Source organism: Rhinolophus sinicus, chromosome 18, assembly GCF_057876585.1.
Source record: "Rhinolophus sinicus isolate RSI-liver-muscle chromosome 18, RSI-T2T, whole genome shotgun sequence".
Lineage (NCBI taxonomy): Eukaryota > Metazoa > Chordata > Mammalia > Chiroptera > Rhinolophidae > Rhinolophus > Rhinolophus sinicus.
In genome coordinates this window covers 11,753,191-11,875,086 of record NC_142518.1, presented here as the reverse complement: position 1 = coordinate 11,875,086, position 121,896 = coordinate 11,753,191, and the positions used below count along the sequence as shown (strand labels likewise).

The window sequence follows — 121,896 nt, the reverse complement described above, 5'->3', positions numbered from 1 at the left end:
GGATGACCAACTCTGCATAAGGGTTGTAAACACTTTCCCATATACATTCTTTTAATATTTTTAGGGTTTTCTTTTTTACATTTGCACCCTTAATCCATCCGGAATTTTTTTTTTTAAACTTACACATTCCTTTTTTTTTTATGACAAGATTTTTTTTTTTTTGTTTTAAATTGGGGAATATTGGGGAATATTGTGTTTCTCCAGGGCCCATCAACTCCAAGTTGTTGTCCTTCAATCTAGTTGTGGAGGACGCAGCTCAGCTCCAAGTCCAGTTGCCATTTTCAATCTGTAGTTGCAGGGGCCACAGCCCTCCATCCCATGGAGGGAATTGAACCAGCAACCTTGTTGTTGAGAGCTCACGCTCTAACCAACTGAGCCATCTGGCCGCCCATGGAATTTTGTTTTATTTATCATGTGAAGTATGTTTTTCCCCCGCCCTCCCCACCCCCACACACAATTGGAAGTGTTGTTTCAACACTTCTAACTGGCCAGGCTGTCCTTTGCCCACTGATTTGAAATACCACATTTATCATACAGTAATTTCTCATATACTGTATGAGTCTATTCCAAACTCACTATTCAGTTTCACAGATTTGTTTTCTTCATCAGTACCATACTGTTTTATTTATTTGGTTTTAGAGAACATTTTGATATCTGGTGAAGTCTTATCTCTAATTGGGTATTATTAAACTCTGGTTCTGAGATTCAGCCCTCCTGTTTGTGAAAGAATCCATAAGGTCCACTCTGTTTGCTTTCATTTGTTATTACAAAGTCTCTATGTACATGTTATAGTTCCCAAGTTTACTTGAAATTTTCCTTTACATTTTGGGTTGAGAAAAAATTGTAATCTTAGCATCAGTCTGTCTTAAATCATATGATGCTAGTGGATCTTGGGACATTTTCTGTCAGCCAGCCCTCTCCATGGAGTCTAAATTCTGGTGAATTTTTAGCAGTATTTATTTCTTTTTGATCTTGGGTCTGGATTTGGGGGATCTTTCCATGTTATTTTTGACTAATCTCTAACCACCCATTAAGTACCTCCATTAAACTAGGGAACTGAGGTATCTCAGACTTTTTGTGTTTAATTGAATGTCATGCAATGTTAGCTTTGCTTTTATTCTGACAAGTGGGCAAACTCTTCCCCACTGTTAGAATTTCAGCAGCAAAAGAGCACAGAGAAGAATGTCTGACTTTTAAGCAACTTTTAGGTTACTTTAGAAAAATGTTTTCCAGTGCCCCCAGACCACTAAGAAAGTATCTGTAAAAATGAAAGCTTCATGTGAAGCTAACTTCGTAGCTAGGAAAGGAGGGGTGGCCTGATTGCTATGACTTGTGAAAAGGTTCCCTGGACCCAATTCCAACACGCACATGCGCATGAGTGTGTGTGTGTGTGTGTGTGTGTGTGTGTGCGTGTGTGTGTATGGGTGTGTGCGTGTGTGTAGGCTTCCCCACACCAGCATGCAATTCTCAGACACCAGCAGGATGTCCAAGAATTCAACTCAAATCTGAAACAATCTACTCGGAGATAGAATCAGATTCTACAGGTAAAGGGCTCAACCCCACAAGACCGCCCCCTCCACTTCAGATGCCAGTTGCAAATCCAGGTGGTTACCTGTGCTTCTGGCTATAAATCAGAGGTTCCCACAACCTTCTCCTTGGGTTCGATTAATTTGCTAGAACGGCTCACAGAACTCAGGAAAACCCATTTTTTCACTAGATTACTGATTTATTACAAAAGAAGAGATACAAAGGGTAACGTCCTGAACGAAGGAGCTTTTGTCCTCGTGGAGCTTGGAGCCCAACACGGTGGCTCATGGTAGCATTCTGGTTCCCCAGCATGGAAGCTCTCCAGAAGAGGACCAACAAGCTATTCTTTTGAGTTTTTATGGAGGGTTCATTGCGTAGTCATGACTGACTAAGTTGTTGGCCATTTGTGATTGATTCAACCTCAAGCCCCTTGCCCCTCTCCAGAAATCAGGGGTTGGGGCTGAAATTTCCAATCCTCTAACCACACAGTTGGCTCTTACTGGCAACCAATAACCCCTACCCTTGGGTGGAGTCCAAAACTTACCTCATTAACCTAACAAGAGACACCATAATTGCTCTCATCACTTAGAAAATTCCAAGGGGTTTGGGAGCTCTGTGCCAGAAATGGGGACAAAGACCAAATATATATTTCTTATTACTAATCACAACCTGCCTAATGTATTTTTAAACTGGAAAAATGAAATATAATATCTTTTAACTTAAAACAATAGTATGACGTTAATCTACTCAAGATGTGACTATTAAAAGTTTTCACCATTCATCAAAATCCTTGTCATTTAAACCATTATAAGGATTTTTTTTTTGCCTTTTATTTTTTTTTAGGTTTTAAATTTGATTCTTTTTTATTTTTTATCTTTTTTAACTTTTTAAATATTTTTATTCTCTGCCTCTGTCTCTTTGTCTCTCTCTATCTCTATATATGTATGTATATACGTGTACTGAATGATTTGTGTCCTTCCAAAACTCATCTAAGCCTTAACCCCCAATGCGATGGTATTAGGAGATGGGACCTTTGGGAGGTAATTAAGTTCAGATGAGGTCACAATGTTGGGGCCCCCATGATATGCAATTAGTACCCTTTTAAGAAGAGAAAGAGACACTAGAGATTCCTTTCTCCACCATGTGAGCACACAGCAAGAAGGCAGCCATCTGTTAGTTACGAGGAGAGCCCTCTCCAGAACCCAACTATGCTGGCACCCTTATCTTGGACTTCTAGCCTCCAGAACTGTGAGAAATAAATTTCTGTAGTTTAAGCCACCCAGTCTATGGTATTTTATTATGGCAGCCCAAGGTGACTGAGATCGGTGTAGATCTCCCACAAGACATTATTATATTGTTTCATGCAGTCAATATTCATTTAGATTTACCCATCTATTTACCACTCGTTAGCCTTCTATCCTTTTTGCATCTCTGGTCTTCCCTCTGGGATCATTTTCCTTCTGTCAGAAGAACTCACTTTAGTATTTATTTTAGTGCAGGTCTTCAAGAAACTCATTCTATGCTTTTGTTTGTCTTTGCCCTTGAAAAAGATTTTTATTGGATGTAGAATTTTAGATTGGCAGTTACTTTATTTTAGCACATTGAAAATCTCTGCCTCCCAGGTTTTTGTTTGTTTCTTTGTTGAAAAGTCAGTCTAGCCATTATTCCTTTGAAATGAGCTGTCTTCTTTTCTTTGGCTGCTTTCAGAGTTCCTCTTTGTCTTTTTTTTTTTTTTTTTTTTTGAGTTTTGCTATGATGTGACTGCTTTGAATTTCTTTTTATTGATACTGCTTGTTAGTCACTGAGCTTTTAGAATCTGTGGGTTGTTATCTTTCACTAGGTTTGGAAGATTTTCAGCCAATATCTCCTTAAATAATACCTTTACCCCATTCTCTCTCTTCTCCTTCTAGAGCTATTAAATGTATGTTGGATCTCTATCCTCCACCTTTCTTAAACTTTCTTCCATATTTTCCATCTTTTTGTCTCTCTATGCTAAATTCTGGATAAATTCTTTTGATGTTTTTCACTAGCCCAGGAGTTGGCAAACTTTCTGGAAAGGGTCAGATAGTAAATATTTTAGGCTTTATAGGCAATGCAATATCTGTCACAACTTTTCAACTCTACCATTTCAGCACTAAAGCAGCCATACACTGTAAGTAAAGGAATGAGCATGGCTGTGTTACAATAAAACGTTATTTACAAAAAGAGGCAAGGGGCCAGATTTTGCCCATAGGCCTTAGTTTGCCAACCCTTGTTCTATCCAATAAGTCTTCTCTTACTGTGTCCAATGATTGTCCAGTTTGAGCTTTTAATTTCAGTTATTATATTTTCTATTTCTAGAGGCTGTTTTTATTATCTGATATGTCACTTTAAAATATAATTTCCTTTTTTTCTGGAGATAATTTCATATTCATCTGTTATCTAGTTAAAGAAAGTGAGCATAGTTATATATATGCATATATATGTGTATATGTCATATGTTATATATATAATATAATATATATACACACTCGTATATTACACCAGATGATCACAACATCTGAAGTCTGTTTCTGCTGTTTTTGTTCATGGTTCCTTATTTCTTTGTGTGCTTGGTTATTTTTGACTGGGCACTTCGTTGGTGGCCCTGAACTTTTATTTGTGAAGATTCCTTGGTGAAAATGAAGGTGACTTCCTCCAGTGAGGATTTACTTTTACTTTACCTGGGGCTTAAGGGGACTAGGAGTGTAGTATCTGATGACACTGCTATATTCATGACTTGAGGTCTTTGTGGACAGCCCAGTGATGTGAGTTTGGGCTGCAATTCCCTTCATGTGAATGAAAGATCTTTATTAAGTTTTCTATTCTTGCCCCCCCACCCCCACCCCCCGTTCTTTCTGAGTCAAGGCAAGCATTCCTGCAGGCTCCTGGAGGTAAAGGCAGTGGCAAGTTTACTTCTGGTTCACTCTTGTCCCAGTTTAGTGTGACTAAGTTCTCCTATTGGACTCCTCACCTTTGGCTTTCAAAACAAAAGCTTGATTTTGCAACTTACGTTAGTGATTTGCAGACTGCTTTTAGGGTAAAAGCAGCAAAATGCACCCAGCTTACCTCTCTGACTTTTTGATTTCTCTTATATTTTCACCTTATTTATCAGCTTTTGATGCTTTTATGAAGTTTTAAAAGCAATATTTTACCTAGAATTTGTAGTTAGTTTCACAAGAATTTCATAAGAATTGTTCCAAATAATATAGCCTATAACAGCAGAATCTAAATTTATTTATTTTGCAAATTTACTCGGTGTGTGTGTGTGTCAAAAGTTACCTTCTAAATTTAGAAACAAGGGTTTTTTTTTAAGAAAACAACTTTAAAATTTGAGATATAACATATCTCATACATACTCTAAGGTGCATAAATCTTAAGTGCACAGCTTGATTCATTTTTACCTATGTTTACACCTGTGTAACCATGACCCAGATCAATATATAGGCTGTTTTCAGCACCCCGGAAGTCCCTCTCATGTTTCCGGAAGAATAGATTTAGTTTTGCCTACAAAAACTAAAAATAAAAAACCCAGATGTCTCCGATAACCTCCTAGTTACCTGAATATAGTAGAGTTTTCTCAGGCTTTGATTGGAAGCCAACACCTCCTACTTGTAATTCCAAGCATATCCTGTTTCTTGTCTAGCTTCCCCTTTTCCCATTGTAATGTGGGGTGGCATGTGGGGTCTCTAGTCCTGCTCCTCACATAAGAATGCAGGATATGTTGAGGCCATAAAGGAACACTCAGGAAGTCATAGATAGGAGAGTCATACCACTATAGTCTCACTGGCGTCTGGGTTGGAGACACAGGAAACGGGATCCACATGACCTACAACCTGCTGTCCACTTCTCTGTCAACCAACCAACCCCACTTGCTAGCGGCAATCCGTCCTGCCAACTGCAACCTGCACTTGCTAGCTCAGCCACCATCTTCTTGCTAGCCCCCCATTTGCTGCTAGCATAGCCACGGCAGTTATATTAGTGGCCAATGGCTCACTGGTTACAGCTGACGGCCAACTAGCACCAGCTGATAACCATCTGCTACCCGAGCCAGCACCTTTCCATGTGAGACCGAGAGCCTGGAAACTGCACTCCTGACTCTATCCCTACACTCCACCCCTACAGGGTCTCGCCTCACAATCTGCGCGACAAGCGTCTTCCATGAGGGGCCCTGTGCGAGGAGCCGGGAGGTGCATGCAATATCCTGGACACAGCCAGGCTCTCTGGGCACAGCTAGGGTTTCTCAGGACACCACTAGTCCTTCTGGGCTCAGCCAGGGTTCTCAGAGCACTGCCACTCTCTCTGGGCACAGCCAGGCTTCCTGGACACAACCATGGTTCTCAGGGTACCATGCCAGAACAACAGCGACTCACAGTCAAGGTGCTTACATACTCTCGATGTCGGCCGGTCAAGACACAGTAAGCAAACATCCACTGGTTCCACTACATGGTGGTATGTTCCCAAGCAAACAGTCAAGCGGTCCATTAAATTAGGGATGAAGCCCATTCCCCATAGTCCACAGTCATTCACCAGGGCTGTGCATTAGCCTCACAATGTGTGCCTTCTCTGCAGGACAAGGACTCCAAGTCCTCCCCAACCTGGGGGTGAGGGCCTCAGCAAGCACTTCCCAGCCCACACATCCCCAATGACCTTCGCTTTCTCTGGCCTATGCTGGTTGGGGAACCATCCACATCTTCCCACCCCTCCACAGGGGTCCAGCTCTCCGGCAGCTGCTCCTCCTGGTCTTCCTGAGACTTAGGCACAAACTGCTCCACCGCACTTTGGAGAGCTTTGGCTGGCACTGTGCCCTGCTTGCTGTGCCATTTGTTATGCAGGGTATCATGCAGGGTCTCTAGTCCCGCTCCCCACATAAGAATGCGGGACATGGTGAGGCCAAAAAGGAACACCAATGGAGCCATAGATAGGAGCGTCATACCACTATAGTCTCGCTGGCGGCTGGGTTGGAGACACAGGAAACAGGATCCACATGACCTGCAACCTGCCGTCTGCTTCTCTGTCAACCAACCAACCCCACTTGCTAGCTGTAATCCACCCTGCTAACTGCAAGCTGGCGTGCTAACTACAAGCTGCACTTGCTAGCTCAGCCACCATCTTCTTGCTAGCCCCCCATTTGCTGCTAGCATAGCCACGGAAGTTATATTAGTGGCCAATGGCTCACTGGTTACAGCTGATGGCCAACTAGTCACAGCTGATGACCATCTGCTACCTGATCCAGCACCTTTTAGTGTGAGGCCGAGAGCCTGAAAACTACACTCCTGGCTCTGTCCCCCCAGCCATTTTCTAAGATTAGGTGAATACCAATGCCTCAGTTATTATTTTATTGACTCTTGGCTTTAAACCCACTCTTCTTTTCACTACTTTGTAATGCTGGAGAAGGGTTTCTGCAAACCACATTTTCTCCTTTGGTGGCTGGGTGGATGTTAGGCTTTGCCCATAGGGGGCGACAGAGGACTTTTCTGTTTTCTGTTTGCTTGTTTGTTTCTTCCCATTGCTGAGATTGGCTTGATTGGCCCGGTGGGCAACTGGGTGCCTGTGGCTTTTTCCGTGCGATGGGCTGCTCCTGCAGTTCTGTCCTGCCGCCTCCAGTTCCCTCTTCACGCTGGCGATGGCTGATATGTTTCTGCAGCAGTCACACCATCTCTTCAGAGGTTTGAATCTCAGCTCTCCCGGGGTGGGGGTGGGGGACCTCCTCGAATTTTCTAAGTTCTTGCTTTGTTCACTTTTCCCACACTCCTGAAGTGGCAGCCCCTTTCCCCAGTAGTTATTTCTGCTACACCTTTGAGTTCTCTACATTTCAGTAGTTAACCACCTTTGCTTAGTTAACAATTCTTTATATTCAGTTTTCCATGTTCACATCACTGGTGGGGGTTCCTGTTTCCTGACTAGACCCTGATTCTGACTTTGATCCTCCTCCCTCTTTCTTTATATCTCCCCCAAATCCATGACTTTCAAATTTATATTTCCATCTGTATCTTTCTCTAAGATTACAGTTTAACATGATCAAGTGCAAGCTGGCTCTGTTTTCTTCCACCACCTTCTTCTCCTGCTGTGATACTGTGATTCGTATATTTGGCTTCCACCCATTCCTGGCACAGAGCTCCTAAAACCCTTGAAATATCCTATGATAACAGTCATAAAGGTGTCTTTTGTTATGTTAATGGTGACTTTTGGAAAGCACTAAAGGATGGGGGTTGGTTGCCAGGGGAACCAACCCTGTGCTTAGAGAGTTGGAACTTTCAGTAGCACCCCCAAACCTCCAGGGAGGTGAGAGAGGCTGGAGGTTGAATCAATCACCAATGGCCAATGATTTAATCAATCATGCCTATGTAATGAAGCCTCCATAAAAACCTGAAAGGACAGGGTTCAGAGAGCTTCAGGGTGGTGAACACTTGGAGATTTGGGGAGAGCCGGTGCCTGGAGAGGGCATGGAAGCTCTGTGCCCTTTCCCCAGACCTTGCCCTATGCATCTCTTACTTGCCCTATGCATCTGACTGTTCCTGAGTTATATCCTTTTATAATAAACTGGTAATTTAGTAAATAAAATGTTTCTCTAAGTTCTGTGAGCTGCTCTAGCAAATTAATTGAACCTGAGGTGGGGAATCCTGGGAACCTCCAATCTGTAGCTGCTGTCAGAAGTACGTACAGGTAACAACCTGGAGTTGGAATTGGCGTTGTGAAGGAACTCTTAACCTGCGGAATTGATGCTGTCTTTGGGTAGATAGTGTCTGAATTGAGTTAAATTGTAGGACACCCAGTTGGTGTCTGTCAGAGCATTGCTTGTTGGGTGGGGGGAACCTCCCCACACACGTTGAAATTGGTGACCAGAACCCCAATTACCTGCATGCCTTATTTCTATCAAAAACACAGTACCATCTTGTCACAAACATGTCATCTCTGAATACTGAAGGCAAAGGAGAAGTATCAGTTATGGCATCCTAGCTTTGAATTCTATCTCCTCTACAACAATCTTGTAATTGTCCCTCCCTTTCCCTTACCATGGTGACGGCCTTAAATCAGGTACTTGTTATAGGTCTCCAGTATATAAACTCTACATATACTCCAGATACATGACTTTATACCTGGAGAAGTGTGGCTCTAATCATATCATTTTCCTCAGAAACCTATAGTGGCTCCCCATTTTCTAGTGAATAATGTCCGAACTCCTTGGTCTGACTTTCAAGGCCCTCCGTGAAATGGAATCAGCCTGCTTTTACCAAATCACTTTGCTCTATGCTCTTTGCTCCAGTCAAATTGAATGACTTGCTGTTTCCTATGTTGCATCTCTTAAATTTCTTCACCTCTGTATTTTTGCCTAAAAAAGCCTTTTGGAGCTTCCCATGAGGTCTTCCCCAATGCATCCTTTTCTCTAGAAAGAAATTCCTCCCTTGCTTTGCTAACTTTGTAAACATTTGACCTATCCCTGTTCCAGCATCTACAGTCGTATCCCAGTATTTGGCGGGGCAGGGTCAGTTATACCTGGCTGGCTGGGAGGCGGGACCCTTCTTAGCTGTGGAACAACAGCTTAGGGGAGCTACAAAGACAATAAGCATGGACATATGAAGGGTTTGGGGTCTAGGAGCAAATTACCATTGAGTCACAGACAGAAATGGGATAGGGGACCCAGGATGAAGTAGCTGGCATCCTTAATAAGTCACAGTAATTCCAGGAAGGTGAAGTTTGAAAGTGCAGATATGTGGCATCAGAGAGTGTCATTGAGAAGAATGAATAAGGCACCACTCAGTAGGTGCAGTTCGGGACAGTTCCCCAGTTCATACAATGACCCCAGGCCAAAATCATCATCATCATCATCATCTATGAAAGTTACTAGGACAAAAACAAGGGGCAGAGGCCAAGGTATAATCCAATGATAAAATCTGGAGTCCCTCAGTAGGGGACTAAGGTGTTGAGCAAGTTTCCAGAACAGTAACTCGGGTGCAGTGAGAAAGTCAGAATCTTGAATGTAAGATTTAAAGCCCAGAACCAAATGATAAGGGCAGCTGGGTGCTTATGTCCCTCCTTCCAGGGGCTGGAGTCTGTTAAATGCTTCCTGCCTTGGATCAGATTCATCCTGGGATCTGGATCAGTGTTACTTTTATAGATGTGGGCAAGGCCCCACACATTCCTTTCTCTCTTATAATTGTTTCTGCTGTATATATGTCACCTCCTCCATTGGTCTGCATGTTGCTGAGGCTCGGTCTCTCTCTGGTTCACCTTACTGCATCTCCTATTGTACCTAATCCAGTGCATCATATATAATGAAAGTGGCTGGTAAATGTTTGAGTAAGGAAAGGAATAGGCCTGGGTCTCTGGAGTAAAGAAATAGAGGATGGGAGTGTGATTGTTGGGGACGAAGGAGCTGTGGATTCAAAGAGCATAGTTCTGGCCTCAAAGACCTGCACAGACGGTGAAATGAGATGAGAAGCCAGGACCAGGAAAGTGTGAGAGAGATGCCAGGCTGGAGCAGGGTAAGCTGAGTTGAAGGGATGGAAACCCTACCCTAGCAAAGTTGGGAGACAAGGGGAGTTGTGGGGGGGTCCCCTGGGTAGTTGTAACTATTTGTATAAAGGAGATTATATGTAGAAGTTTTATATACATAGCATAAATTATATGTATATAATTTATATATGTTAATGATATAACATTTATATAAGATTATATTTATGTATATATGTATAATGTGGTCTTCAGCCATTTTCATTATTCTGCTTCTCCTGAGCTGAGATGACCATCTGAATCCTGTTAGTCATTCTCTTGCTTTCTTTGATCTCATCTATATTAAGATTTAAAAGTCCATTTTTAATTTTAGTTGTTTTTAACTTTAAAAAAGGATATCAAATTGTATGGAATATTTGCAGACTGACTCTCGTCACTTAATATTATATTGCTAAGACCATTCTTATTGGTATGCATTGCTGTAGTTTATTCATTTTGACTGGGTATAATATTCTATTGTATGAATATACTACAGTTGATCAATTCACTCTCTGCAGATGGGTATTTGTTTTTTTCCTTCAGATTTTTGCTGTTGTGAATAGTGCTACTATGACCATATATGTACATGTCTCCCAGGATACATGTGTAAGAGTTTCCTTATGATAAATTTAGGACTAGAATTACTGGATCATAGAGCTGGTGATTGTTCAATTTCATGATAAAGAGTCAAACTATTTTCTAAAATGATAATATCAATATATACTCCTAACAGCAATATGTAAAAGGTTCTCTTGATCTATATCCTTTTCAACACTTGGTAGTGTCAGACTTCGAATTTTTTTTGGCAATCAATAGGTGTAAAATAGCATCTCATTTGGTCTTGATTTGAATTTCCCTGGTCATTAATGGTGTTTAGCATACTTTCATGCGTTCATTTGTTATATGCGTTTTCTGTGAAATGTCTGTTCATGCCTGCCTCAGTTCATTCAGGCTGCTGTAACAGAATGCCACAGATGGGGTGGCTTATAAACAACAGAAATTTATTTCTCATAGTTCTGGAGGCTGAGAAGTCCAAGATCAAGACACTGGCAGATTTGGTATCTGGTGAGAACCTGCTTCGTGGTTCTTATATGACCATCTTCTCACTGTGTCCTCACAGGGTGGAAAGCTCTTTGGGGGGTCTCTCTGCTAAAGGCACTGATCTCATTCATGAAGGCTCTACCCTCATGACCTAATCACCTCTCAAAGGTTCTGTCTCCTAATAGCATCACACAGGGGATTAGGATTTGAACATATGAATTTTGGGGAGACATGAACATCCAGTCCATAATTTCTTTTGTTCATTTTTCTACTTGGTTGCTTATGCTTTTCTTATTTATTTGTAGGAGTTCTTTATATATTCTAGTTATGTGGACTGCAAATATGTTCTCCCAGTTTGTAATTTGGGAAGAAGACTATATCTGGGCTCGCTGGTCTATTCTAGTACCATATAATTGTCCTAATTGCTATAGCTTCATAATTAGTCCTGAGATGTGGGAGACCATATCTATTCTACTTCAGAAATATTCTGGCTATTTTTGGTCCCTTCCATTTAAAGCTATAAAGCTCTCCTTCTCATCTGGGAGCAACTTTATCACTACCCCACCGCCCCCAGACATTGGCAATGTCTGTAGTTATTTTTGATTGTCACAACTTGAGAGGGAGGGGGAGATTACTACTGGCATATAGTAGGTAGAGGCCAGGGATGCTGCAAAGCATCTTACAATGCACAGGACAACTTCTCAGGACGAAAATTTATTCAGCCCCAAATGTCAGCACTGTCAAGGGTGAGAAACCCTGGTATAAAGTTTAGAATCAACTTATCAGGATTCTTGAATTAAAAACCCACTGGAATTTTGATTGAAATTTCATTGAATCTACAGTTTTATCTGGGGGAAAATGATTGACTATGTGAATCATTTCTAAGTGTTTTTTTTCAAGAACCAACTTTCAGCTTTGCTAGTCTCTATTCTATCTTCGTTTTTCATTTCATTGATATTCTCACTGTTTTTTATTTTTTCTTTCCTTCTACTTTCCTTGAGTTTATTCTATTTTTTTAACTTCTTAAGTTGGACAATTAACTAATTAATTTTAAGCCTTTCCTATTTTCTACTCTGGGCATCCAGGGCTATAAAAATTAAGTTATAAAGCATAATAATAAAATTGATATCTGGAACCAATCACTTAGCTTTTGTTTTCTGATTCAGAACACTTCCTTTTCACCTTTTCCTTAATAGCATATTTTGCCACTTCTCTTTTTGTTACCCATTCCTTATCTCTATAGGACTGTTTTTTTTTAAAAGATTTTATTGGGGAGGGGGAACAGGACTTTATTGGGGAACAGTGTGTACTTCCAGGACTTTTCTCCAAGTCAAGTTGTTGTCCTTTCAATCTTAGTTATGGAGGGTTCTGTTCAGCTTCAAGTTGTTGTCCTTTCCATCTTAGTTGTGGAGGGCGCAGCTCAGCTCCAGGTCCAGTTGCCGTCGCTAGTTGCAGGGGGCACAGCCCACCATCCCTTGTGGGAGTCGAACAGGCAACCTTGTGGTTGAAAGCCCACTGGCCCATGGGGGAATCGAACCAGCAGCCTTCGGAGTTAGGAGCACGGAGCTCCAACCGCCTGAGCCACTGGGCCGGCCCCTAAAGTTTATTTCTCATTTATGAAGTTTCCCAAAGTCATCAACAGTTAAGAAAGGGAATTAGGATAAATTACTTATTGAAATATTTGTTGTTGAAAACTCCCCCTAAAATAAGCTTGAGTGTCTAATTCAGAAATAGTAAACATATTTGGGACTCTTGGCAGCTCTATTTACCAAGGATTTAAAATACTTGAGGTTGTTCGCACCAAAACACTTTGCAGTCATTTCCTTAGAGAGACAGCCAGAAAGCTGGCCAATCCCTTCACTGCCAAAATGTTTTATAAAAATTTAGAGCTTGTCTGTTGTTTGTGGAAACTGTGCTAGCAAAAGTGTGGATGACAAGGATCTGATTGTTCATGACACTAAACCTTTAACATGTTGTGTTGTTCTTTGGAAGTTTGCAGACTTAGGCTTGGTGTGTGTGTGTGTGTGTATATATATATATATATATATATAATATTTAATATATATATATATTAAATACATATATATTTAATTTTTATTAATTTTTATTAGGGAATATTGGGGAACAGTGTGTTTCTCCAGGGCCCATCAGCTCCAAGTCGTTGTCCTTCAATCTAGTTGTGGAGGGCGCAGCTCAGTTCCAAATCCAGTTGCCGTTTTCAATCTTAGTTGCAGGGGGCACAGCCCACCATCCCATGCAGGAATTGAACCACCAACCTTGTTAAGAGCTCGTGCTCTAACCAACTGAGCCATCAGGCCGCCCCTCAGGAAGCTCAGTGGTAGCTTGTTGTCTTCAATCTAGTTGTGGAGGGCACAGCTCACTGGCCCATGGGGGAATCAAACCCGCAACCCTGTTGTTCAGAGCTCGCGCTCTAGTGAACTGAGCCATCCAGCCACCCCTGGCTTGGTATATTTTTTCCCTTTTCCTAGCCGATCTTGTATAATAAAAAAGGTTTGCACACTATGGGTTTACACAAAGCATCCCACAAAACCAGAACTTTGCATCTTCTTTTCTCAGGCACGTGGGTTGAGATCCCCAGCACTAGAGGGGAAAGGAGAGGCTATGGAGCGTACTGTGCTACTGAAGGCCTGCTGGATCCCAGGCTTTAGACCGTGTGGCTGACTGACTGCCTCCTTCTAGATGCCTAGAGACCAGGTTTGGAATGACAACTTGCTGGGAATGTGTGAAGGAGAGTTTGGTGGAAATTTCCAAAAGCCAGGAGCTAAAGAACTTCTTTAAGAAAAGGAGGAAAATGTTATTTGAGTGAATTTCATGTTAGCTTGTCTAATTTTATCGTGTCCTATATTCAAAGTTTACAGGATTTTGCGTGAAGGGTTATTTTTATTCCAGTACATAAACACGTAAGAGTTCATTTGCTCAGCAAGTGAATACCAATTGGTGCCTATAAACAATGTGTTAATTTCGTTGATAGCCCTTACATTAAGATCGCTTGTGTATTTGTCTGCAGACTGTATGCATCTAGCACAGGACCTGGCATGTGGTAGGCTCAGTAAATACTTCCTGCCTGTGCACAGGGCATCATGCAGGCACATTACAGTGCCAGCTGCTGCCGTTAGACAGGTTTTCTGGACCAGCTCTAGAGGAGCTTGTGGCTGGCTGGTGGGGTTGTTTTCCACTCACTTTAGAGTCAGTGCACTTAGTCCTAGTCCCAGAAAGGAGCACAGCCAAATTTCACCTGACTCCCCATGCTTCCTCTATTACTTTAATAATAGACACTATTCAGAAACCATATACATTGAAAACAGAGGTACTGCAATTGTGGTTGTATATAGAATGTTAGAATTGTGGTTGTATCTTTCTCAATTCAAGCCTTTGACTGCTGAGTGCCCAAAGCATTGCCTTTTACTTTTTGCATCCATTTGCTCCTTAACTCCACATTGCTGTTGTTATTGTGGTTCGGTTTTTTTTAATCCTTCCTAAATTTTGATGTGAGATTGTGTGGATTCTAAAGCATTCTTAACTTACCCTGTTATTTCAAAGAATTTAAAATGTTTTAAAAGGGTAAGCCTTTGTTTTCAAGTTTCTGTAATGTGTGTGTTTTTTAGTGGGTTTAGACCAGTGTTTCTCAATCTGTTTTTTATTGAGGTATAATTGGCATATAACAATATATTAGTTTCAGGTGTACAATGTAATGATTCAATATTTGTATATATTGCAAAATGATCACCACAAGTCTAATTAACATCCATTACCACACATAGCTATAAATTATTTTCTTGTGAGGGGAACCTTTAAGATCTCTCTTAGTAACTTTCAAATACACAATGCAGTATTATTAACTATAGTCACCATGCTGTACATTGGATGTACAGGACTTATTTACTTTATAACTGGAAGTTTTACCTTTCACCAACTTCTCCCATTTCTCTCATCCCCCACCCGCCACCTCTGGCAACCATCAATCTATTTTCTGTATCTATGAATTTGTTTTTTCTAGTGTGTGTTTTTCAATGAAGCAGTGTTGATTCCATATTTACACCTTTTCAACTCCTCACTTAAAAATATGTTTGCTCCTCTAGCTGTCTCTTTTGAGCATGGTCTGCTTTATTTTGGAGGTTTTTCTTACCTTATTTTGACTGAATCCTTTTAAGTTAATGTCCGTCTTAAAATATCAGCCTAGGGTAACCCTTGATGAACCAACAGCAGGGCTTCTCAAACTTTAACCTGCATCACAATCCCTTAGAGTACTTGTTAAAACTCAGACTGTTGGGCCCCACATCAGCGTTTCTGATTCAGTGCATCTGGGGTGAGGCCCGAGACTTTGCATTTCTGACAAGTTCCCAGGTAAGGCAGATGCTGCTGGTCTCGGGATCACAATTTGAGAACTGCTGATCTAACGGATCTAGGCATTGCCCATCAACAGCTGCTGACATCATATAATGCGAGACAACCAGGCATGATGTGCCTCCTGATGGAAGAACACACTACCTACTACCCAGGAAGCAGTCTTGCAGAAAAAAAATTGGAACTTAAATCTTACCAAGCTTCATATTACCAATTTATGGGAAATATAAGGGACAGAGTAACATATTAAACCATAGGGATGCAATTAGTAAAATCCAGGCCATGGGAAACCAGAATTTCTCAACTAACAAATTGCAAGGAGAGAGGGAGAGGGAGAGGGAGAGGGATGGGGGGCGGGGTGGAGAGAGAGAGAGAGAAAGAGAGAGAGAGAGAGAGAGAGAGAGAGAGAGAGAGAGAGAGAGAATTTTGAAGATGCTATACTTCTGACTTTGAAAATGGAGGAAGCGGTCATGAACCAAAGAATGCAGGTGGTGTCTAGAAGCTGGAAAAAGCAAGGAAACGGATTCTCCTCTCGAGCCTCTAAAAAGAACGCAGCCCTGTCTACTCATTTTGGACTTCTCACCTCTGGAACTATAAAATAATAAACTTCTGTTGTTTTAAGCTGCTAATTTTGTGATAATTTGTCATAGCAGCAATAGAACGCTAGTACAGTTATGTTATAAAAGAGTCATCTTTTAGAGATACATAATGAAATATTTATAAAATAAATGATATGATGTCTAGAATTTGTTTTGCAATAATAGAGGACAGGGAAATTGGAGAGAGGTATGGATGAGGCAGGATTGGCCGTAGTTGTTGGGGCTGAGTGATGGGTGCATAGTGTCCATTATACTATTCTATTTTTGTGTACTTAAAGTTTTTTTAATTAAAATTTATTGTGGTGACAATGGTTAGTAGAATTGCATAGGTTTCAAGTGTATAATTCTGTATTACATCATCTATATATCACATTGTGTGTTCACCACCCAGAGGCAGTTCTTCCATCACCATATATTTGATCCTTTTACCCTCTTCTACCACTCCCCTCCCCCATCACCCTCTGGTAACCACTATACTATTGTCTGTGTCTATGAGTTTTTGTTTCTTCATTTGTTTGTCTTGTTCCTTTGTTGCTTTCAGTTCTACATCCCACATATCAGTGAAATCATGTGGTTCTCAACTTTTTCTGTGTGACTTATTTTGCTTAGCATAATAATCTCAAGATCCATCCATTTTATTGCAAATGTCACTATTTCATCTTTTTTTTTTTTAATTGGGGAATATTGGGGAACAGTGTTTTTTTCCAGGACCCATCAACTCCAAATCAAGTCATTGTTTTCAATCTAGTTGTGGAGGACGCAGCTCACTGGCCCATGTGGGAATGGAACCGGCAACCTTGGTATAATGAGCACTGCGCTCTAACCAACTGAGCCAACCGGCCGCCCCCAGTTTCATCTTTTCCATTGTAGCATTCCACTGTGATATATACCACATCTTCTTTATCCAATCATCTATCGAAGGATACTTTGGTTGTTTCCATTTTCTTGGCCATCGTAAATAAAGCTGCAATGAACATCGGAGCACATATATCTTTACAGATAAATGTTTTCAGATTTTTTTGGTTTAAACACACACACACACACACACACACACACACACACACACGAAAAAATTGTTAAGTCTAAGTGTTATGACCTAAGAGACTTCCAAAGACCTAGGTTAGTGAAATTCAAGCTGGACTCACCTAGAGGTGGTAACACAGCCGGAGTGAAAGTATGCTCAGGACTGGAAGTGAGAGGGGCCATTCATCAAATTGGTGCTGGAACATGAGAAGGCTGGAGGAGGCCAGCCCTGGAAAGACAGAGGCTGGAAGAGAAAGAATGATATGAGGTCCCAAGGAAATGGAAGAGGTAAACCAGCAAAGACATGGGGATATACACAAGGGAACTGAAAGACAGTGAACTGAACTAGTCAAGGAGCAAAAACATTCCATGCTTCACAGGGCAAAAATGCTTTGTGCTATCTCTTAGGCTCCCAGTCACCTTGGCTTTCAAGTGTAGGCATGTGACCACTTTTATCCACCATTTCCCAGTTCTCTTGACCCCATACTCCCCTAATTATACTCTTCCTTTTGTCAGATACTGTTGTCTGCTGTTTCCATTATTGCCCATGTTAGTTTGCCTTTCTATCTTTCTAATCAATTTCTCTTGGTTGTTTGCTTTATTATTGTTTTTGCTTGTTTGTTTTTGGCAAGGCAGAGGCAAGTAATAAACAAAACCCAACTGCTCAAATCTATGGAATACATGGAATGCAAAGGGCTTCTAAGTGTTCATCTTCTCAATCACCATGTTAGTTTACACATCTGTATCTAGACAGAGGACCCAAAAGGGAAGAAGGATCAATAGTTTACCTACACAGCACCCTGCAGAGGTATGGAGTAAAACCTGCCCTTGACTTTGAATAAACCAAAGCTTTCATTATCAAGATAACTAAGGTTTAATATAATTGGAGGCCAAGCTACTGCCTTAATTAAAGAGAATTCATCATAAGAAGGAGAAAATAATGGGAAGGCAAATCACAATAGTTTTAATAAAAAAGAACAGTTTGTGTGAAAGAGGGGGCAACAAAGTTGTTTGCAGCATTTGCTAAGAATGAAGGTGATGCTTCAACAACAGGGATGAATGTTGGGGACAAAATGTTAAGTGAAAGAAGCCAGACACAAAAGAGGACATACTGTAGAAGTCCATTGATAAGACACCCAAGAACAGGCAAAACTAATCCACAGTGAGAGAAGTCAGAATAATGGTTACTTGGGGGAGGAAGAATGGTGTTCTTGACTGGGAGGAGTCATAAGATTTTCTGGGGTGCCGGAAATGTCTATACCTTGATGTCGGCGTGAGTAACAGGTACATACCTTTGTGACAATTAATTGAGCTGTACATTTATCATCTTTTCACTTTATTGCATGTAGGTTAAAGCTCAATTGGAAAGAAAGAGACAAAGATGAGACCACATTTGATGAAGTGGCCTTGTGAGGTTGCCAATCTAGCTGGCCCACTGGTCTGCTCTGGTCCTCACTCCCTTCCTGTGACCACCAAACCTTAACTGCTCTGATTGTTCCCAGCCTCTGCTCAATCCAGCCCACACTCTCCAGAGCTACTGCTGGACCACTAGTGGCCTGCAAATATTCGCCCCATCTTAGGTTGCTCTCACACAGGTCAGGCTTCCATTAGGAGAGATGAGCAGAGCCCTCTGAGCTGTAGCAGCAGCTGAAGGGGTTATTGGGATCTGCAACTCTTTCTACAACTTCTTTGTTTAATAACTTCAGTAATTCCTCGTCATCCACTGAATAAGGTACAAACACCTTAGCATAGCACTCAAAGTCCTCTCTGAATCGACCCCTTCTTATATTGTTCAGCACAATGAACCTTTCACTGTTCAAAGACCATGCCACGACTTTTCATTACTTTGGGCATATGCTGTTCCCTGTGAGATTCCACGTCTGGCAAACTCTGCATTCTTCCCCTCTCAGTTCAAATGTCACATCTTTTACCCTCTTAAGAAATAGACACATTGGGAACTAATGATTGTGGAGTGTTTATTATCAATGAACAGCATTTAGGTGCTTTTCACACATTATCTTCTTTAACCTTCACTCTAAGACAATGTCTCCAAGTTGATTTTATTCTCTCTTAGCTCACAGTTTATAGTGACTTGTTTGCACATAGGCTGTGAAACCCTTAGGTGCTATAAACACAGTGCCTCAGGTCTATAAGTTCCCAAGGGGCTAACAGAAATATTTGCACTCCAATCCCATCCTCTCAATTGGTTGGCTCGAAATATGAAAAGGAAACCATTTCAATAATGGTCCCAGCAGGAACAGAAGGTACAGTCATATGTGATTTTGAAGAGAATTGAGTGAATTATTGAGAGAGGTGTGGTAGGTTTATGGGAACTAACAAGAGATGCTGACGTTGCCCACGGATTAGGAAAAACTGGAAGCTGGAAACTGGAAGCTGTACCTGCTCCTCCCCCTTCCTGAAGACCCAGTGAGAACCAACCCCTGAGAGGAGAGCCTCTGCCAGGAGCTGTCATTGTAGAGTCACTGCCACTGCCAGGCTGAGATCCTAGGCAGGAAGGAAGGGAGTGGGGAAGAAATCTATCTCTCTATATCTATCTGTCTCTGTCTCTGTCTCTCTCCCTCTCCCCATCCTCAACCTCCTCCCCAACTTGGCTTCAGTCACTCCTGATGGTACCTACCATTGGCCAAACCAGCTGACAAAAGAGCCAGAGTGATGTACTACTGAAGGTAAGTCCCCCAGGGCAGAGGAAGGGGAAGAAGTGGGAAAATGCATGGGGTTGGGGGATGGTGCAAATGGAGAATAACCAGCACAAAAAGTGTGAAATCAAAAGTAATAAATATTTTTATATAAATGTCCGAAGGAGATTATGTCGACTGGTCTGCTGCAATTCCATTCATCTAGTTATACAGTATTAAATGTTTGATATGATGGTGTGATAAGTGATCTTAGTTCTTTTGAAAATCTTCCCTCCTCACCTCACTTTGGAATGGGTGTAAATTCCTGGAGTGTTCAATTTATCTCATTCATCTTGATATCCCCACCTCTAGCAAAGCTGTATACAACAAGAATTCAATAAATATTTGGTGTTTGAAGAACTGAGTGAATGTAATAATGGCCAAGTGTAGTATATAATGTTCATTGAGGTTATGCCAGTTTTCACAGCATGTAAAATACTTGACTTGGCCAAAGTCAGCTTAGATCTCACACATTTTGTTGGTAGAAGACTCATTTATATTTTTTAAAGAAGTGTGGCGATCCATTAAGCAAAGGCCATGTGGTTTTCGGATAGATTTGAGTAGCATTTTTGCATCTGTGAAGTAAGTGTGGCAGATTTTATCCCTATTTTTAAAATGAAAGAAAAAGCTGAGGCATGGAAAGATAATAAAGAAACCTAGTTAGTGGGTGATAGACTCAGGATTCAAGACAAGAGCTCAGACCTCCTCATGCAGCCGTGATCTTTTTGACAAGGCATAGTTTTCTGTTAGACTAATGTGTCTTTTTTCATATCACAGACTTCACCTCTTGATATTTTTCCAAGGAAGTTACCATTTTGCAGTTAGGAAAAGAGGTTTATTGTAGCCAACAGTAACAATACTAAAAAAAAAAAAAATTACGACTATCTTACTGATATGTGCTCTTGATTTAATGGGGGCAATCTGTTGGAACCAAGATCTGAAGATGTTTGTAAATTCAGGTACTACTTTAATTAATTTATCAGTTATGTAATACTTACTATATGGATATTTTCATTAAGATGAAAAGTTTACCAGGAACACCTTGGATCTCTAATCTCTTGTCAGGCTTGGTTAGGCATCTGTGTTTTCGGGAGAAAGGAGAGCATGAAGTGGGACAACTAAAGTGATAATCATTCTAAGATGTTAACTTTACCTGTGCAAATAATATCATTTCAATATAAACATGTGTGCTGATGGGAATCTAGATTAAATTTGCTTATCTAAGAAAGAAAATCATCTTTTCATTCTGATGGACTAATATGAAACTCTAAAGAAAGGCACAAAAAGAAGTAATCAAACACATTTGAGATACAGGAGTATTTTGCATTGGATTTGGGCTGGGTGTGGATGATGGATCTTCTTTAAGGTTATCACAGGTTTTGGGCTGAGTCAGGAGGAGTGTAGGAGCAGATCAACAGAATCAAATCTGAGGCTGGAAAAATAATCATGAAAACTTAGATTTTACCTTCATTGGTTCTTATTCTTTCAGTTCAAATAATCTTCTTATTTTCAGGTTTTCTAGACAAAATTAATTAAATGTCATAATAGGAGATATTCAGTCACCCATTCACTCATTCAACAAATATTTACCGAATTCCTACTGTGTGCAAGGTGCTTCCTCCATATAATGTAAAAGAAACAGTGATGTCCCGACCTATGTTAATATCATTAAGAAGTGGTGTCGGGGCAGACAGGTGGCTCAGTTGGTTAGAGTGCAGGCTGTCAACCACAAGGTTGCCTGTTCAATTCCTCGAGTCCCGCAAGGGATGGTGGGCTGTGCTCCCTGCAACTAAGATTGAACTCGGCACCTTGAGCTGAGCTGCCGCTGAGCTGCCGCTGAGCTGCCACTGAGCCCCCGCATGGCTCAGTTGGTTGGAGCGCGTCCTCTCCACCACAAGGTTGCTGGTTGGACTCCTCGACTTCCTCCAAGGGATGGTGGACTGCACCCCCTGCAACTAACAACAGCAACTGGACCTGGAGCTGAGCTGCGCCCTCCACAACTAAGATTGAAAGGACAACTACTTGACTTGGATGGAGCTGATGAGTCCTGGGAAAACACACTACTGTTCCCCGATAAAAAAGTCCTGGAAATACACACTGTTCCCCAATAAAGTCCTGTTTAAAAAAAAGAGAGAGAGAAGTGGTCTTAAGTTTATTTTGGCAAAGGGGAAAAGGAAAAGAAGGGTATAAGTAAATAAAATAATAATTATTGAATGTTAATATACATAGTCTGATGAAAGCATACGATTGAAGACAAAGGGGGAGGGATAATTCGGAAAGGTTCGAGTATATGTTCAGAAGCTGATTCTACCACTTATTTGCTATGCAATATTCAATTTACTCATCTGTAAAATGGGAATAAGGGTACCTACCTCATACGAACTTTGGGAAAGAACATTATGAATATTGAAAATTATGTATCTAAAGAGGTTAGCATGATTCTCAGCACACCGTAGGTGCTCAATAAAGGGTAGCTGTTATCATTATCAATAACAATTAATACATAACAGTCACACTTCTATAAATGCTTTGGTGAACATAGTCATTAAGATGTAATATAGATAATGAGAATTACACTTTTAGAGTAAGGGCTTCAGTAATTTCATATTAAAAACAGAAATATAGGAAGTAGATGAGCCATACGTGAGATGCAATTTGACAATCAGAGCAGTATCTTTACAACTTAATAAAAGGTCCATACATGTAAAAGAAGCATAAATGAAAAAAACCTAAATCTTTCATATATCGAGTGTAGAGATGAATTTCAAATATTTCCATTGCCTCAGGATTAAAAAGACAGTGGCCAGTAATTAATAATTTAAGTTGCCCCTCCCCCCAGCCCTGCTGTAACCCATACTAAGGGTTTGCTTAGCTTGAACCTGTTTAATTCCTTTCTGTTAAAGATAGTTTTCTGGGTTTTAAAAACATTTTTGAACCTTCATCTTAGAACATTTCAACATTCTCTCCTATGTGATATATATTATATACTTGAACGATCAAATCTCTCTTTAATATTTGTATATTAATGGCCTAGTTTTTCTATTTTCAACTTAGTTTTCTTGAATTTTGCATTAACATAACATTTTTTTCATTCATTTAAAAAGAATTCAAGAACAATCTGAGCAATTTGATATTGTACCATTCGCCAATGTTTAGATACAATAAAAACCACTTTAATTTGGATCTTGCATAATATTGCAAAAGTTGCATATGAAAATAATTTCATTATGCATTTATTAAATGGATATATTCCGTGTTTTTTTTAAAGTTTCAGGCTCCGATTTCCGAATTATGATTTAAAAAACACTTCATGACCTGTATATTAAACTAAGGCAATAACGAACGCCTATATCCAGCTTTTGAAAGAGTTGGAGAGAGAACGCCGTCCAATGGTTTACTTTTGTATTTCAAACAATAAATTTCAAATCTGCTAATACTCAACCTCACAGTGAGGGATGGGCTTGTCTCTGGTTTTCCATTGGCTAAGTTTTGTGCGGAGAGATACGTGGGTTGTTTTACGGCTATTTTTACGCCGCCCCCTCCTTTTAGATGAGACCTCCATGTTTGCAACAGCTCACACCCGGATGAACGTGATCGAGGAGAGGAGTCGTGTGATCGACGAGAGGAGTCGCGTGATCGAGGAGAGGAGTCTCTGAAACCCACTCTTGAGGATGCTCTCCAGCACCTTGCAGCCAGTAAGCCTATTATTTTCTCCTTGGGTTAATCTAGTTTCCGTTATCTTAAGAGGAACAACTAAATTGAGAATGTGGAGTTGGAGAATGAGTGGCAAAAACCCTTTGGGTGGGTGGGGGGAAGCTGTTTTAAGGTATATGCTACAACCCTCGAAGGAGTGGCTTTGCTCAAGCTGCTCTAAGGAGCTGTTTTTGTCTTCTCATCAAACTTGCTTGAGTTTCTAGAGAAGCGCCTGCCTTTTCGGCGCGTGGCCAGGATGGGTGGTGGCCGAGACTCGAAGGCAATGGCTAAGGGGGTTGAATTCCTGGGATGGAACTTAACGCACACTCTGAGGGCGCAGTGAGGGCCCACCTCTGTCTTGGATGTAGGGGCTGCGACTGGCTTTTTTTTTTTTTTTTTTTTTTGGCGGGAGGGCAGATAGTGAGAAGAGGATAAGGGAAAACTGCCAATGGCTTTTCGGGGCTCGCCAGGTCTGATCGTCCGTTACTGCGCGCGCGGGTTTTCGGCTGGGCGGCCAGCTCGGGCGCTGCACGCGGCCGCGGTCAAAGGGCGTGCTCGCGGCAACCGCAGGGCACGCGGGCTGGTGAAGGTGGGGGCGGGGCGCCAGTGGCGGTTGCGGGGCATGCGCGGCTCAGTGCGCGGCTTCTCGAACATGGCGGCGGCGGTGTGAAGACCGGTGCTGGCTCGCGGGACAGAGTGACCAGTGTGACTGTATTTTCGCCAACGATCCCCAAGGTGTGTGGAGACTCCGGGCCCCGTGAGGACCAGAGAGGCCGAGCGGTGGCGTCTGGGCTCTGGCCGTTGTCCGCGGGCGGGCGGGCGGGTGGCCGGGAACCCTTCGCTGCGCGTCCCGCGCGAGGAACGCCCCCTTACTGTCCCGCGGTGTCCGGCTTTAACTTGGCACTGCACCCCTGTCGCCCACCCTCAGTGGCCCCACCTCGGAGGCCAGAGCTCCCCTGCCCCACGTAGTGCCCTCAGCTTCTGTCGCCGCGGGGCCGCCCTCTCCTAGTCGCCCCTTGACCTGAAGCGCGGACAGCACCCTCCGGAGCATCCTCCCGCGGTGTGTGGGGCCGGGCCGGGGCCCCGGGGCGGCGCGGGTGGGTGGCGGGGCTTACAGTGCGTGGTCTGGGCTGAAACCCGCCCGGTTGCCTCTCACAGGGACTTGTGAAGTAACTTTTGGAGTTTGGGAGGGAAACTTCAGCTCTGAAGGATGCCCCCGTAGCTCGGGTACTGGTGCTAGGTGCCCGTCGGACTCGGAGCCGGGGGCTCTAGGCGGTTGGCAGGGGGTGGGGGGGAAGGGGGTCGGGGGTGAGGGGGCGGGAGTGGGGGGAGGGGCGGGAGTGGGGGGGCAAGGGGGCGCGCCATTAGCTTGTGCTAGGGGAGTAGCGGGGCGGTAGGGCGCGGCCCGCTCTGGTGCTGGTGGGGGGGGCCGGAGAGCGGGGTTCCTACTCTCCTGAGGAGCAGCCGCGTACTTTCGCGGCATGACGGGCTAGGGACCTTTGCTGCCTTCGTTTAGAGACAGCGTTCTCGCTTCTTTCACCTGGATAGTGGTTGTGCTGCATCCTAGTGTGAATCTACATAGCTTTAGGGCTGAACTGTAATTGGTCTCTCCGAAAATGTTTGGGCAGCACAACTATTTAGTTACAAGTTCCCATTTAAAACTATTGAGTTTTTTTAAAAGGTAAAAAAGGTTGTAAAACATTTGTCATTCATTAACGAAGTGTGATTACAGTTTGAAATCGGCGTCTATTTTGAAGAATTAAAAGATTAGCATTTATGATTTACTTGTAGGGTGACTTTGGGACATCTGTAGAAAGTGAATGGATCGGTTAGTGGGGGAAACGGAGGTAAGGAAAGTGAGTATTTCATTATGATCATAAGATTTACAAAATTATTGGAGATAGTATTTATCAATAACTGCTTGGGAATGTTCTTCAGTAATGACAATTTTGCCTTTCTTTTCCTTAATTACTCATTAAATACTGTATTTCCAGGGATGAATGTTCTTTCCTTCTGTGGTTTTGTATATTTAATGGGAGGAATGTGAAAATAAGCTTTTGGAAATGAGTCCAATTGGGATTTTGAGAAAGTGAGTTTATGAGCACTCACCTAATAATGGCTGTAGCTTTATCCATAGTCTTCAAAACAGTCTGTTAGAATGTTTTCAAAAACTTAAACACCATTTAAAATGGCTTCGAACTTTTTAAATAAATTTCATATATATCACACAACCATACAAGCTTCTTATAGGTGTATATCTGTTTTCCTCCAGAGAATAAGATTTGATTTGAAATTGATAATTTGGAAAAAAAAGATTAATGTGACTGAACTACATTATCTGTGAAGATGCTTTAAAGCTAATGATATAATGTGTATATCATTGTATCATTGGAGTCAGTTTTTTTTATCATTTTAATCATTTATTTTTATCTTTTAAAAGTTTATTGGGGTGGCAATTGTTAGTAAAGTTACATAGGTTTTAGGTGTACAATTCTGTATTACATCATCTATAAATCCCATTGTGTGTTCACCACCCAGTCAGTTCTCCTTCACTCCGAGGGATCAAATACATGGTGATGGAAGGAGTTAGTTTTAAAGAGATGGTATCAGTTTTTCTCATGAAGCAGTTGGTCCGTCCTTTTGATTTATGCTTCAACCAACACATCTTTATTAAGTGCCTGTGCTGTCTGCAGTATGGAGTTCAGTTCAATGTACATTTATTCAGAGGCTTCTATGTATGCTGGTTTCTGGGTGTTTAAGGCTTCCTGTCAGTAGTTTATTCCTGAAAAGTTCAAGGTTATAGCTAAGAAAATCAGTATGAACGTAGAACAAGTCGTTTTATTTCAAGGGCAAATTCAGGGATTTTGCTCATAATTCTCTAAACAAAATTCTGGGTATAACTGAATATTCTGACTTGATATTAACTTTGTGCCTCTTTTGTTAGGATTATACTATATTTCCCTGAAAATAAGACCTAGCCGGACCATCAGCTCCAATGCGTCTTTTAGAGCAAAAATTAATATAAGACTGGGTCTTACATAATACAATGTAAGACCCGGTCTTATTTTACTATAATTAAGTAAAATAAGTTCTCAATTTTACTATAATTAAGTAAAAAATTAAATTTACTATTAATTTTTGCTCCAAGAGACGCATTGGAGCTGATGGTCTGGCTAGGTCTTATTTTCGGGGAAACACGGTATAAAGCTATACATTTTTATGAAAGATTATTTTCTGCGTTGACCAGATAACACTGGGGGAAAATGAATGGTTGGTATAAGTTGAAATCAAAATGTGCTCTGGAGACTGGTTATTTTTAATGCTAAAAATCTTTGCTTCTATGACTAAGTAGTAAGGCTGTAACTAGATATTAACTCACTGATAAATTAGAGCACTTTCTTTGTTCAAAATGTTTGAGAAATTTCTCTGAGCTCAAAAATAACAAGTAAGGGTTATGATGGTCAGCTATAAGCCAGATGTGACTCTCATTTTCTTTTGGGTTTGTTCCTTTTTAGTTGCCTGCCTGTTCCTCCCAGATGCTTCCTATCACCCCTCTTCCTGCCCCTGTTCACTTTGCTGTTGGTGTTTGTTTCCGCATCATTGAAATGGTCAGGGTAGTCCTGCGCTGCCTCAAGGAGAAATAATTGATGATAGTAAAGTGCCTTGAAAAGACCCAGTAAATACCAAGTTGCTTCAATGAAAATGATGTAGCTCCTTGTTCCATTTAAGTAAGATCCAAACCTCAGTTTTAGTTTGAGCTCTTGGGGAGTTGGTGGGGGGAGAGGGAGGAGGAGGGAAATTTCACTTGAGTATTTTACTGCCCCTCTCTTTGGGTTAATAGAAATGATTTTTAGCTTTAGGTACTGGAACACTGGCAGATGCAAGGGATACTCTGCTATTTGAGTTATTAGTCACCTCTATCCTTTTTTTTTTTTTTTCTTGCCAGGTTACCCTGTCTGTAACTTTCCCCCGCTTTATGCCAGCTCTGTTCTCATTCCAGTTGTGAATGGAAATCTGAGGTCATCTTCTCTATTAGCTCCTTTCCCTGGGAGTCTCATTGTCTCCTCATAGTCACATTTCTGGTTTTAGGATATACAAAATACGAACACAGTGAGCTCTGCCAGCCGTCATCAACGTTAGAGCCAGGAGGCTATGGTGTGAATATTGGTCTGGTATTGCCAGATGTTTTGTAGTTTGGAGTAAGCAAATCAAGCACTCCTAAGAATTTTAGGAACATTATTTTTTATTTATTTTAAAATTTTATTTTATTAAATTTATTGGGGTGACAATTGTTAGTAAAATTACATAGATTTCAGGTGTACAATTCTGTATTACATCATCTATAAATCCCATTGTGTGTTCATCACCCAGAGTCAGTTCTGGGTGGAATCTGGGAAGCATCACCATATATTCGATCCCCCTTACCCTCATCTCCCACCCCCCACCCCCTGCCCCCCTTACCCTCTGGCAACCACTAAACTATTGTCTGTGTCTATGAGTTTCTGTTTCTCATTTGTTTGTCTTGTTCTTTTGTTGTTTTTGGTTTATATACCACATATCAGTGAAATCACATGGTTCTCTGCTTTTTCTGTCTGACTTGTTTCGCTCAGCATTACTCTCTCAAGATCCATCCATGTTGTCACAAATGTTCCTATATCATCTTTTCTTACCGCCGAATAGTATTCCATTGTGTATATATACCACAACTTCTTTATCCATTCATCTATCGAAGGACATTTTGGTTGTTTCCATGTCTGGGCCACCGTAAACAAAGCTGCAATGAACATTGGAGCACACGTGTCTTTATCTCTAAATGTTTTCAGATTTTTTGGGTAGATACCCAGGAGAGGGATTGCTGGGTCATATGGCAATTCTATTCGTAATTCTTTGAGGAACCTCCACACTGCCTTCCATAACAGCTGCACCAGTCTGCATTCCCACCAACAGTGTATGAGGGTTCCTTTTTCTCCACAGCCTCTCCAACATTTGTTATTATTTGTCTTGTTGATGATAGCCATTCTGACTGGGGTGAGGTGATATCTCATTGTGGTTTTGATTTGCATTTCTCTGATGATTAGTGATGTTGAGCATTTTTTCATATGTCTATTTGCCATTTGTATGTCCTCTTTGGAGAAATGTCTCTTCAAGTCCTCTGCCCATTTTTCAATTGGGTTGTTTGTTTTTTTGTTGTTGAGTTGCATGAGTTCCTTGTATATTCTGGATACTAGCCCCTTATCGGAGGCACTGTTTGCAAAAATCTTCTCCCATTCAGTTGGTGGCCTCTTTATTTTGTCAATGGTTTCTTTTGCTGTGCAGAAGCTTTTAAGTTTCATATAGTCCCATTCGTTTATTTTAGCTTTTACTTCCATTGCCTTTGGAGTCAAGTTCATAAAATGCTCTTTGAACCCAAGGTCCATAAGTTTAGTACCTATGTTTTCTTGTATGCAGTTTATTGTGTCAGGTCTTATGCTTAAGTCTTTGATCCATTTTGAATTAACTTTGGTACATGGTGACAAATAGCAGTCCAGTTTCATTCTTTTGCACGTGGCTATCCAATTCTCCCAGCACCATTTATTGAAGAGGCTGTCTTTGCTCCATTGTATGTTTTTAGCTTCTTTGTCAAAAATTATCTGTCCATATTTATGTGGTTTTATTTCTGGGTTCTCAATTCTATTCCGTTGGTCTATGTGTCTGTTTTTCTGCCAATACCATGCTGTTTTGATTATTGTAGCCCTGTAGTACAAGCCAAAGTCAGGAAGTGTGATACCTCCATTATTGTTCTTTTTCCTTAAGATTGCTTTGGCTATTCGGGGTCTTTTGTGGTTCCAAACAAATCTGATGATTTTTTGTTCTATTTCTTTAAAATATGCCATTGGGATTTTGATGGGGATTGTATTGAATCTGTATATTGCTTTGGGTAATATGGCCATTTTAACTATGTTGATTCTTCCAATCCATGAGCACGGAATGTCTTTCCATTTCTTTGTGTCTTCTTCAATTTCTTTCAAAAATGTCTTATAGTTTTCAGCATATAGGTCTTTCACATCCTTGGTTAAGTTTATTCCTAGGTATTTTATTCTTTTTGCTGCAATTGCAAAAGGAATTGTTTTTTGTATTTCTTTTTCTGAGATTTCATTGTTAGTATATAGGAAGGCAATGGACTTTTGTGCATTGATTTTGTAGCCGGCAACTTTACTGTATTTGTTGATTGTTTCTAATAGCTTTTTGGTGGAGTCTTTAGGGTTTTCTATATATAGCATCATGTCATCTGCAAAGAGTGATAATTTAACTTCTTCATTCCCAATTTGGATGCCTTTTATTTCTTTCTCTTGCCTGATTGCTCTGGCAAGGACTTCCAACACTATGTTGAAAAGCGGAGGTGATAGGGGACATCCCTGTCGTGTAGGAACATTATTAATGTATGAAAATTACTACATAATCTCTTAGAATTTGAAGTAATTGTTGATTTCAGGAACCAAAAATGTGGAAATTTAAAAAATGGCAAATGTTGGTGATTTTGACAGAAAAAGTTCATCCTTCCTCAGCTTGAGGTCTTATTTATGATCCTTTTGTCTTGGGAACATAGATGAAAGAAACCACTGCTGTTTATCTTAGATTAAAATGGGTTGGTACAGTTTAGTGATAAGTTTCCCAGGCTCTAACTAGTTTGGGCTTTGGCTACTAAGCATAGAAATGCCTTTATTTCAGTGAAAACATCTTATTTTTAAAAAGAAAGCAGAGGTGGTGGTTTTTAAAGCTGGGTAAGTTGAGAAAATTTCAGAAACCATCCAGGATTTGATATGTGCATATGTTCTTTGGTTTTCATGAATAAGGCATTTTTGCTTATTTTGTTTTTATGTTTAATATAAGTGAACCTTTCTCATCTTAGAGGTAATAATACTAGTGATTTTTGTGCTAAGTGATTTTTACTAAACATCTCGAAACCTTTATTTTTCATTTTTTAAATTAAAGTTTATTGCGGTGACTATTGTTAGTAAAGTTACACAGATTTCAGGTGTACAATTCTGTATTACATCATTTATAAATCACATTGTGTGTTCACCACCCAGAGTCAGATCTTTCATTTTTGGGGCATGTAATGGAAAGGTTTTAATGTAAGAAGTAGGGATATCTTATTGTGTTAAAAGGGAAAGATTTGAGATTCCTATAAAGCAGTTTATATGATGGTGCTGTTCAATTTAATTTCATAGTCATATGACCTGGGCTAGATGAATTCCTTATTTAACCAAGGAGTTAAAAAAGAAGCTTTGTATGAGTAAAGAGCTGGAAAACATTTGGAAATAGAGAGCATTTGACTGCTTACTACTACTCATGACCTGTGTTTATGGCTGTGGCTCTGCCCCTTCCTAAAGTTTATAGGAGCAAATTGTTGTAAGAGCGGAAAGAGAGTGCCCACCTTTTGTGGTAACATCCCATTGTAAACTTCAGAAGGGACAGATATATTGCAATTCTAGGGCATACCTTGAAGATGCTTTCTTTTCTTGGAAAAATTGGTGGGACTCTCTTTGCTTCTTCTCTTTAGACTACATATTTGATTTTTCTCGACCTCTGTTTCTCATAAGGATTAACCTGTGTTGAATTCCAGACATAAACAGCTTCATTTGCTTGGTATGTGCCCTGTAGCCTTGACATAGCCTTTTAAGTACATGTATTGACAAAGTTCTTTTTTTTTTTTAACATTTGGTTACTTTTCCCACCTTTCATCATTTTTAGCTGCTTTAAGATTTTGATTATATATTTAGTTTTAAGCAGTGAGTGAATCAAGTGTATTTTCCAGTTCTCTTGCCTTTGAATACAGTTGTGATCGTGCCCTTTGCTGTGAAACTGTTGTGTCATTTTTTTCTTTTGATAGATTTAAAGTATTATTTGGAGTATTTTTCAATATACTTTAAAGTTATTTGAAAAGTAATGGTCATCTTTATTTTTATTAACTTGGTAGATTTTCATAAATGTGTTCAAATTAAACACTTTGTCTTTGATGGTTACGGTATTAAAAGAAAATATAGTACTCAATAATGATAAATGCATATATACATTACTTGGTTTTAGACTAGAAATTCTGATTAGAAATTTTTTGTGTTGAGATTTTGAGAGGTTGCAGAAATATTTAAATGGGTAATTTACTGATACCTGCCTCATATATGAAGCATTGTCAGAGATGTTTAGTTTTCTGGTTACTTCAAATTGTGGTTTATTGCATGCTTTTCTATAGTCTGTTGTCTAGCAGGGATTGTTGTTGTCATCATTTCCATTATTTCTTGTAGAGCCGGTGTTAGAAACCATAAATCTAGACTGCTGTGATAATAGGAACAGGCTGTAACCTGACCCAGTTCTTTTGTCAAAATGTCGCATGGAGAGCTGCCTGTAGTAAATTGACATGCCCTGCTATTAACTCCAGTCCTCCGCAAATGTTGGTGGGCAACAGGTCTTTGGACAATTAGCCTGTGGCTGTGCTTTAAAACCTTAGGAATTTACAACTATGAACTGGGATTTTGGCAACCCTTGACTCGTCTTTCATTTATCTGTTTTCTGATATAACATACTTAACTGAACGCATAGGTTTCACATAAATTATTTTAAAGTTGCAAGTGATTATTTTAACTTGCAGGCTATAATTTTTTTAGATAACTTAAAAATTCTTAAAATAGTGTTTTTCTTGAGCTTGTTTTGACATAAAAAAAGACTAATTTCTAATTTGTTGGGGCAGACTTTATTAAGCATAATTAAAATTGTTCCTCTAGAAACTTTAAAATAGGAAGCAGAAGAAGAGGAGCACATTTTGGAGGGCAAAAAGAGTTTGATTTTAAAATACGTGGTGTTTGAGATGGTTGTGAAGCATTCAAACTGACATTCAATTGGCTGGACTAGAAATTTGGGAGAGAGACTGGGACTAGAGATGCTGATACAGGAGTCATCCATATAGCGATGTCGTGTCAGCCATGGACTAGAATGAAATTCTAGACTCTCAAACTTCTAGAATCTAGAGGAACAGACTGAGGGGCTGGCCCGGTGGCTCAGGAGGTTGGAGCTCCATGCTCCTAACTCCGAAGGCTGCCGGTTGGATTCCCACATGGGCCAGTGGGCTCTCAACCACAAGGTTGCCAGTTTGACTCCCGCAAAGGATGGTAGGCTGCGCCCCCTGCAACTAGCAACGGCAGCTGGACCTGGAGCTGAGCTGTGTCCTCCACGGCTGACACTGAAGGGACAACAACTTGACTTGGAGAAAGAGTCCTGGAAGTACATACTGTACCCCAATAAAGTCCTGTTCCCCTTCCCCAATAAAAAAAAATCTTTAGAGGAACAGACTGAGTGACTAGAGAAGATCAATGGCTAGGACAGAAGAAGGAAGTAGACACAGAGGGATAATAGAGGTGGGAAAATGAGGGAGTAACACATGCCTGAGGCTCAAAGAGGAGAGGTGCCCTGAATGAGGGGTGACCTATCACACGGGGCTCCTAAAATGTCAGAATGACTGAAATGCTGAAATGGGGTTTGATGGCCAGGAGGTAATTGGAGCCTTGGAAAGCAGTTATAGGAGAGGTGGGAAGGTAGAGACCAGGTTGTAGAAAGTGAGGTATCTCAGCATCTCTTTGCATTGTGGATGTAACTGTTATTAGGTTGGTGAAAAAGTAATTGCTCTTTTTGCAGTTACTTTTAACGTTTTAAACCGCAGTTACTTTTGCACCGACCCAATATATTTATTACCGAAACTCTGGTCATCAGGAAAAAATTAGTCTGGTAAATATATAATATAGTTGAGAATCTTTTCTATACCAATAAAAATTTGATGTCTCAATTTAAGGTCATTTTATGCTTTCAAAAAATGTGGATTTTAATGGCTGCCAAATGGGAGATTCAGTGAACAAGTCTAATAATGAATGCTCAAGTTTGGACATTATCCCCACCTATGGGACTTCTGGCTGAGAAATGCGGCAACAAACCTTGCTGTTGGTGTGGGAACAAATTTATTTTTTTCAGCTTAACATCTGTATTTAGTTTCTTTATACTCTCAGGTTGAGATGCTATAATTCATCCATTTTATAACATCTGAAATGCAAGGTTCTGGGAGATTTCTTGCTTGTCAGACTTGTTTAGTTCTTGTCCATGTCACCCTTATTGACTCCTCAACTAGTAGTCTCTAATTAGAGACTCAAGGTATATTACCTCATCTTCAAAACAAAACAAAACCCCCGAACAAACAAATGAGTAAGGGAAGGGTTCTGTACTCTTAGAAGTACAGACTCATTAAATTGCTAAGTTGTCCTTTAAAACTGTCTTTCTCAAAAACACTGTAGAATTTTCTTCAGAACCAGATAAAGGCAATGGGAGTTTTAGGTTTAATAATTCCACTCTTAATCACTGCCTACATTGTTTAGTCATGTTGAGAAAATGTTTTAAAACAGTGCAAGACTTTTCAAAGCATTTTTTGATCTATTATCAGCTCTGAATTCTATGGCAAGATGCAATCGACAAAATAAATGGTTTTGTAAGAAGATCTCAGACTATCTATGCTTGGTCAAAGCCTATTAGATACAACTACTTGATTTAGTGTAATTGTGGTCTTTTGGCAAAAAATTTAAATGTCAGACACTATAAAATAGTGCTAACTTAATACCTTTTGGGGGGAAGCTTTTTTATATTTGAAATTTTTAAAAATGCAGTAGAGTTGCTCCTTATATCCATTTAGTTGAAGCACCTTCTCTTTATGCTGGCAAAAACAAAGCAAAGCTTTTAATTTTTTTCTCAACGAGATTTTCTCTCCCATGTAATATGGAGCCCAACTTTGGGGTTCTTATTTGAGTGTTAAAGCACTGAAGCAGTTCAAAGTAGTATGTTGAGAGTAATGTTAATCTTCTTCTGCAGTTTCCTCTGGGGCTTAACTTTGCACAGGCACTTATTGTCCAGTTTTCATTTTAGCTAAAAATGTTGGTTTTATGAATTTATAATATATGCAGAATTTCCCTTGAACATATATATGGAATTCAGAAAATGTGCATTTGAGTGGTTCAAATGTGTAATATATATGGATTTACATATGTGATTTTTAAAAATTGAAAGGATATACACCAGATGGTTAACAGCAGGTGTTCTTGTTTGATGGTGGGATGATAGGTGATTTTTCTTTTTACTTATCTGTATTCTAATTTTTTTTGAAGGGGGGAGTGATGAATGTGTAAAAAAGAAGGAAAAAATCGTTCTAGTTTCTAGGAGTTCACAAAGGTTATTTTGGTTCACAAATGGCCACAAGCTATTTTCAGTACTCACCTAAAGGAAATAATATATTCATGAGTAATTATATCTCAGAGTCAGCCAACACAGGGTGACATCAAGTTTCTTTTGGCTTTAGCTAGAATATGTAAGTTTTCTGATAATGCTGGTTAGTAGATGGCAGCTGCTTTCTTTGGTAATTATGTGTCAGGGCATTACAAATACACACACACACATTTTAAGAAAGGAAAACTATTAAAATTGTAATACTCAACATATACCGATAACAAAAGATGAATATAGGTCATGCTTGACTTCTGCAATTACAAGAGGTGCTCAAAGTGGTTACCATCAGCGTCCATACACTTCTGATGATGGCGAACTACTGCTTGAGCAACATGGACCCAAGTGTCCACTTGTATACATTTTTTTGGCATCCCTGGTATATCTGTGTGTGTGTGTGTGTGTGTGTGTGTGTGTGTGTGTGTGTGATTAATTTAAGAGGGAGTTAAAATTAGCATTTCTGTCTTTTTTTTAATTTTAATTTTGATTAAATGGGGTAACTGGTTAATAACATTATATAAATTTCAGGTGTACAACATTACATTACAATAGCTGTGTACTCAATTGTGTGCTCACCACCCAGAGTCTGGTTTCCTTCTGTTAACCATATATTTGAAGCATTTCTGTTTTTTTTTTTTTTAACTTTTATTTATTTAAGTGTGTTTTACCAGGACCCATCAGCTCCAAGTTAAGTAGTTGTTTCAGTCTAGTTGTGGAGGGCGCCGCTCACAGTGGCCCATGGGGGGATCGAACCAGTAACCTTGTTGTTAAGAGCACCGTGCTCTAACCTGAGCTAACAGGCTGCCCCGCATTTCTGTTTTCTTTAAACACCGTTTTGGTCCATACTTTGAAAGAATAATTAAGTAATGCTCAGGAATCAAAGTAGGAACACAGTGTGATTTTACAACATGATGTTAAGTATTAATGCTAACACCCACTCATCTCAGGGAGTTTTTAATTAGGGCAGATGGGGTGGAATAGAAAACAGTCTTTGAGCTTCCACTTTTCCAAGATACTATGCTAGGTGCTCTACCTGTGCTATCTTATTTTAATTTTCATGACTACACTATGAAATGTAGTAGATGGTATTACATACACATGGGGCAAACCAAGCCTCAGATGAAGTAACTTGTGATGGCTTTAAGCCCTTGAAATAATATTTATATGTGATTGATATAGCTACCAGTAATCATCACAATATAAATTTTTTCTTGAAGAATGCATATGATTTGTTTAACTTACATGATAGACCAGCAAGGTATATATAGAGCTTCTTAATAATGTAACAGTATTTAGGGGTTATTTTTTAAAAAATAGGGCACTTACCCCCTGATGAAAATAACTTTCTCTGATTAATACATACCATTGTAAAGAATTCCAATAATACATAAAAGTAGAAGGAAGAAAATAAAGGTCACCTAAAATCTCATCACGCTGTAATGCAAAAAAGGAGGATCACCATCTGTGTGATTTTTAAAAATCAAGTTTAAAAATCCCTCAAGTTTTTTGGACTAAATCCCTTTGCATAGTAATGGGACTTATTTTAATGTAACTCACAAATTCGTTGATTGATTGTAACTCACAACTTTTTGTTCTCTGATTAGAGTTGGTAAGTGCCTTCACTCCCTCCCTGGAATTTCCCTTTGCTATCTGCCTCAATTCAGCACCCTCTCTATATTTCACTTTGTCTTTTTCTGTAGCCACTAGGCTATAGTCTTTAATTGACAGCATCCTAGCAGTGGTGTTGAATATTCAGTCCATTTGAATATTCCAGTCTGACTTTCAGAAGAGAGGTCTGGGAAGGGGAGGTAGAGAGACTGTAGAGGGAGATGAGAACCCAGAAGGAACCTTAGCACCTCCAGCATTTCATAATCAAGTAGAGGAGGCAGGAACGTCTGTTAGTCTCTGCTCATTTTGTGTCTTCAGCCTGAAACCTCTGTCTTCCCTGCTCATTGAAATGCTCATCTTTAAAGGACCAGCGCAAGTGCCACTTCCTTTGAGAAGCCTTCTTTTACATTCCCAGTTAATTGCACCTTCTATCTTTCCACAGAATACCACTTTTACCTCTTTTAATAAAGCCTGTATTTTATTCTGTTTTGTTTGAGAATTGTTTGTTAAAATCCTCTCCAACTAGATTTCCAGCTCTTTTGTAGTAGATAGTGAATCTTCTGTCCACATAGCACCAAGCACATAACAAGAATTTCATAAATATTTGTTTAATAAATGACTAGATCATAGCCGGAAACAGATGATAGTAATGAAGAAAGGCTTCAAGAAGGAGGTTGCATTTCTGTTAGGCCTTAAAGGTTGTATAGGATTTCAAGAAGCAGAAGAGGAGGAAAGGGTATCTCATGTAGATAAAACACAGGTTAGCGATTGGCAGTAGTTGTCAGGTGACTTTGAAATTGTGAGGGACTTTAAATATGCCCCGCAGAAGATTTGTTTGTTCAATTTAATAGTCAATGAAATTATTGAGGCAGGAAGGTAATTTGGGCAGAAAACAACTCAGACCATATCTGACACTGTGTTGGGTAGGTCGGGGTGAGGAAAGACCCTTGTGAGGTGAGTTGTGGTGAGATGAGTTAGGTGGCTATGGTATTAGACCAGGTGGGAGCTAATGTGGGTGTAAACTAGTGGCGAGGGAAAGGGAAATGAGACAGTGCATGTTGGCCACTGATTGAATGTGTGAGTGAAAGAAGAGAACCTCACACATTCAGTCATACCTGTGGTTTTAAGGCCAAGTACCTGGAAAAGTAGTAGTGGTGTTAGTAGGAGAAACAAAAATGTCAGAAGGAGCAAAAATGAAGAAGGTGATGCTTGAGTGTAAGTTTGTTGAATCAGAAGTGTGGAAGGTGTTTGGGGTGGCTTAACAAATGTATTCTCCATAGGCTTCTTTTAAATAAATAACAAATTATCTTGTTATATACATCATGTTCTGACCATCGGCACACAGAGTAATAGTAGGTAGATATGCTTATGTCATATTAAGTATTTCCGTGTACGTACCTCTTTTATAGCACTCACATTATGTTTTGTTCATATTCCTATTTCTGACTAGACGGAGCTACTGGAGGGCAAGGACAGTGTATTATTTATCTTTGTTGTAGAGTACATGCCATATTGAAGGCATGCAGGAAAAGTTTGAATGAATTAGTGGCTCAAACTACACAGGCCTTCCAACAAGTAATTGTCTCTTTAGACTTGCCCTTTTGCAGTTCTTACACGTTTCACCAACACAGTCATGATTCTTCCACCTCTTGGTAAAATGGGCTTGAGTGGGCTTTTGGAGTAGGCCTCAGTTTGAATCCCAACTCTACCAACTTATCATCTGCTCTTTTTTATTTAGCCATAAAATTCACCCTTTTAAAGTGCACAATTTAGTGGTTTTTAGTGTATTTTCAAGGTTGTGCATCCATTACCATTATCTAATTCCAGAACATTTTTATCACCTCAAAAAAGACACCTCTGGGGCGGCCGGATGGCTCAGTTGTTTAGAGTGCGAGTTCTGAACAGCAGGATTGCCAGTTAGATTCCCACATGGGCCGGTGAGCTGCACCCTCCACAACTAGATTGAAGACAATGAGCTGCTGCTGAGCTGCCGGAGGGGCAGCCAGATGGCTCAGTTGGTTAGAGCGTGAGCTCTCTACAACAAGGTTGTTGGTTCAATTCCTGCATGGGATGGTGGGCTGCGCCCCCTGCAACTAAGATTGAAAATGGCGACTGGACTTGGAGCTGAGCTGCGTCCCCCACCACTAGATTGAAGGACAACGACTTGACTTGGAGCTGATGGGCCCTGGAGAAACACACTGTTCCCAATAAAAAGTTAAAAGAAAAAGAAAAAGAAATCTCTTACCCATACCCATTAGCAGTCACTCCCCAATCCTTCTTCCCTTAGCCCTTAGCAATTACTAAAACATATCATTTTTATTTAAGGGAAAGAGATTAAGCGATAAGGGAAAACGATCTATCTCTATAACTAATTTCTAATAATGTCACCCTTTAGAAATATATTGTGCTGAAAGGAGGCATTAATTGATCTTTCTCTTTGCAGGAAGGAACACCAGAAGGGGATAACATGGGGCGAACAGTGAGCGAAGGTAAGGGTTACTTGTCTAAAGATGATAATATTTTTATTCATTTGGAGTGAGTATCTTTTGGTGGACTGAACTTTTGAAAAAGACTTTTTAAAAATAAAAGTTATAGGAGGTGTTAGGTGATTAGATCTGGAATTTTAGAACTGAATAGCTGTTATTAAAGGTGATCTTGTCTTCCCTTCCTAGTTTTATAAATGAGAAAACTGACACTGAGGGAGGTTAAGTGAACGCGTTGTACAACAATCTGTGACAACACCAAAATCCGAATCCAAACCTTCTAGTTGTAATATGAGTGATTAAAAAATGCTTCATCCTGTCTTGCTCTAGTGAGAAAGCTGCTTACTGTCCTGTGAATATGCCACAATCATTTGCACTGTTTTGAATTGTGTTTTCTTTCCCATAGTACATACTTCGCAACTTTGCTGCCTTAAATCCTGTTCTTCAAGACCCAGTTCAAGTCCTGTGTCTTCTCATGACTTTTTCTCTGGCTGAATACTGAATGTTGTTCTCTGCTCTTCCCAGTTTTGTCAAGTATATTAGTTTAATGTAGTCTGTGTAACTATATTCTTAGCTTCTCTAGAGCAGGAACCGTGCCTTCACAGTTTTACTTTCTTTCCTATTAGGAAATCTTACTGTAGAACTATTTAGTAAATATAAAGATGTACTTTCTTTGTATTAGCCAAATATTTAAACAGAAAGCAGCCCACATACCTGCTCAGGTGTTCACGTATCTTGAAGAGTCACTCAATCATCCAGAAAGTAGATCTGTTACCTTAAATGCTACACCCGGCATCACTCATAGATCCTTCTTTAAGAAGCTTGTCACTTGACAATTAATTCAAGCATTGATAAGGGTAAAAAAGCAATAGATGGAAACATCTCAAGTATGGTTGAATCCATGAGTTCATAATGATACTGAAAAACAAAACTTATTGGTGATCTGTGGAGAATACTAGGGGTCCAACTCATTATTTTGAAAACTAGAAAATAAAGAAAAAGAATAAAGTGTTGATTGCGACTTCTCTGTGTGATCTGTAGTACCTCAGGGTAACTGGTTGAAGAGTGGAGGTTTCTCTCTAGAAGTTTTCTGGCTAATAAAGATAGGATGATAAAATTAGAATTGTAACCATTTCTCTATTTTGTAACCACTAACGGACAAATGGATCTAGGCAATAGCCATCTGTGGCTGCTCATATCACACCCAAAGAAGAGAACTAGATATTAGGAGCCTCCTATGAGAAGTAAACAAAACCACCTATGAAGTCATCTTCTGTTCTCCCCCGCCAAAAGCCAAATCTGAATCTTATTAAGTTCTTGAACAAAATACCAGTGTCAATATAGAGAAAATATAAAGACCAGAAGAACCCATGAGGAGGCAGTCAGCAAAATCCAGATTGGAAAACTCTAAATTGGTATCACCAGCAAAAGTATTGCTAGTGGAAGGGAGGAAAAGAAATGACAAGGAAGAGCCTATAGATCAGAAGACTTATGAGATAGATCAACCATTGCTATGTATAGACTTAACTGGGTCCTGATTCAAACAGACACACTTAAAATAATTAAGACAATTGGGGAACTATGAACACTGACTGCTTATTTGGTGATATTAAGGAATTATGGTTAATTTTTTTCCAGCATAATAGTATTACAATTAATTTTTTAGAAAATGAGCTAAGAGATATGTAGTGTAATATATGTGGATGAAATAATATAATATCTTAGATTTGGTGAAGCCACAGGTCCAGCATTGTTTGAGCTCCTCAGCTTGGCACAGAAAAAAACCCTGCCTAGTCCATTGCATTACATTATATTCTAGATTCCTTGTTGTATTTTAAGCTCTCAAAAGCATGCACTTTATTTCTAGGGCACATTAATTTGAATATTGTAGGATCAAGTCAGCTTGTTTTGGTTTATTTATTCACTCATCTAACAAATGCTTGAGGGTGTTATTTCATGCCAGGTCCTGTTCTAGGCACTGAGGATACAGTGAACAAAACAGACAAAGTGAAATAAATAAATTCCTGCCTTTTTGGAGCTTACATTTGAGTGGAGTGAGACATACAATAAACAAAATAAATGAATAAATTATAAGGTGCATATTATTTAAAAAAGAAGTCCTATTCAGAAAATGAGAATATTAATTATAAAATTAAAACTGGCTCCTATCTGAAAATAATTCTAGTTTATAGTTTTTTAAGTACTCTTTCGGACTACTGCTATGGCCTTCCAGTATTGCTCACGATTCATTGTCATTCTCTCTCTCTCTCTCTCTCTCTAGGCTCAATGGATGCCGAGAAGGAGAATGAAGAGAAAACTCCTCAATCAGGCACATCTTCTGTGCAAAATGGTAGGTTTTACAGTAGTTCAATTCAATGTATTTTTCTTCTTCACTCAGTGTTAATATGAACTCATTGCTTTTTGTATAGTCTGTGTACAGTAAACTCCTGTAAGTATAAAATCTAAGCAATAAGAAAGGTCAAAAAGTATTTTATTTTGAAAATTTTAGTTTCGTTTTAGAGATAAATTGGTATGGGATTAAATAAGATAACCATGTGTTTCAATGCAAATTTTGCCAAGTTAAAGATATCTAGTTATTAATAACCATGTATTACCAATTTAAAATGATTATTAAAAACCCTTCTTCTAACATTAGAGTCAATGTGAAAGTCCTGTTTTGATGATTTGAAAGACAGTTCAATGGATAAAAGCTTAGGCATTGGGAGGTCTGGCAGACCTGTTCTAGAATCCTGGCCTCATTCATTACTAGCCTTCTGACTGTGGGCAAATTACTCAACATTCTTAGTCTCTTCTTCTGTGGAGCACAGGGATAATGCTATTTACCTCATGGGATTATTGGAAATTTAAATAAAGAAAATGTAAAGCACCTAATATAATTCCTAGGCACATCATAAATGGTCAGTAAATGTTAATTTAACAATGAGTTATTAATTCATGTTTTAAGTTCCTTATTGTGAACAATATATGTATAATACTGAATCAGAAACTCAGGCGATAGAATCTGACCTGTTGTACCTGCTCTTAAGGAAAATAAGTCATACGTACACAAAAAAACTGAATAAAAAAGTACTGTAGCAAACCTACTGTACTTACCAGAGGTTTCAGGCAAACCTGTTGTCGCTTGTCTTTTTGTTGTACTTGTCCTGCCAGCCCCACTCTTGGAGTAGTTTACACAAAGCTTTCTGTTCCTACAGGAAGGTAATTGCCATGGAATCATTCTATCTCACTGCTGGGCCCTCAGTGCTTCCATATTTTTCCCATTGGCCTTATTTGTTCTTCAGCTCTTTCCTCCAGCCTCTAAAACCCTCCAAGGAAATGGATGCCATTAGGTTAAAATGTTCTTCTTCATCCCTACAAATTTCTCTCTGTTGTTTTTTTAATATAACAGTTTTGTTGAGATATAATTCACACCATACAATCCACTCATGTAAAGTACACAATTCAGTATTTCTCAGTATATTCACAGAGTTGTGCAACCATCACCACAATCAATTTTAGAACATTTTATTAATCACCCTAAAAAATCCTGTACCCAGTTAACAGTCACTACTTATTTTCTTCCAGTGTCTCTGCCTTTCACCAGCTCTAGGCAACCAACCACTGAATATCTACTTTTTGTCTCTAGATTTGCCTATTCTGAAAATTTCATAAAAGTAAAAAAATCTAAAACATATAAAATATATATATTCTTAAAGGTTGAAAATAGTAACTTTTCAAAATTCTCCAACTTTTGATTTAAAAAATGAGACTACTTAATCAAATTGACAGACATTTGCAGATATTTCTTAAGGTCCTGATCTTAACATCTCATCTTAGAAATCAGTGAATGACTGCTAGAAGGTAAGCTCCAAGAGAACCAGGATTTTTGTCTTATTTTAGTCACTGCTGCTTCTCCAGGACCTAGGACAGTGCCTGGCACATACCGGTGACTTTCTATGGAATACAGTGATGAGTAAGACAAATATGGTTCCTGCCCTCTTTGAGTTTAGGAGGCAAGACAGACATTAAACAAATGCCCAACTGCAGTTGTGATGCATGCTATGAAGTAGTGAGTGCTATGACCATTCCGCTGAGAAGCTTCCAGCTCTAGATATTTTGCCTTACTTTTTTACATCGACTCTGAATGCATGCTTCACACTGGTGGAAGACATTATGATTCTATTTACTCTGGAGAAGACCAGGGAGCTCATATAAATTATGTTCAGTTTGCCAAAAGGTGTTTGGACAAATAATGGACTAGAATAGAATACAAGGCAAACAAGAAGGGACCATGGACATGTGCAAATAACAATCAGATCGCAAGGTTATGTATGTACACCTACCTCATGAACAAACCTATCAGTTCCCAGGCTTCTTTTCTGAGCGAGCATAACTGCCTGCTCCCCCCACCCCCGTCTGTCAGTGAGGATAAGATGCAGAGGCAGACTGGGATCTCAGGCTTGGCTAAGACCTTCTGACTATTTTGGCTCCCGGTCAGGAATTCTAGCTGTGGTATTGTAGATGTGTCACATCTAAATTAGTAAAGCCTGTTGCTATGCATATTTCTCCTATGGTATTGGTAGGGTCTCGGCACAGGGACAGCCAAGCTAAACAGTTTTATGGGCTAAAATTTTGCCTTATGAATAACATAATTAAGGCCTCAATGGTTAAATCCTACATATGGGTTATTAGCTAGCAATGTAATAGAAAATGATCATATTATAGCACACTGATACAAAGGATTTGTTAGCTTAAATTATAGTCCATTCAGACATGAATGGTGATAGATTATTTTAAAAACTGTGTTAGAGAGATGCATTAAGTATTTTCCAATGTCATTGAAAAATTTTACAAATGTAACTGGTTTATGGAAGAAGCTTAGTTCTTTGAGGTATAATTGTGAAATGGTTTTAGTTTCCAATTCATTATTTCCAACTTACACTCTCTTCTTCCTGGGATGTCAGCACCTTAATGACATCCTAGCTTTGCCCCCTATTCATGTTTTGTTTTGTTGGTTTTAAAAATGCTCTCCAACACCATATGGTAGTCGAGCTTCAGTTAGAATCTTAGGTCTCCTAATTGTTAGGTTAGTGCTTAGGAGGTCACTGAAATATACTGGTCAGTTTAATTTTGGAGCCATGGGTCTCAGTTTTCACGTCTGAGAAAGCTATCAAGTATTCATAAATTTAGGCACAACTATGATATTAGTTTTATAATAACACATACTATTTATTGAGTGACTTACGTGTATGCTACTTCACTTAATTCTCAAAATACCTTATACCATATTCATTATGTTCCCCATTTTATAGAAGAAAGAACTGAGGCTGAGAAAGTGAAATGACTTGCCTCGGGGTCACATAGCTAGTAAAAGGCAGAGCCAGACTGGAAGAAGGCAGGTTCAATTCCAGAGCCCATATTCTTGACATTCTGCTGTGTGCCTTTCAGCAGTGTGGTAGTACTTGCTTCACATCATCTGGAAGCAGATTTAAACACAGTGTGTTTTTTTAATGGGACAGTCTCTTAGATTTATTGTTAAGTTAAAAAAAGCAGGGTGTACAATGTTGTATATGACATGCTTAATACCATTCATAACATGTGGACATGCATATAAATGCACGCACACATGTATTGGTGGTATGCTGAAGCTGGTTCATACCAGCTTGGAGAGCTGATTGTGTGCATCTCTTCCCAACTTTGTGGTTGGTGACTTCACCTTGGGACCTTGCAGTCAGATATAGTGCTGTTATTTACATCACAGAAATCTGTAAGCACTACGACGAGTCAGGCTTTTTGGTTGTTTGTGTTTTCTGAAAAGCTGGTTAAACATATATCAGCACTTTGTGTGTGTGTATATGTGTTTAAGTATGTTATATCCTTTAAAGGATATATAAGAGGCCAGTAACGTAGATTCCCCCAGAAAGGGGAACTGTTAAAACCAATATTTTTATCGTGAGGAATTTAGAGGATAGAAAAACTTCATGGTTGATGAGAATTAAACTTTGTATGAATTAACAGTACCTTTAATACAGCTATCACGTTTTCTGTCAGTGTCTTTGGCATCTGACTGGCACAGTGAATTGAAGTGTTCAAGCCAGGCAGAGGACACTGCTTTCTGACCTCCTCTAGCATTATCATGTATCGTGAAGACTGAGTAAGAGAAGGGACAGCAAGAATTTGTAGAAAATGTAGATCATTCAAATAATCTGTATCAATGACTGTACCAATAACTGGTTTAGTGCTTTGTTCTGCCACCATATTCTTGACACCTGGATGGAGATTTACTAGTCAATTGAGAAACAATGCTGGTTCTCAGATTTTTTTCTTTCCATAAAGCATTGCAGGGGTAAAATTCTGTTAGACCACACCTAAACACCTTTAGCTCCCTATGAAAAACAATGCACCTTCACATTAATGGGATAAAATGGTAAAAACACACGTTTTGAGTAAATTTATATTAGAGACAGATGAGTAGAATTTGCTGTTACTCTATAAAAAAAATCCTTTAGGTGTTTCTAGAATCTACATTTTTAGAATTACTGTGCTATAGTTCTTATTACATGTAAGAGCTGACTTATAATTTATATAAGCCATTATTATCAGGAAATGGTCTTCATTTTTTATTTTTATACTGGTAATCAAATGTAGATCAGGAAGTTTGAATCTGCTCTTTAGGAAGTATTTTTTTTTAATTTTTTTTTTTTAAATCGGGGAATATTGGGGGAACAGTGTGTTTCTCCAGGGCCCATCAGCTCCGAGTCAAGTCGTTGTCCTTCATTCTGGTTGTGGAAGGCACAGCTCAGCTCTAAGTCCAGTCGCCGTTTTCAATCTTAGTTGCAGGGGGCGCAGCCCACCATCCTCTGTGGTAATTGAACCGGCAACCTTGTTGTTGAGAGCTTGCACTCTAACCAGCTGAGCCATCTGTCCACTGCTCCGCAAGCTCAGTGGCAGCTCGTTGTTTTCAATCTAGTTGTGGAGGGCGCAGCTCACTGGCCCATGTGGGAATCGAACTGGCAACCCTGTTGTTCAGAGCTCGCGCTCTAACCAACTGAGCCATCCGGCCGCCCCTAGGAAGTGTTTTTTAAGAGAGATTTGGAGCTAAAACCCATTTCATTCCTGAAAGTTAGTATACATGTTATAAATACTAAAAAACAAAACAAAACAAAGCAAAACCCTATTTTGTATATATTTTTTTCCAGATGATTTCCAATGGACCAGTTACTTGCAAGAGACTGATTCTGTATGTGCTCCTTCAGAGTGTTTCAGACAGGTATGTCAAAATTCTGTAGATGTTGTATATATTAATGTAAGCTATTAACTTGTTGAAGAGTGTGTGATTTTTAGGTTTAGCTAATGTGAGGAGGTAGTGGTATGGTGGTAGTGCCATTTAAGAGCCGGGTGGTCTCTATGCATTTATTCATTAAGAATTTACTCAATGTCAAGTATACTAAGTCCTTATGACTGCCCATCTGGAGGGAAAGAGAGACATGTAAATAATTATGAGAAGTGTGGTAACTTTATACTGCAAGGCTCACAGACGAGGTGCCGTTGAGCTGGTTGGAATGAGAGGAAGGATGTTCTAGGTAGAGAGAACATCCAAAACAAAGGCACATGGGTGTAAAAGAACCGGGTATTGAGGGACGGCACAGAATGGCTGGAGCACAAAGTGGGTGGAGGCAGTAGTGTGGGAGTGCGGTGAAAGGTTTGGGGGCTTTTATGCTGTGCTGAGCACTGGGGCTTGATTTTAGGCAGCGGTGAGCGGCCAGCTGGTTTATTTTAAGGGGAGTGCCCTAATCAGGTTCTTATTTCACAAAGCCACTCTGTGCATTTTAGAGGCTGTATTTGGGTTGCCTGGAAGTGGGCAAATGAGTAAGACCAGCAGTGCGCAGTGTTTTTGTGCTGTAGGCCAAGCCAAGGAGAGGTTTTAGAGATCTTTTTCTTGACCCTTGTAGTTCTTAACTTTTGCTCACCATTTGCTGTGACTGTTACTTAAAATGCTCCTCAAGTATTCTGGTAACATAACTGACCATTTGTTTTTCTTATAGTTGATGCATTTTAACAAAATTGTATTTTGTGTGTGTGTGTGTGTGTGCGCGCACGTGCGCGCACAGAGCCAAAACAATATATACACATTTTAAGAAAGGAAAAAACTGTATTAAAATTGTAATACTCAATATATACTGATAACGAAAGATGAATACAAGTCATGTGTATACATTTTTTGGCACCCCCAATATATAGTCCGAGATTCCACCATCTAATGACTTCAAAGTTGGTATGAAATTGGAAGCCCGTGACCCTCGCAATATATCTTCAGTATGTGTCGCGACGATAATTGGAATTACTGGTGCCAGGCTGCGTTTACGCCTGGATGGCAGTGATAACAAAAATGATTTCTGGAGACTTGTCGATTCTAAAGACATACAGCCTATTGGGACATGTGAAAAGGAAGGGGACTTACTTCAGCCTCCACTGGGTAAGGATAAACAGTTTTTAAAATAACATTCTTACCAATGTAATATTCAGTAGAAATAGTTTTAAGTAGCCTTTTAAGAATCTCTTCTCCTAGGCATTCTTGCAAATAGATGTTCAGGTGGTTACTGTGGAGAATGTATGAGAGAGGAACTCACCAGTACCATATGTTCAAGTTTCACTTATGTACACATTTGGCGTATGTGTGCTCATGGTTCTCTGCTCCAGAGCAAGACTCATGCTATCTTCAAACGTGGTTACAAAAGCAGCTCTACCGGATTACACATGCAGATTCAGAAACCCTTCTGGGGGAGAAGTTTGTACCATTTGATATAAGTCACTGCCTCCCTCAGTACGTTCACAGAGCCATTCAGCATTTTTGGTATGGGGGTGAGCACTGGATATAATTCCACATCCAGACTCGTTTCAAACTTGGGAATTGCATTTCATCTATAGTGGGAAGGAATCATAGTGAGAGGGTTAGGAGTCATAAGTGTATAGCTTACAAATGAATACACGTGAATAACCACCACCCAAATCGAGAATGAGAACATTATCAGCACCTAGGGTTTCCGGGTGGGAATTCTCGCCTGTTCTCAGGAATTTGTTTCGCTTTCCTGTTCCCGAATCCCGAGGTGTAAACTGTTTTCTGTTCTCCACGATGAATCGTTTCCACAAAGTGATGGCCAATACTACCAACCACCTGGGTTCAAGGAGCCGATTTTCCCTATTTCCCGACCATCTATTCTCAGGATTATGGAACGGGAAAGTGAAAAAAATTCACGAGAATGTGTGGGAATTCCCACCCAGAAACCCTGTCAGCACCCCAGAAGCCCTACTCCTGCTGATCCCCCAGTCATAACCTCCTCCTCCCCAAAGGTAACCACTGCCCAGATTTCCTAACATCATATATTTTATTTGTGTTTGAATTTTTTATATGCACTTTCATTAATTTTTTAGCCTTTTAATCTTTGTTTGACTTGAGGGATTTATAGAATTAAGAAAAATCATGGTACGTGATGTAATAGGGTAAGATGGGAGTTAAGAGAAAGGCATAAGGACCAGTGAATGATTCTTACGCAATATTCTAACCACAGTGTGGAAAATCCATGCTGTGGGTAACTATTAAATATCACTAATAATACTGATTTATTATAAGGGAGTATGTAACAAATCCTTCCCCCCCATTTTTTCCTAGCAACAGTTATTTCTCTATTTAGATTAGGAGGTTTTGGTACAGGATTATTTTAGGATGACTTTCTGTCTGAACTTCTCTGCATGTTTTATCCTGTTGATGGACTTGTTGCCAGTGACCCATGCGCCTCCCGGTCTCAATGCAGGTATCCATCAGGGAGGAATGCCAACTTCTCTCCAATTTTGGCATCAAGGCAAGCGAGTGTTTCATGACACAAATTGCCCCAGAAAGCAGTAAAACTAGCAGACCCCTAATCCCTGCTACCCGTGCCAGGTGCTGTGGTATTCACCATTAATTGATAAGATTTCTACAAAAGATACCTGTTGAGTCTGTTTTGATAACCTCTGATACAAATTCTAAGAGAGGATCATGTCTAGTGTGTGTAAAGATTGCTAAAGTGAGAGCTCTTTTTTTCTAACGTATTGTGTGAAAAATTTCAATCATGCAGGAAAGGTGAAATAATTTTACAGTGAACACCTGTATGTGTACTCACTACCTAGTTTCTACACTATCAGTTTATTACACTTGCTTTATCACTTATCTGTCCATCTGCCTATCAGTTCATCAGTCCATCTTATTTTTAAATGTATTTCAGAGTAAGTAATTGACATCAGTACATTTCCCCTAAATACTTTAGTATGCATATCATTAACCCGAGTTTAGTGTTGATTTACAATTTTTTTCTTTTGAGGTGAAATTTACATACAATGAAATGTACCATCATAAGTGTACACTTGCTGAGTTTGACAGAAAACTGTCTTTTTCTGAAAGGAAATACGGCAGGGGCTCTGAAGAAAAAGAGGGGCTGGAAGTCTTTCGCAGCCTTTGCCCTGCTTGAGTGGCTGTTGGTGGAAAATAGAAGCTCTCCTGGGTTCTGGCTTGGATCACCCCGAGCATTATGGCCCATTCCCAACATACATGTGGGTGAACTCCACCTAGTGGCTTCTCTAAAATAAGTTTCTACCTCCACTGTAGTATTGTTGCCAAGCTATACAGTGGGTACAATAGCACCGATTGGAGGGTGCAGCTGCTCTTCTTGCCCATTTCCTGAATTCGTCAATAACAAAGTCATTCTCTGGAGAAGAATGGTAATCAAAGCTATCTTAAAATACCAACTAGCTGTCGTATCACACGGAGGCTTTTTCATGATATTTGATTTATTTTATACAATAGGATACCAGATGAATACATCATCTTGGCCAATGTTTCTCATACGTACACTGAGCGGATGTGAAATGGCACCTGCAACATTCTTTAAGAAGGTAAGCAAGATGTTACCAAAAAGCTTCCCTCAACTGGGCTGTGGTTTCATTGTTTTAATGGGAATGTTTAAATACTTTGTCTTCTTTGACATGGAAAAGTAAAAATGCTTTTTAAATTACTGGATTGGCAAGTGTATTAGTCTGCTAGGGCTGCCATAACAATACCACAGACTGGATAGCTTAAGCAAAAGAAATTTTATTTTTTTATTAAAAAAATTTTTTTTAAATTAAAGTTTATTGGGGCGACAATTGTTAGTAGTTACATAGATTTCAGGTGTACACTTCTGTAATACATCATCTATATCTCGCATTGTGTGTTCACCACCCAGAGTCAGTTCTCTTTCCATCACCATATATTAGACCCCGTTTACCCTCTTCTAGAGCCCCGCTCTCCCCTCCCCCTTTACCCTCTGGTAATCCCTAAACTATTGTCTGTGTCTATGAGTTTTTATTCTTTCAGTTGTTTGTCTTGGTCTTTTGTTGCTTTTGGTTTATATACCACATATCAGTGAAATCATATGATTCTCTACTTTTTCTAACTTCGCTTAGCATTATGATCTCAAGATCCATCCATGTTGTCACAAATGGTCCTATTTCGTCTTTTCTTACCGCCGAATAGTATTCCATTGTGTGTATATACCACAACTTCTTTATCCATTCATCTATCGAAGGACATTTTGGTTGTTTCCATGTCTTGGCCACCGTAAATGCAAAGAACAAGACAAACTAGACAAGTGTCCATTGGATACCCTACAAAATCTTTACAACATTACTGATTACATTCCCCAAATTGATTTTCGTATCCCCGTGGCCGTCTTGTGGTTATCGATTGTGCTTTCTAATCCCCTCACCTTTCCCCTTATCCCCACTCCCCCTTTCCATCTAGCAACCCTCAGTTTTTCCTCTATGTTAAAAAAGCATTCTTTACCAGCCACTTTCATAACAAAATCATTTTTTTCCCACAATAAAAGAGAATGATCCCTTGTTTATTTTAGCTATTGGCTTTTGTAAATTTTATCTGTGTGTTTAGGAACTGATGTTGACAAATCATATTCTTTAAAGACATATTTAAAAGCAACTAAAATTACTTGGATATAAATGCTGTATCATTTGATATATGGTTTGATATAATGACATAATTATCAATGCCTTTTGTGGACAGCAGAGGGAACCATTTTGCCAATTATCTAAATCTGGAGGTAGCTTGTTCTGAGATGATAAAATCCTTTTATTTTCTATGTTATGCAAAAAGAGCAGTTCCTTTGATTTTTTTAATAAAGACTTGTTTTCTTCCAGAGCTCTGTTAATATTTATTTGTATGGCTATACTGATGTAAGTAAATTTGATAGACTGTTTAGGAAATTTAGAAGAATTAATAAACACTATGAAAATCTTCAGAGAATAAATTGCATTTTGTCTGTAATCACTTTTTGGTTTTTGTTACTTGCTAGCTAATAGTGGCTATTATTAGTTGATAGCATACTGTCACATTGGGATATATTTTAAAGTTATACATTTGAGTCTTAAAATTAGTTCAGTTTCTCTGCTATTCCTAATTCTGTTTTGTATCAGAAAAATGTATATTGCCATTTGAACTTCATTTGCTACAGAAAGTCTTGCTCTGTTATATGACAGTGTAAGGTCCTTGTCTTGAATGCTTTCTGCATTCTGTGAGCGTCCAGTGCAAATATATCAAATACCAAGGTTATCCTTTGTTAAATCTGCCCTACACCCTTTCCCCCCATATGTAATAACAGACAGTTAGTTGATCCTTAGCCACTTCATAAAGTGGCAGTATGTAACTCTGCTTCTTAACAGCTATTTAGTTATTAAATACTTTTGCTCTGCTGACTTTGAGGGTGGTTTTAAAGAAACAAATTAATATGTAATTAAAAGGCTTTTGAAGGCTAATTAAGGAACTTTCAGATTGCAAGGGTGTGAAGGATAACAGTGGAAAAGTATGAAATGATGAGATGGGTTTAAAGGGGGCATTTAAAAAAGGAACCAACCTACCAGATACGTTTTTAAAATTATATCGTGGTGAAAGAATTAGTTGTGAGCTTATTTACTGTTCTTCAAATGATTCCTTGGTTCATTCAGTTTTTTTTAAACAATATGCTTGCTGTTGGGTAGGTACTGTGCTGGAAATAACAATATGAATAAGATATACCTGCTTTTAAGAATCCTTGAATTCGTAGAAGAGTGAAGACATTACAACAGTAGTTTCACAATTGAAGGCAAGAGTGTCTCTGTTTGAAGTGGGCCTAGGAGTGAGCAGGAGTTGGTCAGAGACGCCTTACAGAGGCCAGGAGAGCTGGGCTTTGAAGTGGATGAGTTGGAGTTGGCCAGGCAGATGATGGGTTAGGGTGTTCCAAGGAGTTGGCTGCCTAGGTTTAAAATCTATAGTGTACTCTTAGGCACTTGTGCATCAGTTTTATCATCTGTAAAATGGGGATAATGATTGCACTGAGTTCACAGGGTATTGTGAGAATTAAATGAATATATAGAAAACATTTAAAACAGTGCCTGGTATATACTAACCAACTGAAGATTAGCTTTTAATGTTATTGTAGAGATCTAGGGGGTAGAATTGGCAGGTTGTGGTCTTTGAATGTGAGTATTAAGGGCAAAGGATGTCTCTAGGACAGTGGTTCTCAGCCTTGGATGCACGTTAGAATCACCTGGGGAATTAAAAGGTGCTGACCAGTTTAATAATTTCTCTGATGGTCTGGCCCTAAGGGTTCTAATGTTCAGTTGGGCTGAGAACCACTGGTCTAGGACTGTTTCCAGGCTTCTGAGTTGGGTGACTGGGTTGCTGATGGTGCCATTTACTGGCATAAAAAGCAGCCTGCAAGAAAAGATATGGCTTTTAGTGTAGCACTTGGGCTTTCTAAGAATCCTGTTACCATTTGCTTGCTTGAACTTTTTGAAAGTGAGGAATACGTTTTTAATATTTGTTTCTGGATTGGATATCACAAGTGACCTCAGACTATATGACTTTCATGTTCTTGTGTCGCGTTTTATATTTTGAGTTTCTTTTTGGATAGTATATGCTACTGTTCCTTCTCTTTGGACTTAATCACCTTTTAACATACCTTATAATTTACATATTTACTGGTTTGTTTGACTCCCTCTTTCAAAATTTCTTGTTGATTGCTTCTCCTTCTTTTCTCTCCCCAGCCCCTAACTAGTATCACCACCGCCACTAGGATGTAAGCTCATACAGAGCAGGGATCTTTGATATTTTTGTTCACCAATGAATCCTAAATTCCTAGTACATAGTATATAATACATATTTCTTGAGTAAATGAATGAATGAATTACTGTCAGGCTGTTTTGTTTCCTTCCAGGTTATTGGCGCTGCTTCAGAGTAAGTAAGATATTGTAGAGCAGAATTTCAGAGAGCTCTGTGAGAACTGTTTTCTTCTTGTGTTGAATTGATAAACATGGAGTGCAATTTTTGGTTGCTAAAGGTTGTAAGAATACAATTGAGCAAATGCTTCTTAATACAGCTAAACAATGAAAACTTTTTTTTCAAATGTTTTGGTAGGAACCACCAAGGCCACCTCTAAATTATTTTAAAGTAGGAATGAAACTCGAAGCTATAGACAAAAAGAACCCATATCTGATCTGCCCTGCAACTATTGGAGATGTTAAAGGAGATGAAATTTATATCACATTCGATGGCTGGGGTGGAGTTTTTGATTATTGGTGCAAGTACTATTGTCGAGATATTTTCCCAGTTGGGTGGTGTCGTCTGACAGGAGATATATTACAACCACCAGGAACTCATGGTAAGATAATAAATACCTACATTTTCTTTTCTTTTATTGAAATTGGGGTGCTCAGCTTCCTTTATAGTTGATACTCAATTTAAAATCACGTGGCATTCCATTGTTTATATCTAGAAGATCATTTTTAAAAGGTTGGACATAACTTACATGCATGTTTTTTTTTCCAATTAAAATTTATTGGGGTGACAATTGTTAGTAAAGTTACATAGATTTCAGGTGTTGCATGTTTTACATGGTTTGGGTCATTTTTTCAAGTTAAGTGGATATTTTGATAGTCTTAAGTAAAATCTGTAAAAATTTTGACTCTGGAAGCTATCATAGATTAGTGTGTTATTTTAGTAATGTGCTTATCAGTTGTAATGCTGTGCTTCGTAAGTTGAGTACTATGATTGTCTAGATATTTTCTTTCAGAGAAAAGTCCTCAAAATATTGGAGCTCCTTTGGGACTCTTCCAAGGCCTTAAACATACTGAACCTGGTCTTCTGCAGTGGATAACTGCTGAGATTTAAGGGGGGTCTAAGCTCAGAACCCAGCCACTGGCCTAACTTAAATATAAACTTATTTGTATAGTCAAAAGTAAACACATTTAAAATTTACCTCACTATATTTATCTATACCATAAAAAAGAAAGATGGGTATAGAAAATGAGTAGATCAGGTGTGGAGGAGGGCAGTGGCTGGGTAAGAGCAGATGGCTGTATTACAGTTGTCCCCCCTTATCCGTAGGGGATACAGTCCAAGACCCCCAGTGAATGCCTGAAAGCGTGGATACTACTGAACCCTATATATACTATGTTTTTTCCTATACATACATATACTCGATGGCTTCTCTGAATTACCAGCATCACTACTCTTGCACTTTGGAGCCATTATTAAGTAAAATAAGGCTTATTTGAGCACAAGCAGCGCGATACCACGATACTTTGATACTTCGACAGGTGGTCTGCTAACTGCGATGGCTACGAAGTGATTAACGGGCGGGTCGTATACAGTGTGGAGATGCTGGAAAGAGGGATGAGTCACGCCCCGCCCGGGTGGGATGGAGCCGGACAGCATGAGATTTCATCATGCTACTCAGAACGGCGTAGAATTGGAAACTTAGGAGTTTATTTCTGGCATTTTCCATTTCATATTTTTGAACTGTAGTTGATCACGGGTAAATGAAGCCATGGAAAGCAAAACCACAGATCAGGGGGGACTACTGTCTCTTGTAACTTCTGTGATTTGGGACTTGAGCACATCCCGTTGTACTACAGTGTTACATACCGTGACGTCCTTTTCATTAGGTACCTCTTTTAGGAAGCAGGTATTATTGATTGATTTTTGTAAAACTTAGTATGATATAGCTGTATGTGCATGTAAGGTAAATGAAGCATAGTTTCTGCCCTCAAGAAATTCACCTTTTTTAAAAAAAATTTTATTGGGGAATATTGGGGAACAGTGTGTTTTTCCAGGACCCATCAGCTCCATGTCAAGTCATTGTTTTCAATCTAGTTGTGGAGGGCGCAGCTCAGCTCCTGGTCATCACTTTTCAGTCTAGTTGGGGAGGGCGCAGCTCACTGGCCCATGTGGGAATCGAACCAGCGACCTTGGTGTTATGAGCACTGCACTCAACCACTGAGTGAACCTGCCACTTGAAATTTGCCTTCTGATGGGAGAGGTATGAATGGAAGGATGGGCTTAAGTATGATATGGAATTAGCAGTGCAAAAATAGAGATGTGTGCTAGGTATGAAGGTGGCCCAAGGACATCCAGTCTGTTTAGGCTGGAGGGAAAGGTGGTTGGGCTTCACCAAAAGACAAGTGATGTATTAAGCGAGCAGAAGGAATTTGCCAGGCAGAATGGAGGTAGGGTGGACACATCACAAAGGTTAAAATTGCAGTTTATCCTGAAAACTGATGAGTTCAGTGTGGGACACAGTGATTTTGGGATGTGTGGCCAAGAATGCTGTTCTCCAGTGTTTACTCTCCCTTTTTTCCCTGAGTAATACTATTTGGCCGCCTAACATAAAGACTGTATTTCTAGTCTCTAGCAGTTAGATATGGCCCTGAGACTAAGTCCCGGTCAATGGAGTGAAAGTACATGTAGTGTGTTGTACTTCCGGGAAGTACATTACGGAGAGATGAATGTGCTCTTCTCTTTTCCTTCTTCCTACTTCTATCCTGATTCTAGGAATGTGGTGGTTTTGGGTGGCGCTCCATTTGGACCATGAAATGGGGCCATATTGTAGGCATAGCGGAGTGGAGAGCAGAAAGGAGCCCGAGTCCCTGAGAACTTGTGGAGTGGAATTTTCATACTAGCCTGTCACAGACGGTTGAGAGAAATAAACTTTTATATAAGCCACGATTCTTTTAGGTTTTTCTGTTACTGTTGGCTGAACTTAATCCTCCTACCTGATTCAGGGTAACTTTAGGCCATCCAGGTGGACATGTCCATTGGATAGCTGCACGTGCAGGTATGGAGCCTAAAAGAGAGAGGTCTTGGTTGACAAAGCAAGTTTGAGAGGCGTCATGTTCATTTAAACAAATACTCTTTGTGTCGGGGATTATAGGTGCCGGTAGCGGGTGGGTAGGCAGCTTGTATATCCTATTGATAGCAGTAAGTGGTGGAAGTTTGGGGTGTGGTTTTCATTGTTCATGTGTAACAGGTGGAGGTAGAAGAGGACCAATGACAGCCTTGTAGGTCAACATTTAAAATAATAATTTTCACGCTTCACCTGGGGGAGCTTGTTGCAAGGCTGACCCCCTGGTGCTCACATCCATGGGTTCTGAATCGATAGGTCCAGAGTGGGGCTCAGGTGTTTCCATGACATGGTTTGAGGCCCAAACTTTGAGAAACACAAAAATCGGGGTGGGGGGGTAGAAGATAGAAGTCAATTTAGGACACTGAGAAAAAGTACACATAAATGTAGGAGAGTCACGAGTTTGGTTCCCCCAACAACAGGAGAGGAACGATTTTAAGGAATAAACACCACCAAATGCAGCATAAAAGTCAACATGAGAGCTCACTAGTGGTCTTAAATAAATGCGTGGTTACTAGACTTCTTTGAAAAGCCAGATTTCAGAGAGTTGAGTAAATGGGAGATGCAATGTGTTTAAAAAAAATGTGGCTTCACCAATACTTTCTGAGATCCGCTTCCTTTGTCCTTTACTTCAAGAGACATTTCACCAGTTAAAGTGAAATTTAGAAACTTTGCGTTGATTTACGTCCCTTTACCCTGCACCATTTATGATATAATTATCTTCAATATTTCCTCTACGTTCATTGAGAACAATAGCATTTAGACAGTGTTATATTTGATTCGGCCATTAAACATAACTTAGAAAACTCAAGAAAAGGAAAGACTATTGTATATACCTCCATTTTTGCCCTTTCGGTTCTTTCCTAATTTTCAAGGAGTCCTTCTTTTATCATTTTCTTTCTATTCAGAGAACATTTTGTAGTCATTCTTTTAGGGTAGGACGGCTGGCAACAAATTCTTAGTGTCCCTTCATCCAAGAAAAACGTGTTTATTTTTCCATAATTCCCCATAATTCTTGAGAGATTGTTGCTAGATATAGAATTCTAGGTTGACAGTTATTAGGTTGATGCAAAAGTAATTGCAGTTTTTGCAATTTTTAACCTTTTAAACCGGTTATTTTTGCACCAAGCTAATATTTTCTTTCAGCCCTTGAAAAATAATGTATAACTTCTTTCTTGCTCCCATGGTTTCTGATGAGAAGTTTGCTGTTATTTGAATTGTTTTTTCCCCTGTAGTTTGCATTACGATTCTGGGTTTGTGTTTCTTTGTACTTCCGGTGTTTACTTTATACTTTAATTGCTGCAGTGTGTACAAGTTTTGAATTATTATAACTTCCTGTTGAGTTGAACCTTTTGTAGTAACTCTCTTTATGGTAACTTTAAAAATATATCTTAAAGTCTACTGTATTTTACATGAATGTAGCTATACCAGTTTTTGTTTGGTTGGTGGTCTTGTTCTCTCTCTCTCTGTCTAATGTTCAGCCTTTGTCTATCCTTATATAAATAGATGCATGTCTTGCACACAGTTGGATTTTGATTTTTTGTCCGATCAGTCTGTCTGTCTTAACTGGAGCTTTAATCTTTTTGTATTATGGTTACAGTTATATTTAGTTTTCAGTATGCCACCTTATTTTGTGTTTTTTATTTGTCCTGCCTTTTCTGTTTTATTTTCCTTTTCTGGCCCTTTTTGAATTTTTAAAATTTTTTTTATATTGGGAAACAGTGTGTTTCTCTAGGGCTCATCAACTTCAAGTCGTTGTCCTCTAATCTAGTTGTGGAGGACGCAGCTCAGTTCCAAGTCCAGTCACCGTTTTCAATCTTAGTTGCAGGGGTCGCAACCCACCATCCCATGTGGGAATTGAACTGGCAACCTTGTTGTTGAGAGCTCGTGCTCTAACCAACTGAGCTATCCGGCTGCCCCACCGGCAGCTTAGCGGCAGCTTGTTGTTTTCAGTCTAGTTGTGGAGGGCGCAGCCCACTGGCTCATGTGGGAATCGAACTGGCAACCCTGTTGTTCAGAGCTCACACTCTAACCAACTGAGCCATCTGGCCACCTCGATTTTTTTTTTCTCATTCCATTTCCCCCCTCTTCTTGTTTAGAAGTTATATACTATATTTTCTGTCATTTTAATATGCTAGGAATTTTAACATGCTTTCTTAACTTAATGGAAGTCTGAAATTAATCAATACCTTTATTTTGCAATTAGACAATAAAAGGAACTTAGAATACTCTGCCCATCTACTGCCTTACAATTCATGTTGTTACTGTTATATATTTTAATTAATTACATGATATCTTTTGGTAGTCTGAAAAGCTATTGTTGTTTATATAGTCAGTATTTGTTGAGATTCATCAACATAGTCAGCATATTTTTTACTCTTTATTCCTTCTAGGCATCTCAAACCTTTCATCTGGGATTAATTTTCTTCTGTCTGAGGTAGATCCTTCAGACTTTCCTTTAGTGTGGGTCTGCTAGTGGCACACTCTTTCAGTTTATGTGCATCTGAGTATGTCATTATTTTAAGTCCTTCCTGGAAAGCCATTTTCTCTGAGTATTGAATTCTAGGTTGACAGCTATTTTCTTGCAGTGCATTGAATATGTTCTTTTGCCTTTTGGTTTCCATTGCTGTTGAGAATTCAACTGTCAGTCTAACTATTTTTTCTCCAAGTATAATCTGTCAAGTTTTTCCCTCCCACTACTCTAATTTTTTATGTCATCTTTGATATTTTGCAGTTTCATTCTGATACTTCTGGGTGTGGGTTTCTTTGAATCTTGATATCTTAGCAAAACCACACATACACAAATATGTTTGTGTACTTTCAATGTGAAAATTTTTTAATGTTTGGTAATATGTTTTACTGTTTTATTATTATTAAGGATTTCAAATGGCACGAGTAATTTGATGTTGTAAAATGCTTTCATGACTACTTTTTTAATATAAATAATCCAAACCATGTTAAAGTAGAATTTGTAAGCGGAGGAGTAGAAACAAAGATGTTCCCACTGGTACCATATTCTGTTTTGTAAAGATTCACAGAAGGTCTCAGAAGAACTTGAGGATTTAGCGGGAAGTATAGTTAAAAATTGTTAGTTGATACCCACCCAAAGATATTACATATATGATTCATTTTGATTTTTTGCTTTTAAATTACAGATAGATTAATAGTGTTAGTACTGTACTTACACAAGGCGAAATAGTCTTTTTGAGTAGAGAAAACATTTACTTTAGTCAATACATCATTTATTAAATGGCAGCTATTATAGAAAAGTATCATTTCTTAGATATGTGATACATTCTTGAAAGTAAAATATTGTAAAATTGTTTTTCATTATTAATGTAAAAACTTTTCTCTAATAGAAAATGTAGTAAGTGCTCAGAGCAAAAAAATGAGAAAAGCATGCAGAGATAACCATGGCAACCAGTTTGATCATTAGTTGCTTTCGTACTGCTTTTTTCTTTTTGTCTTACATCTTTAGAATACACACATGGCCAAATCAATATAGAAATGTTGAAATAAGTTATGGTATAGTTACTGTTTAGAATAATACAGAACAATTTAGAAAAATGGAAGTGTTCCTATTTACTAGGAAAGAAAGCTCTCCAAGATAATATTAAGTGAAAAAAACCACAATCCCTCCAAATACAGAGTATACCATTAAGTCAAAACAAATATGTATTTCTATATGTAACTATAGATATAGTATGTATATAAATACATAGGAAACATCTGAAAGGCCATATATTGAATCTATACTAGTGATTATTTCTGGAAAGGGGTGTAGGGTGATGAAGGAAATGGTAAGGGGAACTTTTGTTTTTATCTGTGGTTTTTTCCTAAAAACAAGAATAATTGCATTTTACATTTGTACTTTAAAATTAATTAACAGTTTTTTAAAAAGTTTGTTGGGGTGACAATTGTTAGTAAAATTACATAGATTTCAGGTGTACAAGTCTGTATTACATCATCTATAAATCCCATTGTGAGTTTACCACCCAGAGTCAGTTCTCCTTCCATCACCATATATTTGGTCCCCTTTACCCTCATCTCCCACCCATCTCCCCCCTTACCCTCTGGTAACCACTAAACTATAGTCTGTGTCTATGTGTTTTTGTTTCTCATTTGTTTGTCTTGTTCTTTTGTTGTTTTTGGTTTATATACCACATATCAGTGAAATCATATGGTTCTTTGCTTTTTCTGTCTGACTTATTTCGCTTAGCATTATAATCTCAAGATCCATCCATGTATACAGATTTAATGCAATCCCCATCAAAATCCCAATGGCATTTTTTAAAGAAATAGAACCAAAAGTGATCAGATTTGCTTGGAACCATAATTAACAATTTTAGTTTGCAAAGGGATTATCCTGCATATTCTACTTTCTTGCTTTCATTTTCATAATATTTTGTGACTGTATTCCCACGTAAAATATCCCTATGAATTCAGTTTTATTTGTATGTGTATTCCACGACATGGCTATGCCATAATTTATTTAACCAAACTTCTATTGTGTTTGACATTTAGAACATTTCTAGATTCATGTTATTAAACTCGTTGATAGGATGAATATATATTTGCGCACCTCTCTAGTTCCATAGGATAAGTTTGCTGAGTCAGGGGGTATGTTTCTAAGGCTGACAAATTGTCTTTCAGAAAGGTATATCCATTTCCACTCCCCTCAGAGGTGGGTAGAAGTGTTTTTTTTCCTTCTCTGGTCAACTTTGGGTATTATCTTGTTTTTGCTAATTTAAAACATTTTTAAAATTTCATTTTCTAGATTACTAGTGAGGTTAAATCTTTTTCTTTCCATGTATTTTGGCCATTAATATTCCTTTATAGTTTTCTTGCTAATTACCTTTTCCTACTTTTTTCTTAGAATGTTCCTTTCCTTGTTGACTTGAATGCTTTATTTATTGCACATATCAACCTTTTGTCATAAAAATAAAAAAATATTCTCAGTCATTTGCTTTTTAATGTCATTAAAATCGTACAGAAATATTTATTGACTTGAATATTAAACAATTTAAGGGCCTTAGAGTTAGATAATTTCAAAAGGTACACATAATATTAAATTAATTGAACTTCATAAAATTTTTATAATCTATTTTTATTAATTTTGAATATTTCTTAAAACACTGAAAATGTTTTTTAACCTTTATATAATTGCTTTTTCAATTTTTAAAAAAGGATAGATCACTTAAAACTTTTTCAAATAATTAATGACCAAAGAGAATTCACTTGCATGGTTTCTTAAAGAAATGTAGTGAGGCATCATGAATGCTACTTGATTTGACTTTAGATTAAAAAACTACTTATTAAGCTTTACTGGTTTTCTGTTCATGAATAGTAATAAAGTTTAATTTACTTTAAAATTTTTTCTAACAAAAAATTCCCCTTATGTTAACACTACTATAATCAGAAACAGCCAAGTTTTTATCATGCTTATTTTATCATTGGTAGAAAAATACACTGAGAAACGTACCTTGGATAGAAAATTCAACAAGCTGTGCAGCTTTTTTTCTCTTGTTTATTTAGGTTTTCCTTTCTTGGTTCTTGTTAGGACCCTACAATCTTTCAAAGCCCTTTGCTTTTGGTTGGTGCTGTCATAGCTCATCAGATTTATTCTGGAGACCTATACAGGGTGTCTGGTGAGAAAGAGAGCAGTATTACTCTGTCCTTGGCAACTTACTGAAGGCTGAGTCAAGTAAACTAAAACCAGGTCCATTGTAAGTTTTCTTCTTGAATTTATTTGATCTTGCTGTTTTCTGTTTCGACTTGTCCCCTGAGCCCCCTTGTATCTTTTATCTTAGTTGTCTCTAAAACAATGATAGATATTTAGGAATGCCCTGTAAGCTATTGGTTTCTTCGCATTATTGCCCTTCTTTTGTCTCCAGCATATACAGTTGTAGGAATTTATAGCCAGTCATCTCATTAAAGTCCAAATATTTAATACATGAAGGAGCAAGAATTAGAATCCAGCAACTTAGAACCAGAACTGGGATTACCATTATTTTAAAGGCTATATGTGATATTTAAAAAATACGTTTTCTTTTTCCTGTCCTTATTTGGGAAAGTTTACAAACAAATGAGTTACTATTTTGTTTTCTATAATTTTATTTATGAATACAGTAAATGTAGGATGCTTTTTTGTCTTTTGAGAAATTGGAGCGGTTCAGAAGCAGAGGGTTCTTTTAAAAATTTGCCCCAGTATTAATTTTTTCGAATATTGTGGGATATTAAAAATGTTTTTAGTAAATTGCTACATCGTAAACCATTATGCCTGGTTTTAAAGGTACTTAAATGCTTTTGTTTTATTTTTTAGGGGAGGGAGAACTGGAATTTTTCTTTTTTTTAAAGTATATAAATGGAGTTGGTATACAATTTTATATTGGTTATATTAGCTTCAGGAGTACAATATAGTGATTTGACTTTTTATACCTTGCAATGTGATCACCCCACTAATTCTAGTAATCATCTATTACCGTGCAAACTTATCACAATATTATTGACTATATTCCCCTTCCCCTTTTCACTCATGCTCCCCATTCCCTCCTTTTAACCATCCATTGATCTCTGTTTTTATGAGTCTGTTTTTGTTGTTAGATTCAACATGTAAGTGAAACCATATGGTATTTGCCTTTGTCTGCCTGACTTAGTTCACTTAGCATAATACCCTCTAGGTCCATCCATGTTATCACGAATAGTAAGATTTCATTCTTTTTTATGGCTGAGTAATATTCCATTGTATATACTATATATACCATATCTTTATCCATTCATCTGTTGATGGACACCACCTAGGTTACTTCCATATCTTGACTATTGTAAATAATTCTGCAATTAACATAGGGGTGCAGATATATTTTCAAATTACTGTTTTCATTTTCTTTGGATAAATACCCAGAAGTGGAATTGCTACGTCCTATAGTATATCCATTTTTCGCTTTTTGTGGAATCTCCATACTGTTTTCCATAGAGGCTGCACCAGTTTGCAGTCCCACAAACAGTGCACAAGGGGTCCCTTTTCTCCACAGCCTTGTCCCAACACATGTTGTTTGTTGACTTTTTGATAATAGCCATTCTGACTGTTTCGAGGTGGTAGGTATCTCATTGTGGTTTTGATTTCTATTTCCCTGATGATTAGTGATGTTGAGCATCTTTTCATGTGTCTGTTGGCCATCTGTATGTCTTCGTTGGAAAAATGTCTTTTCTTGTCTGCTGCCCATTTTTTGATTGGATTGTTTATTTTTGTTACTGAGTTGTATGCGCTTCCTATATATTTTGGATATCAACCCTTTGTTGGATGTGACATTTGCAAATACATTCTCCTAATCAGTGGGTTGCCTTTTTGTTTTGTTGAAGGTTTCCTTTGCTATGCAGAAGATTTTTAAAGACATGATACAGTCCCATGTCTTTATTTTTGCTTTTGTTTTCCTTGTTCAAAGGGACATGTCCAAAAGATATTACTTAGACTGATGTCAGATACTTTACTTTCTATGTTTTCTTCTAGGAGTTTTATGGTTTCCGGCCTTACATTTAAGTCCTTAACTTAATTTGAGTTTATTTTTGTATATGGTGTAAGAAGGTGGTCCAGTTTCTTATTTTTGCATGTATCGGTTCAGTTTTTCCAACACCATTTGTGGACGAGACTGTCGTTACTGCAGTGTATATTTTTACCTCAAAAGGTACTTAAATACTTTTAAAGTTAACTATATAAATTAAACTTTGAACTTACTGATTTTATTTAACTTAGCTTCAGATTTATGTATCATTGATTGTAAATTAATGACTCACACTGGCGTGAAGTGTCTGTCATCTTGTAGCCTAATTCTTTAAGCAATTGTGACTGTACAGACCAGGAAGGAGGGCAGCAAACTTCCAGATGCTTTGAATATAAAGTTGCAGAATCCCAAGGGTATAAGAGGAATTCTTTGGGTCCAAAGAGAACTGTGGAGGAGGGGAAAACCTAGAATCAGGAAGGTATAGCCAAGCATTCCTGTCTAGTGGCACCACAGGCTATCAGTGACCATCTGAACTCTTTTCTTGATAAAATCCTTCATTTTATTGGGTTCCTCACTCCCCCCTCCACTTTTCCTCTCACAGAAACAGCTTTAATTTACAAGTGAAACTCAGTGGTAACATGGCATTTTCTTCACAACTTTGTAAAACATTTCTGATAATATTTGATAGAACTGGCATATTAGATTTTCTTTGTTGCTAATTCAGACATAAATTGTGTGAATAAGAATTTTCTTCTTAGGATTAGGGTAAAAAAATTTAAATAGATTTTAAATGCAATTATATTGTGTGCTGTTAACTTCTTTGCGGGTTTATGTTATGTTATGCATGCGTGTGCACGTGCATATAGTTTATTTTTTCTTAATTAAAATTCTAAGGTAGCGGGTTTTAAAATCTAAACTTTTGATCTTTTTAAAAAAATGCAACTAGTCAATTTATATAGTAGTATTATTTTGTAAAACCCTTCCTATATAACATATTCCTTTTGAACTGTTTTAAAATTAGTCTTGAGAAGTATTTCAAAGCTTCCATTAAGTAAGAAGTAGCTCTACTCCCCACCCCACTGCATTCTCATTTAAAAAAAACAAAACAACAAACCAGAAATTATGTCTGCTTTTGCTCTTTGTTCAGATGTGTGCAGAGGAATATGTGGTTTCTGTAACTTGTGCTTCCCCTCTCTAAATTTTGAAATTAAGATTTTAGTTTTTAGGACATGTCTTTACCAACTTTTTCCCTTTTTTTGTACAACTGTGTATGTTCAGTAAAAACCACATAAAGCAGCACTTTTTCTTTCTCTCTTTTATAGTGGGTCAGAAGTAACAGAGGTACATGTAATGAAGGCTGTAAAAAGTTAAAGGTGTGTCAGTCCCATCAGAAAGCTTCTGAATAAACACTCAAGTATTTGTTTAGATTTTTGCCCTTGATGTAGCTTATAATAATATACAGACTGCTAAGCATATTTACTACTTTTCTTGTTTGGTATAAGTGAAATAGTTAGAAATGCTATCAACCCAAATTACTCACTCAAAGCCATGAAATTTAAAAGAGCTGATATTTTCTTTTTCATATGATCAGCTTGGAACACATGTTTTGCTTGTGAAATGAGACAGCTATTATAATGCAATGAAGTATCTTAAAAACAAAACAAATGTCCTTTCTCTGTTTTAAGTATTTCAGCTAAATACTGTGATTATTGCGAGCAGAGCCTGGAACTTCTTTCTTATTTCTGTTGTGTGATATATTTTAACACGTCCTCTTGAGACTATTAAAATGTCTTGGTTTTTAGGACATGTGGTCCAGCGGGGATAACTTTGTCTACATACGCAATGGGTTGGCAGTTAGATTTTGCATGTCTTGTCATTTCTTTCCAGAGTCTCTGACCCAGGTTAACCTTTGGTTCTTCTCTGAAGGCAGGAGTGAAGGAAGTTTGAACAGGTGACTGATGATCACTGTCTATACAGCCCACAGACAATATGTGAATTACTTTCGCAGTCCTTAGTCCCCTCCTCCAACCCCCACCCCCTTAAACCAACAAATGCAAATAGCTTCATCCCCATTTGCTAGAAATTCTGGCTTGCTTGGGCAACATGGGCTTTGTTGTTAGCGCTTTCTTCAGAAAGGCAGTTTTATTCCTGGTAAAGGAGAAAGGCTATCGAGTGGAATCACCTTAATGGTAAATGCAGCAACAACTTGTTTCTCGGGAATATTTTGAAAGGTAGGAATTACCCCCAAAGTTCCTTTATGTTGTAGTTGAAGTGTGGTTAAAGAAATTCATTGTCTGCTTTGTTAGCTTTTGTATACTAAACATCCCAGTTCATTTCTGTTATCTCAAAAATCCTGTTTTGTTCTAAATATTACATACTGAAATTGTTGGCACTGTTATTTGATTAGTCACCTCTAAAAATTGTTTTATGATAGGAGGGAGAAGTCAGTCTTTGGTTATTTCCACCATAAAAAATGGTTTAAAATAATTTAAAAAACCCAGCCCTATTAGAAGTCAAACTTGATCATTTAAATGTCCAGTTTGAAATGAAAAGTGTTGCAAAATTATTTTCTGTAGTTTTGAGAAATATAATTTTCACCGATATTACATGAGGGTTATTAAATATATTTTTATGATATAGAAATGTGGATAACATTTTACTAATTAAATATTGTATCAATACATTTAATGTATTTTGTGGAAATTATAGCAGTGACTGCTATGATTTTTAAAAACAGCATAATGGAAGTCACTCCACAGAAGTCAGTCAATAAGAAAAAATGCTATGGTTTAAAAATTGAATGGCCTTTAAAAGCTCAGTATTGTAAGATGAATTATGAATTGACTTGAAACAACTGAAGTTGTTTCTTTTTTTGTGAACTTTCTTCCGAAAATATTACAAATTTTGGAAATGGTCATCTTCTTTAACAATATCATTGTGACCAAAATCTTGGTTCTTTTGAAGTGAGCACCTATGAGTAGGGATTGTGAAACAAATGGTCTTCATGGAAGCACCCCCATGAAGCTGAAAGGAGTTGTGTACCAAGCATCTATGATTCGCAACTAGAAAACAAATACATTTTAAAAGCAACACTCTTAAATTTAAGCCCTTCTAAATTCTAATTGTGATTTCTATAATAGCTTGTTTTTTGCATTTTTATGATTTCTTTTCTAGGTTATTTATGAGATATTATGTAACAGGGTAGGAAAACCATGTAAGTTCTACTAAATTAGATTTTTAAATTTTAATTTAGCATGCGTGCCAAAGAAAAAGGCACTGTCATTTAGGTATGGAGATAAACAACTTCAACTGGACTTTTGTATTTTAAGTTACAGAGCTATCCTTTTTCCTTTCAATTGTGTTTGGGACAGTAGGAAAGTGAGAAATAGAGTGAAAAAGCAGTATTGTAGAGAAGTCTTTGAGTGATGATAAAAGGAAGAATGATGAGCAGAGAACTGTGAGAGGCAGGATTGAGGTTTGGGGAGTGTGTGAACAGGACAGAGCGCCTCTGCTGCTGTGAATGGAAGTAAATACTGTGTCTCGGATGCTCAACTGCTTGGGCAATAGACATGATTTAAGGTTATGTTCTGCTGAGTCTGCTTGTGGTACTGAGGGGATCTACTCTTGAATAACTTTTCTTTAGAGACATCTAAATATTTAGAATGGCTGGTTCTACTGTTATTCAAAAAAGTGGCTAGGTGGTTTATCTTTGTTGGGATATTTTATATTTTTAATGACAAATTTGGTATTTATTGTAGAACATGTACAAAACAAGTAAAATGTAAAACTTGCTTATATTCTTGACATCTGGATATAATCACTGCTAATATTTTGGTATGTAAGCCTTAAGATATTTTAATTAAAAAATCAGGAATATTAATTGCCAATAGTCATTGAGACTGAGGATATCTTCAAAAGCATATATTGTATTCTGTATACACAGAATTGTATTGGTTCGGTCTCATCTTCTTAAGTATTCTTATTCTGTTATTCCAATAATTAATAGACATAAAAATTGTTATGATTGTAAATATTTGAATTATAGAAAATCCACAAGAAATTTAAAGAGTAAAGAAAAACTATCAGAAAATACTCCTCCAATATTTGATGAATTTTTTTCTTCTTAAGGGTATATTCAGTCAAGAGAATTGAAAATGCTAAAGCACCTAAACACTGAATTGTTAAGGACATGTTGATAATTTGTTTTCAGTTCTACTTTAAATGTTTTTCTTTGTGGGTACACGTAAGCTCCCTCAAATTTGAACCTGAAAAAATGTTTAACCAAACTATTTAATTCTGCATTTTGTTAAGTTTATAGAAGAAAATATTTTAATTAAAAGACCATGTCTTTTCATTCCCCCCGCCCCCATTAATTAAAAGTAGTACCCAGTTTAAGCAAATGGGCTTTTGGGTGAGATAGTCCTGAATTTGAATCCTAGTTCTCTCACTTTTAGACTAGATGTGTGATACTGGATTGGATGTTACTTATCTCACTGAGTCTTTCTTTATATGCAAAATGGAGATAATAATACTTGCTTTACAAAATCATAAAGACAAATTTTAATATATGCAAAGTCTCTGGCCCTTTTGAGGTATACGTAGTTCTTTTTTCCCCCCTCTTAGTGTGTTCTTTTTAATGAGGTGAAGTTCACATAACGTAAAATTAACCATTTTAAAATGCACAATTCAGGGGTACTTAGTATATTCACAGTATTGTGCAACTACCACCTCTGTCTAGTTCCAAAACATTTTTGTCACTCTAAAAGGAAGTCCAGTACCCATTAAGCAGTTGATCTTCATTCCCTTCTACCCCTCACCTCTGGTAACTACCAATCTGTATTCTGTTTCTGTGGATTTACCTTAGACATTTCATGTAAATAGAATCATAAAATATGTGATTTTTGTGTCTGGCTTCTTTCACTTAGAATGTCTTCAATGTTTATCCATGCCACAGCATGTATCGGAACTTCACTTCCTTATTATGGCTGAATAACATTCCATTGTGTGGATGTACCACACATTTGTTTATCCATTTATCCATTGATGGACATTTGGGTTGCTCCACCTTTTGGCTAGTGTGAATACTGCTGCTGTGAACATGACCATACATGTACTTGTTTGAGTCCTCTTTTTCATTTCTTTTGAGTATATACTTAGGAGTGGAGTTGCTAATTCATATAAGGTGTGATAAAAAAATACGGTGAATATTTAAATAAAATTTATTACAGTAAAAGACACATTGCCACTAATCCCCCTCAAGATACTTCCCCTCCCTTCAAACACACTTATCCCATCATTCTTGCCACTTTCTGAAGCAGTTCTGCAAGTCTTCTTTCGTGAGTGTCTTTAGTTGTGCTCTCGTGGCTGCCTTGATGTCCTGAATCATTTTGACTTTGGGGGCAGAGCCAGAAGTTGCACGATGCCAGATCTGGTGAATAACGTACATGAGGACACCGTCATGTTTTTATTTGACAAAGGTTGCTGTATACCAGAAGTGATGTGTGACACGGAGCATTGTCATGATGGAGGATGATTTACAGCACACTTTGAAACACTCCTTCTCTCAACCGTAGCTCACACCCGACTGCACCAAGCAAGTTGGAGCGTGTCACACACTGTTACTAAGGTTCTAGGTGCCGCTTCCCATATTGAAGATCCCTGCCTTTCCATTGGATGGCACTCGGCAGCAGCATTCACCATATTTTGTGATCACAACAGGGAAAGGCTCCGTATCACACATCGCTTCTGATACAGCAATTTCTGTCAAATAAAAACATTTCAGTGTGTCCTCATCCACCTTATTCACCGGATCTGGCACCCTGTGACTTCTGGCTCTTACTCAAAGTCAGAATGACCATGAAAGGTAAACGTTTTGAATCAATTCAGGACATCGAGGCAGCCACGACTGTGCAACTAAAGACACTCAGGAAAGAGGACTTCAGAACTGCTTCAGAAAGTGGCAAGAACGATGGGATAAGTGTGTTCGAAGTGAGGGGGAGTATTTTGAGGGGGATTAATGGCAATGTGTCTTATACTGTAATAATTTTTTTTTATTTAAACATTCACCATATTGTTTGATCATACCTCGTATGTTAATTCTATGTTTAACTTTTTCAGGAACCACCAAACTGTTTTCTATAGCGCCTGCATCACTTCACATTCCCACCATCAATGTGTGAGGGTTACAATTTCTCTACATCCTTGCCAACAGTTGTTATTTTCCTTCTGTTTTTATTATAGCCATCTTAGTGGGTGTGAAGTGGTATCTCATTGTGGTTTTGATTTGCAGTCCTTCATTTTTGAGTAGAATATATTCTAGAAATTGATTTCTAAGTTGGTTGATTGGTATTTGAAGCAAAATAACTGTAAAATGTTGTGATCAAGCCATGGTAGTTTATTTACTGCATCACCTACCCAAATTGTTTCTTTGGGAAGTAAGATCAGGGTGGCTGGATGGCTCAGTTGGTTAGAGCGCAAGTTCTGAACAACAAGGTTGCCTGTTCAATTCCCACATGGGCCAGTGAGCTGAGCCCTCCACAACTAGATTGAAGACAACGAGCTGCCGCTGAGCTGCTGGTGGGGCGGCCGGATGGCCCAATTGGTTAGAGCATGAGCTCTTAACAAGGTTGGTAGTTCAGTTTCCGCGTGGGATGGTGGGCTGTGCGCCCTGCAACTAAGATTGAAAATGGCGACTGGACTTGGAGCTGAGCTGTGCCCTCCACAATTAGGTTGAAGGACAACAACTTGGAGCTGCTGGGCCCTGGAGAAACACACTGTTCCCGAATAAAAAATTGAAAAGATCAGGGAGAAAACTTGAATATTAAGCGTTTATTCGTTTAACAAACATTCATTGTATGATCATTATACGGCAGGCCCTAGACCAGATGTTAGAGATATAACAATAGGACTTACATGGTTCCTTCCCATAAAGGAATTCACAGTGTGGTAAGACAGATAGATATATAAGTGAAGATGCTACAAGAGCTGTGCCAGTAGCGATAAATGCAGTATGTGTGGTATATGAGCATTGAGGTCCTATGGTTTGGGATCTTAGTGCTCCCAGAGCTGAATTTTACAGAGCTGGTACTTGAGCAGAGTTTCAAATAATGTATAGTAATTTATAGCATAGACAAGGGAGGGAAGGCCTTTCTTGGATCAGCCTCTGCAAAGGTAGTGAGGGTCAGAATGTTTGGGGTCCGGAGGCAGATGATTATGGCTGAATCTATAATGATATTTGGGGAAGAGAGGAGTTGAGGCTGTGAAAATACATAGAGGGCCTTGGACACCAAGCCACGGAGTTCACATGGGTAATGTGGCATCACGAAACATTTTTCAGTGGAAAAGTGACATACAGTTTGTATTTTAGAAAGATCATGCTTTTGGGCTATAGAGTATGGATTGGAAAGGGCAGCCAGGAATGCCAATTAAGAGGCTAGCGTAGCTTATGTGAGAAGTCATAAGGTCCTGAACCAAGTCATTGACAGGCATAAAGAAGAGCACAATTGAAAAATACGTAGGAGGTAGGCTTGGGCAGACATCTGCAGGGAGGAAGAGCACAAAGGTTACTTCAAGATTTCTGATCTCTGATATTGGGTGAAAAAAGATAATGTCATTCATCAAGATAGAGCATATAGGATAAGTATCAGTAACTCTGCTTTTGGATGTGCTGAGTTTGAGATGCCTGTTTAGATGGCCTCGTTGGCTACTGAAAACACAGCTCTGGAATTTGAGACAGTCCTATGTTGGAGGGGCACTGGTGGCATGTGGACACTTAAGTGAGCAAGAGGACCTGAGAGCAAGCAATTTGGGAGTCATTATTATATGTAGGCAGTAGCTGAAATGAAGGAGTGAACTGAGGTACTCAAAACTCAGGGGGTGGGGTGGGGAGAAAGTGGCTAATCGTGGGGCACGCCACAGGAAATGTGACAGGAGGACTAGGAGGGAGGAGCTGTGTGAGACCCAAGAAAGAATTTTTAAAAGACATTATCAGAAGTGTTTAATGCTGGAAGTCAAATGAGATCAGGAAGAAGTGTCCGTTGTAAATGGCTGTTAGGAGGTCGTGGGTGACCTTCACACCCCGAAGTTCCCTAAAAAGAGCTGCCTGAAGTATAATTGCAGCGAGTTGAAAAATGAGAAAATGGAAGTAATAGTGAACTTGGGCCAGTCTTTCAAGAAGTTCGGTCATAAAGGAAAGGAGCAGAAGGAGCGAAGGTATTAGCTAGAGAGAATGTAGCTAAATGGGAGTTCCTTCTTTGGAGGAAACTTTGTCTTCACTGTTAGGCATTTACAACCAGGTTTCTCCAATATCCAAGCCCTTGGTGGAAGAGGACGAGGCACCTGCAGGGCTCGAGAAGTGCGTGTGACTATGGAGACAGGGTGGCGATGGCGGTGATGCTGCTGTAGTGACACTAACGTTCATCGAGTGGGCGTACGATGTGCCACATGCACAATTTCAATCATTTGCCCAAGATCTCATAGCTATTATGTGGCAAAGAGGGATTTGAACCTAATTCATCTGGAAGCAGTGTCCCTGCACTAGATAGTAAGAAGCAGTGGAGAGAGAATAGGTGTGAAAGGCAGTTGATACCCGAGTCCCATGTCCATCTGATCTCTACCCCACCCCTTCTGAGAAAATTCATAGTCCTCAGTGAGCTTCTGGCTTCCAAATACCTGCCACGAGTGTCAGAAACATGCTTCCTTGTTTCTTTTTCTGCTGGGAACTACCCCCTGTGGTTTCCTTCAAGAGTTTTTCTTAGCTTATTTGAGGTTTTCTAAAAAGGATTTTTTATTACTGAAAACAGGAAATAAACATGCATTTAAAAGACTCTCAGTATGCTTATGGAAGGCTAAAGTCACTCTTATGTGACAGTAACAGCCCCTGGGTATTCAAAAGGCTAATGTCAGAGGAAAAGCAGACTGGCTGTTATGAAGGTTAAATTCCTGATACAAGGTTAGGCTGCTAGGATTGGATGGGTGGCTCCTCTGGTACAGGTTGGGGGAAGAGAGAGAGAAAATGGGGCAGTTTTTGAAGACTCCTGTCAAGGGAGCCAGTGCTATGGCCTGGGCTGGCAGCAGGAGTGAGTGGAGGAAGCTCAGGGCTTTACACCTGCCTCTGCCTCCCCTTTGCTCTTATTGCTGCCCAGGACAGATTTTTTTGTGGCAATGTGGGCTCAGTAGAACAAGGAGCAAAACTCCAGGTAGAGAAGCGTTGGGTACTCTGACTTGAGTTTCTGTGAATACCAGGTTTCAAGGTTGGATAGTTTACGTGTAACTATCTCTGTCTCCATGTTTTTCAAAATTGAGGTTTATATTGTTTCTTTGGTTTTATAGTTATCAGTGTGAAAGCTCCTTAGTATAAATGATAGTTTCATTGTACATGCAGTTTTAAGAATAAGGAAGATAAGCATTTCTAAACTTGAAAAAGGTTCCAAAATCAAATGTTTATTATGACAGATGTTTTTTCTTTTTTACTCAGTTTTGGTTTCTCCAAACCATGTCCTGCTTTTTTGTTTTTGACTATTCAAGTTTTGATTTCATTTATTTCTAGCCTCAAATTCAGGGCATCTGTTAAGATAGTAATTTCTGCCCTTGTTGCTTGTTGTCATATGGTTACAAATAAAGCATTCAATCTATTTGAGGAAATTATATATCTATTTGAGATAGGAATTTTATGCATATACAAATACACACCTGAAATATGAACTGTATGACTGGGATCCTATTTATTTCTTCTTGATGTCCTAAATTGCTTAGTCTGATAAAAAGAACACTCTAGGTATTTAGTAAATGGTGAATGGAAAATCTGGAGAATAGTAAGCAACTATACCTCTATTAAGTCTTTTTAGATAAAAAACAAGATGCATATTAACATCTATCTCTATCTGTCTCTCTCTCTCTCTGTCTCTCTCTGTCTCTCTCTCTCTCTCTGTCTTTCTCTCTCACCCATTTTAGTTCCTGTTCAAGTCAGCCATGTGTTAGCTAAACTAGCACATGTGTAACAATAACTGGAAATAGGAGGTTGTTATTTAAGTATATTTTCTGTGGTAATTTTATGTGCTACTGTCTTCACAGTTCAGAGAAGGCACGCTCTACCTTTCAATAATAAAGCATCTTCACATGTCAGCAAAAATGTATATTTAATGAAAGTACTATTTGGAAATAAATATTAAATAAGGTTAAGTCCCCAGGCATGAAAAGTGTGTTTTTGTCTATGCTTAATGTTTTCTCCATATAAGTGTACCTCCACATCTGGTTTAAAACACATACACTCACACACAAAACCAAGACTTCCTCTGTTAGAGAGCACCTATTGACTATCTAGTGAAATATCACATAGGAGTTCATAAGGTTGTCTTTTGGGCATTTTTTTTAAAAACATGAACTTTGACTTAGGGAGTAAATTTAATAAGAGGACAGAAAGCAATGTGGCATATTAGAAAAGCATGCACTTAGGAGACAAAACTCTCTTAGCCAAATGGATGATCTTGGCTAAGTTACCCAACCTCACAAAGCCTAAGATTCCTTATGTATAAAGTGGGGAAACAGTATCTACCTTACAGTATGTTTGGGAGGATTACATGTGATAATGAATATTGAAGTGCCTAGCATGTAATGGGTGGTTAATAAATATTGGCATCTACGTTTTTTTCTTCAGTTCCCCTATTTCAGGCTTTCATGCCACCTCTTGCCTTTATATCCTGCTTTCTGATTGTTTCCCAAGATTTATTAATTTCTTTTGGATTTCTACAATTCAGTATCTTCTCATCTTCTGGACATTTTTCTGTTCTACCTGAAGATAAGCTGAGGAACCAGATAAGTTTAGTGTTAGGTATTCACACAAAAGTTTTATTAAAGTTGATTAGCATTATCCTTCTATATATTTCCCATACTTTTTTCAAAAAGATTTTTATTCACTTTGTAAACCACTGTGAATATATGCTTATAGTGCTATATATAGTTTTAACCTTGCCATTTAAACAAATCTATTTGAAATGGTTTAATTAATACTGAGTAGAATTTCAGCATGGTAATTATATTGTTTTTTTGATGGAGAGCTAATAGAAACAGGTAAAATATAATATATATAGTTTAATTTTGATGTCTAATATATTGATGAATGGTTACTCTTTCCTCTTTAGTTAAATTAGTTTAAAAAGTGTTTTTATTCTAGGTGCCAAGGATCTGGCAATAAACAAAACTGAGTCATTGCCTTTGAAAGCTCTTTCTAAAGTGAAAAAATGTTTTCATACATAAAATTTTTTATAATGCATTTTCTTACTTTGCTCATACATAGTGTATACTATACATCAAGGAGTTTTTATTGTAATAGAATGTTATGTTTTAGGGGAATAGTTGAAGCTATAGCTCAAATATTTGTTTTTCAAGATTAATTTCAAATGCAGTTTCAAATCCCAAAATTTTTAGATTAAATATTGATTGCGTTAAATTTGCCACATTCCACAAAGTTACTATTTTATTTATTATGACTTACTTATTGTATATAAAATATACTCATTTTTGGGGTATAACATCGACTTGCAGGTTTAAAGTATTTTTCATTAATTTAGTAAATATTGTTTGAGGACCACGTGTACTCCTCTATAAGTTCTGCCTTATACCAACCTGGCTCAAGAATTTAAACTCAGATCCAGAGCCCAATCTATTTCCTTTTCTTCATGCCGTGTATGCAGAGATAGGGGCCAGAACTGGGGAGATGAATAGATTGGTCAAGCGAATGAGGATTTATTTGGATTTAGTAACTAGGAAGAGGTCATTAGCGACCTTGGAAAGAATTTCTTTAAAATATATTTGGGAGAAGAGACAATTATTTCAGAGGACTAAGGAAACAGAATAATAAGGAAATTGAAGTATCAGATATAGGGAATTGTTCGTATTTTGTTAGTAAGTAGAAGGAGGATTCATGCAAGGACTTGAAAGTATAGCAGCAACTAGGGGGTATAACTTCAAAATAAGGGGTGTGTGAGGGTTATAAGAGAGAGAGCAAGGAGTTGGGGATCAAGTGATTAAATACATGAAGAGAGAGGAGATAATTGAAACCATAATGTCCCGGAGGAACCAAAGAAGATAGTTATTAGGACATAAGTAAAAGGGAATTGGGCTTACCAGAGCACAGAGAAAACTTTTCATTCTATACAAGAGGAAGAGATGAGAATGAATGAAAATAAAAGTATTTTAAGGTGGAGAAATGGGATGGTTATGGTCACTCCTGAAAGGTAGTCTTTCATTTTCTCATACAGTAGAAGGTAAGGTCATTTGCTGAATGGAATAGGTGAGAGGGAGATGGGGACTGGGGAAAACGTTCTGCCAGGGAAACATACTTGGAAATCAGCGATTTTGCAGCAGTAACACCCCAGTTGAAGTTAATGTGGACTTTATAGTGATCGATAATATCCTATTGTTCTATACCAGGAGTTGGCGAACTACAATCCAAGGGCCACGTCTAGCCCATGTAGCCTGTGAGCTACCGTAAGAATGGTTTCTAGATTCATAAAAGGTTTAAAAAGATAAGCAAACAAAGAAGAATATGTGACAGAGACTATATGTGGCCTTCAAAACCTAAAATGTTTGCTATCTGGCCCCTTACAGAAAAAGATTGCTGACCCTTGTTCTGTAGCTCAGGATGAAAGAAAACAAATGCTAGTGTGATTTAGAGGTGGGAGCTGACATGCAGGACATGATCAAAGATGAAAGGGCGATAAAGTAAGGCATACTTATTGGTGTTGGTGGAGATGGACAGTTGGGTGCAGATTGATAGGGAATAAAGTAAAGCCAGAAGAAAGCCAATGGATTGGATTGAAATGAAAGGGAGAGGACTTATGGCTACATCTCATAATGAGAATAAAAAGCATGGTCAGTTGGTATGAGGCAAAGCTGACAGGTAAAGAAGTTGGAGGTAGAGAAAAGGGGCACATTTGGTTATCTTGCAGATAAAAGAGTTCCAGAAATTGCTAAGTATAACTATTTCACTGAGGACATGAAATCTCCAAATATGAGTTCAGGATGATGAAGTATCAGAGGTACTATAGTTGAATTCCTGAAGATGGTAATGGGGAGACTGTGTAAGAAGAAATAATGTGAATTAGGTTACTGGAGTTATTGAAGAAAGTGGAAGTGAGCATGGAGAATGAGGTAGATGATGGTAAAGAAGTAAGAAGAGACTGGTGTAAGTAGGTGGAATTACTGTAAGTAAGGGGGGAAAGTGAGGGTGGCAGTTAAGTGGTCCTCCACTTGTCCTGGCAGCTGAGAGAAGTCTGTTCCCTCCTCTTAGCTTGGTAAGTGATAGAAGGTAGATAAAAAGGCTGCAGGGAAGGTGTATTCTCTATGGGAAGTCAGATTTACACATAGTCTTTGAGTATGGGAGGAGCAAAGTTGTAGATTTGTCTCAAGTTGTAAAATGAAGCCCTGAAAATAAAAGTAGTTGGGTTTTTTTTGTGTGATTCCACTCTTGTAAATTTTTATTGTACTTTACTTTCACAAGAAAAAAATATAAGAAGAATCCATTAAATGTTAACAGAAATTCTCTGTTTTTTTAAAAATTAGTTTCAGGTGTACAAAACAATGTAATAGTTAGACATTGGTCATTTATATCCCTCAGACAGTGATAACCCCCCTCCCCCCATCTACTACCCCTCTGACATGGCATACAGCCATTACATTTCTATAAAGAAAAGTAGTTGATTTTTGCATAGATGTATAAATGTTTTACATACAGCTCTTCCTGTAAAGAATTTTTATTTGACATTAGTACTTCTTACTATGTATAAAATTCATTTTTTCAATGAAATTATTAAGGGATTAATACTAAAGATATCTCTCTTGACTGTGAACATGAAGTAACCTGGCAGGTAACCTTCGTTTGAAATATTTAAACTGTCTGAATTGGGCTACCAAGTAACTAGTAGATACCAATCACTTGGGCATGGTAGTGGTCCTTGCATGACAACATTAATGTAGAGTCAATATTGTAGTATATGAAGCTCTGTTATTAGACATACATATAAGGACATAATGTGCCTTAGCCATTAAAAATCCAGTGCGGGAGATTTCCCTCTCCTCTGAAAAATGAAGCAGGAGCAGTCGGTAGCTGCTTTATGTTTTTATATATTAATGGGCAAAGTGATTCCTGCATATGATATAATTGGTCAGCATTTTTCTAGAGGAAAAACTCTTTTCTATGCTAAGGACTAAAAATAGAAGCAGACAAAAGGTAAATTGCTAGAAATTTTCATGGTACTAATTTTGAAGTTACTGGCTCCTCTTGTAAAAAGCCTCTTTATTTTTTCTGGAGAATTAGATTATTTTCTGATAATCAGAAATCTTAAATACCTAAAACTTCATTTTAAATGGTACCTTTATTTTAAGTGGTTTTCAGTGAATAGCTTTTGGAATGTTTTTAAAGATTGAGTTAAATTTCTTTTCAGTCATAAGAAGACAATACCTTAATTGTGTCACTTACTTTATTTTTATTTTTGTATTGTGTGTTTTTTTCCTCAGTTCCCATTACAAAGAATATAGCCAAAACACAGTCGTCTACTTCCAAAGAGACCGAGCCCATTACAAAGAATATAGCCAAAACACAGTCGTCTTCTTCCAAAGAGACCCAGCCCAATACAAAGAATATAGCCAAAACACAGTCGTCTTCTTCCAAAGAGACCCAGCCCATTACAAAGAATATAGCCAAAACACAGTCTTCTTCTTCTAAAGTGACCCAGCAGTCAATGCAATCTTCACAGAAAACTGCTGTAGCATTACCTACACAGCAGATCAAGAAATCAGGTCGGACTAAACCACCTGCACGTACTGCAGTCCCCAGGAAGGGAATTTCTGTTAAAAGTCCCACAGCAAAGAAAAAAGGCACAAACACAAGAAGAAAGGTTAGTTGTATCTCCTACTAATTTGTATTATAGGTCTCTGTAGTGCCTTATTATTTATAACATACAGTTTAGGATTTACTAAGAGTATGATGAGGTCCTTCAGGAATGTAGCAAGAGTATGTATATAAGGCTCTTTAAGGCCTACATAGCTATCAAGATTGGTATTTCTTTTCTTGGGTAAACTTAAAACTTTGAATAGTGTTCGGCCTCTTCAAAACCACATTAAAAGTACAGCATGGGTATATTTATGTTCAGGCCAGTTTATTTAAAACTCAGTAAACTTTAAAAAAAAGCAGTATGGAGTAGATTTTACTGTACATAAATTATACCTTAGTAAACTGAGGGGATGGGAATCAGTGTGATAAATTAAATGATTCTAGAGTCACATCCTATTTAACTGACTACCCCAAAGAAAAAAATTCTTAAAACCTGAAAATGATAGAAAAAGCAGCTACCTGAAGACACTGGAGAGTAAATGGAAGCAGACAGACTCTGGTGGGGGCAAGCATACACAGGAGGAGGGTTGTTATACAGAATTCACTATAAATATAAAGACATAGAATCTTCCTAGATCTATTAGAACTTAATAAAATTTCAGTAGTATTATCTTAAACAATTCTGAGTTCAGCCATTTGATGCTAATAGGTATAACATTTCTGTTTCAACTTACCGTGTTTCCCCAAAAATAAGACCGGGTCTTACATTAATTTTTGCTCCAAAAGACGCATTAGGGCTTATGGTCAGGGGATGTCATCCTGAAGAATCATGCTAGGGCTTATTTTCTGGTTAGGTCTTATTTTGGGGGAAACATGGTAGCAGTATGGATCAAAATGGCAATACCGTTTTGACTTAATACTTACATTAATACGGATATTTTTATTTTAAAAATCATTCAAAATCTATAAATTAAAACTGAAAGTCAATAAAATAATATATTTCTTATATAAAATCATAAATGTTGAAAAACTCAAATAAGCAGGTTATTCTAATGTAAATCATTCGCAGATGAAAATTTTCAAATAAAAAATAAATTATAAAATTAAGAAAAGTTAATGAAATTTAAAGGGAAACAATATTTTAAATGCATTTTTTAAATTAAAATGTATCAAAAATGTCATGATTCATGTGTTTAATACATGTTTTCCAGCTGCTGAAAAAGTCTTTGTGGTTCGTTGGTATAATGATGAAAATAGAAGATAACTCCAAAATATATTTTTAATTCCTTTGTTTTCAAATTATTCCAATATTAATTTGACAATTTTGAAGATATCTTTTTGAAAATATTGTTCATATGGTGCTCAGGATGGGCAAGGGACAAATACTGTAATTTTTTGGATAATAAGCTATTTTGTTTCAAAGAAAGCATTTCAATTCACCGTCATCTTCTCCGGCTTCATTATTTCATCGTGAAAGGATGAAGACTCTCAGGCAGTCACCTATATCCCTGTTTCAGTACTGCCATGTGGTAGTTTAGTTTAAAAGTCTTTGAACTAGAGTAAGAATTATTCTTGCAATAGACTCTTTCCTTTGTTTTCTCCCCCCACCAAAGGATTCTAGAGGTATGGAAGAATATTTTCCAAATATAGGTGTACCTTTATCATGTTAATGCGAATATACTATTTTGGTATGTCATAAATCAAAGGATTCAGATTTCAGATTTTTAAAATACTGAAAGAACAAGAAATATCAACACTAATTGCGATTAAATACTTAAAAATTAACATGATTTAAAAATGCTGTGAACCCAAATGACAGTTATTAATTTAAACAAATAAAGAAAAATTCAACAACATTGAATGTTATCCTATTTTTTCCTCCTTTGTCCCTGCCTATTAAATATCCTGTGTTATTACCTTTTCTAGGCACAAGAGCCTCTTCTCTGATATTGGAGAGCTGTGTTTGAAGGAAGCTCCAAGAAAATCCCAAGAGTTGATACAAAACTCTAGTGATATTTAACAATGGCCAGAAGACATTTGGTTCTTATATACAATAGGCATAATTTTGTATGCAAGCCACTTGTAATTTTGTCAAAATCATATGTAATATGGAGAAATGCAGACTAGATACAGTAAAAACTAAATGACTGCTTTCTAAAGACAAATTCTGTCCTCTGCTTTGTTGAGAGGTCCCTCACCTTCATTTGGTGTATTGCTGTATTAGACTTATAGATGTTTCTTTAGCAGTGTGAAAAAAACTTGTCTTATAGGGAACCTCAAAAAATAAAACAAGTTACAGAGTGAACTATTTTGGCTAAAATGTGACCAGTTAGAGCACTGGGAATCATAGCCTCTTGGTCTCTTCCTCTCCCACCTGACCAGGTCATGGAGCACTCTGAGGAGCACAGTTTGGAAAGTACTAAGTTTGTGACAAACTCCCACGGCTTTTCAACCCTGAGGACTTCTGACAACTGATCATTTGTGAACCATTGATGCTGATAATTTTCTTACCTCCTTATGTAGCATTTTTTTAAAGGATAATGTATACTTTGTTTGTTTATGTGGTTGGTTGTTTTTTTTACAGGAAAAATGTATTCCTGTTGTGTGTTCTACTTCTTCAGTTTCTGTAAAGATGCTGATGAGAGGCCGTGGTGTTCCATATAAGGATCCCGTTCCTGGCTCACCTAAAATAATGTCTACAGGTAAATTAGTATATTTAAAAGAGTATAAAATTACTAACCTTTTATTCGGTATTATTTTCCGTGTCTGAACTGGGAATAAGAGGAAAAAAATGATGATAAACATTTCCTTTAGCATTTTTCATATTAAAAGTATTTTGAAATTCTCGCTGTTTATTTTGATGTTAAGGAAAAATGTCTAAATACAGGAGTCACTTGAAAATACAATAATACCCTTAAAGTTTTTTATCCATCTTTGTAAGATTTATAAAATTTACATCATTAAATCTATTCTTGTTTTCCCCTCTCTCATTTCACAATTTGTATTTTTTGTCTTACATGTATTTTTAAAGCTACCTCAAACTTTTTTTTAATGCCTTTAAAAACCTTGACAGATCATTGCCTGTCAAGGGACATGATGACTTGAAATTGTTCTCTATGTGAAGACTATGAAATGACAGAGACCCAGACTAATCAATTCCTTTTATTTGTCATCTGCACATTTTCTTATTTCTGTCCTATTTTTAAAAGCATGTTTTATTGCTTTGTCTCCTAGATCCTTAATTACCTCCCTTATACTCTTCTGTTCCCTGGGTTTTTTACCCCAATTTGTCTTTCCTGACTAAAAAGAAATTTAATTTTAATTTTTTGATATATATATCATTTGAAAAAATGATTATTGTAACATAACTCATTTTGTCAGTTATTTCTGATTTTTAGTCCATTAGTAGGAGAGACTAGCTAAATAAGTATAATGCAGATGAGATAAAACATTGAAATCCTTTAGCTTCATTTGTGTTCATCAGAACTTTGTCCATGTCGTCAGCACCACAGGTGAAGTTTTTTATAGCTGTTTCATTTCTGTAACAGTCCATCCTTCCTCTGGCTATTGCCGCAAAATTGAATTACATATTTCAACATCATGAAAGTGAGGTTAATGGTTTTTTATTGGGCTGAATATATGAAAATTTATATATGAAAATTTTCCAATGTAGTTTAAGTAATGGGGAATAGATAAAAATAATGTACTTCTTGATTTAGGGAGACAGTATATTTTTACATGTGGTAATGTACCTTCATATTACATTATATGTTGATTTGTATTGGTTGATCCTCAGTGAAGAAAAACTATGGAAACTTGACACTTGTGTGATTATAGATGATTTGCTTCTAAATCGTATGCTTTTATTATACTAAAGAAAGCATTTATATTTAAATTTTCTTCAATGAAACTTGGCATGTATACAAAGAACATTTTTATTATTAAAGTTAATGAAAATTTCTCTAGGTCATTAGAATTTACTGTGACATATGTCTTAAGTTATTTGGTTGCATTAGACAATATAATGAAGGTACAATATTGGTGATCTAAAATACAGTTCAAAAAGGAGTGTGTTAACATGATCAGTTTTAAAAGAAAATTCCTACACCGTTTGCACAGTTAAAAGGTAAAAATATTTACCTTTATGTCATTTTATATAATGTGGGAATGTGTGAATTGTTTTGTGATACTACTAAAACTTCTATAGTTTTTTTATTAGTTTCAGGTGTACAAAACAGTATAATAGTTAGACATTTACACCCCTCACAAAGTGATACCCCTCCCAGTCTACTACCCCTCTGACATCGTATATAGCTATTAAAGTTCCATTGACTCTATTCCCTACGCTGTACTCCACATCCCCTCACTATCTGTCTTTCTGTCTGTCTGTCTAATTGTAGTTGACATTCAATATTATATAGTTTTTATTATAATCACTTTGGGCAAAATTCTAGAAAATTGAACCAAGTATTTGGATTATTTCTAGGTTTAATATCTTTACACAGATGTAAAGTATAATTACATACATATTTTTAGGTAGAAGAAATGATCATTCATGTTACTATATTTAGGTTCTCTTTGAGTGAAGTGTGGCTAGTGGGATATAGTAATTAATTATGTAGTGTTTATGTTCCTTTTAACCAATTTCATTGCTTGTTATTTCTATATACACATTTTTTTCTCAAGTCTGTGTTTATATAAATAAACATGGAAATGTTGGCCCTTACCTGGATCAGAAGAAAATCCAGCAGCTGCCTGACCATTACGGCCCTGGCCCAGTGAATGTGGTGCTCCGGCGCACTGTGCAGGCCTGTATGGATTGTGCCATTGAAAGTAAGACAGTTTTTGGATTTCTTAAGCCAGATGATCGTGGAGGAGAAGTGATAACTGGTATGCTCAACTAATCAATCCTTCATTCAGCTTTTTTTCCAAATTTGATTTCAGGTTTTGAGAAGGCAAACATTTTGTAACATATAGATTATTTTATAATATTTCTATTAACCATTTATAATATTGGCATACTTATTATATTGATAGAATATTTATTAGTTATATATAAGTTTATAGACTTTTAACCGTTTGGAAAGTTGAACTTTACTTTCAAAGTAGGCAATATCGGAGTAATACTGTAAATTGAGGTAAAAGGTACAGATTTTTTCCTTTTACATGCTATATTAAGCTCACTGCAGACAAAATACCTTGGTTGATAATGTATTTTTAATTTTTTTAGAAAACAGACTGATCGATAAGCTCTGAATAAAAAATGTGACTCAAGAAGTGATTAAGAGATAATTATACAGTTTCATGATTATGTGATAAGATATTACAACTTTGGTACCCATGCAATCTTTGGAATAGTAGATAGTGTTGTTATAGATCAGAAGGTTTCTGTTGTTTCCTTTATGAATATTTTTAAACGAGAATACTTTTACAAACACAGGCTGTTGTGTTTTAATGAAAGGAACTTTTTAAAAAATTTTTATTGGGGAAAAGTGTGTTTTTCCAGGACTCATCAGCTCCAAATCAAGTCATTGTTTTCAATCTAGTTGGGGAGGGAGCAGCTCACTGGCCCATGTGGGATATTATGAACTCTGTGCTCTAACCACCTGAGCCACCGGGCCAACCCCGAAAGGAACTTTTATAATTTTAAGATTATTCCTTTATAAATAACAAAAAACACAAATTAGAGTTATATTACGTTGCCTAAATTGATGGCGTTTTTGTTGATATTGTAGATCTCATTTTTCTATGGTATAACTTACATCTTTTTTCTCCCAAAGCCTTCTTTGATGGAGAAACTCATTCTGTCAACCTCCCTCCAGTGAATAGTGCGTCATTTGCTCTTCGTTTTCTTGAGAAGTTATGCCACACCATGGAGTGTGATAACCTTTTGAGTAGCCAGCCTTTTAGTGCTTACAGAGGTAATACTCATAGTACTGTGGAGAGTGATCAAAATAAGTCAGGTAAGAGAAAATACAAAATTTTATATTGTGCTTTTATTACATTCTATTAACATTTCATATTAACTTGAGAACCTTGTGTAATTCAGAGTTTTTCCTTGTGTGCTCCTCAAAGTAAACAACACACACACACATATATAACATATAGTTGTTTTTGTTCATTCAAAGCAGGAAAGTAATTTCTTATATTTGTAATTCACTTCAGAATCAAAACAGAAAGCCATCTCGTGGTTTGATTTGCATGTTGTTGATTTGCATGTGGTTTCCTTTGCATCTTTTCATGTGCTTATTGGCTATTTGTGTATTTTCTTTGGAGAGCTGTATTAAAATCTTCTGCCCATTTTTAATTGTTTTTTTTGTCTTTTTATTATATAGAAATATAATACATTTATATGTATCATATTATATATTATATTGTATAGTTATACTTGTTATATATAAATACAATACATAAAGAATTTTTTATATATTCTGGATAAAAGTTCCATATAAGATACATGGTTTGCATGTTTTCTCTTATTCTGTAGGTTATCTTTACACTTTTTTTTTTTAAATTTATTGGGGTGACAATTGTTAGTAAAATTACATAGCTTTCAGGTGTACAATTCTCTATTACATCATCTATAAATCCCATTGTGTGTTCATCACCCAGAGTCAGTTCTCCTTCCATCACCATATATTTGATCCCCCTTACCTTCATCTCCCACCCCCCACCCCCCACCCCCCTTACCTCTGGTAACCACTAAACTATTGTCTGTGTCTATGAGTTTCTGTTTCTCATTTGTTTGTCTTGTTCTTTTGTTGTTTTTGGTTTATATACCACATGTCAGTGAAATCAAACTATCAGTACAATCCCCTTATCCATGGTTTTAGTTACTCATGGTCAACTGTGGTCTGAAAATATTAAATGGAAAATTCCATAAATAAATAATTCATTAGTTTTAAATTGTGCACCATTCTGAGTAGTGTGATGAAATCTCACTTTGTCCTGCCCAGGACATGAGTCATCCCTTTGTCAGTGTGACCACACTACATATTACCTGCCCATTAGTCACTTAGTAGCTGTCTCAGTTACCAGATTCACTGTGTGTTATCACAGTGCTTGTGTTCAAGGAACCCGTATAGTAGCCTAGCGCTATGTCGTAATGTCTACGTCATTCTCCTCACTTCATCTCATCATGTAGGCATTGTATCATCTCAGGTCATCACAAGAAGGGGTGAGTATAGTACAGCAAGATATTTTGAGAGACCACATTCACTTAACTTTTACTATAGTATATTATAATTGTTCTCTTTTATTTTCAGTTATTGTTGTTAATCTCTTACTATGCCTAATTTGTAAATTAAACTTTATCATAAGTAGGTATGTATAGAAAAATCATAGTATATAGAGGCTTTGGTACTTGCCGTGGTTTCAGGCATCTACTAGGGGTCTTGGAACATACCTCCCATGGATAAGGGAGGACTGCTCTACTGCTTAGTGTGCTTTCTTTTTAACTTGAAGGAGTCCCTTTAGTATTTCTTATAGGATAGCTGCGCAAGTGAGGAATTCTTAGTTTTTATTCATGGAGAATTTTTAAAGGTTAGTTTTAAAGGTTTTTAAAGGTTAGTTTTACTGGACATAGAATTCTTTGGTTTTTTTTTTGGGGGGGGCGCGAAGGGGAACAGGACTTTATTGGGGAACAGTGTGTACTTCCAGGACTTTTTTCCAAGTCAATTTGTTGTCCTTTCAGTCTTAGTTGTGGAGGGCGCAGCTCAGCTCCAGGTCCAGTTGCCCGTTGCTAGTTGCAGGGGGCGCAGCCCACCATCCCTTGCGGGACTCGAGGAATTGAACCTAACCTTGTGGTTGAGAGCCCACTGGCCCATGTGGGAATCGAACCAGCAGCCTTCAGAGTTAGGAGCACGGAGCTCTAACCGCCTGAGCCATCAGGCCGGCCCTGGATATAGCATTCTTGATCAATCTTTTTGTTTCAGTGATTTAAATGTGTCATACCACTTACTTCTAGCCTCTGTAGTTTGTAGTCAGTTGCTAATCTTACTGAGGATCCATCCTATGTGCTTTTCAAAGTCCCCTAATGGATTTGCTTTCTCTTGTTGATTTCAAGATTCTCTTTGTCTTTTACTTTTGATAATTTGTGTTTTATCTAGGTGTGGATATCTTTGAGTTGGAGATTGTTGAGCTTTTTGGATATACAGATTAATGTTTTTCATCAAATTTGGAAAGCTTTCAGCCATTATTTCTTCAAATACTCTGCCTGCCCCTTTCTCTCCTCTCCTGGGTCTCTCCCATTGTGTGTGTTTTGGTATGCTTCATGGTGTTCCACAGTTCTCTGAAATCTGTTCATTTTTCCTCATTTTTTCTTCTTGTTCTTCAAACTATACAAACTATCCTCTCCCTCCCTCTCCCTTTCCCTCCCTCTCCCTCCCTTTCCCTCTCCCTCCCTTTCCCTCTCCCTCCCTCTCTTCTTCTCTCTCTCTCTCCCTCCTTCCCTCCCTCCTTCCCTCTCTCTCCCCCTCTCCCCCTCTCCCTTTCCCCCTCTCTCCCTCTCTCCCCCTCTCCCTCCCTCTCTCCCTCTCCCTCGCTCCCTCGCTCCCTCGCTCCCTCTCGCCCTCTCGCCCTCTCGCCCCCCCCCTCTCGCCCCCCCCCCTCTCTCATCTATGTTGGGATTTACCTTAAACACTCTAGGAGGCAGTTTACAAGTCTGCTTTGTGTAGAGCCTCAAGGTCAGCAAGAAATGAAAACTTAGGACCTTCTCTGGACTTTCCTGAGCATGTGTGAGGCTTTCTAGATTCCCAGGAATATCTCAGTGCTTTTCAAAATCCCCAAATGTACATCTCATTCTCCAGTTTTCCCTTTCAAGCTTTTTGGTCCATTTCTTGTCAGCCCCTACTGGTAGCACTGCTTTAGACAGCTACAGTGTTAAACAATTGCCACTGAATTTTTTTATTTGTTGTTGTTTTTTGACCAATGCCTTGGAGATAGGGCTGTTCAGACAAAGTAGGCTCTGATTCCGGTCAAGTAAAATAATCCCTGAGATCGGAGCGTTTCAGTTATTTGCAAGATTGGTCACATAGTGACAGTTCTCTGGGGATGGGGCTTTTGGAGAGCTCCAAACCTATTGTGTCCCCTCCAGTGACTGCTACGCTACTGTTTTTCATAGATACTATAGTTGTGAAGGTATTGGTTTGCAAAGTTGCTATAAAACTGGGGTGAAGGGTGGTTTTAGGAAGCTAAAATGCCATAAAATTTGCTGTTCTTTCTGAAATCCAGCCAGTTTTTTGAATAAACGCTTTTTGGATTGTTGTAATCCTTTAGTTAATGTCCACAGTTTTGAAAAAAGTTAATTTTGCCAGTATTTCCATTATTTTTATGAAGGAGTGGATTTTCAGAAGTTCTTAGTCATCCTGGAAGTGCCTCTCCATCGTGACTTTAAATGATCTGGCTTTATCTAGTTATCTCGGCAGGAACAGTTCCATGCCTAAGCTTACTATTATCCCCAGAAGCAGAAATCAAGACATTTTGTTTGTATCAGCCCCAGATAGTAGACCATACACCAGCTTCTTTAACTTTACACACAGAAAGCATTAGACTATTATCAGTAAAAGATAAGTACTTTTTCTGATCTTGCTAAGATTCTTAGGTAAACAAATATCTATAGAATACTATACTTTAGTATTCAAATTTTCTATATCATTAAATGAGTATGAAAAAAGTCAATATCTTGGAATTTAAATGTATTAACTGTAGAAATATTTGTCATTTATTGAAATATGTTTTGCCTGTTGGTTTTATAATCCATGATTTAAAATAAAAGCAACTGGTAAGAGCTCTCTTAGACTCGTTGGTGATCAGTCAGTAATGGGATGGCTGCAGGTTGCTCATCAAATGGTTTTGAGAGGCATGCCTGTCCCTAGCCATTTTGGACCAGATGAAGTTCAACTTTGGTACTTTCTCATTGTAATCTTTCTTCTCTCATGAGGTCTATTAGGCTTTTTAGATTTCTATTATACTTTATTTTTCCCTTTAGTTGGTAGTTAAATCAAGATATTAATATTTAGAGTATAATTGATAATTTGAGTTGTCTTTACTTTCAGCATCATGCCTTAAAGAGTGGTCCTTTAGGTAGAAATGCATTTGGTTGAATGATAAATAAGAAGTAGAGTTGTTGTAAGGGTAGCCCTAGGCCAGGATTGTTGCCTATACAATGGGGTGTTCATTGTACCCTGTCTTCTTCTTAACCACCCTTAATTCTTAACTTTACTTGCTCATGGGAGCAATTTTCCCAGGCCTTTTTAGACATTATAATTGGTTGTCTCACTGCCGCCTGAAATATTTAGAGATATGTGATGGCCCTAGAATAAATAAAGCCTAGACATAATGCTTAAAACTCCTGAATATGGTGTCACTGAAATATTTAATAGGATGAAATGAACACATTATTCATAAAAAATCAAATAATTGATAAATTGTTGATGAAATCATAGTAGGAATATGATTTAGAAACAAGTGTTTTATGCTGATATGAAAATGCTAGAGTATATTAGTTATAACAGACACTTTTTTTGAAAACAGTAAAAGAAGATATAACAGAAAAACAAAGCACCAAACGACCTCCTCAGCAACCTCTACCTTATGTTGCTACTCTCTCTCCTAAGCTCCCCAAAACAAATGCCTCTCCAGGTAAATAGTATTTACACGTCCCAGGATTGGACAGAAAAGTCACTCTGTACCACTTATGTATGCTCTTGGGTGGTGGTGTTGGAAATAGGGGGGTGTATTTGCTCAAATCATTTTGGCAGTTAGGCTAATACTTTGGCAGCTTTGTTGAGCACTTCATTCCCTTCAAAAGGGCACAGTTTTAGTTTCTCTTTAGATTAAAAACAAACAATTAGAGTAAATTTTTCCATTCAGCTTTGTACTGCTAAAAGCTGCTAGAAAGAGAAATGGGGGGAAAAAAGAAAGAGGAATAGAAAAACCTAGTACCTTTCTCCATGGAAAGTTTTAAGTGCCCAAGTAGTCAGCAGATGTTAGAAACCAACTGTGTAATCACATAACAAATAATTGTGAAGAATGTCATTTCTAAAAATGAGTGCTTTAGTGAGGTGGTCACAGCCTTGGTGGCAAGACTTTTGCAAGAGATAGTTTCCCTGAGAAATATAGGTGATGTCATAGAATCAATTTGGATTTCAGGATAGAGTCCATTTCTAGAAATGCCAAGAAGGGATGTTAGAGGTTTGTAGTTCAGTATAGCATGGTTTAAGTGAACTGTTGTTGCAGATGAGGAGATTTTTGACCTTTTAATAGCATTTGAACTGTAAGTCTATTGAAGATAATTGCCTTTGTCTTTTTTCTTGTAGAACTATCATTTTCTCAGGGAGATGGCATACTCAGAGAGGAGGAGCTTCCTGAAGATCCCATGAACTCACCACTAAATCCAGCACATTTTTTGAATCCTGACAGTGCAAATACTGTAACTCTGGTGGGAACCCCACTGTTAGAACTAGCGGAAACTGAATCATCTACCCAGAGCAGTTTTCACGAAGTTGGATGGCAAATGGAGAGCGAAAATGAAGGTATATTTAAAAACAGTGATTCTCAACCAATGTATTTGTTTTTCCCCTTAAGGTTTCCATGTCTAATAACATCCCCTGAGATGGTATCGCATTGGAGAAAATGCCAAATTGAGGCGGTCGAGTCTTCCCCTTCACTTCACTGTCTGGGCCAAGCCACTACAGATGCTAAACTTTGCCTCTGTGTAGATTGCCTCTGCTTTTAGAGTGGAGGTATTTGCAGGGAATCTGAGGATAGATATTTATTCCATAAAGGGGAAGTATACCCTGAATTCTTAGTTATTTTCACAAAATACGAGATTTTGAAGACAGGCCTTCTCAGTAGAAGATTCTAAAAGGTTGCCTCTAATGCTGAATATCTCACTTCCAAATGTATGTCTAACACTGCCATGCCAAAGTAGCCTGTGTTTGGGCTTGAGAAAGCTAGCTTCTGGTCTTCCTAGGATCCTAGTAGAATGACTAATAATGATAACATTACTTACTAGTATTTACTTAATAGTAATAAAAATGGTCATTTTCATCACTATCTGACATTATGTGCCCGGCACATAATATTTTACATAGTCTTATACATTATATCTTCACAACAATTCCTTGAGGTGTAGGTGCTGGTAAACATTTTTAGGTGAAAAATCTGAAAAGTCACTTGACTAAGGTGTCCCCCAGCTAGAAAAGTAGCTGGGCCAGTACATGAACCTAGGCACTCTGGCTCCAGGGCTGTACTCTTAACTGCTGTCCTGCTTGCATCTCTAGAGAATAGGTAAGCATTTCACTTGGAAACCGTCTAGAGGTGTCATTACTATTATTTTCTTGAAGGTATTAGAACTGTTATTTGAAGCTGAGTCTACACCTATTGCCGGTAATGTTCACACAACCTTCTGCCCTGCCCCATTACTTGAATGAAGCAAATTGTTGATATTCGTTATAGGAAAGAAATCCAATAACATTGTTGGGGATAAAATCAAATCACTTTATTTCAGAAATATTTACTGATATCCTAGTATACATAAGACAAAGACATGCAGGAGAAAAGCATGAGTGGACTTTGATTATTGTTTACAGAGTTTGTTTCATGTAATTATTTGAATAAGATGATGTTAATGTTTGCCACCATCTCTGATTGTTTTGAAGATAGGGGCCCAATTAAATTATTTTTCCATAATAGATTAAAAATAGATGATCTTACAGTTCCATTTTTAATATAAAATTACAGTTTTATACCAGAAATCATATCTTTACTTAGAGTTTATCTGTAATAATCTGTAAATCTAGTTATACATTATTTAAGACATAACTATATCAAATACTTATGACAGAAACCAGAAATACCACAGAAACATAATTTAGAGGTATGATTTACCTTGCCAGTAGCTTTATGTTAAATTGAGTCTTTCTTGAGTTAAAGGAGAAGACTTTTCTGTCTAAATTGTTAGAATGCCTTAGGTAAGGCATGGTCTACACCATCATCGTTTTTATTTCAGTTGATTCAGCCCAGTAGCTTTTCTTGGTAGATATAAGCAACATTTTTATCTCTGACAAGTGGAAGGAAGGATATATTTTAGTAAAGAGGTTTTGTTTCACATCAAAGTTGTGATACTGAAAAAGGAAAGAAAATTCTGAGCCACACACACAAAAAATGGACCATCCTGTATTCTTTTATCTTCTATTAAAATGTCCCTAAAGTGCCAGAGCCCAGATGATAGGAAAGAAAAGGTATACCTGTGTCTGATTCACACAGAAATTGTGTGGACGGTCCTTGGTTAGAGACACAAATCTTCCTAGCGAATTATAAAACTCACTTCTGTTATCACACACTAACTTAAGGGAGTCGAGTGCTCTGGTTGAGTAAATGAGTACTTGTCCAGACACAGCAGTTTTAGCACAACTTAGTGAACAGCACAGCTAAAACTTCGAGGTCTGAGCACTTAAATTGTTTCATGTCTCAGCTATTTCTTTTTTCAACGTATAAACCTTCAACCAAAATATCTATTATATGCAATTAAACTTGAAAGAGGTATTGAATATAATGTTAAAGTTACTTCTGACCTAGCTAAGCAGAAGATCTTGTTTTCGTCAAAATTCAGATGAGCATGTAAGCCTTGAGAGACAGGAATTTAAAGAGTAAGGTAATCCTAAAAATGTCCATATTGAGTACGTGGGAACGATTCGGTAAAAGAATAATTTGGTTCTCAAAATAATGGAGTTACTGAAATTCATTGATTTAAGTGAAGAAATGTAAGCAGTTGTTAAACTCAATTTGGGACACCTCCATTGTATTTGGCTACTAAAATAAACCTGATCTAGACACATCAAGGGGAGAGAGAGAAATTCATTGAAATATTTAAAAAGAGAGCAATAGGTTAGCTGAGATTAACCTAATTTAACCCAAGTAACAGATCTTTTGCTATATTTGCCTGTAGCCAAAGAGACCTCGGATTGCTCAGTGTGTTTTATGATCTTTGAAGCTTTAAGATAACTTCTGAGGATTCTTTTGTTGTTCAGGGGAGATCAGATGGGATGCTCGTGGGTAGCCATCCTCACGTCGTCTTTATCTAGGCTTTCACTGGATTTTACACGTGGAGTCCTGGGTCCTTGCCGGGATATTTAACAGATGGTTCCAGGAATGAAACCATTTCTCCGAACTTAACATCTCTTCTTTCAGGATAATGATCAGGTCAAGTATGATTTGTCTTTTTTCCCCCCATTAAAGCTTCAAATTATGTAGCTGTACCTGAACAACGCTTCTATAAGGACCCTTCAACCTGGTCTGTGGATGAAGTGATAGAATTTATGAAACAAAAAGATCCTCAGATATCCGGCCCCCACACCGACCTCTTCAGGCAACATGTAATGTATCTTTTCATCCGGTTTTCCTGCCGTAATGCCTTTGAATGACCTCTGTGCAGCCCCTTTACTTGGATGCTGATGAGTGTGGATGGTGGGGGGGACCCTGTAGACTGATTTTTTTTCCATATATGAGAAAGGTTACTTTGCCCACGTTAGATCCTTAAGTGGTAGAGGCTGGATCTATGCTTTAAATGAGTCCCCGAGTACCTGAAATACTACAAGTCTTCAAGTTTTCAAGAGAAGATAATTCAGCATGGTCATTCTTAGGTGTCTTCTCCTTTGTAAGAACAGCTACAAGGATCCTCTTCCCCACCTGCTCCCTGCTCTGCCCTAGGACCGTCAGTAGGGGGCGGACCACAGGCTGTGACAGGGTGTCCTTGTTAGGATGCCCGATGAATCCAGCAACTATAAGATTAAGTGCAGCTTCATTTTAAATGGAACTCATGAATACCAAATAATATACTTCCGTGACATAAATTGGTTAATTAAGGAAATAAAGAATTTTAGGAGGATGCCTTGTGTCTATTAATATGTTTATAGTCTATTCTAATACATCATATTTGTGACCAAATATCTGATGTATCCTTTTCAGTATTGTAAGAAAATTAGTGATTATTTTTAGCACTTAATTAGCTTCAGACACCTGATGACTTTCAGCATAACACTATAGCACATACAGTTTGCATTGATGCTGGCATACTCATATTTCTAGCCTTTCTAAGAAAGTTAATGACCATCTGAAATTCATTTCTACTGGTCATAGTTTTCTACCCTTTGTCATAGATAACGTAGTATTTTTTTTGATACATAGTATTTAAAATCAGATAGTTTGATGCTTGGGCCATTTTTGCGTTAAATTTCCTTTTTCCTAAAATTTGAAGTGAATTTAGAAATTACCAAATGATGCTTGACTATAAATTGTATTTTTTTTATTTTATTAAATTTATTGGGGTGACAATTGTCAGCCGAATAGAATTGCCATATGACCCAGCAATCCCTCTCCTGGGTATAAATTGCATTTTAAATAGCTTCAGGAAATAAATGTGTATTCAGAGAATATGTATCAAGAATACACAGCTGCTCTCTATTTTACATGTTCCTATATATAAATAAGTTATGACAAAATACGAAAGCATTATTAATTATAATTTCTTTCTCTCTGTAGGAAATTGATGGGAAGGCTCTGCTACTACTCAAAAGTGATGTTATGATGAAGTATCTGGGGCTGAAGTTGGGGCCAGCCTTAAAGTTATGTTACTATATTGACAAACTTAAAAAAGGAAAACACAATTGAAAAATGTGTAATTTTAGATTAGATATAAATCTCAGTTGTCATGGTAACTTAATAATTTAAAAGTATTTTTATTCTCTTAGCAGTTTTAGTTTTCTAGACAGTTCCGAAAAAAATTTATTATATCCAGAATTGCAGAACTACGGTCTAGTCCAGTCTGCTTCTTTATAAGCCATTTAACATGTTAATATTAGCATATTTACATTGGTAGTTTGTTCTCTATATCTTTTTATTATTTTATCATACAGTTGACAAATATACTTCATGTAGGAAACAGAAAAACACCTTTGATTTCAGTTAATGTTTATATATAAAACCAAAACAGCTAAATCCAAAGGGGAAAGTATCAGGGATTGACAAGTTGTCTAATGAATAATCCGTGAGAAGCTTTCCTTAGAAGAGAATTTCAAGATGCAACTGCAGATGCTGTCTCTTTTTCAGATAGTGTATGTCTGTTAACTGCAGTGTTCCGTTCGTGTTCTACCAGTTTCCAGAAAGGGAATGGCCATATAAATTGTTTTCCTTTTGTTAGTATTTCTCTGTATGTTGTATTTGTTCCTATTTAAAGGAAAAAAACAAGCTTATAAACTTTCATAAAGTGTTCTTACCAGTTTTTGATGATTCTTAAACAGTTATAGGATAGTTTTATGCAGGAGATATTATACTACAAGGGTGGCTTGGATGGAGTCTGATTTTTTTTCAGTAAAACACCTATTATTTTAAAACTACATATTTTTGCTAAATTTAGACATTTAACTAGGCATTCATTTCTCACATCTCTATATAAAGAAACCTGTGCCCAAATTTTTAAAAGATATATATTTTGTTGTCTGCATTTATTCTTCATATTGATACTATACCATATTTATATATTCTATAGCTATAAGTATACAAACAAGCAAACTATCCTTTTTGAATTTAATATGGCACTTTACACTGCCACAGAGGTAATGATAAACTATTTATATAGTTAGACATTTTTATTCTGTAAAAAAATATGTGCATAATTTGCTCTTACCAATACCTCTCAGCTTAGTCTTCAGGGGTTAAGAAACTGTGTCCATAGATTGGTTTCCACACAGTGAAATTCTCTGTCCTATGCAGTGTTCCTAGTTAATTTGCTTAGTTCTGAGCCATTCTGCTACATTTTGGAGGATGATCATTTTAGGGCTTTATTTTTAAAGTTAGAAATTTCAAGGGAAATGGTGCTATATGTTTATTGTTATTACTCTGTATAACTTTGGAGTCATGTTTATAAGCTATGAAACTCTGTGCTAAAAGTATTAGCCATTTGTTGTAAATGCCAATAAAATACACACCAGGGGCAAGAATGTACATTTTCTTTTAAGAAAACCAAATGTACTTTATACAAGAATGAAACTATTTAAAGGATGGTTTCATCTACCTTAATTGCTTTTTTGTTACAAGATAAAATTCTAATTTAAGTTTATTTAGTCTTCTCTCAAATTGTTTGTGTGAAGATGCTGTGCTCAGTTGAACAGTCCTCAGGTGTTTGTATAAATACTATGTTTTATGGTTGTCAGATTTTAAAATATAATAAAGTTAAATAACTGCAACTATTGGTGTCAAAGCTTCAGGTTTCATTTTGTTTGCTTTCACCGCATTATTGATAAAGAAACACTCTAAAAAGTTTGTGGTTTTGTATGTCCAAATACTTGAATTTTAACACTTGACCTCATTCTATTGGTAAACAGATTCCTAGGAGCAAAGGGCTGATCTCTTGAAGGGGCCTTAAACGAGACCCCAGGGGAAGTCAGAAGTTAAATCAGTGAGCTTTATCTGTGCTCAAAACCTTACTTGCAGTGTTACTGAGGAAGCGAGTATGCTAGAAAATGCAGTGCCCCCAGATATCGTCCGCCTGAGTTCATGCGTCTGACTGGCAATTGTGGCTACTTTTACTCCCATGGGCCAGCAGTCAAAGCGTCTTGTCTTCAGCTCTCCCAGCTCACTTGGTGGAAAGGGTTAGAAGCTCAGGGTTGTGCTTGAGTCGCCTTCAGGACCCGACCCCTCATCCCATCCTCCCAGCAGCTGCTGCTCGGTGCCTGGGAACCCAGAAACTTCCTGCTGTTGCTTCTCAGCAGTGTGTCCTGTAGTTCCTGGAGGTGACGGGGCCCTAACAGGCTCCAGGGGTGATTCTCAGGTGACTGGCATGAGGTCCATTTGCTGGCCACACTTGGGTCGTTCAGAGCCACGTGTTTGTTCACTGTCAGGTTGGTCAATTTGAAGTCCAGAGAATAGCATGTTAGCCTCCTGTGAACTTGCCTCTAGTTTTGCCTCTCAGTCCATCCTTGGACACTAGCCAACAGAATTGCAACTCAGGCACATTGAGTATTTGCTTTCTTTCGTCTGCGTGATTTCTGACCAGGGGAATATCTTGTAGTACATGTTCCAGAGAAGGATTTCCCAGACTTCAATCCGGGCCCCCTCTGTAAGCATGAAAAAGCCATGCATGCCCTTCTGTAATATTAGAAATGGAAAATTGAACATTATGACTAGGAACAATGTAATTGGGGGGAAAGCGCTGCTTTTTCAAGCTACAGGAGGGACTGTACTCGTAGTGGGCTGAGGAAGTGAAGCCCAGTTCTGTTTCTGGGGCAGTTCCCACGGTGTGACGCTGGGCCTTGCTTGTATGTCTAAGTCCTGTGAGGCTGATCCAGGGAATGAGGGGGCTCGAGGGGAGGGAGGACGTGCTAACCAGGGCCCACCTTCAAAATGCATGGCAGACACTTTTCCCTTCCTTCCCTCCCCACGTTCCCTCTTGTCCAGCAGCTTTGATGACACTGAGCCTTGAAAGCACCTCTCCCCAGTGAGTGCAGACTCAGCTTGAGCTTGTCCACCCTGCCTGCTCTACTAGAGGCAATTTTGGTGTTACAGAACCATCTTCCCTGACTTGAGCGCACTCAGCACTGAGGGGAGATCCTTCAGAAATAAGGGACTTAGCTCCTCCCTCAAGCTGCTTAGAACATAGTTGAGGTGACCCTCCATCCACGGAAAGGAGAGCCTCAGGCTGCTTATGACACAGCATGTGAGCACCAAGCAATTGTGAGTGATAAGTGTCATAATACTTGTCATTCTGTGTCCTGCTCTTCAGTCAAAGAACCAGAGCGCTTAGTGAAGCTCATTTGTTTGTAGAAATAATTTGTCAGGGGCAACGGAGTGGCCAGGGCAGGTTATGGCCTCTGCAGGCCCCGCTCCACCTGCCTGGGCTGCTCACGTTCCTTGATGACGGGTTGGAGGGGACATACTCCATGAGGCAGAGAAAATCTATCGGGAGCAGGTTGGATATATTGCATGTTCCTTTTTTAGATTTATATAAGATGAGAGAAGTAAAGCTCTTTTACATTTAATGTATGGATTGACTAATGGGAAGTGTCCCAAAGTGCTGGGTGGTGGTAGTAGTCATGACCACCCCAGCCAGCCCTTCCAAGTTCTCCCCGGTGCTCAGAGGCACAAAGCCTGGAAGCAGCATTTACCATGTTTCCTTAAAGGTAGAGTGGGTTCGATTCTACTAAGAGTGGGAAGGAGAATCAACTTCCTACTGGTAGCTCTTCAGGACCGGCCTTTGGGCATCAGAAGAATCCAATAGCTTCTGGATGTCGTCTTGAGATTCACCCACTTCAGTCATTCTCCCATTGAGGGAGCATCCCTGCCACCTTGCTCTCCTGGATCTTTGGAAACCCTTCCTTGCCTTGGTCCCCTGCCTTCCAGCAGCTGGGTAAGCTTCTGGTTCTGTATTAAACCACTTCAATTCTGAAAACAAAATGGCTTGTTTGTCCCTACTCAAACCCTGACTGGTCAGTCTCGCTCCGAATGTCATTCTGCCCACTGTTCAGAGGGAAGAGTAGAAGTTCGGAAGAAGGGGTCTTTATGTTCCCTTGTTTAAATAAATTAGTATGTTTAGTCAGATGTAAAACTTTGATTATAAGATGGCACCCTTGTATGAACTAAATAGAAAAGAATAATACCACCTATTAAACTATTGCCGTCAATTACAATGAGCAATCAATTTCATAGATGTTAAAATGTGAAAAGTGGGTGGCGTGAGACAAAAAACTTAATTCTCAAAAGCAGAACAGGTTATTTTAAAAGGTTTATGCAAAGAAACAGAGAACTAAAGACTAATAATGCAAGTCCATGTGAACAGCAAGAAAACGGCCGAGCTAGTCTGAGCTTTGTAATAACCACAGTACAAATTAAAACAGAAGCAATCTAATCAGGTCTGCCAAAAATTCACAATGACCGAGACTTTGAAATGTGCAGTCTATCTCCTATCATAAGCAGAAAGCCACAAATGTACATTTTACCTTTAGGTAGAAGCTAATGCTAGGATGAAGGCATCACGTTTAGCAAGACATTTAAGTTCTTTGCATACAGCAAGGAAAAAAGCAAGTTGGAGTGATTATAGATTAACACAGTCTTAAAGACGACATCTAAATGCCACACTTGGCCCTTGTTTAGATCCTGATTAAAAGAAGCCAACAGTAAAAAGGCATTGATGAGAGAATCCAGGAGGTGAACACCCAGTGGATATTAGATGATATTAAAGAGTTACTCATTTATGACAGTGCTCATGGTAGTGTTTTGAATGGGGGATGACCTCAGAAATGCATACTGAAGTTTTACAGATGAAATGAGATGCTATCTGGGACTGTTTTGAAATAATCCAACAGGGAATGGGGTGTAGATGGAATGGGATTAGCCCTGCGTTGTTATGTTGAGTCCAGGTGATGAATACATGGAAGTTCTTTATATGATTCCCTGTATTCTTGTGTATGTTTGAAAATTCCCAGAATAAAATGTTTAAGAAAGGTAAGTATCCAAAATACGAAGACAAAGCTTATTTTTTAGAGATGTCTAAATTCAAGCAAGTTCAATATATACAGAATTTCACTAAATTAATTACAAATATTTAGACAAGTTCCTAAAGAGGTGCCATAAGAGAACAGCCATACCTGAATGGGTGCGGTAGGAGAACAGCCACACCTGAATGGGTGCAGTAGGAGAACAGCCACACCTGAATGGGTGCAGTAGGAGAACAGCCACACCTGAATGGGTGCGGTAAGCCTTCAGCCAGGGGTTTTATTTTCCTTGGAGAGGTTGGCCCAACTCTTGAGTTCCAGTCAGGGGAAAGGGCCTGGGGTTTCCGGTGTGTAGACGGAGGGCTGGAGCTCAGGCACAAGGAACTCTTCCCTTTACACCCACAGGAAGGAAGGGGAGGGGCTGGAGTGGATGTGTTTGGAAGAGAACTTGCCCGGAGGGAGATGAGAAGTAGGAGGACCCGCTGGGGTGGACTTCAGTGGAGCCGGCCTCAGGCTCAGCAGAAGGACGAGGCTTGATCTGCTCCCGGTGCAGGCCTTGGGCTGGACAGGGCGAGGGTCCAGTCCTTGGTGGGATGAGTCCTGGAGCTTGATGGCACGGTTCCAGGGCTTCTGCAGCCATCCTGGGCACGTGCAGGTACCTGGGCAGCAGCCAGTGGGGCTCAGCCCCGTGAAGTCACGGAAGAGGATTCCAGGATGGAAAGTCGGTACACGGACTTGAAACCGCTACAAAATCCGAATTTAATGGGAGAGGATGACATTAAACAGAAGGTGGCCTTCTCCAGGGTTCCCTGAGCTCCATGGTGGGGAGCCCTGGTGTGCGGATCTGTGCAAGGCCGCTGGCTGTGCTGAGGCCCCATGTTCTCAGGGCAGGTGCCTCCCACACCACCCTGGCCACAAAGGGCCCCTGGCTGCTTTCCTTGTGCCTCCTTTTGGAGCATCTTCTGGGCCCGAGAGCATCAGAGTTTCCAGGTATGTGACAAAGAGGTCTGAGAGAGAAAGACGTACCCAAGGGATTCAGGCTTAGGACTTCCCCTCCCCCACCCACCATTTTCTGTCTGTGTGACTTTGGTCACATTACTTCAGCTCTGAGTTGGGGGGCACCCCTTCCCCTAGGGGTCTGAGAATTCAGGGAGATGCGGCCAGGAAGCAGCTTCACGTGGCGGGGGCTGAAAGTATCTGCTCCTTTATTCCTGCCTTGCCCTCCCCTCGGCCCTGCTGCTCCCTTTTCTACATCCTGTTCACAGCTCACCCCCATTATACTGGAGCCCAGGAAAGCAGCTGTGTGGCCTTGATACTAAAGAAGACTTTCATTTTGAAATAAATTCCAGCATGGGTTCTAGAGAGCTGAACAAGGCCGGGAACGGGAAGGTTGTTGGGTCAGCTTTGGATGGGACCCCAAGGGCTGTGGGAAGCAATGAAAGGGTTATAAATGAGGGGGTCGCACAGCCAGACCTGCATTCTGGACTGATCGTTCTGGCAGCCACGGAGGGTGGGGAGGAGAGCTCTCAGCGAACAGCACCCACCATCCACTCTGCACAGTACCCTCCACGTAACCCCATCCCGGTATTTTCCTTGGGGGCGACTCCAGCCATTTCAATCTACCTTTTTTAAAATTGTTTTTTTCAATTACAGTTGACATTCAAGATTATTTTATATTAGTTTCAGGTGTATAGCATATGATTAGACATTTATATGATTTACAAAGTGATTCCCCCCAATTAGTACCCACCTGGCATTATATGTAGTTGTTGCAACATTATTGACTATATTCCCTGTGCTATACTTGACATCTGCCTTTTTCTGGGCTGTTCTCAGTAGAGTAGGTGTCCCTCTGAGGGTGGCCAAGTTGTTGGGTTAATTACAGCCAGCAAACGGTCAAGCACAAGCACACTTTTCTTTCAAATGGTAGAAGCAGCTACTTTAAAGATTGCCTGAGGTCTGGGAAGCCCAGCTTTTTGCAGGGGGCTTAGGTGAGCTTTCAGGCAGAGCTTTTAAATGTCAGTCTCTCCCATTTGCTTTCTCAGCATTCAAATGTCAGGTTAAGAACAGGGGGAGGGAACCAGAATTCTTGATGGCCTGTGATCTGGATTCCAGGCTGCAGATTCCCTGTGGCCTTGCGCTCAGGATCGGAAAGTTCTGGGTCTGGTGGGGAGAGCTGTGTGTGCTGTGGCCACTCTCTGAGGTGTGAACGGTGATGGGGTATGGGTGGGTCCCCCCACCCACAGGCACCCAGGGGCCATGCACCTCGGCCAGGAAACGACATGGGACTCAGGTCACTGCCACAAAGAAGGCAAGAGAGGAGAGGTCCCTAGTTCTACCCCTGGTGGCCACTGTCGTCCGAAGGGGCAGGATGAGGTGTCAGCCTGGGGACCAAGCTCCTTGCCACCTGCTCCTGGAGCTGGGCCGCCCTCCGTCCCTAGCTCCCTCGGTCTCCACCAGAGTCCCAGTTCAAGACTAGCCTCGGTCAGATGGCCAGATGTACCTTGCTGAGGTCACCTTCTATAGGTCACACAACAATGGGGAGATGTTTGCTTGTATTTACCTGTCTCCTTCCCGGGTTCTTTCCTGTTCACAGCTCCCATCGCAGCCCCATCTTCCCCTCAGTCTCTGTTTCTCACACACACCGTCTCTCACACACAGACACAGACACACACACAGAGACACAGACACACACACACAAAGACACACACAGATACACACATAGACACAGACAAAGACACACACACACACACACACACACACACACACACGTGCATACATCTCTGTGTGTTTGGGATCCAGTCGGTGGGATCTAGTCTCATCACCTCTAGGACACAGCCCCTTCTGGGCCTTTCCCTGTCCTTATAAGAAAACATGTTCCTCAAACTTGCTCTGTCCCTAGAGGTGTTCTGAAGGCCTTGGAGCCAATAAGTCCATTGTGGCCCCTGTGGGGGCTGGGGGTGGGAGAGAGGAAGGCAGCAAGTACACGGGTCTTAGTCAAGTGTGGGGTTTCACATCTGGGCTCTGCAGCCCCCAGCATTTCACGCTGGGAATGGTCACCATTAGCGGTGCCTGGTGAAATCCAGCCCATTGGGGGTTTCTTGGAGATTCAATGGAGTCAATGGGAACCATCAGAGTGTGCTGCACGCCTCAGGGTGGGTGCTGTTCCATGAAAAGGCTGTGTCCGTCCTGTGTCTTGTGGGCTGTGGGTGGCGGTGCTGTAGGTTGCATTAAAGCCACTTCACGGCCTCTTCGGCCTGCTCGCTTCCCTGCACATAAACCAGCGGTTAACATGAACGTGCCCAGGTGATGTGAGAATGAATGCGATGATCCTATGACTGACCCGCATGGCGTGAATAGCGGTGCACCTCAGTCTGATACTCGTGAGAATCCCCTGGACTTTCCAAACCCGCCCCCCCATGACCAGTGACATGGGAGTCTGTGTGGCCCAGGCCTGGGTACCAGGAGTTTTTATAGCTCTCCTGGTGATTCTGGGTACAGCCAGACAGGGGAACGGGCATCTAGAAGAGTGACCAATGTCAGTTGTAACATAGCTGGGCTCCCTGCCTGCCTTCCCTTGGGGACTGTGCAATGTTTTCCTTGCTCTATTTTTCTTGTCCCCCAAACTGAGGTTGTCACTTCAGCTCCATACACTTACTTGAGTGTGAGGCATCCCCTAGCTTGTAGCTTAGCTTGTACAGGAAGCTGGAAAGGCCTGGGCCCACAAGCAAGCCTTGCTCACTGGGTTTGCAGCAACAGTTTTCCGTTGTTAAAGGGTGAGGAGGCTCCTTTCTGAGAACTTGGACCCTCAAGGATTTTCAATCTGGATCTTTGCCAAGATGGAAGATGCTTACAGACTAACTTTCTCAAGACTAAGGTCACTAGCCAGGTGCCTGTGTCAGGACCACTATGTGCAGGAGTGTCCTGTGATTGTTGTGTGGGCTGAGGGTGCAGCAGAGGGCGCTGTCCCCCCAGCGTAGATGTGTTTATTGCTTCTTTCCTCTACAGTCTTATCTTCTATACCTGGTGTTGTATTTCACTTCGTGCTGGATATTTACATTTTTTAAAAAAAGATTTTATTGGGAAAGGGGAACAGTGTGTACTTCCAGGACTTTTTTCCAAGTCAAGTTGTTGTCCTTTCCATCTCAGTTGTGGAGGGTGCAGCTCAGCTCCAGGGCCAGTTGCCGTTGCTAGTTGCAGGGGGCGCTGCCCACCATCCCTTGCGGGAGTCGAGGAGTTGAACCAGCAACCTTGTGGCTGAGAGCCCACTGGCCCACGTGGGAATGGAACCGGCAGCCTTCGGAGTTAAGAGCATGGAGCTCCAACCGCCGGAGCCACTGGGCCGGCCCTATTTAAATATTTTTTGTAGAAATAACTTGATGTTATCTTCACAGGAAAATAATTTTTGTTTGCTTACGCCGAGTACCTGGGAGTGTTAAATCCCCAGATGAAATGAGACTGAACTACAGTTCATGTGGTTAACTGGATCCCTTTTACTCTGAACTGATGGCTCTTTGTGGTCCCTGTCCATTGTGGGAGTGGTTTACCAGCTCCCCTCCTTCAGTAGGTTCCAGATTCTGACTTTTGTCCCTTAGTCCCACAAAGCCACCAGAAGTACAGTCTGGCCTCTTTCAGCCTTTTCTGGATCAGTAAATGCCCTACAGCAAAAACAGTCCTCTCAGCTTCTCACACCTGTCTAGGTTTCTAGTTCTTCCCAGCTCTTAGCTCAGTAGTTGCTCATTGTTTTGTTAACTTTTTGATGTTCTTGAGACTATCTTAGAACATTTCATCCAGCTTTTGTAGTTGTCTTTCAGGGGAACAGCTGCTGCGTATTACCCAGTCCACTATTACAGGAAGCAGGACTCCTGGTTCCTGTAGCTCCACAGGGTGTTGATAGAAATACCTAGTCTGTTTACAGTGTCTGTGGCTCAGCTCGCACCTCAGCACAGGTAGGTAGGAGTACCAACATCTCCTCCCACTTCTCCCAGTACTGCGAGGTCCCCCTCGCCTGTCAGACACTATGTTCTTTCCTACTCAGGTTGATGTGGCTTAAGCAGACCAGGAGAAGAAAAGCTAGACTAAGGGGTGACAGTAAGAAAGTGTTTCCTCCTTCCATTCCGTGTCCATCCATGGAGAAGAGGGGTCAAGCGAATGGACGGCGAGGACTGAGTGGAAATGAGCATCGAGCATCCACTGGATATTCAGTTACATTCCAGGAACAGACATTGTGTACCTATTGAGTACTAGGTGCTGGAAGGAGACCCAAAAGAGTGAGTGCATCAGTCTGGGTCTAGGTGGAGAAAAAACTACACAGTAATTTGAACAGAGAAAGTTAAATCTAAAAAAGTATTAAGTATAACAGAGGATTGGCATAATGAGAGATTGGCTAGTAAGAAATAAAGACAACGCTAAAGAATATAGGAATAACAGCTATAAGGAACAGCAACTACCTCCAGCGCTGAGATAGTGCATCGAAGAGGCACAACTATGACTCACAGAATGAGACAAGTCACTATTGTGCTGCACTGGGGGAACTTGCTTTAAATCAACCCTCTGGAACTTGCAGGAAATATGCCCTGCTGGGTGTGTGTGTGTGTGTGTGTGTGTGTGTGTGTGTGTGTGTTGTACTCTGCAGCAGCCTACCTAGAGAGCAAATGGGAACCAGGAAGCAAAACTCATTTCTTCTACAGTCTCTCTCCAGCACATCCTACTGAAAAAAGCTTTAATTGTGCTACTAGCAAAGGGAAAAATATTTAAAGGGCCTATATCAATTTTCATGGAGCCGGCAATAGGGGTGAATTTGAAGCTGAGAAGCGACAAGTGGATAACGAGCACAGTGCATCTTTCCACTACTCAGCTCCCCCATGCACCCTCCTACACACATTTACACTGCCATGCAACAGCCAAGCGGCCCTGCATTTCTAAGAAGATGCAGCTTTCCTTCTCACAGGTGAAGAAACTCTCACCCTTCCCCCCTCCCAAATGAGGAGACACATAGTGCGAGACTCATTGTATAACTGACACAGTGAAATGGGACCAAAATCCAGGCACTGTGCTGGGTGCTTTATATTTTATAACATTTACTCCTTAGAACCTTGTGAGGGAAGTGCTATTTTAATATAAATAAGACATGATGCTACTCTCCAGGAACTTAGGAGAGGTGTGTTTTAACAAAGATTTATTTTTTTCCAATTTTGTTAAAAATATATAATTTACATATACACACACCCCACATGGGAAATAATAAAATGTTAATAGTAGTTAATGTCTACAGAGTGAGCATTTCAAGTCCAAGAGGTATTTATGGATGACCATAGACTTTATCTTACTAAATAATTTTTTTCTGTATTTCCTAAATTTTGTATAATGAATTTGTATTATCTTTATAATAGGAGAAAGTATTTCAACCGTCCCCCATATATTCTTAAAGACTAAGTCCAAAATGTTTACACTTATTTTCATCTTCACCGTCAAAAGAGGCTAATGTTTTTGATTTGCTTTTGTGAGTTCCCTTTAAATGAGTCCTCCTTATTTATTTCATCTTCATATGTCTTCTTCTTTTTTGAACTTACTGTTAAACTTGAATATTTTTCATCTGGGGAACGCTTGACTGGTGTTTGATACATGATTCTTCCATCAGCTGATGTTGTTTCTTCATCTGCTTTGGCAGCCTTTATTTCTGCTTTAATTTTCATGACTTATTCAACTGACAGGTAACCTTTTTTAAAAAACCACCCCTTGGGACCGTTCATCTTTGTTATCACCATCTTCATCTGGGAGCTGAGGCTGGATTCTCTTGGTCTCTCCGGTCGGCCCTTCCCTGTAGCAGATCTGTTCCTCGAAGCCGGCCAGGAATGCAGGCTTGGCTGGCTGCAAGTATGAGACCTGGTTCCAAATGCTCAGGGCTGCTCTGGGGAAAAACTGGTTCGACAAAGATTTCTAATATCAGGCAAAGTGATTTAAATGCTAAAAGGAGGTGAAGGTAACCTGCCGTGGAATCCTAGAGAAGTTCCTCATTCTTACCAGGGAGCTGTAGGAAAGTGTCTTGGTGCAGATATTATTAGAACAGATGTTGCCCTGGAACAGGCTTTGAAAGATGTGAAAAATTCCCAGAAGCAATGGAGTAGGAGGTAGAATAACATAGGGGATGTGATTTTGTGCAGTGTGTGTGTGTGTGTGTGTGTGTGTGTTATGGGTGTTCATATCATAACTCTGCCACTAACCATGTGGCTTCGAGCAATTTAAACTCTAAGCCTCAGTGTCCTCATCTTTAAAATGGGACAATAATATCGACTTCTTACAATGCTGAGGACCACATAAGGTCAAACATTAAGTGGCTGGCTTGTGGTGAGCACTTGGTAAATCATAAATATTATTATTTTATGGAGGAATGAAGTACATGGCTGTTTGGAAAATAGCGAGTAGAAAGCAGTGCAGTGGAAGGGCAGGGTGGCATGGATTTAGTAGGCCTTATTAGGGGCACATTTTAAAATTTGGATTATTTTGATTTGTTCCCAAAGCTGGCACTGAACATGAGTATGCAACCTGGAAAACATTAGAAAATTTGAACTCAAACTCTTACATTCTACACTTTTTCTATGATGTGTTATATATGTGAAGAGCATTCTCGGAATGGCGGAATTACACTGGTGGCTACTGGTTCACATTTTATTTTTTAAAGTACACTTAAAAATATATGAATATAGGTAGAAGGTGAGGGAGGCAAGGTGCTAAATCTGTAGTCGTCCCTGCCCCCCCCAATGCCCATCCCCCACTCCCCGGCCTCCCCACCCCCACCCCAGCCTGCGCAGGTCGTCAAGGTGCTATTATTGCGCAGCTGCAGAAGCGTCTCTTAGGCGGTAAAAGTCGCGCGTCTTCTGTTTGGCGCCTCAGTCGGCCGCAGTAGGGCCGTGTGCAACGTCGCTCTCCAACCGCAGTGCCTACGCCGAGCCCGAGGAGCTCAGAGCAGGTCTCCTGCCTCACGATGTCTAAGGAACAGAGTAAGTGACCCTCCTTGAAGCTGCCCCATTAGTTTCTGCCTCTTTTCTCACCCCGTCCGGGGAAAGGTGGACAGGAATTGTACCAAGCCCACCTAGCTGGTCATCGGTCAAGGCATGACCGTCATCCCCCGATTGGTCAATGCCCATATGGGAACAGCAGGTGTGGTGGACAGGAACTGGGCCTGGGTCCAGGGTGTCTCTGGGGCTTGATGTATCCCAGGAACTCGTGTTTTCCCCGGGGTTCATGGTGGCCCCACGGGCTTGAGGCGTCCCAGAGCCTCGCCCTGTCTTCGTGGTTCATGGCATCCCACAGGCGTGAGGTGTCCGAGAGGCTCGAAGCGTCTCTCAGGTTCATGGCGTCCCAGGGGCGCATGGCGTCCGAGAGGCTCGAAGCGTCTCTCAGGTTCATGGCGTCCCGGGGGCGCATGGCGTCCGAGAGGCTCGAAGCGTCTCTCAGGTTCATGGCGTCCCGGGGGCGCATGGCGTCCGAGAGGCTCGAAGCGTCTCTCAGGTTCATGGCGCCCCGGGGGCGCATGGCGTCCGAGAGGCTCGAAGCGTCTCTCAGGTTCATGGCGTCCCGGGGGCGCATGGCGTCCGAGAGGCTCGAAGCGTCTCTCAGGTTCATGGCGCCCCGGGGGCGCATGGCGTCCGAGAGGCTCGAAGCGTCTCTCAGGTTCATGGCGCCCCGGGGGCGCATGGCGTCCGAGAGGCTCGAAGCGTCTCTCAGGTTCATGGCGCCCCGGGGGCGCATGGCGTCCGAGAGGCTCGAAGCGTCTCTCAGGTTCATGGCGCCCCGGGGGCGCATGGCGTCCGAGAGGCTCGAAGCGTCTCTCAGGTTCATGGCGCCCCGGGGGCGCATGGCGTCCGAGAGGCTCGAAGCGTCTCTCAGGTTCATGGCGTCCCGGGGGCGCATGGCGTCCGAGAGGCTCGAAGCGTCTCTCAGGTTCATGGCGCCCCCATGGGTTTGAGGTGTCCCGGAGGCTCATAGGCGTCTCTCGAGCTTATGGCGTCCCAGGGGCTCGCGGAATCTCTGAAGTTTACGGCGTCCCAGGGCTTTGAGGTGATACTGGGGCTCGTAGCACCAGCCCGTAGAGAAGCAGTGCCTGGTTCCCTTGCAGCCCTTTCAGGAAGGCCTTAATTCTTTCCAGGAGCCCCCCTAGTGGCCATGGAACAATCTCGGCCTTCTCTGCTCCTGAGATGCGCAACCACAATCCATTTCCTAGCGCCCTCTAGCGGGCGGCTCCTGAGCTTGCGGGTATTGCGCACTTTTTCCTTGAATTTTTTTTCAAAGCCTCTGGGCACAGACCACGCCCGCTGCTGAGCACGACCCCTTGTGGGAAGTCTGCACTTTGCCGCCGCAAATTTCAGCGGCGCTTCTGTGGGTGGTTTGGGGTGGTTTCCACAGCCTCTCCCAGGATAACAGCGCGTGTGAGCTTTTCTTGGCTGCTTATTGAATACTTGGTGCTGACTTTCTGGGACTGAGTTGATCCTTTATCCGTTCTCTTTCTTGTTGCAGGAGGTAGGAGTCCAGGAAGGACCAAGACTCTCAGACTGTATATGGAAATACCATAATTTATTTAACCAATTAATTCCCTTTTGTTTAGATAATTAGGTAGTTTCTAATGTTTTATCTTTTTCCATGAAGACTGTTAAGTGGCGTTCGCAGCAACTCTCCGCCCCCAGCTTCATGTTTTATGGATGTGAAAACAGAGGCAAAAAAGTAGATGTATCTGGCCCAAAGGTCATATTTCTGGATGGCTCTAGAGCCTGAATTGGAACCTATATCGTGTGATTCCCAATTTAGTACCATTTTCACACCACCACACCCCCTCACACTAGCTAATTACTTTATTTTAATGTTTTGGCCTTTTTAAAATAAATATATTGAATCCAAGTTATATGCAATGTAGTACTTCAAGATTAAACATGTTCTTTTTTCAGGATAACTTTAAGAAATAAAGCCCATTAATATATCATATATTTTGCATAATGTACTCTTTCGTATTCATTAACATGGTTTACTGAGTTGATATTTCACATCTAGTTTATTTGTGGCCACCTCTTTCACATTTTGTGAGATTAAAATTGAATTTAATTTGTTTCACAACAACATTTACTTTTGTACTTTACTTCTGCATTATTTATTATCATAAAGATTAATATAACCTTTTAGAGAACAAGTCTGGAAATTCATGATCCCCACAAAATTTGGCTATGTAACATAAGTTGTATCATTTAAAAGTTAGAAACATACATTGAACATGTAAATCGAATGGGCCAGGTGGTCATGTTTTTTAAATGAGAAGAAATGTATTGTTCTATAAAATCGGAAGTACTAGAAATAATACTATATATGTCTGTATACATCTGCATAAACATACATATATATCTCAAAGCTTCATATTAAGCAATTGATTTCTTAGCTAGCTTGCAATGATTAGAGATATGAAAATATTTAATGTAATTTTTCAGCTAAAATAAGTTTTTTAAACACTCCATAACTTTATAAGCTGGTTTCCTATAGAAGCTGTTTATTTATTGTGGTATCTACCCTAAAGTTTCTCTGTGCTTATTCTTAGATTATGTTGTGGTAACTATTGATGACAGTGACGACGACAACAATAGTGATGTTGTGATAATAGAAGATTCTGAAACAGAGCTTGCTGAGGACACAGTTCCCGCCAATGGCGTGCTGACCATACAACCAAATTCTCAAGGCAGCAGTGGCAACTATCAGCCACCATCCGAAATGTCACATGGTAATTTTGTTAAATTCCCCCCAGTATGAAATTTTGCTTCTGGTCCCCTTTTCCAGTAAATTGATGAAATATTCCTATATCTTTTACATTAATTAGTTATTAGCAGAGGGCCAGGCTTCATAGTAATGTCACAATGTTTACTTGTGCTTGCATTTTTCCTTCATGTAAGCCTTGTCATGTCTCCTTTTCCATTTGTGCTCTGCAGGGGGTGGGGAAGAAAGCATTGGGGAGGATAAGTTCTCTGTCTCTGAGAAATTATTTCTACCTGGCAACTATAATTATAACTGTTTGGTGGCAAAGCTAAAGCTGAACTTATGGGAAAAGCAGCTTGGCTCAAGAGTGCATAGAACAAATGACACGATTGTTTATGTGGACTATCTCAGAATCAACAACAACAAAAAACTCTAGGCATTAATAAGCAATTACAGCAAGATTGTAGGATACAAGGTTAATATGCAAAAGTCAATCCCTTTTGTATATACCAGCAATAAACAATTGGAACTTGAAATTAAAAACACAGCACTATGTACATTAGTATCCAAAAAAGAGTCCATGAAAAGTAGAGTCCTGCTTCCAGAACTGCTGTAGCTACTTGTCCTTCCAATGGTTGCTTCTCAACCACATTGATGAAGGAAATGTGAGGCCATTCATCTCCTCACTTACATACAGAGTCAAGAGACATTAACCCCTTGGAACATTTTTTCATTAGCTACATGACAATTTGATTTTTGTCCTTTGCTTAGAGAATTGGGTTTCCTATTTAAAACATTGAGGGCGGCCGGATGGCTCAGTTGGTTAGAGCGCGAGCTCTTAACAACAAGGTGCCGGTTCAATTCCCTCATGGGGTGGTGGGCTGCGCCCCCTGCAACTAGATTGAAAACAGCAACTGGACTTGGAGCTGAGCTGCGCCCTCCACAACTAGATTGAAGGACAATGACTTGGAGCTGATGGACCCTGGAGAAACACACTGTTCCCCAATATTCCCCAGGAAAACTCATTTAAAAAAAAAGAAACCCCACAAAAACATTGAAATGTTATTGAGTAGATTGGAGGTTGGCAAACTTTCTGTAAAGGGCCAGATAGTAAATATTTTAGGCTTTGCAGCCATAAGGACTCTGTCTCAACTACTCCACTCTGCTGTTGAAGCTTAAAAACAGCTGATATATAAATAAATGAGTATGACTGTGTTTCAGTAAAACTTTATGGACACTGACATTTGAATTTTCTATAATTCTCCATTTCATGAAATATTCTTTTGTTTCTGTTTTTTAATCATTTAAAAATGTAAAAAGAAAATTATTAGCTCGTGGGCTGTACAAAAACAGGTGGCAAGGTAGATTTGGTCTGCAGGCAGTTTGCAGAACCCTGATCTAACTGATGTCCAAAACTCATTTGACCACTTGTCATTTGTTCTGGTTCTAAAAATATGTGCAGGACCAGCAGGATACTTCCTTAGTGTATTATAGAACATCTGGCTGACTCCAACAGTACTCCTTAGTGGGAATGAACCAGTGTAGAATTTTCAAATGTGAATATCTTTGAGTTATCATTTCTACTTCTAGAAATTTGTCCCATAAAACTACTTGCAGGAGTGCAGGACTGATCAGCAGTGTTCCTTGCAACAGCAAAGCTTTGGAAGTAATTTGAATATCCATGAATCAGGGACTGGTTAAATGAATCATGGCCTATCTTCATGATAGGAAACTACGAAGCTGTTAAAATGATTGCAGTATATCTAAAGGTATTGATTTGGAAAGGCAAATGCATGCTTAGTAAAAAAAAAGAGGTTTCAGAGCAATACTTATAGTCTGATCCCTTTTATTTATCTGATGGAAAAATTTAGAATAGGAGATTCAGTAAAGGTGGTCAGGTAAATTTTTTTTATTGTGGTAAAACATACATATATCATATTTTTCATTTTAACCATTTGTAAGTGTACTATTTAGTAGCATTAAACAGCCTAATAGTTGGCTAGTATTTTCAGTGCAATGTTGATAGCAGTGGTGAAAGCAGGCATCCTTGTCTTGTTCCTAAATCTTAGGGGGAAAGCTTTCAGTTATTCACCATTGATACGATGTTAGCTGTAAGTTTTCATAAATAATCTTTATCTGTTTGTGGAATTTTCTTTCTGTTCCTAGTTTTCTGTGAATTTTTATAATGGAATGGTGTTGGATTTTGTCAAATGCCTTTTCTGCAACAATTGAGATGATCATGTAATTTTTTCCCTTTGTTTTATTAATGTGATGTGTTATATTGATGGATTTTCTTATGTTAAACTACCCTTGCATTCCTGTGATAAATCCCACTCGATCATGATGAATTATCCTTTTAATATGCTATTGGATTAGATTGGCTAATGTTTTGTTGAGGATTTTTTCATCTATATCTATAAGGCATACTGGCCTGTAATTTTCTTTTCTTGTAGTATCTTTATTTGGCTTTGGTATCAGGGTAATTTTGGCCTTATAAAATGAGTTGGGAAGTGTTCCCTCTGCATCAATTGTTTGGAAGAGTTTGAGAAGAACTATCGTTAATGCTTCTTTAAATTTTCGGTAGAATCTACCAGTGAAGCCCTCTGGTCCAGGCCTTTCTTTGCTGGGAGGTTTGTGGTGACTGATTCAATCGCTTTACTTGTTACAGGTCTGTTGAGTTTTTCTATTTTTTTCTTGAGCCAGTTTAGATAATCAGTTTTTTTAAATTACAAAAATAAATTGTTTTCTCTAACATTCAGCCAGAACTCCAGTTCTGTTTGAGTTGGCATTCTGAGAACATATCCATAGTAAATTTATTGAGGTCGTAAGTGTGTGAAGTAACTTTTTTATGTGTTGCTTTTCAGAAGCTGAAGGTTTAGCAGGGCTAGATAACCAACGAGTTTCACAAATGAACCATCCAGCAAATTTAAAAAGATGTAACCCCAATTCAGCAGAAGTGGAGTTTGCCCCGTTGAACAAAAAAGGACATTTATCTATACCAGGGAAGGATGATGAGGTTTGTATAGTAAAGTGAAAATCTTTATTTTTTTCATTCTGTTTTAGTTCTTTTTTTAAAAAAATTGAGTTTAATTTCATACAGTCAAATGTACAGATCTTAAGTGTATAGCCAATGAGTTTTACAAATATGTATACTCATCACCCCATCAAGATAAAGAATATTTTAATCATCCCAGAAATTCGCCTCATGCCTCTTCCTAGTAAGTCCCTATCCCCCCCAAACCTTGGAGAAATACCATTCTGATGTTTTTTCCATTGTAGATTAGTTTTGCCTGTTATAGAACATCATATAAATAGAATCATACAGTGTGAACTGTTTTGTGTCATGGCCTCTGTTCCTTAGAATAACGTTTTGGAGATTCCTATTTATTGCTGAGTAATATGCCATTGTAAGAATATCCATAATTTGTTCACCCATCCTCCTTTTGAGGGACATTTGGGTTGTTTCCAGTTTCTAGTTGTTATGAGTAAAGTGGCTATGAATATTATTATGGAAGTCTCTTTGTGCGTGTATACTCAGGAGTGGAAATACTGGGTCACGAAGTACATCAAAGTTTATAAGAAACTGCCAAACAGTTTTCTAAAGTAGTTGTACTGTTTTACGTTTCCATCATATTCCGCTATGCTTCTTCATCTCTGAACTTGAATAAAATAGATTATTAAACTATATATAATTTGGCTTAACAGAAAATGCATTTATTTCCTTACATAAGATTAAGAATAGTAATACCACCTAACTAGTATAGGCAACTCTCTTAATTTCTGCCAGCTCCAATATTTTCATCTTTGGGGATAATGTTAATTGCCTACCAAGAGTCATGATTTCTAACATAAATATGTGAGAGCACTTTGAAAAGCATAAAGCCCTATACAAGGGTAAGATGGCAATATTGTTTTTGTAATTACTAATCTATATTATAATTCCATATAATTTTTGCTAATAAATTTATAATGCAGGGCCAATTCAGATAATTTTTTAAACAAAGATATTATTGATAACAACTTATGTTTATATTGAAATTATTTGTGTAGTCCGCAGTTCATACTTAGACTAAAGAGTTATTATAGTTGAATGTAATAATTTGTCTATTTACTTATTTATTCCCTGTTTTATTACAAAAAAGGATTTATGGTGTCTGAGAGATTAATTTATTAAAAAAAGTAGGTGCTTAAGTGTTTCCTATTTTGTCCACAAAGTGTCACTGTTGGATTATTTGAAAATCAAAAGCCATATAACATTTGGTTCTTTGTTTGCAGTCAGAAATACTTGCTTTTAAAGTCGTTTTGGTGCCAGATTACCAGAAGACTAGTCTGTCTACCCTGAAGTACATAAGGGGCTAAGCTTGATGGAAAATGGTGCCTTAAGTGTAGTTGGGTTAATGAGTAAACAGTTCTACAAGTATATCTTTTCATGCTGTTGTAGTATTTGCAATGGGCAGAGGTCCTTCAGGCCTCTGGCACTGCTTGAAAGTGAAATTGAAGTCCTGAACTTTTCTTTCATTTCTTTCTTTCACATTTCCTTTTAGTTTATTGATAAATCTTCCCTAGGCATGAATATAAATACCTGATTGTGAAGAAGGTGAAAGTGTCATTAATAAATGTATATCAGACTGAATATGTAATATTAATTGCTAACTGCCAAATACATATACATATATGTATATATATGTATTTAATATCATAAAGAAAATGATTTAAATTTCTTTTCAGCCTTCATATACTGTGTAGTTACTCTGAAATCATGAGCTCAAGAAATATTTCTCTTATGAATTTGTATGCTTCCTTAATAATGAGCACCTAACAAGATAGTGAACACTTAATCATTTTATTTTCCTAATCTAATAGGAAATCCATAGCAGTTTTGAACCGTTTCAGTAGTTTTTATAATTTTTGAAATAATTTTAGATTTATGGAAGAGTTGCAAAAATGTTACAGAATTCTCATGAATACACTTCACACAACTTCCTTTAATGTTAACTTACCTGTATAACTTAAAATCATGGTAATTGTATAACCACAGTGCAGTTTTCCAAACCAGGATATTAACATTGATAGAGTACTGTTAGCTAAACTACAGTCCTTGTTTGAATTTCACCATTTCCCTCCTCCCCCATGCCCTTTTTTTCTGTTCCAGCATCCAGTGCAGTATCCCACATTGAATTTAGTTGTGTATCCTTAGTTTCTTCCAGTCTGTGACAGTTCCTCATTCTTTCCTTGTCTTTCATGACCTTGGCGTTTTTGATGAGTGTACTCATCAGTTATTTTGTAAAATGTTTCTCAATTTTGGTATGTCTGATGTTTTCTCTTGAATAGAGTCAGATTATGCATTTTTGGCAAGAACACACAAAAGATGTTGTCTCCTCATTGAATCATATCAGAGTAAATAGTGTCCACATATCTTTTTACTGGTGATGTTAACATTGATTACTTGGTTAACATGGTGTCTTTTGAATTTTTCCACTGTAAAGTTACTATTTTTCCCTTTGTAATTAATAAATATCTTGAGTAGGAGGACACTTTGAGACTATGCTAATATCCTGTTTCTCCTCAACTTTTTGCCCACTAAGTTGAGTTGTTAGCTCATGGTTTTTACCTACAATATTCACTACTGTGGTGTTTGCCTAATGATGACTGTTTCCTTCATTGCTTCGTATTTATTCATTGGAATTCATTTGTAAGGACAAGCTGTTCTTTCTCCCCTATTTATTTATTTATTTATTATTTATATATTTTATATTAATATGAACTAGTGACATTTATTATGTTTTATGACTAATAGTACAATATTAACATTATTTTACTGAGCAGATTTTCTAGAGTTGGCTATTGGGAGCTCCTTCCAGTTGGCTCCTGTGGCCTTTTGACATGACTCTACTTTTTTTGAGCACTTTCTTATTTTCTGACATCACAAGATGTTCAGGCTCATTTATATTTTCCCTGCCCCAGCTCTGGAATTCACCTCTCTCCAAGGAGCCCTGGTTCCTTTTATTGGAGCATGGTACTTAGAAACCAAGATTTGGACACTAGATGTGTTCATTGCTACTCTTGTGTCAGAACTAGGAAATAAATGTATGTATACTAATCCATGTGTACACATAAATTTATATTTCTATAACAGTCTTTATATCTATTATAAGCTGTGTATTCATACTGATACTCACTAGCTTTTATTAAACCTAGGTTCTTATATAATAACTTCTTTCCTTATTCTCCCTTTTAAGCAGCTCTTTTTTTTTTTCTCATATGAATGTGGGTTTTGGTTTTACTTTATCTCTGTTTTATAAGACTTCTGAAATCTTTTTGGAATGTAGGTGAAAAAGAAAAGCAATTAAAATAGATAAATCAATAGTTTTTTCAAGTACTTATTTGGCTCCTAGTGCTATGACGCATTAACTGTCTATTTTTATGATTTTAATAGGAGGACAATGCATGTGGCTGTATCCATAGTGAAAATCATCGAAACCAACTTAAGGAACTCCAACTGTTCTGTGAGGTATCAGTGTTGTTTCTTAAATGTAGTTTTCCAAAAACATTGAGCTAAAATTTTGTTTACCTCATTTAATGCCATTGTACTATTAATAGACATTTTGCTATACTAAGTTCTGTATGATTGTGATATATTAAGAAATTCTAATTAGAATAGCATTCCTAGTTGAAATAATAAAAATATGAAATAAAAAATATGGATATTGTAGCTAACCCCCCCAAAAAACAACAACATCCCATCACTGGTCAAACGTTAAGTCTCTTTCATCTAGATTGCTCTATATTGAATTAATTTTTCCTATAAAAATCTTTAAAGAAAATAGTTTAATTTGGGTAAAATTTAGTATGTGCATATCATTTAGTATTTAAATGCATGTCAAGAGATCTCAGTTGAAACAAAATGGCAACCTACCGTTGTTTTTACAAGAGTATATCTTACATAGTTTTGAGGAGATTTTATAAAAACTAGCATGTTGGTAGAGATTGATAGAAGTATGTAACTATCAAGGATTTTGTGAACTGTATACCCTAGAGGTAATCAACATTTACAAAAAAATAAATGTTTCTTAGCATATCTAGTGTCTTGAGTAAAATGAGCTAACATACTTTGAAAAGTAGAGTATTTATGCGAGTCTTTATCATTGTTATCACTGAGAGCAGAAGTGGAATGCTTAAAGGGAAGATACCAAGTCTTCTGGGGAAGGATGTACAGAGGGTGGGCCGTAGAGGGGGAGAGAAGGGGTTCTGATTTTGAACAGGGCTATTCCTGGCCTGCCTTACATAAGCATCCATGACAACCTAGGGACACTGCTCTGCCAAGGCCTTCTTAGCAATTGTGCAGGATGTGGTGGGATATAGCATCTATAATAAGAAATGCTCAGGTTCCAAAGTCACAGCCCTGAAATGGAGCGTAAGGGATCCACTATATCTCTCCTAATGTGCGGGCACTCTCTTTTCTTCAACTCCTTTCCTTACCAGTCTAGACCACATGGTGCAGCACTTCCATCTTTTCTTACCCTGGCCCAGCATCCTCTAGTAAAAACTTAGCCATGGCCAGGCTGGGAAGCAGAGGGGAGGACCTCTGCTGGGACCCGTCTACTGCTGGGTAATCCTTCAGCAGTTCTCTAGTCAGCTCCCTCTTCCATCCGCCATGAGCTCCAGACACCCCAATCCTTGCCTCTTGTTTAATGGAGAAAATGCAGGGCATGGAGCAGAAATCCCAACAAGTCCTGATTCCTCTCCCCACAGCCAACAAACTTGCTTGAGATCCATCCCTCTGCTGACCTCCTTCCCGGCCATTCAAATGGGAGAGATGTCTTCCTCTGTAAGGCTAACACCTTCACTGGTTTCTGCATCTGACCATCTATCCCTGTGCTCAGACACCTCCCTTCATTGATCATGCTTCTCTCCTGTATCTTCAGCCTCTGTCTTATCACTCTCGGCATATTCTCCCACAGTTAAAAACAAAGTCACTCCTTTTAGCCTCCTATCCCTCTTTAGCTGTCATTCTTTCTCCTTCCCTTAGTAACCTAGCTCTTTGAATGTCATTTATGTTCACTGTCTAAATATCTGACTTCCTGTTTTCTCTGGGTATTTTTGAATATACTGTTCCTTTTGTGCTGTATGCTCTTCCATGCATTTTTAACTAGTGAATACCTTCTCATCTTTTAATTCTCAGTGTAGATTTCTCCTCTGAAAAGCCTGCCATGACTGCCAGCCTGTGTTAGGTCTTGCTCTTCTATGCACTCTTAGCCTCTGTTCTTACCTGTGTCATGGCACTGGTAATAATGATAATAATAGATGACAGAGTGCTATTGGACCCATCATCACGCAGTACTGTTATTCTGTTAGTATGAACATAATACTATAGCACCCATTTAGTCCTCAAGGTCACAGAGTCAGTAAGTGGCAGGACTGTAGTATTTGAGCCCAAGTGTGTTCCCCTAGAGCCTGCACTATTTACCTCAGTGCTGTAGCCCAGTGGGTCTCGCACTTGATGGGACATCAGAATCACCTGGAGGGCTTGTAAAAACGAAGCTCGCTGCCTCCACTCTCGGAGTTCCCAATTCATTAAGTCTGGGGTGGGAGATTTGGCATTTCCAACAAGCTAGTAGGTCATGTTGAAGCTGCTGGTCCACGGTCCACACTTTGCGAACCACTGCTCCAGGCTTCTGGTCACTTTCTCTGTTGAAATCGTCTCTTTACTTGTCTATCTCTCCAGCTAAAATGGGAGTTTGTTAGGATAGCTGTTTTTTTCCCCCCTCAATGTCCACATTTCCAGCATCTAGCAAAGTAGTTCTGACAGGTGATAGGACCTCAATAAATGTTTATTGGAATGAATGAATGAAACTTCTGGCTATTTCAAGTATTCTCAGGTTTTATCAGTCACATACCTGGTTGGCATATAGGGGACGTGTACTCAACGGTATTATGAGTTTGATTGTTGATTACATGATGTTAAAATATTTTGAAGCCAACAGTCACATCTGTTACATTGGGCTCACTGTTCTTTCAGTGGAACTCTTACTGCATGTTCGTTCATGCCGTCATCATAAGGAAAGAGACTCTTTGGCCTTTTAGCAAATTTGAAAATTTCTTTCTTAAGTAGTACCTTCCTTGATGTATAATGACTCCATCATAAATGTGATGGATTCTAGGAATTGTAGTACATTTACTTTTCCAGAATTAAAGCTTCTTAAAATGCCTGAATGACATGGAATAGTTGCATAGGAGGTTGGGGCTCCTTGTGTCAGCCAGCTGGGCTCTGTGTCACCAGCAACCAGGTATCAAGTGAGAAATGAGAAATTTCTGACGGCTTGAGAACTTTTCTTTGTTCCTAGCAGTTAAAATTTGGCATACTACTATTTTCTTATATGTTGCTTTTATTTTGAAATAGAAACTACTAAAATATTTTTTATTGTCATAGCGTATGCAAGACCTTATGAAAAGCATGACTGTGCAGGTTAACGAGTTTTGTGGATTCTTTTCAAAAATACAACAGTCTTTGGAGCAACCACTGTTGCCAAACAGTGTAAGTGTTACAAAAATATTTTTACTACTTTGATAAACCCCTAGTTCTTAAAGATCCCAATTAGTTAGAAGTAGAGAGAACTAATAACTGTGAGATTAGCAAGTCTGATCTATACTTAGTTTAGCAGCAGATGGGGGACTAAACCTTTGTTGAAAGAATGGTCAAGTCTAGTTTTGAGAAATGATGATACTGAATATTTTTACGTTTGTAACCATACTATATAAAGTGCAATTAAAATGTAGGGTTGAATAGGAATAAAAACCTTACAATAAAAATTCAGCATTTATCCTTAACTGTGGAAAATGATGTTGCAAGGAAAATAGGTATTAATGTTTTTACCAACTTTTTCATTTTTACTCATAGATGATTTATACTACATTTGTGTCATTTGGATTTACACAAAAAAGTTTCTATCGTATGCCTCATGGGGAAAGTAAAGTCCAGGAACCAAAGAAAAGAGCTTAACTCATTCTTTTCTCTTACCCTGGGCAGGGAGGTTGTAGCTCATCTTGACCAGTAGAAAGGCAGGAAAACCATGCCTGGACCAATCCTATAGGAATGTCTCTTCCATCAACCGCACTCCCTGAATCGCTGCAGCTGGTCCTCAGGGAGAGTCCACCACTTACCCACATTGCCCCACCCCCATATTTATTACAACCACGTTATCTCACCTGTCCAGGCTTCTCCAGCACTACGTACAGCAGTTTTGCCAGAAGAAGAACCCAATTTGGCAAACACCCCTGAGACGATGAACTCCGCCACTTTAATGGTGAATAAGAGCATGGGCCCAGACACTGCCTCTTCATCTCTCTGCATTTCTCCCAAGTTGGGTGAGTTTGAAAAGGCACATATTATAAATAACATCCTTTAATCTAGATTAATGTAAGCTAGTGATAGCTTTTATTTTTCAATGAAAAGTTTTATACGTATTGAGATAATTGTAGATTTATGTGTAGTTGTAAGAAATAACAGAGTGATCTCCTTTACCCAATTTCTTCCAATGGTAACATCTTGTAAAACTACGCTGAAATATCACAGCCAGGATACTGATGTTGATGTAATCCACGGATCTTATTCATTTTGACTTGTATTCATTTGTGTGTCTCTGCATTTAGTTTTATGCAATGTTATCACGTGAGAAGGTTTGTTCACACCGTAGTGAAAGTACAGAACATTTTATCACAAGGATCATTTGTGTTGCCCTTTTATAAGGACACCCATCACGCTCAGGTGGCCCTGCCCTTCCCATCCCCCAGTCCCTAATTCTTTCCAACCACTGATCTATTCTCCATCTCTAGAACTTTGTCCCTTCAAAATAGTTGTATAGTTGGATGCATATAGTATGTAACCATTTGATACTGGCTTTTTTTCACTCAATGTAAGTCCCTAGAGATTAAACCAAGTTCCTTCCTTTTTATTTGCTAAATGGTATTCTATGGTATAGATCTGACATAGTTTCACTGTTCATCTGTTGAAGAAAATTTCGTTTTTCCCCCCATTTTTGACTGTTAGGAGTAAGGCTGCTTTGAATATTCATGTACAGGTTTCTTTCTTTTTTTTGTAAACAGAAGTTTTCATTTATCTAGCATAAATACCTAAGAGTGCAATTGCTGGTTATATGTTAATTGCATGTTTAGTTTTATGAGATACTACCTGTTTTGCAGTGTGGCTGTACCATTTTATATTCCTGTCAGCTATGTATGAGTGATCCAGTTTCTCCGCATCTGTATTTCTGCCCTTTCCGTTGTTCTTTCTCCTTCTGATGCTTTGTGATTCCTTCTTTTATCATATCCTTACTGATAGAAGATTTCCTTTGACATTTCTTTAAGTCTACTAGGGACAAAATTTTTCAGTTTTCCTTTGTGTGAGAATATCTTTATTTCCCTTTTTTTTCTGAAGGATAGTTTCACCCAGTATAGAATTCATGGATGAGAGTTCTTGTACTACAACCTTTGAAACTCTTTTATTTATAGAAATGCCAGGAAAAGTACAAACCAACCTTGAAAATAGCAGAGTCAATATATTACACAACTTTATTGGGAAATGACAGTGGTCAAGATACTGCTTTTTCATCTGTATTCATCCTTCCCAATTTTGATGAGTTTGAAATGATGCATAATATAAGGTAGCACTGTTTAATCTAGACTTACCAATATCCTCAATGCAAGTCAGTGGTAGCTCTTCTTTTTTTTTCACGATTAAAATAAATTTTATTGTTTGTAATTTAAAAAAAAACCCAGTGGGAAACTGTAACATATGCATAGTAAAGAACATTTGGGAAATGTAGACATATTAGAAAAAGGAAAGAAAATAAACCTCACATATGTTACCATGACCTAAATGCAAACACTGGGTAAATGATTGTCCATGTTATTCACAAGGAATAGATAGCTCAAGATTTTTAGAGTCCTTATTTTCTTGAATACTACATAACATAGAATTTCATTTGACAAAGTAAAATATTAATGAAAAATGTAACCTTTCAGGCCCCTAGTAACTAATTGCCTGCCTGTTGAGCAATTTTTGCCAAGGGAGAATACTCCTTCATAAGTCACTTTTTCTTATTTATCAACGTAGACTACTCTTGAAGATACCCAAGACTTTACTATTTCTGGCTAAGACTTCTCTTAGACATTTTTATTTATGCCACCATTTCACCAGATTCACAGTCATAGCTCTTCTTTAATTAAGTTTTTTATTTTGAGATAACTTTACATCCATGTGTAGT

General features: G+C 38.8%; 1 protein-coding gene and 1 pseudogene across 4 annotated transcripts; one reads left to right on the top strand and one right to left on the bottom strand.

Moving 5' to 3' along the window:
* The first annotated feature begins 24,086 nt into the window (after window positions 1-24,086).
* Window positions 24,087-95,653, top strand: SCML2 (Scm polycomb group protein like 2). Of its 4 annotated transcripts, none has more exons than XM_074323703.2 (16): window positions 24,109-24,190; window positions 25,247-25,302; window positions 38,799-38,844; window positions 41,120-41,188; window positions 46,038-46,108; window positions 47,080-47,314; window positions 49,679-49,767; window positions 53,318-53,561; window positions 78,098-78,477; window positions 80,998-81,115; window positions 83,100-83,303; window positions 84,194-84,376; window positions 88,947-89,054; window positions 89,732-89,947; window positions 92,655-92,791; window positions 93,957-95,653. In XM_074323703.2, exons 2-16 carry the CDS (start codon window positions 25,276-25,278, stop codon window positions 94,083-94,085), a joined length of 2,256 nt encoding a protein of 751 aa, XP_074179804.1. In that variant the 5' UTR covers window positions 24,109-24,190; window positions 25,247-25,275; the 3' UTR covers window positions 94,086-95,653. The 4 variants fall into 4 exon arrangements, with proteins under 4 accessions (XP_019610941.1, XP_074179804.1, XP_088650905.1 ...); XM_088794779.1 differs by having other exon boundaries at window positions 24,110-24,190; window positions 25,247-25,311; XM_019755382.3 differs by lacking the exon at window positions 25,247-25,302 and having other exon boundaries at window positions 24,087-24,190.
* Window positions 95,654-105,326: 9,673 nt separating this feature from the next.
* LOC109460214 (uncharacterized protein KIAA1143 homolog pseudogene) lies at window positions 105,327-107,027 on the bottom strand (annotated as a pseudogene).
* Window positions 107,028-121,896: the final 14,869 nt, after the last annotated feature.

Excerpts from the sequence above, each read along its gene's own strand:
- SCML2 (XM_088794779.1), top strand. The coding sequence starts at position 25,276 with ATGGATCGGTTAGTGGGGGAAACGGAGGTAAGGAAA. Across the intron at positions 47,315-49,678 it reads CTTACTTCAGCCTCCACTGG|GATACCAGATGAATACATCA; the intron begins GTAAGGATAAAC and ends TTTATACAATAG. Across the intron at positions 89,055-89,731 it reads CAAAACAAATGCCTCTCCAG|AACTATCATTTTCTCAGGGA; the intron begins GTAAATAGTATT and ends TTTTTCTTGTAG.